Genomic DNA, 144,179 nt, shown 5'->3' with positions numbered 1-144,179 from the left:
TAAAACTTAAAACAAACACAAAATTATTCCGTATATGAGGAGGCAACGCCATGCTTAATCCCACGCTTTTACATTATTTGGTACTTTAAAAATGTTATTTAGTACTTTAAATAAGCTTCTTATTACAATTAAACGGCCCTTGCGTTACAGTAGTCAAGGAGGCACACTCGTGCCTCTATAAAGAGGCGACACACGACAATGTTAAGCGATCTTCGGTTCCAGTGGTCGCAGAGAGATGGGGAGGGATGCATTTCGTAGCCCGAGCTCCAACTAAGAAACCTGCAAAATTTGCAGGTTTCAAATGAGCCGGCCATATGAAAGTATTACAAAAATACTTTTTTTTAACCTAGTCAATCAGCCCAGTCCTACTGTCTGGAGAAGTCTCAGCTTGTTAGGCTACTTACAACTCAATCATCCATTCGCCTTTTAACAGGTCTTCCCAATTATCCTCGACAATAACTTTGAATTTTTCCTCCTTTCCCCACGCAAATAATAAAATAGTGCAGAAATAATGCAGCTTAGAATTACCGGTAACTTAACTATTTCCTACAGAAATAAGCATACGCAGATTGAAATTTGGGAGTCACAGAGTCAAACTATTTTAATTAATAAATATATTACTGTTATAAGAAAGTTCGCAAAATTTGATTAATATTTAATAGTTGAATTCTGAATTTTCTTTATTTCTTTATAGAGTCTACTCACCACAATTCAGTTCGTCTGATCCGTCGATGCAATCAGACATAGTCACAGAGCCACTCCATTGGTATGCAGTGGCCAGGCTCGTTAGGACACTGATATTCGTCCTTTTGACAACTCCGCGCTGCAAGCGAAGCAACCATGTTAGTACAACAATTCTTTTAAACCTTGTATATTTTAAAACGGATTAAGTAGAAAAGGCCACTCATATAAAGGGTTCAAAATGAAATCAAATGTAATGCATAAAAGGGTACGACTTTTAGCGACTGAGTTAAAATATTCCAAAGCAATCGGGTAAAGTCATTGAAACAAACTCACACCACAAAGCATACAAAATTTAGCTCATAAGGCAAAACATTCCTATTTGGCAAGAGCACGCATCTTGGTAGGGATGCATCTTATCTGGTTTTCACAAGAATTAGAAGTTCCCGCTTTTCTCAATTATTATTTATTTCTTTTTCAAATGAAATTATGGCTAAAACTTGTAGGTTTGGCTTTAACATTTTGTAAGAGCCAAGAAAAACCTTCGTTATTCACCGAATAATTATAGTAATATGTGAATACAGAAATGGGCGAGAGGCAGAAGTTCCCTCTAAGATATTTTCTAAAGTTTCCTTTGGTAAACTGAAAAATTGTGCTGACAAAGAAGTAAGAGTTTATACAAGTTAGAGTCTATCAATAGTAATGATGGTATTTAAGCTACCATACAAAGGTTTCAGATTTATGTCAGAGATACAAAGTGGAAAATACTTATTATTTTGTATTCCTATTGTTTTCATGTTACAGGGTAAGTCACAGATTTTAAAATCATTCTATAGCTGATTCAATTTTATTCATCTACTGATTTACATTTATAAGCGAAAAGCTTCTATTATTATTATTGATACACACATTGAAAAGTGCTTTGAAACTTGAAAAATAGAAGATCCCCCTCTCTGATAGCAAATATAAGTCGTTCTTTAAGCAATGAAATAAAAAAAATCCATTGAAAACAAGGAACAACAATAAAACTTAAAACAAACACAAAATTATTCCGTATATGAGGAGGCAACGCCATGCTTAATCCCACGCTTTTACATTATTTGGTACTTTAAAAATGTTATTTAGTACTTTAAATAAGCTTCTTATTACAATTAAACGGCCCTTGCGTTACAGTAGTCAAGGAGGCACACTCGTGCCTCTATAAAGAGGCGACACACGACAATGTTAAGCGATCTTCGGTTCCAGTGGTCGCAGAGAGATGGGGAGGGATGCATTTCGTAGCCCGAGCTCCAACTAAGAAACCTGCAAAATTTGCAGGTTTCAAATGAGCCAGCCATATGAAAGTATTACAAAAATACTTTTTTTTAACCTAGTCAATCAGCCCAGTCCTACTGTCTGGAGAAGTCTCAGCTTGTTAGGCTACTTACAACTCAATCATCCATTCGCCTTTTAACAGGTCTTCCCAATTATCCTCGACAATAACTTTGAATTTTTCCTCCTTTCCCCACGCAAATAATAAAATAGTGCAGAAATAATGCAGCTTAGAATTACCGGTAACTTAACTATTTCCTACAGAAATAAGCATACGCAGATTGAAATTTGGGAGTCACAGAGTCAAACTATTTTAATTAATAAATATATTACTGTTATAAGAAAGTTCGCAAAATTTGATTAATATTTAATAGTTGAATTCTGAATTTTCTTTATTCTTTATGAATTTTCTGAATTTTCTTTATTTCTTTATAGAGTCTACTCACCACAATTCAGTTCGTCTGATCCGTCGATGCAATCAGACATAGTCACAGAGCCACTCCATTGGTATGCAGTGGCCAGGCTCGTTAGGACACTGATATTCGTCCTTTTGACAACTCCGCGCTGCAAGCGAAGCAACCATGTTAGTACAACAATTCTTTTAAACCTTGTATATTTTAAAACGGATTAAGTAGAAAAGGCCACTCATATAAAGGGTTCAAAATGAAATCAAATGTAATGCATAAAAGGGTACGACTTTTAGCGACTGAGTTAAAATATTCCAAAGCAATCGGGTAAAGTCATTGAAACAAACTCACACCACAAAGCATACAAAATTTAGCTCATAAGGCAAAACATTCCTATTTGGCAAGAGCACGCATCTTGGTAGGGATGCATCTTATCTGGTTTTCACAAGAATTAGAAGTTCCCGCTTTTCTCAATTATTATTTATTTCTTTTTCAAATGAAATTATGGCTAAAACTTGTAGGTTTGGCTTTAACATTTTGTAAGAGCCAAGAAAAACCTTCGTTATTCACCGAATAATTATAGTAATATGTGAATACAGAAATGGGCGAGAGGCAGAAGTTCCCTCTAAGATATTTTCTAAAGTTTCCTTTGGTAAACTGAAAAATTGTGCTGACAAAGAAGTAAGAGTTTATACAAGTTAGAGTCTATCAATAGTAATGATGGTATTTAAGCTACCATACAAAGGTTTCAGATTTATGTCAGAGATACAAAGTGGAAAATACTTATTATTTTGTATTCCTATTGTTTTCATGTTACAAGGTAAGTCACAGATTTTAAAATCATTCTATAGCTGATTCAATTTTATTCATCTACTGATTTACATTTATAAGCGAAAAGCTTCTATTATTATTATTGATACACACATTGAAAAGTGCTTTGAAACTTGAAAAATAGAAGATCCCCCTCTCTGATAGCAAATATAAGTCGTTCTTTAAGCAATGAAATAAAAAAAATCCATTGAAAACAAGGAACAACAATAAAACTTAAAACAAACACAAAATTATTCCGTATATGAGGAGGCAACGCCATGCTTAATCCCACGCTTTTACATTATTTGGTACTTTAAAAATGTTATTTAGTACTTTAAATAAGCTTCTTATTACAATTAAACGGCCCTTGCGTTACAGTAGTCAAGGAGGCACACTCGTGCCTCTATAAAGAGGCGACACACGACAATGTTAAGCGATCTTCGGTTCCAGTGGTCGCAGAGAGATGGGGAGGGATGCATTTCGTAGCCCGAGCTCCAACTAAGAAACCTGCAAAATTTGCAGGTTTCAAATGAGCCGGCCATATGAAAGTATTACAAAAATACTTTTTTTTAACCTAGTCAATCAGCCCAGTCCTACTGTCTGGAGAAGTCTCAGCTTGTTAGGCTACTTACAACTCAATCATCCATTCGCCTTTTAACAGGTCTTCCCAATTATCCTCGACAATAAATTTGAATTTTTCCTCCTTTCCCCACGCAAATAATAAAATAGTGCAGAAATAATGCAGCTTAGAATTACCGGTAACTTAACTATTTCCTACAGAAATAAGCATACGCAGATTGAAATTTGGGAGTCACAGAGTCAAACTATTTTAATTAATAAATATATTACTGTTATAAGAAAGTTCGCAAAATTTGATTAATATTTAATAGTTGAATTCTGAATTTTCTTTATTCTTTATGAATTTTCTGAATTTTCTTTATGAATTTTCTTTATTTCTTTATAGAGTCTACTCACCACAATTCAGTTCGTCTGATCCGTCGATGCAATCAGACATAGTCACAGAGCCACTCCATTGGTATGCAGTGGCCAGGCTCGTTAGGACACTGATATTCGTCCTTTTGACAACTCCGCGCTGCAAGCGAAGCAACCATGTTAGTACAACAATTCTTTTAAACCTTGTATATTTTAAAACGGATTAAGTAGAAAAGGCCACTCATATAAAGGGTTCAAAATGAAATCAAATGTAATGCATAAAAGGGTACGACTTTTAGCGACTGAGTTAAAATATTCCAAAGCAATCGGGTAAAGTCATTGAAACAAACTCACACCACAAAGCATACAAAATTTAGCTCATAAGGCAAAACATTCCTATTTGCAAGAGCACGCATCTTGGTAGGGATGCATCTTATCTGGTTTTCACAAGAATTAGAAGTTCCCGCTTTTCTCAATTATTATTTATTTCTTTTTCAAATGAAATTATGGCTAAAACTTGTAGGTTTGGCTTTAACATTTTGTAAGAGCCAAGAAAAACCTTCGTTATTCACCGAATAATTATAGTAATATGTGAATACAGAAATGGGCGAGAGGCAGAAGTTCCCTCTAAGATATTTTCTAAAGTTTCCTTTGGTAAACTGAAAAATTGTGCTGACAAAGAAGTAAGAGTTTATACAAGTTAGAGTCTATCAATAGTAATGATGGTATTTAAGCTACCATACAAAGGTTTCAGATTTATGTCAGAGATACAAAGTGGAAAATACTTATTATTTTGTATTCCTATTGTTTTCATGTTACAAGGTAAGTCACAGATTTTAAAATCATTCTATAGCTGATTCAATTTTATTCATCTACTGATTTACATTTATAAGTGACTGATATACATTTAAAACTGATTTATATTTATATTTACTGATTTACATAAAATACCATAGATGACATCCTATTAATTATTACGAAACCATCTCATTGTTTTACATTCTCGTTTGTGCTTGTTTCTTCACCATCCGTTAAATGATGAAGTTGTCAGCCTATCGAAGTTTTTAAAACGGTATGTTCAAACAAGAACGCAATCAGTTATCACATGACGAAAGGCTATTCCTCAGCGCTGAAAAAACAACAACTACAAAATAATATCGAAAGAAGGGACTAAACTGACTTTGCAGCCAGTTCAACATTATCCTTTTCAATTGTAGACATCGTGACGGATGAAAACTTGGAAGAATACCTTATATAATCTAATTGGTATTGTAAAGCTATCTGTAACTTTTCAGGATTAAAATGCCATAGGTGACACTAATTATTACGAAACTACCTCCTTGTATTACGTTATCGTTTGTATCCGTTGCGTAAACACTTAATTCTGTCAGATTTAAAGAAATCAAATACGATGTGCACCAATTTGCACAAATTTCTAGCCCAAAGTGAACAGATTCTTACTTACAAGGTCCTCTCCCGTGATAGATATCAAGTTCACCGGAAACAAATAAATGGGTACACCAACTAGCAAAACACTCATTTAACACTATTTAACACTTATAGATTTTAGTCCATCTTCAATTTGAAAGCAGTGCCTGCCTGCTTGCCTGCTAGAACGGAACTTTCCACTCGAAAGCAGAAACATGGTTTGATGAAACGAAATCTTGGCTGCACAACTTCAGATACTCCTCTCTGACATCAAGGAGGCACACTCGTGCCTCTTTAAAGAGGCGAACCACGACAATGTTAAGCGATCTTCGGTTCCAGCGGTCGCAGAGGGATGGGGAGGGATGCATTTCTTAGCCCGAGCTCCAACTAAGAAACCTGCCAAATTTCATCCCCCTCCGACTTTTCCTTCATGGGGAAAATCTGGCCGAAACTTCGACCCGTCAACCCCAGCCCCCCTTTAACGTTGTCCGATCGGGCTGAAATTCACAAGTTAAGGTCCCCTAGGGCCCAGGAGCTTATCCGCGAAATTTCAGCTCGATCCGATAACTCCTTCCCTGTTTTCCAGAAACCACGCATAGCTACTTAATGTTCATTTTCTTTTTTTCCTGATAATCACCATTCTAAGAAACCGGGTAGGGGATGTATTAATTTTATGGGCATTGGGGCTAATGTTTTACTCTAGGAGCTGAGACTATATATTTTTAAGATATTTATCTTTATCAATCATGCTCCTTTTTATTCTATCTTCTTTCACCAAACGAGCTCAGTTACCTTTTTGTGCATGATTACCAGCAGGTATAGCAGCCCCCACTCCCGTCTCATCTTTAGTTCACTCCTCTACACTGGTAACAGACGGCATCTATTTTATGATTCGTCTGTCTCCTTCATTTGAAGAGAGAGGATGCTCCCTACTTCTTACCATGGGGGCTCTAACATTTTCTCAGGGTCGGGCGCATTCTATGACTTTTAGGGGGTGTTTCCCCCTATTTTCCAAAATAAGGCAAATTTTCTCAGGCTCGTAACTTTTGATGACAAAGATTAAATTTGATGAAACTTATATATCTAGAATCAGCATAAAAATTCGATTCTTTTTATGTATCTTTTAGCATCAAAATTCCGTTTTTTGGAGTTTCGTTTACTATTGAGCCGGGTCGCTCCTTACTACAGTTCATTACCACGAACTGTTTGATAAATGCGCCTTTTTTTACCTTTATGTTCACAGTTGCTTTTGACTTAGTTGTACAATGTTTGTTTATTCCCTGAAAGTTTCTACTGTGGTCCATGGAACTTCCTGAGATACTGTCAATATGTCTTTTTGGCAACCTTGATGCACATTGTGCGTTTTGATTTTGATCAGTACCATCTGTACAATTATCTGAAAGTCGCCTTAATACCCTAAGAAGTTGCTGAGATATTTTTGAGATGCCCTTTTTTCAACCTGAATGCAGGTAGTATCTTATCATTGAATTCAATTCGCTCTCTGATCATTCCTTGAAAGTTAAACTTGATATCAAAAGCTGTTCGTGACATGTTGCGGGTACTGTCTTTTGACAATTTGTTCGGGATTTATCTCAACATGCACCGAAGGTTTCAGCTTTATACTTTAAGCAATTCTTGTTATATTATATCAACTTTAAGCAATTCTTGTTATATTATATCAACTTTAAGCAATTCTTGTTATATTATATCAACTTTAAGCGATTCTTGTTATATTATAGGTTCATCATTTTGACGAAATGGATGCACATAGTGTCTTACGATTTAGTTTAGAATCCTCCCCCTGCATCTTCTGAAAGCGTCTACTAAATACTCTTAGCCGCTCTTGATATTTTGCAGACGCGCCCTTTCGACTACTTAGGTGTATATAGTATACTTTGACTTTGTTCGACACCCTCCTCACCAATGATTGAAGGTTTCAACTTAATACCCTTAGAAATTACTAAGATATTGGAGATGTGCTTTTTTGACTACCTGGATGCACATATATTCTTATGATTCAGTTCGATTTACTTCTCAACCTTCTCCTTAAAATTAAAACTTATAACCCCTAGCTGCTCAGTTGTTGTATACTAGCCATTTTGACAATCATGATATCAGTCTACTTTTAGTCTACTTTCATGTTTAATTTCTGGTCTGACATGTTGAGAGCCAAAATAATTGGACAATATCAACGCGGTAGCTCCCGAAAATGTCTGGCACTGCAACGCAACTGTGACTATGACTGGGGTCTCATTCGGAACCGGTTTTAGACTGATTGGAAACCAGTAACATCTGGATTGCCTCGTGGGTTGGACCTCACTTCTTCAAGACCATGGTCACACAACAGTTGCATGCGCAATCAGTTAGCAATTCTCGTCTCAAAACAGTTGCCCCGCGGCCGCTGGGCCTTAGTCGCTCCTGAGCCGTTCTTGATAGTGCAAATGCGTCTTTCTTACGACCTTGTTACACTTAGTACACCTTCCTGACTCTCATACAGTTCACCACCCTTCTCACCATCCCCCGAGACCTGAGTACTAAATTGGATTTCAATAAAAGGGGTACCAGAATTGATAATAAGTAAAATACGCTTAGCTACACACACACACATATATATATATATATATATATATATATATATATATATATATATATATATATATATATATATATATATATATATATATATATATATATATATATATATAGCTCTTCATCACTTTTTCGATGGTTTTATCTCCGTGGGGCTCTTAGAAAATGTAAATTTTTTAAATTACACCTTATCTACCCATGAAAGTTTTTGCCCAGAAAATTTCTTTTCCGCCAAAAACTGATCCATGCTACCCCCGCCCCTCCTTAGGTAGTGCTCATTTTCACATTTAGCATTTATCTTGTATTGACTAATTCAGTTTTAAGGGACACATTTGTATCTGTGCTTTTCCTATATCACAAAATGTTCCAGGAAAGTCTAAAAGGACTTGTTAATAGCAAGCATAATTACATGTGAAGAAAAAAGGTCTTGACCAAACATCGCAACCATCTTGAGGTTTTCGCTCTTGTAATGTATTTAGCCAGTCTTCAAAATTTATCCTTTTATAAATATTTTAGTTCGGAAAAACATATTGTCTAGTGTCTGCAAATGATTGACTTTTCTTTTCTTTTCTAGATAATGAAGTAGCTGGGCAGTAAATTTCGGAACCCTCTGTATAAGCCTGTTCTCTGTTGCATTCGTCTTTTTGTGTATAGACGCTTATTTTTACATAAAAAGACAGTGCAGCAGAACTGGTTTCTTATAATTTTAAAGTTTAAATAAAAAAAAAAGGGGGTTCTAAACCTCAAGTTAAATAGAATCTCAGTAAAATTCGTATATATTTTTTTTTGTTCCCCTTTTTATATTTTACTAAAAAAAATAGAACCCTCAAAAATTTTTAATCAATTTTGCTTCAATTTTTTGCTCATCCTTCACCTAACGAATTTACTGCTCATTGAAGCTGTGCAATTATGTGGCCTCTGCTCCTGCCAAAGAACCTCTTCCTGACTCAACATACAACAACATTTTTTTATATTTTAATATAAATTTAATCAATAAAATATTGTTTCTTTGTATTCTTGCAAACTGCTTGTTGTTCTTAGAGCTAGGGATGGTTCATAGGGACGGAATACAAGATAGAGAAAATTAAAATAAATACATAACTATGGTTATCAAAACAATTTATGAAGAGCACTTACTATACACGAACAACTATTGTATACTTTCAACTTTAAGCATCCCCTTTTAAGAAGGGGATGCCATGAAGGAAAAGTGATATTGTGGTTATGTTTCAAAAACAGTTTCGACAGACCTATTTTGGGCCCGCCATTTTATATTTGCGGATTAATGCTAAACTTAAAAAATGTAGCTAGGACTTTTTTATATATAGAGTGAACCTGATAAAAGTAGGAAAGGGGATCTTCCTTGTTCAAAAACCCAATGCCAGGGTTTACTGTATCTATATGCTTACTAATGGCGAAGTAATAATAATCATAAAATGACTAAAATAATTCATTCTTTCAAATATATTGACCATCGGGTAAAGAATAATTTCAATTGAAAATATATTGCGTATTCATTGAAGAGGCAATGCTACTAATTGTTTTGGGGAGTTAAATGAGGGTTGCACAACTCATATTAATGGTCTTTTCCGTTTCTTTTTGTGCTGGATTTCTTCATTCAATTTAGTCTGTTTGGTTTAAGATTGTTAACTTAGAGGATTCGACTTATGCCCGCTCTGATCTCTAAAATTGTGTCTTTTCTTTCGCGAAAATGCATCGTTTTCATGCATTGAATTTTTAAATCAAATAACAGTGTATACAGTACTTTTGCGTTGACGATAGCTTCTGGTCTGTGGATGAGCTTCCTAGCCCGAAAATACCTTTGGGCGTTTTCACGAGTATCTAGGCTTGTATGAGAAGCCTAGAGGAAACTTTTAAGAACCTAATATAATTATTGAAGAAGAATTTTTATCGTCCTTCAAAAGAACTATGCAGTAAGGTCATGGAAATATGGCATATATTTTATGACATTTTACAAAATGTTGAAGATTAGCAAAAAAATATATAAAACGCCTTTTAAACCGTCGATTGTTGAAAAGACGTTATACTTTTGACTGTGGGGGAGACCTGTACTTAACGCTTTCGGTCTCTAAAACTCATGAAAATTTGGTTATAATAGATTTTGAGTTGATTGTAGATCGTAATTGTAAATTGATTGTAAATTGTAAATGTGTTACCTACCGTAACGGTGATACTAGTATATAGCTAGTAAGAATGGTGGGTACTCAGAAGAATATCCATTGACACCCTGTTATGCCTCTAGAAGCCGTATTATTAATCCTTTGGAGGAGTATAAACAGCTGTCTATGAGCTCTGCAGAACACGGGCATTCATTTTTGGGAACAAGCTTTGTGTAAGATTTGCAGAGAAGTATAGTTGAGATGGATGGCATTGTGTCCATAGAAGGTATAATTTCACCATGCTTTCTTGCCCAGAAGGAACAAACCCATTCGAGAATATCTACCACGTGAATGGATGGTGAAAATATTTTTTCACCATCCACCACGAAAATATTTTTGAGGAGATGGGATTAATCAATATTCTTTATAGCTTTACCTCCAAAGATGAAACCAGGGGGTTGCACGATCTTTGACTGACTAACTGATTTTTTTGTGTGTTCTCTCTGTCTTTGATTTTTGGAAACTGACCCTCTTGGCAATAGATAACTTTTCTGTCTCCACAAGATATACCTGTGGGTACCGGGAAACCTAGGTTGTGTCTCGCATTTCTAAGGACATATTGTCAGTATCAGTAAAAAAAGTAAAGAGAATTCTTTACCTCAAAACAGCGTCGATCTGAAAACACTGTCAATTAGTCCAATCTGTTTTAATGTATTGCACCTTGCATACGGTAAAGCCCTGCTTGTTCATAAATGTGGTCATGATAAAAGTTGAAAAAATCAAAAAGAAAGTGTTCTCCACTAATATTTAATATTTGCACCATAATGCATTTTAAATTACATAAGCCGATTTTTTTTTTCTGTTGACAAGATTATTACCTGCCCTTTAAATAAAAATGGTTAATGGCCTCTTTTGAATTATATTATTGAAAACAGGAAGTTTTGCATAAAAAGCAAAAAGTTCAAACCAAACGAGAACCAAAAAGTAAAATCCAAAAGATTTTGCATAAACTCTTAGTTTGAGCAAAATAATTTTGATAAATCAAGCAGAAATCCATAAGAGAAGGAAACTTAAAATGAAAAAAAATGAAAAGAGTGAATGAAAGCAAGCTTAGAATGAACGTAAGTTGCCGTAAGTAAGGGCGGTGATGTCTAGTGCGGGCTAATCAACAAAAAACTTCAAAAATCCTCAGAAAAACCGGTAATTTAAGGCCATACTTAAAGTTTATTTTAGCTCTTTGGATGCGAGTTTCGAGTAGGGACTATAAGAATGATTGATAAAACCCAGCAGATTAAATACGATTTTACGTTTTATTCTGACACAATCTTCCTATATTAGCTGTCTTATAAAACAAAATTGAGTCTTCGTCAGTATGGATATATACACTGTCTGTGTCAACTAGAATTTTCCTGTGGACATTGAGATTGGCAAACACATTTAGCCTACTTTCAGACGTCACGTTTCTTAGGTATGTCTTGATTCTCCGAAGTGTAAAAGGAGCGCTCTGTTGTGCTGGTCGATACAGGTATAGTGATTAAAATATTAAGTAAGATATGGATGTTCGGAGAGATTGCTTTGCCACAAATATTTAGAAAATCAGTTGCATTGACATGGTGTGCCTTGTTCCGTTAGAGAAATTTTTGCCAAATTTTTCTTTCCGCCATCAAACGTTTAAGGTGTTGTTTTCCAAATCTTCATAAATTTCGATCAACTTCAAAAATGGCTCTTTCATCTCTTTACTTTCTTCAGTAATCTGTAGATAAGTGTGAAGCAAACCGTGAAACCCTTTTAAAATATTCTTGTGCTTTAAGAGACGTTCTTCTATAAAGTTTTATACTTTCAATCCAGAAGATGAATAAGTTAATTCTTTAAAATTGTTCTGGGCTTTCGGCTGAGACATTTCTTCTGTGTATCTGCCTGTCTACAATCCTTGTAACACTAATTGTAGTTCCATTCAATTTACCATTTTTGGCCAAATTTCCATTCAATTTGGCCAAAGAAAATAAAATCAGTGAAAAATGGAATGTTAAACTTTATTTTGCCGTGGGGGGAGGGAAGGTGTCAGCACGCCATAAGTTGAACACCTTACGAATCGTGCATGTTTTTTCAATATCTCTGGCGGGGTGTCCATATTGCTGATGGACGGGTTCTCTTTAGTAACAAACGTAGTGAGAGCCAATTCAAGTTTTTTCCAATTTCTTTTTGTAGCTCTTTAATGTTAACAATGCTTGATATAGCAACAGGGCCCTTGACTGATACCTAGTGCTTTGCTCAATCTTTGACAAAATTTTTTAAGGCCTACTACCGCTCTATCTTGATAGGTCCATAGAACTTGCTTGCTTGCTTTTTTTTTTTTTTTTACTGAACTAAGTATTTACAGTATACATTTCAATATAATACTCTTCTGATCTTGTCAAGTGCCTGACAAAAGGCTCTTTAGAAGGGCAGTCCAGTAGACGTGAAACAAATATACCCTCATTCAAAATTTAATTCAATTCAAATTTCAATTTTCAACCCATCAACTAACAGTGGTCCCCCAATTACCTTAAAAAAATTCAAATTATACCAATCTATTAGCTTTCTACAAGTTCATAATTTTTCCTTTTTCCATTTCAAACACCATAATTAGTTAAGGCCTTTTCATTGTAGTTGCCCTGAAAAATTAAAAAAGTACACCAGCTTTGCCTGAAAAACTTTATTGAAGACACGGCTGAATGTGAAAATTGCTTTTGCTTTTGAAATTTATTCTGCTTTTCTACTGGCTGCAAACTACCACGTTTTCTTATATTTTCTCATGCTGTCGATAAGTGAGTTTCTTAAATTGAAATTGCTGGAACTCAAATAAGGAGAAATAATATGTAAAAATATCGTACAGATATGTAAGTTTCTGAATCGTCTCTATTTGACAATACGAGAGAATAAGGACACGGAAAAAAAAACGAAGCTAACCACAGTAAAAAAGAAAATAATAATTTTGCAAAAAAAAATCTTATTTGAGCCATGATTTCAATGGGGCTTTTTCAGGAAAAGACTTCGCGCTTCTGATTTTTTTTTTTTTTTTTTTTTTTTTTTTCTTAGCAACTAAGTGGATTTGAAAATTGTTTCCACTCAACCAATTTTGCCTAAGAAAGCTATAATAAAGAAAGGGCAGTACTTGCAATTATAATTTTTTTCTTTTGTTGTCCTGTTGCCTTGCATTGTCTTGCTTTGCCAGCTTGGTCTCCGAACTTATTTAAAAAAATGCTCTAGTATGTTACTTTAAAAATCTAACCCAAAATACTACTCGAACCTTATTAGAAACTACATAGGATTAATCAAAATGTAGCTCAAGCTTGGTATACAAAATATTTTGTTGCTAAACTCCAATTCAGCTCAGGTTCGTTTTGATGGAAATTGGCATTAGGGCATTGTCAATAGTCCATATCGAATTTACTTGTTTATACTAAGCATTTTATTTCTGCCACATAAGGGCAATAACTACCTTTGAATTTTTTAACTTTTAATGAAAGCCACTTTTGTGCCCTATAGTATATTTTTTACTAGCATATGTAATAGAGCCTTTGAAAATCTTCAATGACAGTGTGGGACTAAAAGACCTAAAAAAGGTTGCAGAATTGGGAGAAAAACAACAATCAGATTTATATTAACAAATAAAATAAAAATGACCACCAGGCTAACATAGGACTCTTATAAGATTTATCAAAAACTTCTTTTTGAAGTTACAAGAAAGGGAATTTTTTATTGCCTTAAATGTCTCTTTAACTTACGGATACAAGTTTTAGGCTCTTACTTTTCAATTTTTAGGATAGCAATTTGTATTCTGCCTTCTGAATGTTACTATAGCATTCGGCTTGATTTTCGGCTGTTTATTTGACAACATCATACAGTCAATTCTTCATTTTAATCAAAGTTAACTCACTCTCAATCCTTTTGGAGCATTGGCCATGAAAAAATACTACAATCATCCTTAATAATCTTTTTTTTTGTAAGTATAACAATTATAATTTAGTTTTACGAAGAAAACAGAATAGTCTAAGATTTATATTAGTGGTTTTCCAGAAGGAAATATGCTACAACAGAAAGATAAATAGAAGATTGCTTTGAATGGCGGAGGGCTTTGTGAATTGCTGTAAACCAAAATAATTATGAAGATAGAAGTATAATTTGCAAACTATATATATAGTAAAATGAAACTTTCAGGGATGGGTCTACAGGCTAAAGTATGTCCTGGCAAGGTATTTTAAAGTACCCACCTCTACTCCTTCTCCCTCTAGAGGGTCCTGAAATTTGCCTACATGATGTCCGGATCTGGTGACATTGGGGGGGGGGGGAGTTGGGAGGGAGAAACCTAAAATCATGGAAAACGCTTAGATTGGAGGGATCAGGATGAAACTTGGTGGGAAAAATAAGCAGAAGTTTTAGATACGTGATTTAAATAATTGGAACGGATCCACTCTATTGGGGGGGGGGGGGTAATTCTGAAAAATTACAAAAAATGACGTATTTTTAACTTATGAAGGAGTGATCGGATCTTCATGAAACTTCATATTCAGAAGGACCTCGTAACTCAGATCTCTTACTTTAAATCTCAGCCTGATTCAGCGTCATTTGGGGGGGGGACCGGAAATCTTGGAAAATACTTAAAGCGGAGCGATCAAGATGAAACCGGATGAGAAGAATAAAAATCTGTCCAAGATACGTGACGGACATAACCGGACCGGATATGCTCTCTTTGGTGGAGTTGGGGGGGGGGGTAATTTTGAAAATTGAGGTATTTGTAACTTACGAAAGAGTGACCAGATCTTAATGAAATTTGATATTTAGAAGGATCTTGTGCTTTAAAGCTCTAATTTTAAATTCCGACCAGATCCTGTGACATTGGGGGGAGTTGGTAGAGGAAACCAGAATTCTTGGAAAACGTGAAAATTGGGGTATTTTTATCTTATGAATAGGTGATCGGATCTTAATGAAATTTGATATTTAGAAGGAATTTATGTCTGAGAGCTCTTATTTCAAATCCCGACCAGATCTTTTGACATTGGGGGGAGGGGAGGGTGAAATCTTGGAAGACACTTGGAGTGGAGAGATCGAGATGAAGCTTGGTGGATAGAATAAGCAAACGTCCTTGATACGTGATTAACGTAACCGTAATGGATTCGCTCTCTTTGGGGGAGTTGGGAGAGGGGTTCAGTGATTTACTGAACCCCTTAATCAAGCAATGTCACCAACCCTGGATAGTATCGGTGATTCTCCTTTTCGATACGCGCTAGCTTTCACTTATTTACGTCCTTCGTACTTTTTGGTCTTGCTTTAAAAAAAATATTTTTGGTCAAACCCTAAAGGATAAATAATCGTGCTTCTTAAATAAGTAATCTTGGAATATTCGAACGTAGTACAAGAGTTGGTGCTAATCTGCCTTTCGCCATTCAAAAGTTTGCTAAGACTCATCAAATGCCCCTCTCTATGGTAATCTTTAGAAAGCCAAAAGTAAGAAATGGTGGAAAATTCTCCAGCTCACCCTACAAACTTGTGCCATCCTAATAGTTTGCCACGATAAATTATATCTTAAATCTCACATTACTATTGCCACAATAATAAATTATGCTTGACAACTTACCTTAGGTCGCTATTAGTTATACTTGTAATTCAGTCACCATGAGTGTTCGCTTCAAGGTATATTATTTTGGTTCCATCTTTTGGTATCACTGACTACTGACACTTTTATTGGCTTTTTTTTCGCTTGTGTGTTATAAGAAGCTAAACGAATCTTTATATTTAGACTAAATATATTGACAAACAAAATTGTTTACATTTTCTTTTCACATATTCTAAACCAGTAACATAAGAAAGTGAGTAGACATCTACGTTATAGTCACAATCTAAGATTATTATTAGTAAAACATCGAATTCTTAGTGACTTTGAGGGTTCGCTTAAAATATATTTTTTTCAAATCAGTCACAAACTGTTGATAGTTTTATTGCCTTTTTTGTTCGCTTGTGTGTTGTAAATGATTTTTCTACTCAAATTAAGTGTGTTCTTGATTTACCAGCTCGAATTATCGAAATGTATTTGAACCTATTGAATATACAACAGGCGAAATAAAAACCGAATCCTTTTCCGCAAACATTTATCTTCGAATAAAGAGCACTATTTTCTTATTTCGTTGATGACGGTGATGAAAAACCGCCTAGTAGGACGATTTTGCTCATAGGATTAAATTGCTCTTAGATTTTCAAAAATTTGCTTAGTAGCGGACAAAAATGCCGAGCTGTAGAAGCGAAACTACGACACATAGAACAACGCGACCTAGACCAGTCTAAAGCCAGTGAAACATAGATGGCGGAATATCTCAGAAAAAATCCTTACGCAGTAGGACTTGATTTACCAAATAGAATTATCGAATTCTAAAGCAGGAACAAAAGAAAGGGAGTAAAAATATACGTTATGGTCTCATCAAAATATGTTTTTTTCTTAAATCTGGTGCTGTTTGTTGCTTTTAATTCTGTTTGGTTTTAATTCTTTATTCAGTATTTGATCTGATATGTTGGTTTCAAGTTATCTTGACATAAATTATTTCAGTTAATATAGGCTTGAGGTCGATCTTCAATAACTATGAAACTTATTATGTAAAATTGCTGATGTTATAATAATAAAAGCTACTGCAGTGCTATAAAAAATTTAGATAACTTCGAAGACCACACTGCGTTTCCATGACAAAAGTATAACAGTTCTAAATAGGGATGAAACGTTCTAATAGACAGTGAACAGATATAAAAATTTTAACTGGATATTTCGAACACATATACAGTGTTCATCATCAGCAGTAAAACTCTGTATATGTGTTCGAAATATCCAGTTAAAAATTTTATATCTTTTCACTGTCTATTAAAAGGTTTCATTCCTATTTTGAACTGTTATGCTTTCGTTATAAAAAATTTGCAGTTTTTCTTAAAAAAATTGCTTATATTTTTTTTTATTGTAAACGGTTTTCAACCCCATCAATTTAATTTAAAATGAGGTATTAAACAGCTCCATCTGAGCTATTTAATAGCTATTAAACAGCGCTTTCTGAGGGAAAGAAAAAAGAAATAAAGAAAAAAAAGATGCCGTATATGCAAAATATTGTGGTTACAGCCACTTTTCTTGATTTTCAAGCCAATATATTTCCCTTCTTGTTCAAGCCAAGAAACGGTAATTTTCATGTATATAGCACCAGGAGCCTAGTGGCTTTGCCCCTGGTTCTGACGCATGCCAGGCTTCTATACATGGATTCTCATTGCCGCTTGTCTTATAACTGCTGACGTGAGCCTCTTCTTGATATCATGACGTTACCACAGGTTTGTTGAAACCAACCTAAGAAAAATATGAATTACTACGAAACACGAATAATACGAATACGACCTATTCAGATCGTTTTTGTGGCCAGTCTTTGCTGTTCCTTGTTTCCAAAGCATTTATTTCATTTTCCATTTTTGTTTATTTGCCTCAAAAACTTTTTTCCACGTCTTTTGCTTTAGCAGTTTAGATTCATACATCATCTCAATTAATTTGTGAAGAGATTATAGATAACAAATATGTCTTCTGCAAGTGATGATTTTTATCTGCAAGTGATGATTATTAAATATTTTATTCAAGGATTATTTTAAGTCGAGTCTGCACAAATAGGCCTAGGTTAGCTTGAGATTGTCTTCGCAGGCCAAGTAGGCTAGATGACTTTTAGCTGGTAGGTCTACTTGAGTCAGAAGTAGACTTTTTTTTTATCCGCCTCTACATTCTCAAGTGCCTGAAAAGACGAGCACGTAAAAGTTTAGGGTCAAGCAATGTCACCAACCCTGGATAGTATCGGTGATTCTCCTTTTCGATACGCGCTAGCTTTCACTTATTTACGTCCTTCGTACTTTTTGGTCTTGCTTTAAAAAAAAATATTTTTGGTCAAACCTTAAGGATAAATAATCGTGCTTCTTAAATAAGTAATCTTGGAATATTCGAACGTAGTACAAGAGTTGGTGCTAATCTGCCTTTCGCCATTCAAAAGTTTGCTAAGACTCATCAAATGCCCCTCTCTATGGTAATCTTTAGATTACCGCTAGCGATGGAAACCGGTACTTCTTAAATAAGTAATCTTGGAATATACGAATGTGCTGCAAGATCTGGGGCTAGTCTGCCTTTCCCCATTCAAAAGTTTGCTAAGACTCATCAAATGCCGCTCTGAACTCCCACATTACCATTGCCACAATAATAAATCATTTTTGACAACTTACCTTAGGTTGTTATTAGTTATACTTGTAATTCATAGTCACCATGAGCGTTTGCTTCAAAGTATATTATTTCAGTTCCATTTCTTGGTATCACTGACAGCTGATGCTTTTATTGCTTTTTTTTATGGCACTTGGTATTAACCAAGTGACATATAGCAATCGCCAATTCTGTCGGTCTGTCTGTCTGTCGGTCCCGGTTTTGCTACTTTAGGCACTTCCAGGTAAGCTAGGACGATGAAATTTGGCAGGCGTATCAGGGACGAGACCAGCTTAAATTAGAAATTAGATTAATAGTCGTTTTCCCAATTTGACCATCTGGGGGGGGAGTGGGGGGCCGGTTAATTCGGAAAAATAGAAAAAATGAAGTATTTTTAACTTATGAATGGGTGATGGGATCTTAATGAAATTTGATGTTTGGAATGATATTGTGTCTCAGAGCTCTTATTTTAAATCCCGACCGGATCTGATGACATTGGGGGGGATTTGGAGGGGGGAAACCTAAAATCTTGGAAAACACTTAGAGTAGAGGGATCGGGATGAAGCTTGATGGGAAAAATAAGCACAAGTCCCAGATACATGATTGACATAATCGGAACGGATTTGCTCTCTTTGGGGTAGTTGGGGGGGGGGGGGTAATTCTGACAAATTAGAAAAAATGAGGTATTTTTAACTTACGAACGGGTGATCGGATCTCAATGAAATTTGATGTTTAGAAGGATATCGTGTCTTAGAGCTCTTATTTTAAATCCCGACCGGATCTGGTGACATTGGGGGGGGGGAGTTGGGAGAGGAAAACCTAAAACTTGGGAAACACTTAGAGTGGAGGGATCGGGATGAAACTTGGTGGGAACAATAAACACAAGTGCTAGATACATGATTGACATAAATGGAACGGATCCGCTCTCTTTTGGATAGTTGAGGGAGGGGTTAATTATGAAAAGTTAGAAAAAATGAGGTATTTTTAACTTACGAACGGGTTATCGGATCTCAATGAAATTTGATATTTAGAAGGATATCGTATCTCAAAGCTCTTATTTTAAATCCTGACTGGATCTGGTGACGTTGGGGGAAGTTTGGGGTGGGGGAACCTAAAATCATGGAAAACGCTTAGATTGGAGGGATCGGGTTGGAACTTGGTGGGAAAAATAAGCAGAAGTCTTACATACGTGATTTACATAATTGGAACGGATCCGATCTATTGGGGGGGAGGGGGTTAATTCTGAAAAATAAGAAAAAATGACGTATTTTTAACTTACGAAAGAGTGATAGGATCTTCATGAAACTTCATATTTAGAAGGACCTCGTAACTCAGGTCTCTTATTTTAAATCTCAACCGGATCAAGCGTAATTGGGGGGGGGGGGACCGGAAATCTTAGAAAATACTTAAAGCGGTGAGATCAGGATGAAACTGGACGGGAAGATTAAAAACCTGTCTAAGATACGTGACTGACATAACCGGACCAGATCTGCTCTCTTTGGTGGAATTGGAGGGGGGGGGGGGTAATTTTGAAAATTGAGGGATTTGTAACTTACGAAAGGGTGACCACATCTTGATGAAATTTGATATTTAGAAGGATCTTATGCTTTAAAGTTCTTATTTTAAATTCCGACCAGATCCTGTGACGTTGGGGGGAGTTGGAGGGGGAAACCGGAATTCTTGGAAAACGTGAAAATTGGGGTATTTTTTATCTTACGAATACATGATTGGATCTTAATGAAATTTGATTTTTAGAAATAATTCATGTCTCAGAGCTCTTATTTCAAATCCCGACCAGATCGTTTGACATTGGGGGGAGTTGGAGGGGGAAATCTTGGAAAAACACTTGGAGTGTAGGAATTGGGATGAAGCTTGGTGGATAGAATAAACAAATGTCCTTGATACGTGATTGACAGAATCGTACTGGATTCGCTCTCTTTGGGGGAATTGGGAGGAGGGGTTGAGTGATTTTGCGACTTTGTTGCTTCTGGACGTGCTAGGACGATGAAAATTGATAGGTGTGTCAGGGAGCTGCACAATTTGACTTGATAAAGTCGTTTTCCCAGATTCGACCATCTGGGGGAGGGGGTAAAGGGAGAGGAAAAATTAGAAAAAAATGGGTATTTATAAATTACGAGTGGGTGATCGGATCTTAACGAATTTTGATATTTAGAAGGACATCGTGACTCAGAGCTCTTATTTTAAATCCTGACCGGCATTAAGCCTCTTATTTTCCTTTTTAAATCAATCTATTGATTCATAGAATTTTGTTAGAGCTCATACCGTATGATCTCTTGGCTCTTAGCTCTTCTCGCCTCGTCACAAGTGCCATATGAGCTCTTAGCTCTTGTTTTCGTTTGTGTGTTGTAAGAAGCTAAACGAATCTTTATATTTAAACAAATGAAATTGTTAAAATTTTTATTTCACATATTCTAACCAGGAACATAAGAAAGTGAGCAGACATATATGTTATAGTCATAATCTAAGATTACTATTAGTTTTAACATCTAATTCTTTGTCACTTTGAGGGTTCGCTTGAAATTTATTATTTCATATCAGTATCTTGATATTACAAACTATTGATGGTTTTATTTCCCTTTTTTTGTTCGCTTGTGTGTTGTAAATGATGTTTGTATTTAAATTTAGTGTGTTCATACTCTACAGAAGGAACATAAGAAAGGGAGTAAACATACACGTTATGGTCTCATCAAAATACGGTTTTTATGGCACTTGGTATTAACCATGTGACATATAGCAATCGCAAATTCTGTCGGTCTGTCTGTCTGTCGGTCTGTCCCGGTTTTGCTACTTTAGGCACTTCCAGGTAAGCCAGGACGATAAAATTTGGCAGGCGTATCAGGAACCAGACCAGATTAAATCAGAAACTGTCGTTTCCCCGATTCGACCATCTGGGGGGGGGAGTGGGGGACGGTTAAATCAGAAAAATTAAAAAAAGAGGGATTTTTAACTTAAGAACGGGCGATCGGATCTTAATAAAATTTGATGTTTGGAAGTAAATCATGTCTCAGAGAACTCATTTTAAATCCCCACCAGATCCGGTGACATTGGGGGGAGTTTGGGGGGGGGCAAAAATTTTGGAAAACGCTTAGAGATCGGGATGAAACTTGGTGGGAAAAATAAGCACAAGTTCTAGATACGTGATTGGCATAATCGAAACGGATGCGCTCTCTTTGGGGGAGTTGGAACTCAGATCTCTTATTTTTAATCCCGACCGGATCCAGTGTCATTGGGTGGTGGGGTGGTGGAAATCTTTGAAAATGCTTAAAGCGGAGAGACCAGGATGGAACTTGGTGGGAAGAATAAGCACAAGTCCAAGATAAGTGACCGACATAACCGGATCGTAACCGCCCTCTTTGGTGGAATTGGGGGGGGGGGTCGGAAAAATTAGAAAAAATGAGGTATTTGTAACTTTCCAACGAGTGATCAGATCTTAATGAAATTTGATATTTAGAAGTATCTTGTGCTTTAGAACTCTCTTTTTAAATCCCGACCAGATCCATTGACATTGGGGGGAGCTGGAGGGGGAAACTTGAAATCTTGGAAAACACTTAGAGTGGACAGATTGGGATGAGACTTGATGGGAAGAATAAGCACAAGTTATAGATACGTGATTGACATATAATTGGAACGTTCTGTTTGGGGGAGCTGCGGGTTGTTAATTTGGAAAAATAAAAAAAAACTGAAAATTTTTAACTTTAGAACGGATGACCGGATCTTTATGAAATTTGTTATTTAGAAGGAATTCCTGTCTCAGAGCTCTTATTTCAAATCCCGACCCGATTTGTTGAGATTGAGGGGAGTTGGAAAGGGAAACCGGAAATCATGTCGTTTATAAATGTCGTAGATTTGTGATTGATGTAACTGGACTGGATCCGATTTCTTTGGGGGATATAAGGGGAATAGTTGTTTGAATAGTGTTTGAATTTAAAAAAGAGGGAATAGTTGTGGGAAAAGTGGAAGTCATGGCCAATTGTAGAAAAAAGCCAAGACAGATTGTTGAATTAAGTGGGCAGCCCAGTCAAGGTTCAGTGAGTTGAATTAAGTGGGCACCCCATTCAGTGATTTGGCGAGTTTGGTGGTTCTGGACGTGCTAGGACGATGAAAATTGGGAGGCGTGTCAGGGAGCTGTACAAATTGACTTGATAAAGTCGTTTTCCCAGATTCGACCATCTGGGGGGCTAAAGGGAGAGGAAAATTTAGAAAAAATGAGGTATTTATAAATTACGAGTGGGTGATCGGATCTTAATGAGTTTTGATATTTAGAAGTACATTGTGACTCAGAGCTCTTATTTTAAAGCCTCTGAACTATTGAACTATCTAAAACCTCCTGAGAACAAATTCTGAAAGCTCTATCCACCAGTGCAATCACAACCCCTCGTTTCACTGAAATAGGGTGGCATGATTGAAAGTTCAAATACGTATCACTGTGTGTAGGCTTTCTATACGCTGAAAAAAGTAAATGGAAATCACTTTTAATCCATAGGATATCAAGAAAAGGTAGTTTGTCATTTTCTTCAATCTCCACTGTAAGTTTTACATTTTTGTCAAAACTATTTAAATGTTTATGGGAAAGGTCTAAGGACTGTAAACCGTGTTTCCAAATGCAAACCACATCATCCATGAATCTGTCCCAGAAACAAGGGGAGTGTCTAAAACTGTGTATGGCGGAGGTTTCAATAGATTCGATGAAGAGATTTTCCCACAAAGGGGAGAGAGATGCCCCCATAGCCAAACCAAACACCTGTTTGTAAAATTCTAAAACCAAAATAAAGAGAATATTCATTTGCAAGGATAACCAACTCCATAATGACTTCAATCTCCAAACTAGCCATGGTCACATCTTGTATCAAATCTAAGTGCTTTTGCAATTTAATCCTTAATACATCTTCGCACTTTTTCACATTACAATTTGAATACATGGACACCACATCAAAACTACAGAGAATTGAATTCTCCAATGTGAAATTTCTTAACTTATTAGTAAGATAAGTGGAATTTTTATATATGATTTTTGTGTTCCTAAGAGTGGACGCAATGCCACCGACAACCACTTTCCTAATTTTGCCACTGGTGATGGGACAGTTGATACAATGGGACGGAGGAGGACTTCCGTCTTGTGAATTTTGGGTAGACCATAGATCTTGGGTGCGGAACAACCTCTTGGATAAAACTTAATTATAAAATTGTGGGGTAATGTGTAAATTATTTTTCAGTGACTCCAATTCCTTTCTTATCGACTTTACATATTTATCCGTAGGATCAAAATCAAGTTTTTTGTAAATGGTGGTATCCGAAATGATTGTATTCATTTTACGATCATAATCATCAGTGTCTATAATTACAATAGTATTGCCTTTATCTGCCCTAGTGATAGTAAGGATATCTTTTTTCAACTCAGAAAGTATTTTTATGTCATTTTTGTTAAATCATTTTAAATTTTTCTCATGTTAAAAGTCTTAAGTTTCCTTACGATTTCAGCTCTAAGCTCTTGAGGAGCCTCGACTTTGTCAATAGAAGCCATAATTCCTGACTCTACCTTGGAAATTATTTTTAAATAAGAAATTGGTGTTGGAAAACAGAATCTAAAACCCTTCGACAAAACTGCCTCTTGTTGACTACTAAGAGGTTTAGATGACAAATTCTTAGTGACAGGACCCAGACAAAAACGAGGATAAAAAGGATTCGAATCCTGGAACTTTTCAAACAAAAGTCTATTGAACCTGTCGACCAAACGAGCCTTTGACAAATGGAAATCATGGTGAAAAGATCTAACGGCCATTTCCTTAATTCTCAGAAAAATGTCAAATGGAAGGTTATTCCTCAAAAAGTTTTCGACAAAATTTCAGTCTTTGGACAACTTAAAACGTCTTTGTTTTTGCTCGGAAGTCACGTGATTCAAAGCCATGAGGCTTAATTTGTTTTTTAATTTTGATTCATTTTCAGTACCAAAATGGGTATTGATTCTAAAAGACATAGGAATCACTGATTCCTTTTTGCAACTTCTTAAGAAAATTTGCATGTTTTTTAACCAAAGAAAAATAATAATTGACAGAAGCGGCTAATTGTTGCCCGTAAGCTTGACGAATGAAAGTTCTTAAGCCGAACTGGCCAGACATGACAATAAACAACAAAGAGAGATAAAACTCCACAAAAAAAAACCTCAAACGAGACTGCGGCCAGTACAGAGGAAAGACTAAAATAACGCGGATATTTAATAAGCACAAGTCTTAAATATTTGATTGACCTAACTCGACTTAATCTGCTCTCTTTGGGAGAGTTGGGAGGGAGGGGGAGTTGTTGATTCGGAAAAATTAGAAAAATATAGGTATTTTTAACTCAAGAACGGGTGGCCGGATCTTAACGAAATTTGACATGTAGAAGGAACTCATGTCTTATAGCTCTTATTTTAAATCCATACCAGATCTGGTTGGGGAGTTGGAGGGGGAGCCTTAAATCTTGAAAAACGCTTAAGAGTCGAGAGATCGGGATGAAACTTCTCTGACACACTGAAACTGATGGTGTGATTTTCGTTAATATTTTATGATTTTTAGGGGGTATTTCCCCCTATTTTCTGAAATGAGGCAAATTTTCTCAGGCTCTTAATTTTTTAATGGGTAAGACTAAACTTGATGAAGCTTATATGTTTAAAATCAGCATTAAAATGCAATTCTTTGTATGTAACTATTGGTACCAAAATTCCATTTTTTAGAGTTTTGGTTAATATTGAGCAGGGTGGTTCCCTACTACAGTTTGTTATCACAAACTCTGTGATATATCTATAATTTTTTTCAGGGTTGATTTTATTGATCCAATTGTCATATAAGATCAGAAAGGAGCTCTTTCAAATGGAAAACAAAGGTTCTAGTGCCCTTTTTAAGTAACCAAAAAGATTACAGGTCGCCTAGTCCCCTCCCAAGCCCATTTTCTCCCTAAGGACATCCAAAAACAAGGTACTGAGGAGCGGACGAGCCTTCATATAAAAGTAAAGAGATTGAAAGATCTTATTCTAATTCTGGGGTATATATGATAAATTCTGTGGCGTTTTACAAACGAAAAGAAAATAAGCATTTTCAATAAAAAAAATTCCAACACCAGAAACACATTAAAAGTGCTCTGAGACGTGTTATGGATAAGCTTACCTTATGTACAAAACCATTTTAAAGATAAACTTATTAGTCATTAATTAGGCTCTGTTGAAAATGGCATCATTACAAGACTTTATTTCTGCTTGTCTTAATAAATAATAAACCAAAAAGATATTGACGTTTTTTCCAAATGTAAAATATAATTATTGAATTTTTTTACTTTCTCTTTCTTTTCTTTTTTCTTCTCCTTTTTTTAGTTTTTTTTTATTGAAGATAGTGTAACAGACAGACACAATATAATTTTATATATAAAATAATATAGAATATATAGATTATGTCTTATTTGAATGACTCTGCTGTCTGTCTGAATCCCTGGAGTTAATTCTTTACCATATGTTCGTCTTTATGTAGAATATAATATGAAAAAAACTTCGTTTTCTTAAAGAGTTAAAGAGGCTGCGTCCCAAAGTCGAACCTTAAAACGTACAGGAATTAGAAGAGGCAGTTGGGGGGCTGCCGCCCCCCAAACCCCCAGCTTTTAAAGACTCTTTTGTACAGGTTTTTTTTTTGGGGGGGGGACTTCATTGTTACTAATTACTAGTTTCGGCGCAATGGTTCTCCTGTCCTCTTGTGTTTAACATTTTTCGAAGTTATTCCATTATTCATTCATTTCAATTTTTTGTTAATTAAAAGAGGGCCTTTCCGAAGCCAAGAGCTGGGGGTTAGCAAAAAAACAAAAAACCTGTACAAAAGAGTCTTTAAAAGCTGGGGGTTTGGGGGGCGGCAGCCCCCCAACTGCCTCTTCTAATTCCTGTACGTTTTAAGGTTCGACTTTGGGACGCAGCCTCTTTAACTCTAAGAAAACGAAGTTTTTTTCATATTATTTCTGTACGTTTTTCTACAATCCATGGTGGATGTAATTTAATAATTCCTGTATTAGGACTATAAGAAGACTATTAGGAGAGGCAAACCCCCCGCTTTTAAAGACTCTTTTGTACAGGTTTAATTTTTTTTTTTATTAATTCTGTACGTTTTTCTACAATCCATGGTGGATGTAATTTAATAGTTCCTGTACTCCTCGTAAAGGAATTAGGAGAGGAACCCACCCCCGCTTTTAAATCATTGTATAAAATAGAAAAAAAATAGATAGAATGACCGAAATGTTTCTTTTGCTCATAAGAAGCTAATATTCTGTTATCTCTCAAATGATAAGCTGTCCAGGTGTTATCAAAATTTTTTTGATGTTGTGAAAAAAAATCGCCCGTAAGGGACTTGAACCCTTGACCAGAAGATTAAAAGTCTCACGCTCTACCAACTGAGCTAATAACTTGCATGTGTGTAAATATAACTTCTCAATAGCTTTTAAAATTTCAAATTAACATGGGCTCTTATGGAGAGAAATCCGTTAATTTAAATAGCTAATGGGTGGTTTCTGGAAAACAGGGAAGGAGTTATCGGATCAAGCTGAAATTTCGCGGATAAGCTCCTGGGCCGTAGGGGACCTTAACTTGTGAATTTCAGCCCGATCGGACAACGTTAAAAGGGGTGGGGGGGGGGGGGTTGGAGGGTCGAAACTTTCGGGGGGTTAAGATTTTCCTACGAAACTTTCATGGGCACTTACTCGGAGAATTCCGCATCGAATGAGTCTTCGTACACCCAGATCCGATGTCGGATGTGACCTGTAGGCGTGGCGAAAAAAAAAGTAAATGAATTTTAAGTGGCTATGCGTGGTTTCTGGAAAACAGGGAAGGAGTTATCGGATCAAGCTGAAATTTCGCGGATAAGCTCCTGGGCCATAGGGGACCTTAACTTGTGAATTTCAGCCCGATCGGACAACGTTAAAGGGGGGCTTGGGTTGACAGGTCGAAACTTTCGGCCAGATTTTCCCCATGAAGAAAAAGTTGGAGGGGGATGAAATTTTGCAGGTTTCTTAGTTGGAGCTCGGGCTACGAAATGCATCCCTCCCCATCCGTCTGCGACCACTGGAACCGAAGATCGCTTAACATTGTCGTGTGTCGCCTCTTTATAGAGGCACGAGTGTGCCTCCTTGACTTCAGAGAATGAATTTATTATTATTATTAATTATTATAGAATTTATTATTAACTTATTATTTATTATTAGAAGAAATCTGGCTACTCCTCTGCTGAAAAATCCTTACTCGCCAAGGTAATATTCTGTAAACAATTCAATCGTGGTGAAAACTTACCCTGGACAAATTGCCTTTAACATCTACATGCGTAAAATTAAGTAGGCAATGAGAAAGCAAGACATAAGAAGCATTTCCTATAGGAATTCCTCCAAATTCCCCTGGTGTAAGATTTTCCCTGAAAAATTTCCCCCTGAAAATTTGCTTCCCCATGAAAAATTATTCTTGTTGGGGGGGGGGGGAGTTAAGTTTAATATTAGAGCATAATTGCCGATAACAAATACTATACTTTAACAATAGGCACTTTTGTAACTTAGACTTTTCCCTAGGGGCTATGGGGGGTTGTTGTTGTTGTTAATATCTCCAAAAGTGTTTTTATTTAACCTTTCGACTGTGCCAAACAAAATGGCTCAGTTTAAATTTTGATCGGACGATTTTTAGAATTAAGGGGCATGGGAGTGGGCCTGGTTACCCTCTAATTTTTTTGTTGACTTAAATCGGGCACAAACTTTTAATTTCCGTCCAAATTAGCTTTTTTACGAAATTCTAGGACCACTGGGTCAATACGATGACCCCCTGGGAAAAACAAAAAAATAAATACGCATCCTTGATCTTTCTTCTGGCAAAAAATATCAAATTCTGCGTTTTTTCAAATAGGCGCTTGAAAACTTTTACAGTAGGATCGTTCAAAAACCAGGCAAATTTTCTCAGGCTTGTAGCCTTTTATGGGTAAGACTAAACTTAATGAAACTTATATATTTGAAATCAGCATAAAACTTCGATTCTTTTGATATATCTATTGGTATCAAAGTTCTGTTTTTTAGAGTTTCGGATACTATTGAGCCGACTGTTCGTTACTACGAACTGTTTGTTTATCGTGCCTTATGTGAATATTAGGAATTTTGATTTTGTCTCTTTTGTCATTACCTGTTGTCTTTTTTTATGGCACTTGGTATTAACCAAGTGACATAGCAATCGCAAATTCTGTCGGTCCCGGTTTTGCTACTTTAGGCACTTGCAGGTAAGCTAGGACGATGAAATTTGGCAGACGTATCAGGGACTGGACCAGATTAAATTAGAAATAGTCATTTTCCCGATTTGACCATCTGGGGGGGGGGGAGTGGGGTCCCCGTTAATTCGGAAAAAAGAAAAATTGAAGTATTTTTAATCTTACGAACGGTTGATCAGATCTTAATGAAATTTAATGCTCGGAAGGATATTGTGTCTCAGAGCTGTTATTTTAAATCCCGACCGGATCTGGTGACATTGGGTGGGGGGGGAGTTAGGAGAAGGAAACCTAAAATCTTGGAAAACACTTAGAGTGGAGGGATCAAGATGAAACTTGGCGAGAAAAATAAGCACAAGTTCTAGATACATGATTAACATAACTGGAACGGATCCGCTCTCTTTGGGCTAGTTGGGGGGGGGGGGCACTATTCTGAAAAATTAGAAAAAATGAGGCATTTTTAACTTACGAACGGGTGATCGGATCTCAATGAAATTTAATATTTAGAAGGATATCGTGTCTCAGAGCTCTTATTTTAAATCCCGACCGGATCTGGTGACATTGGAGGGGAGTTGGGAGGGGGAACCTAAAATCTTGGAAAACACTTAGAATGGAGGGATCAGGATGAGACTTGGTGGGAAAAATAAGCACAAGTCCGAGATACATGATTCACATAACCGGAATGGATCTGCTCTCTTTGGGGTACTTGGGGGGGGATTAATTCTTAATAATGAGGAAAAATGACGTATTGTTAACTTACGAAGGAGTGATCGGATCTTCATGAAACTTCATATTTAGAAGGACCTCGTAACTCAGATCTCCTATTTTAAATCTCAACCGGATCCAGCGTCATTGGGGGGGGGGCAGTTTGGGGGGGGACCAGAAATCTTAGAAAATACTTAAAGCGGAAAGATCAGGATGAAACTGGATGGGAAGAATAAAAACCTGTCTAAGATACGTGACTTACATAACCGGACCGGATCTGCTCTCTGGTGGAGTTTTTTTTTTTTGGGGGGGGGGATAATTTCGAAAATTGAGGTATTTGTAACTTACGAAAGGGTAACCATATCTTAATGAATCTCGATATTTAGGAGGATTTTGTGTTTCTGATATTTAGAAGGACTCGCAAAGATAATTGAATCCAACTATAGAAAAAGGAATTTCGAACATTCACCGATGAATGTCGACATTAGCTAGAACACACACACAGGTATATATATATATATATATATATATATATATATATATATATATATATATATATATATATATATATATATATATATATATATATATATATATATATAATATACATATATATATATATATATATATATATATATATATATATATATATATATATATATATATATATATATATATATATATATAATATATATATATATATATATATATATACATATATATATATATATATATATATATATATATATATATATATATATATATATATATATATATATATATATATATATATATATATATATATATATATATATATATATATATATATGTATATATATATATATATATATATTATATATATATACTAGCTGTTGGGGTGGCGCTTCGCGCCAGCCAAACACCTAGTTGGTAGGGGCGTTTCGCGCCCCCCTAGCCCCCCCGCGTGTGTAAGTCGTTACGCACCATATTAGTTACGCGCCATTGTTTTTGTGTCTCACCTGTGAATATAAATAGACATATATATATATATATATATATATATATATATATATATATATATATATATATATATATATATATATATATATATATTTAACTACGTAAAACTTGCGAATATACAACATTCATCGCTGTCCCATTGTCTGTGCATATAAATAGATTGTCAGGTTTACCGACTCTTGAAAATGCAACATATAATTGTCCATGGGAAAAACAATCCGTATTCAGATCTATACCTCATGATTATAATGATTGCCCTTGAGCTTTGTTGATGGTGATTGCTAATCGAACATTCCCTGAATCCCCGTCGTCATTTATATATAAAAAAAAAAATATCCCCCGGCGTCCCCGTTGTAGTTGTGTTCCTGTGTCCCGGTCGTCATTTATATTCCCTATATCCCGGTCGTCATTTGTGTCCCGGTGTCCCAGTCTGTAATTTCTCTTTGAGTGTCCCGGCCGTCATTTATATTCCCGGTGTCCCGGTCGTCATTTGTGTCCCGGTGTCCCGGTCTGTATATACATTCGTTTTTGAATTAGTTTTTTTTTGGTTTTTACTCTTTTTTTAGCCTTTTTTGTAGTTTTTACCTTTTTTTATTTTTTTTTTATTTTTATTTATATTTTTAAAATTTTTCTTTTTCTCCTTTATTTTTCAGTTTTTATCCTTTTTTTAGTTTTTTTTCTTGTTTAGTTTTTAGTTTTTACCTTTTTTTTATTTTTGTTTTTTTTAGTTTTTACATTTTTTAGTTTTTTTTATTTTTTAGCTTTTAGTTTTTTACTTTTTTTTATTTTTTAGTTTAGTTTTTTACCTTTTTTTAGTTTTTTAGTTTTTTTTCTTTTTAGCTTTTTTTTGTAGTTTTTACCTTTTTTAGTTTTTTTTTTCTTCTTTTGCATTAATGCTAAAGACAAGGTTCGAACCTGGAACCTCTTGAACCTAGAACCTGGAACATAGCGCCTTACCAACTCATTTTACCTTTTTTTAGTTTTATTTTTATTTTTTTAGTTTTCTTTTTCTCCTTTATTTTTCAGTTTTTTTCCTTCTTTTAGTTTTTTTAGTTTTTTACCTTTTTTTAGTTTTTTTTTAGTTTTTTAGCTTTTTAAGTTTTTTTTTATTAGTTTTTTTGTAGTTTTTACATTTTTTTAGTTTTTTTTAGTTTTTTTTTCTTTTTTAGTTTTTTACCTTTTTTTTAGTTTTTTTGTAGTTTTGTAGCTTTTAGGTTCGAACCTGGAACCTCTCGAACCTAGAACCTGGAACATTACGCGTTACCAACTCAGCTACATCGGCTTGAATACTTTCGTTTTTGAATTGGTATATGATAGAATTAATCCAGACGTCATATGCGGACAGACGGACAGACATATATATATATATATATATATATATATATATATATATATATATATATATCCAAACTGCTATATCCAAATACAAATATATATTTGTATGTCCAAACTGCTGCTGGCTCCAAGTGCTGCTGGAACTCAGAACTAACTTAAATTATTCCGTATAAAAAGGGGTCACCCACCTCCTCAATGCTTTACTCTTCATGATAAATTTTCAGCTTTCTTTTTGAAAAAACAACTTTCTATTCTAATTTTAAAGCCCTTGTGTTTTTAGGAGTAAAAAAATTGGGTGATCGGATCCAGTGCTGTCACTTACTTGAAGTACTTTTACTTGAAGTACTACTTAAGTAAAATTTTCCAATACTTATACTTGTACTTAAGTAAAAACTCTAGGGTGTACTTATTACTTGATATTTAAGTAAGATTACGAAATACTTATTACTTAAGATACTTTTAATGTACTTGTTTTTCAAATACTTTTCAAATACTTTTGTATGTGTGTGCTTTGGCAATGTACAAAAAAACATTGCGTAATAGAGACATTTATTATTAAAACCGTAACAAGTTGCTGAGAACAGATGGTGGTGAATAAACCGAATTCCCGACAGTATGTTTAAAGAAGAAGCAGGACCTTTATGTCATAAGCGTCTTTAATCTCAAACTAACTGAAAAGTCAGCATGGCCAAACAGCTTCCATTTATACTCCAAGGGAGGTACTTTACTGTGAAGGGGGAAATTGACCAAGACGGGTCTGTGAATGCATCCTGCAAGTTTTGCCCCAACAAAACTGTAAAGGGACACGTACATGCAACGACCAACTTCCACAAGCATTTGAAGGTAAATAACTCCTATTTGCTGCCTATTTGTATTTATGTCATGTGTCTTTTTTCTTTAGTGTCATACTTAGCCTTATTCCATCAATTAATGGGCCACTCCATCACTCCAGGGACTGATGGCCCATTGGTAAATGTCAACTTTCGTTCCAAGTGCTCTAAAGTGTGTATTACTGCATATAGCAATATTCTCATTTTGTTTCTTTGTCATTATTACAGAAGCGCATCCATTTTTTTGCTTTCTAAAATCCCCCTCCAACAAAACTAGAAATACCTAAAGTAGGCTTGTGGTGAATTTATGGCAGTTCATATAGGGTAAGATGACCAGTGCTGGGACACTTAAATCACTCTGCCTATTCTGGGACAGAATCTCTGGTTGGATTGCAACATGTCCAATACTGGGACAAAAGACAACAGGTTTTTTGGAAGCAACCCAGAAAAATGTATACATTGGGTGTCCAAGATTAATTCTTTTGTCCCAGTATTAGACATGTTGTAATCCAATCAAAGCTTCTGTCCCAGAATAGGCAGAGTGATCAAAGTGTCCCAGTACCAGTTGTCTGACCCTAACTGACTTACCAATAAAGTGAACATACCACTCTATGCCTTTTTTATGCTCTTTACGAATATAATAATTGCTTCTACCATAAATTCAAACTGAAGAACTTTTTGAGCTCTTAAAAATGACAAATTTTCAAAAAAAAATATGACAGTTCATGTAAATGACTTACCAATAAAATGAACATACCACTCGATGCCTTTTTTATGGCACTTGTTAACCAAGTGACATATAGCAATTGCAAAGTTGGTCAGTCTGTCTGTCTGTCGGTCCTAGTTTTGCTACTTTAGGCACTTCCAGGTAAGCTAGGACAATGAAATCTGGCAGGCGTTTCAGGGACCAGACCAAATTAAATTAGAAATAGTCTTTTTCCAGTATTGACCATCTGGGGGGGAGTAGGGGGCCTGTTAATTCAGAAAAAATAGAAAAATGGGAGTATTTTTAACTTACGAACGGTTGATCAAATCTTAATGAAAGTTGATGTTTGGAAGGATATCGTGTCTCGAAGCTGTTATTTTAAATCCCGACCGGATCTGGTGACATTGGGGGGGGGGGAGTTGGGAGGGGGAATCTAAAATCTAGGAAAACACTTAGAGTGGAGGGATTGGGATGAAAATTGGTGGGAAAAATAAGCACAAGTCCTAGATACATGATTGACATAACCAGAATGGATCCGCTCTTTTTGGGGTAGTTGGGGGGGGGGGTTAATTCTGAAAAATTAGAAAAAATGAGGTATTTTTAACTTACAAACGGGTGATCGGATATCAATGAAATTTGATATTTAGAATGATGTTGTGTCTCAGAGCTCTCATTTTAAATCCTGACCGGATTTGGTGACATTGGGGGGAGTTTGGGGTGGGGGAACCTAAAATCATGGAAAACGCTTAGATTGGAGGGATCGGGATGAAACTTGGCAAGAAAAATAAGCAGAAGTTTTAGATACGTGATTTACATAATTGGAACGGATCCGCTCTATTGGGGGGGGGGGGTTAATTCTGAAAAATTAAAAAATGATATATTTTTAGCATACGAAGGAGTGATCAGATCTTCATGAAACTTCATATTTAGAAGAACCTCGTAACTCAGATGTCTTACCTTAAATCTCAACCTGATCCAGCGTCATAGGGGTGATGCAGTTGGGGGGGGGGACCAGAAATCTTAGAAAATACTTAAAGCCGAGAGATCAGGATGAAACTGGATGGGAAGAAAAAAATCCTGTCTAAGATACATGACTGACATAACTGGACCGGATCTGCTCTCTTTGGTGGAATTTTTTTTTTTTGGGGGGGGGGGTAATTTTGAAAATTTAGGTATTTATAACTTACGAAAGGGTGACCAGATCTTAATGAAATTTGATATTTAGAAGGATAATAAGCTTTAAAGCTCAAATTTCAAATTCCGACCAGATTCTGTGACATTGGGGGGAGTTGGAGGGGGAAACCGGAATTCTTGGAAACATGAAAATTGGGGTATTTTTATCTTACAAATAGGTGATCGAATAGGTGATTTCGAAGGAATTCATGTCTCAGAGCTCTTATTTTAAATCCCGAACAGATCTTTTTACATTGCGGGGAGTTCGAGGGGGAAATCTTGGAAAACACTTGGAGTGGAGGAATCAGGATGAAGCTTGGTGGTTAGAATAAGCAAATGTCCTTGATATGTGATTGACGTAACCATACCAGATTTGCTCTCTTTGGGGGAGTTGGGGGGAGGGGCTCAGTGATTTGGCGAGTTTGGTGCTTCTGGATGTGCTAGGACAATGAAAATTGATAGGCGTGTCAGGGAGCTGCACAAATTGACTTGATAAAGTCGTTTTGCCAGATTCGACTATCTGGGGGGCTAAAGGTAGAGGAAAAATTAGAAAACATTAGGTATTTATAACTTATGAGTGGGTGATCGGATCTTAATGAATTTGATATTTAGAAGTATATCGTGACTCAGAGCTCTTATTTTAAATCCTGACCGGCATTAAGCCTCTGATTTTCCTTTTAAATCAATCTATTGATTCTTAGTATTTTGCTGGAGCTCATACCATATGAGCTCTTGGCTCTTAGCTCTTCTCGCCTCGTCACAAGTGCCATATGAGCTATTAGCTCTTGTTATGAGTAAAAACTTATCAAATTGCACCTACAGTTTATGCAGATTTCCTGATGATTCACACTGAAAATATTGCATTCAGACAGATGGTATTTGTGTCATAAAACATTTTTTTCACACTCTTCTTCATGATACAGTGATCCAATCTTTATTTATATCTAAGAATCAGCTTCTTTCTTCTAAAAAAATCTGATAATGACTTCTTAATGGGGAATTGGTGGTGTTCAACTAAAGCTGCGACTCACAAGAGATTTTGTGGACAAAAATTTAGGATAAAATCAATCCTCATTATGTCTGAACTGCCAAAGTCTGCCTCAGGATTTAGAGTAAACTCACATATAGCTCCATGTCCTATTTTTGGATGTGAAATAAGGTAATTGTTTATGACAGAAAAATTATAGTATGATTATCACTCAGTTTAATTTTATTTAAAAGTTATATAATATTTTTTTTTATTATTTCACAGTTCACTGGTCGTCAGTGAGCTAAATTCCCTTGTTTTGTGCTAAATGTTGCCTAAATACTGTAGTCCATTAGTGTTTAATTTTTGTCATCTTGTCAACTTTTGGATGGTGGAAAAAATCCATCAAGATAGGTTTTTGGGATCCGTCTGTCCGTCTGTCTGGGCAATCGATTAAAGCGAAATCAAGAGAACCGCCAGTTGGATTTGGATTAAAATTGAACTATAGGTGCCCAAGACCATAAGACACATTAAGTTTGAAGATGAAGACCCTAGCTTAAATAGGAGGAGAGGGAGGGGGTAAAAAAGTGGTAAAAAAGTTATTTTTCGTTTAACTCAGTTTAACTAGCGAATGAAGTAATGGATCTCAAAGAAAGATAAGCCAAAGATGCCAAATACCATAAGACACATGGTACTTGGAGATGAAGACCCTAGCTTAATTAGGGCGAGGGGTAGGGGGCTGTAAGTGCTAAAAAAAAGTTGAGTTTTTCATTTAATTCAGTGCAACTTGCGAATGGAATGATGGATATCAATGAAAATTGAACCAAAGATGCCCAAAACCATGAGACGCATCAAGTTTTGAGATGAAAACCCTAGCGCAAATAAAACAAGGGTGAGTGGTTTTTAAGTTCTGAAAAATTGAGGTTTTTGTTTAATTTAGTATAACTTGCAAATGAAGCAACGGATCCAAATGAAAGCTAGACCAAAGATGCCTAAGATTAGGGATTATACCGAATTCTGATATCACAAACCCTATTTCAAACAGGGCGAGGGCGGCGGTCTCAAGTTTTAAGAAAGTTGACTTTGCCTTCAATTTACTAGGGCCTAAAACTTATGGATGGAGTGACGAATCTGAAATCAGATTCGTCTGAATAACTGAATTTGCAGGAATGAATTTGACACAATACCACCGCATTGGGTCCCACTAGAATTCACCAGACCTGTGGTTCTTGCTCTATAGAATCTTTTATTTTCAGGCTGGTCATCCCACCGCATACACTGAGTTTATAGCTACAAATTCAAGAAAATCAGGGAAGCGAAAACAAAATGAAATTCGGGAAAATGTATCTGATGAAACTGAAAATGAAACTGTAAAAGGGGAATTCTTTGGAAAGAAGCTAAGATCCACGAAAGAACAGGCTAACCAGTTGATCATGGACTATGTTGTGACGGATATGCGACCATTAAGCACTGTGAATAGTGAAGCTTTCAAAAGCATGATTTTAGGCCTCAATCCGTATGTTGGCCCAATAATGTCTAGAGAGACGTTAGCAAAAAAGATCGACCAATCGCTGTTCGATACAAAGAAAAGAATTACTGAGATTTTAGAGAAAACCGATTACGTCACAATGACTTGCGATATCTGGTCTAGCAGCAACCGGAGTTTCATGGGTGTTACTGCTCATGTCTTAGATGGTAACAATCATTTTTTGCCAATGATTCTTGCTGTTAGAAGATTTAAAGGTTCACATACGTTTGACAGAATAACTGAAATGATCTTCAGCAGTTTTCGAGAGTACGGTTAGGACACCAATTTAGAAAAAGTGAGAGCTATTGTGACGGACAATGCATCAAATTTTGTAAAAGCATTCAAACAAAATGCAAAGCTTACCATTGAGCCACAGATTGAAGAAGGTGACTCGGATACAGACATTGATTTTCAAGAGGGAGAGCCAGATAATATCGAGACAACTGATTTGCACGAAATTTTTGATACTTATGGACGTGTTGGTTTAGTGTCACCATCAGTCAACATAAGTGAATCTGCTACCACAACTTTTGCCCTTGTATGTGAAGATAGTGGCAGTGTGAATCACGCTTTAGCTTCTGACAATAAACCAGGAACGGAAACTTTGAGTGACAACAGTGACCATGTTCATAAGTTTCCAGGTGAAGGGTCTGAGTACGAGCTGGAGATGTATTTGCCACAGCATTTTCGCTGTTGCAGCCACACGCTGAACCTGTTGGCAACAACTGATGCAAAGCACGCCTTAGAAAAAGACCTTAACTTCAGGAGAGCACTGTTAAATGTCAGAGCAAAGTGTCAGTCAGTGTGGAATTCATTAAGCCACAGCTCAAAGAATAACGATCTTGTCATGGATGTTTTTGAGAAAAAGTTGATACGCCCAAATGCTACAAGATGGAACTCTGAATATGATGCACTGAAAAGAATTCTTGAATACCAACAAGCTGGAAAACTGACCACAGTTTGCGACGTACTAAAGAAACCAAGATTTAAGCAAAATGAGATAGACTTTCTAATCGAATATGTCTCTGTACTGGAACCTATAGCAATAGCCCTTGACATGCTCCAGGTAGAAGACAAAGCTTTTTTCGGGATAATTTTCCCTACTGTTCGGTCACTGGAAAGAAAGCTGCAAAAGCTCCAGCTATCTGTCAAGTATACAAAGGCACTGGTTGGGACCCTGTTAGAAGGACTTAAGCAAAGGTTTCCATTCCTCTGTGAACCTCCATCTCTTTATGCTGACTACCACCTGGCCACCAGTTCTCATCCCTATTTTAAAGATAAATTTGTAAGAGATGAAGACAAGGAGACTGTTGTGAGAATGCTTGTGAACGAGGCAAAGGCATTAGGAAGTAAACAGAGTACCAGCAAAGACATAGTTGGATCTGAGTTACTGAGATCTCCACAGAATTTCTTTGAAATGTCTGACGAAGAGGAAGCCACCATTCAGTCGGATGAAATGAAAACAACAAGAGTTGAAGTCTTGCGTTATCTAAGTGACTCTAGACAAGATGTGTCAGTTTTGAGACACTATCCTATGGTGGAGTTGGTTTTTCGGAAGTTCAACTGCATACCACCTACATCAGCGCCAGTGGAGCGTCTTTTTTCGAAGGGGGGAGTGATTCTCTGTCCAAGGCGTAGCTCCTTGGCAGATCACAGGTTCGAAAGCCTGGTTCTTCTCAAAGCTAATAGGAGCCTAAAAATTTGAATTTTATGTGCCAACTTTTCATTCCTTCTGCATTAAAATTTTTCAGTGTTAAAGATTTCTCAGTTGACAGAGGGGCTATTGTGGTATTGACCTCTTACGTTCGTTTATACAAATAGGTGGGGTTAAACTTGAATAAGAGCTCCTGATTCGCTCGGCTCAAGTATTAACCACGGGGTTGTGTTTAGTTTCTGAAAAACAGATACATGTACTAAAGAAATATCTGCATGCCGGCTTTCAATAAAGACTTGGCACTACTAGAAAACAGGGGATTACCTGAGATGTGTCAATAAAATTAGACTGTCTTAGTCAGAAAAGATTCAGTCAGTAGATTCCCAATTTCTAGAATAAGGCTTATTATCTTACATACAGTTTACCCATAATCTGGAAAATCAGAAGCAAAAAATATCCCTTTTTCAGAATTGAAAAGCTGTAAGATTTTTTAGTCTGGGTCTCATAATTTCATGATTTTTAATTCTACCCATGGCTTGCCCAAAGCCTAGAAATAATCCTTTTCCAAAATGAGCCATACTGAAGCCAACCTTCAACCGAATATTCCATCCCCAGAGAAGGACTACTTTTTTATTCTTTTTTTCTCGGGAGATTTTCGATTTAATTTCATGGCTTTTGCCACTTCGTAGTGTGAAAACTACTCCTAGAAATAGATAAGTTGCAACTTCTGCAGTTTGACCAACCGTATGGAATGCGTCTGAATCAGCGGGCTTGCTGCAGGCCAGTGATTTACCAATATACGTTTGTAGAGAGTTTTACTGACCATCTGAATTGACTACGCAGCATGCGGCTTGCTTGATTGAAAACCAGACATGTAGGAAGTAGATGCCATACATTTTCATTGCGCGTCTGAAATGTAACTTGAAAACTTGAGGCAGTTTCCTCGCAAAGGCGCCGAGGGTGATAAATGTCACCGAAATAGTAGTAGTAGTAGGCAGGTTCAATAGCAAAACTTGACAGCTACCGATGATTTGCGTTTCTTTAAAACATATTCAAAATTAAGCTACACTTGTAAATATAAATCAAATTATAAACATTGACTCTTATTGTACATATCGACGAAAACCGGGACGAAAGAATTATCATATCAGTTTGTTCTTGCTTTAACGGGAGCTAACTTATTTGCTTTCTCGTTCTTGATGGTAGAGGTTGATCAAGTAGAATGTCACGGTTCTAAGATTTAGAAAACAAGAACTTTCCAAAACTCATTATCAGTGTTTCATACCGATTTTGGAGTGACGACAGTCCAAGCACTTTCAGAACCTTTTCGTACGGGATGTCACGGCGGCCCAAGATGATCGATACCACTCACTTCTGAAGCAATTTAAGCTCCTGACAAAGATACACTGTTCTAAGTGCTGAGGGCGCCCAAACAGGGCAAGTATATTCCAGAATGGGGCGGACGTACTTTATGTATGCATACTTGATACTCTCTGTGTTCGCACTGAACCTAAGCATACCGTTTAAAGTCATTAGACTAGCATTTGCACTTTTAATCACGTTTTCGATATGTACAGCAAAGCTGAAGTCATATGAATCAAGACTTCATTTTCGTACTGTTCTTTTCTTTCAGCACGCTGACAGCCAGTGACCTTCAGCTAGTTGCCGAAAGTGTGAACTTTCACTGCTCTTTTTTATTGAGCTTTGATTTCTCTAATTAAAAAAGTCTGCAACTGATTCAATTGACTCCTTACTTTTAAATTTGTGTTTTTTAAGTACTACTTAAGTAAAATTTTGGCATGTACTTGATACTTGATACTTAAGTAAGAATTGGAAGAGTACTTATTACTTGATACTTAAGTAAAAAAAACAATGAGTACTTAATACTTGATACTTAAGTAAAAAATTGGAGTACTTGTTGCAGCACTGATCGGATCTTAATTGCACTTTATATAGAGAGATCTTATGTCTCACATGCTCTATTTTTAATTCGAATCAGATCCGGGGACATAGGGGGCTGGAGGGGGGAAACATAAATCTTGGAAAACGTTTAGAGTTGAGAGATCGGGATATAACTTGATGGAAAGAAAATATACAAGTTCTAGATACGTGATTGACATAATTGGAATGGATCCGCTCTCTTTCGTGGAGTTTGGGAGGGAGGGGGTTAATTTGGAAAAATTAGAAAATTGAGGTATTTTTAACTTAAGAACGGGTGACTGGATCTTAATGAAATTAGATATTTAGAAGGAACTCGTGTCTCAGAGCTCTTATTTAAAATCCCGACCAGATCTGCTGACATTGGGGGGGGGGATTCGAAGGGAGAAACCGGAAATCTTGGAAAACGCTAAGAATGGAGATTGGGATGAAACTTGGTGGGTAGAATAAGCAAATGTCGTAGATACGTGATTGACATAACCGGGCTGGATTCACTCTCTTTGGGGGAGTTAGGGGGGTCAATGCTTTGGCGTATCTGGTGTTTCGGGACGTGCTAGGATGATGAAAATTACTAGGTGTATCAGGGACCTGCGCAAATTGACTTGATAAAGCCGTTTTCCCTGACTCGACCATCTGGAGGGGGGCTGAAGGGAGAGGAGAAATTAGAAAAAATCAGGTATTTTTAACTTACTAGTAGTTGATCTGATCTTAATCAATTTTGATATTTAGAAGGATCTCGTGTCTCAGAGCTCTTATTTTAAATCCCGACCGGCATTAAGCCTCTGATTTTCCTTTTAAATCAATCTAATGGTTGTTAGAATTTTGCTAGAACTCATGCCATATGAGCTCTTGGCTCTCCTGACCTCTTCATAAGTGCCATACGAGCGCTTAGCTCTTTTTTTATATGTTTCTTCAATTAGGTAAATCTCCATAAATTCCAAATGGAAAAACAAGTTGATCAACATCCCAAATATATATATATATATATATATATATATATATATATATATATATATATATATATATATATATATATATATATATATATATATATATATACGAGCAATAATTGTATATTTATGTATCTATGTATGTGTTTTTTTCTTGGTCTTGTTGAGATATTGATTGGTCACCCTTTTGACAATATTCATGATCGATGTTCGTTTTAATTTAGTTCAACGTTGGTCTAAATGTTCCTTGAAAGCTTCAGCTTAATGCCCTCTGCTTATTATATAGCAACAGTTGTAGTATGAGTAGTAAACATACTTAAAATGAACTAATAAACATCCTTCTGTGATCTTTCTTCTGGAAAAAAAGGCACATTTTTGTATATAGGAGTTTGGAACCTTTACAAGAGGGTTCTCTGATATCCTGGATCTGATGGTGTGACTTTTATAAGGACTATTTGATGCTTTGGGGTTGTTTCCTGTCTTTTTAAAAGTCAGGCAAATTTTCTAAGGTTCATAACTTTTGATGGGTAATAATAGATATAAATTTTATTTTCATCCTATTATTTACTCTCGTAACGCATTGTTTGACGCCTTGCCATAGTTACTAGTTAAATGTTCTTTTGTGTCCCTCCAAGTAGGTATCCTTATCCATTTCCTTTCCATCCTTTCCATTTTCGCTGTGGTTGAAATTCTATGTGGTTGATTGAAATTGTGTCTGTAGTTGCTGTTCTATCTGGCTAAGGCTTGTAAGGAGTTTTTTTTTAGTTAAAACGACATTTTTAGAGCAACAAAATAAAACACAATATAAGAATAAAAGCAAGGACATCTTTGTAGAGCTAAAAACGAAGGATGGCCGAAACAAACTTCTTTTCTAGGTTTAATTTTAGAGCTAAGCAGTAATTCGTAACGAACTCTGTGGAATCGAGATAATCTTTGATCCTGCTTTGCTATAATTCTTTTCTAGTCTTTCACCGTCCAAGCGAATGACTAACGACTTTATTTTTATTTATTTTTTTGCAGATCAACTGAACTCATGCTATAAAAAAATCCACAGAATCTTAACGGAAAACTAGGAGTGTCGTGTAACGTACTCTTAAATGTTGCCAAAAATAGACCATTAAAAGAGGGTTTTTTGTAGATAGACTATTATTCAAACAAAATATGCATATAAATCTTTGTTTTACTTAATGATGCTTTTTTGCTCTATTTTGAAAGTGTGCTAATTAATATTTATGGTCTCATATTTTAAGTTTTGTTTCTGGCAGTTTGTCTGGACGTAGCCAAGTTCTTACCCTCTTTTTAACTATGGGGTTTCCGTTCCCTATATGATGAGTTGTTCTAGATATTACCTTGTTCTCTAGCTCCCTTTTGACATTTTTTATCTTTTCTAAGCTTTTTACCCTGCCCCGAATTCCTTAGCCTTTTCCTGTCTTAAATATAGATTATACTGTGCTTTTCTAGGGCTTCTCGGTTTCATACACGAGTTGCTTAACTCAGTAGAGTTCTGCGTGCTGCCCAATTATTTTTTCTTGCTTAGCAAAAGACGATAAGATCATTTTGACCATTTTTTTTGTCCTCCATTCTTGTTCAGCATCCACCTATGATCCTCTAGTGAGGACATCTTAGCAGAACTAAAAACGAAGGATGGCTAAAACGAACGCAGATTTTAATTTTGTCCTCTATATATAGGGTCAGTTTTAAGTTTTAGAGCTGTTCTTCTTTCTTTTTTATCACTTTATTTGTCTTTTATCTCCAATCGATTGACATCCTTTTTCTTTTCTAGGTTAAATTTTAGAGCTGAGCAGTAATTCGTAACGAACTCTGTGGAAGTCTGTTTTCTGTTGCCGTCTTTTTGTGTGATAGCATTCATTTTCACAGAAAAAGGCGTTGCAACATAACAGACTTCTAGTAATTGTAAAGTTCAAATAAAAATCAAGGGTTCTTGTTTTTTGCTCCTTTCTCTCCTCTTCTCACATTTTGAAAGAAACAGAACCCTAAACATTTTCAATAAATTATCTTTTTTGCTCTCCTATACAGTGCTTTTATGTTGGCGATAGAATTGGGTATACGGAGAAGTGTTCAAAGCTGGAATACTTGCTGTGTTTTGATGGGTATCTCTAGGCTCTTTTTAGAAGGCCAGAGCCAATCAAACAGTTTGTGGTAACGAACTGCAGTAAGGAGCGACCCGGCTCAATAGTAACCGAAACTCTAAAAAAGGGGATTTTGATATAAATTTCATCAAGATCAGTTATATGTATCAAAAGTTACGAACCTGAGAAAATTTGCCTGATTTTAGAAAATAGGGGCAAACACCCCCTAAAAGTCATACAATCTTAACGAAAATCACACCATCAGATTCAGCGTATCAGAGAACTTTACTGTAGAAGTTTCAAGCTCCTATCTACTAAAATGTGGAATTTCGCATTTTTTTTTTGCCAGAAGACACATCACAGATGCGTGTTTATTTGTTTTGTTGTTGTTTTTTCCCCAGGGGTGATCGTATCGACTGAGTGGTCCTAGAATGTCGCGAAAGGGCTCATTCTAACGGAAATTAAAAGTTCTAATGCCCTTTTTACGAATATAGAAATTTGTAACGCAAGCTAATTCGTAAGTTACCTGTATCTTTTACTAATGATTAAATAAAAAAAACAAGTTTTTTAAGTAAAAGTAAGGAGCGACATTAAAACTTAAAACGACCAGAAATTACTTCGTATATGAAAGAGGCTGCTTCCTCATCAATGCCACGCTCTTTACGCTAAAGTTTGACTCTTTCTCTCAATTCTTCTTTTTAAAACAGTAAAAAACTTTAGCGTAAAGAGCGGGGCGTTGATGAGGAAGCAGCCTCTTTCATATACGAAGTAATTTCTGGTCGTTTTAAGTTTCAATGTCGCTCCTTACTTTTAGTTAAAAAAACTTGTTTTTTTTATTTAATTTCTGGACGTTTTTGAATCAATGCATGTTTTGATTTTGGGTCTCCGCAGAGGAATAATTAAAACAAAATTTGCATTTCTTTTTGGCTAAATGGCTTTCTCATAATTTTGATCGAATGATTTTGAGAAAAAAAGAGCGGGGGAGGAAGTCTAGTTGCCCTCCAATTTTTTGGTTAATTAAAAAGGCAACTAGAATTTTTAATTTTTTACGAATATTTTTATTAGTTTTTTTTTTAAATAATGCTAGTAAATCCTGCGCTCCCTTCATGGAGATTTTCTTCCCCCATGACAAACTATCGATGGAAAGTTCCCCCAGAATATCACCCTCTTCTCAACCCCTCCCCCAACCAAAAAAATCCTCCGGAAAACGCCTGTACACCCAATAACCATTACTATATGTAAGCACTGGTCAAAGTTTGTAACTTGTTGCCCCTCCCACGGGGACTGTGGGGGAGTAAGTCGTCCCCAAAGACATAGTTATTAGGTTTTTCGACTACGCTGAATAAAATGGCTATCTCAGAATTTTGATCCGTTGACTTTGGTAAAATAATTAGCGTGGGAGGGGGCCTAGGTGCCCTCCAATTTTTTTGGTCACTTAAAAAGGGCACTATAACTTTTCATTTCCGTTAGAATGAGCCCTCTTGCAACATTCTAGGACAACTGGGTCGATACGATCACCCCTGGGAAAAAAAAAAAAAAAAAAAAAAACAAATAAACACGCATCCGTGATCTGCCTTCTGGCAAAAAATACAAAATTCCACATTTTTGTAGATAGGAGCTTGAAAATTCTACAGTAGGGTTCTCTGATACGCTGAATCTGATGGTGTGATTTTCGTCAAGATTCTATGACTTCTAGGGGGCGTTTCCCCCTATTTTCTAAAATAATGCAAATTTTCTCAGGCTCGTAACTTTTGATGGGTAAGACTAAACTTGACGAAACTTATATATTTAAAATCAGCATTAAAATGCGATTCTTTTGATGTAGGTATTGGTATCAAAATTCTATTTTTTAGAGTTTTGGTTACTATTGAGCCGGGTCGCTCCTTACTACAGTTCGTTACCACGAACTGTTTGAAAACGTTCGTAAAAATCTAAAAGTTCTAGTTGCCTTTTTAAGTACCCAAAACTTGGAGGGCAACTGAGCCTCCTCGTCCATCCTTTCTTCTCAAAATCGTTCGATCAAAACTATGGGAAAGCTATTTAGCCAAATAAATAAACATGCAAATTCCGTTTTAATTATTCATCTGCGGAGAGCCGAAATCAAAACATGGATTAACTGAAAAACGTTCAGAAATTAAATAAAAATAGCAATAAAGTTTTTAACTGAAAGTAAGGAGCGACATTAAAACTTAAAACGAACAGAAATTGCTTCGTATATGAAAGGGGCTGCTCCCTCTTTAACGCCTCGCTCTATACGCTAAAGTTCGACTCTATCTCACAACTCTGCTAAAAAAAAAAAAAGAACTTCAGTGTAAAGAGCGGGGACGATTACAATTCCCCAATTGCTTGACCCTTCTAAAGAACTTTACAGAATCAACAGAAAGTCAAGCCTTTTGATGTATTTATTGCAATCACAATTCAATTTTTTTAGTTTCGGTTACTATTGGACCGAGTCACTCCTTTCGTAAGGGTATATAACCCCAACTGTTTGATTAGCTCACCAGCCTTGGAACTGATCACCTCGTAAAAATATTATGAGACGTAACGACTTGAATGGATCAGTTATTCTTGGAACTTAAGACTCCCTATTGAAAATTTGTAGAACATTTATAGATTCGGCTGCTGGAGAAGCATGCATTGCATTGACTACAGGAACTTTTCAATGTACTCCCCACAAACTAGCTTGGTTCTGTCGTGGCTGAATCGTAGGGACCGTAACGGCACTTGCATCTATTGATACGGATTTAGTAGCCAGAAAGCCTGAATCAATATCTCTCTCTATAGCTCGGAGAAGATCTTCAGGGGAAATATACATTTCCATGAAACGCAGATCAAGATGTGGAATATGAAAATTGACATCAGAAATATGTGGCAATCATAATGGTTGTGAGCTGAGCGTGGTCTATAAGCCTCAAAGGCATTTTACACAGCCTAGTCCTCTTGAGGTCCTTAGCAACATTTGAAAGTCCACCCTCTTCAAACCTACTTTGAACTTGAGAACGAGCTTCTCAAACTTATAGATACAGGTATATATGCTGTTTATCAACATGTATGAGTCAATGAACTAAATTATTCTTCTTCTTGGCCATTTCTGGAATATTTTTCTACGTTGGATCTTTTTCGCAGGACGTTCACCGGTATATAAAAGAAGAAACTAAAATAGTCAAACATTTTCAAATATCGTTTTCGTTGTCGATATCCGCGTTTTGATTTTGAAATTTCCCCCGACATGCCGATATATCAATATTAAATATCGCCCAACAGTAAATCTTTGTGGAAAACTAGGAGTGTACTGCCCCTTCCTCTTAAACGTTGCAAAGAGAGACCATTGTGTGTTCTTAAAAGTTTATTTTTTGTCGTCGAAGAAGTAAGGCCATTTAAGGACTAAGAATAAGCGTAATAAAAGCAATAAATTGTGATATCAATAATGAACTTTACCAAATAGTATAAAATAATGAAAACATCATAAATGGGAATATGGAGGAAATTGGTAACTTTATTGTAAGCCAGCAATGAAACGCATTCGAAGTTTATTGACGAATTTGATATCTCGGACTAGTAAGGAATTCTATGAGGAAGAGAGCAATAATTATTTGGTAATTTTAAATTAAGTATTTCATAGTTCTACAAATGTGTTTTAGTTATTAGCCGGTTCTTTGTTTCCTTGTTGGTCCTCTGCTGCTTCTGTAAAATTGCATATTATCTATCTGGGTTGAAGTCAATAACCTTTTTTTTTTAAGAGAGAAAAGGTCTTAACGCCTCACAACGTTTATTTTGAGGTCCATGTTTTAAAAATAGTCTCATGAGGCGTAGCTTCTTTTCGGGGGGGGACAACTGTACTCACCACTCTGAAAAACAAATCGGATATCCATTGTTTAGAAAACACTGTCAAACTTATTAAACACTAAGGGTGAAGCTTTTCATCAAATTGATTTCATATAACAAGAGGTAGTAGTGTGTACAGGGTTGCCATAACGGCTGTTATTAAAGTAATAAAATTTGCCAATTTTGCGTGCTAATCAGCAATTTTCGGTGCCACAGTCAAAATATTTTGCGCGTGTTGAGGTACGAAGATATGCGGACGTTTCTGTTTATATTTGGACATTTCAGAATAACCAATAAAAACGAATTTCAAAAACAGTAAAAAAGAATTAAAAATAATGATAAATATGTAAGGAAACAGAAACAAATTATTGTGTAAATTATATGAAGTTTTCAGATCAATCTGAAAACGGAGTTGGATTGAAATAATTACCTCTTAAGGAGGTTTTCATCGCTTTTCTTCCGCATAAGCAATGCCAAGTATTATCGCCTTGCCTGAAAAAAGTTTAATTTTTATGCTTGAACATGTGTATTAGAATCATGAATGGGATTGAATTAAGATGTAAATCCTTGTCAAAGGTATTGCAGCAGAACATTAGTAAAGGGAAAAGTGGAATTGGCATAGTTTTTTTCCAGTCTATTTCATTTGGAAATAGTTGTAGAAACTTTGGAAGGGCCTCTTGTACTACTTGTAATTGCAATGACTTATGACTTCCACTATTTATGTCTTTGCCACTATGTACGACTTGGCTGATTTTCATCGTGGTTGCCATTACCTGAAGTTGCAACAGTTACTAATTTGATTGAGACAGCAACTACAAATGACTGAGCATGGAACTGATTGTGACCGAAGCTACAACTGCCCCCTCCTCAACACCACGCTCTTTACGCTAAAGTTCTTTAGTATTTAAAAAAAATCTTATTCTTCTAATTTAAAAAACCTTTTATTTCAGGAGTCGTTCTTAACGAATTGGGACACAATTCTGATTTTAGCCTATAGAGCGAGTTGTTAAAGAGGAGCAACCCCCCTTATATAAGTAATAATTTCTGCTCATTTTAAGTTTTAATCTTGCTCCTTCTTTTCAATACAAAAAAAAATGTATTTTTCATTTAATTTCTGATCGTTTTATAAATAATGCCGGGAAATCGATCTCCACTTCTATGGAAACAACCCACCTAACCATGGGTATATTCTCTATACAATTCAATCCTGTGATAATTTACCACAAAAAATATTGCCTTTTACATCTTCTTGCTTAAAATTGAGTTGGCAAAAATAAAACAAGACAAAAAAAGAGTTTCGGCCTTTCAGCTATGCTGAACAAAAAGGATATCTCAAAATACAACATCACAAAATAGGATGTCACTTAAAAAAGACACTAGAACTTTCGATTTTCGTTGGAATTATCCCTCTCTCGATATTCTAGGACCACTAGGTCGACAAAGTCCCCCTGGGAGAAAAAAATTAACAAGCTGCCGTAACCTTCTTCTGGCAAAAAATTATTTAAACCTCAGAGATCAGAGAATCTGACTGGATAAAGTTTGTTGATCAACATTAATTTAGATTGAGACACCGGAGTCAGTGGCACTAATTGTTTTCAATCCTAAAGAATCAATTTTTTCTCTTATCCGTATCCCACGTTTCGTGCCTATTTTCTGGGGATAGATTCGCAAAATGGTTTTAGAATCACCCCCCCCCCTCACTTGAAGCTTCAAAGTAACTGGAATTATAGGAGGTTCAGTATTTTCCAATTACACAAAAGTGTATTTGAGTTATTTGGATCAGGCTTTATTGATCAAGTTTAGGTCAGAGTGTCCCACCACATTAGGTCGCACTAGTAGTTTCCGATTCTATTAGACTTTTATTAAAGGCAAAGTCCTCTCTACTATTGGTTTCTTATGCTCCTATACAAGGGCATATCCAGGGGTTTCAAGGATAAATGCCTCACCCAAAAGGTTAACCGTCATTATAACTACACGAGCGAAGCACTAAACATAACAACGAGAGAGCTAATTTTCGTTGGCGCCCCTTCCAAACTCTAATTATATATCTACCCCTTTTTATGGCACTTGGTATTAACCAAGTGACATATAGTAATTACAAATTCTGTCGGTCCCGGTTTTGCTACTTTATGCACTTCCAGGTAAGGTAGGACGATGAAATTTGGCAGGCTTATCAGGGACTGGACCAGATTAAAATAGAAATAGTCGTTTTCCTGATTTGACAATCTGGGGGGGAGTGGGGGGCCGGTTAATTCGGAAAAAATAGAAAAAATGAAGTATTTTTAACTTACGAACGGTTGATCAGGTCTTAATGAAATTTGATGTTTGGAAGAATATTGTGTCTCAGAGCTTTTTTTTAAAATCCTGACTGGATATGGCGACATTGGGGGGAGTTGGGAGGAGGAAACCTAAAATCTTGGAAAACACTTAGAGTGGAGGGATCGGGATGAAACTTGGATGATATTGGTGGAAAAAATAAGCGCAAGCCCTAGATACATGATTGACATAACCGGAACAGATCCGCTCTCTTAGGGGTAGTTGGAGGGGGGGGGGAGGGGTTAATTCTGAAAAATTAGAAAAAATGAGGTATTTTTAACTTACGAACGGGTGATCGGATCTCAATAAAATTTGACTGTTAGAAGGATATTGTGTCTCGAAGCTCTTGTTGTAAATCCCGACAAGATCTGATGACATTGGAGGGAGTTTGGGGGGAGAACCTAAAATCGTCGAAAACGCTTAGACTGGAGGGATCGGGATTAAACTTGGTGGGAAAAATAAATAGAAGTCTTAGATACATGATTGACATAATCGGAATGGATCCGTTCTATAGGAAGGGGGGGGGGGGTTAATTTCGAAAAATTAAAAAAATGACGTATTTTTAACTTACGAAGGGGTGATCGGATCTTCATGAAACTTCATATTTAGAAGGACCTCGTGACTCAGATTTCTTATTTTAAATCTCAACCAGATCCACCGTAATCGGGAGGGGGGGTGTGGACCGGAATTCTTAGAAAATACTTAAAGCGGAAAGATCAGGAAGAAACTGGATGGGAAGAGTAAAAACCTGTCTAAGATACGTGACTAACATTACCGGACCGGATCTGTTCTCTTTGGTGGAGTTGGGGGGAGGGGGTAATTCGGAAAAATGAGGTATGAGTAGGTGTTAAGCTTCGTCCGAAACAGTCGAATTGGTGCAAACATAAAAAGGAAAACTGTGTCGTTCTCCTTTATTCGACAATTATTTCTGAATTTAGCAAAATGATTATCCATATGCAAATTTTTTTGGCGAAGGTGAAAAGCACTGTTCAAACGGTATGGCGAATACTGAAAGGGCAAACAAAAGGAATATGTCGAATTTTATTGAAATACCAGCAGGGGTATATGCTACAACGAAGCAGGTGGTGGTTGCTCTTTCCATATTTAGTTTGCTCCTTCGAACAAATGCAATAAAAAACAGGAGCCAAGAGCTCATATGGCACTTTTGACGAGGTCAGAACCTAAAATTAGACCCGGTACTAAAGCTATCGATTTCGCTGTTCTTTGTTTATTGGTAAGTATTACGAAGATAAAATTGCAAATAGAGTGTTCCTGTAGTCTCTTCTTGTTCGGCATTGTAAAGTTTGTCCCACCAATTTTCATCTCGATCTCTCCACTCTAAGCATTTTCCAAGTTTTCCGGTTTTCCCCTCCCGACTCCCCCAATGTCACCGTTTCCGTTCGGTATTTAAAATTTGAGCTCTGAGACACGAGGTCCCTCTAAGTATCAAATTTAATTCAGATTCGATAACCCTTTGGTAAGTTAAAAACAAACTATTTTTTCTAATTTTTCCGAATCAACCGTCCTGCCAATCACCCCCAGATGGTCAAATCGGGGAAGCGACTCTTTCTAATTTAATCTGGTCTGGTCCCTGATATTCCTGCCAGCTTTCATTGTCCTAGCTTATCTGGAAGTAAACGAACTAGCAAAACTGGGACCGACAGACAGACGGACAGAAATTGCGATCGCTATATGTCACTTGGTAAATACCAAGTGCCATAAAAAAATATGATTGTGATTGTGGGTGCATTCCTGGTTTTTCAATAGGTTGCCAAACACTAACTTTTTCACTCCAATGGTTGTTCTGTAAGAGTCGGAACGACAGAAAACTAGCCATGAATTTATTTTTGTAGTAACTTTTACTAGATAAGATTTACCGCCATCTTTAGTAAAGTAAGTATTCATCATTATCATCATAGATTTCATCATTATATTGAAACATATTGAGAATATTATCAGTGAAAAAGAGAGGGATACAATTGAAACTCATAAATTTTATACCCTTATAAATTTAATATGCCCTTAGTTACTTCATTGACCTTAGTTGTCAACTTTAACGTCTGTACTTAATGTAAATTTACTACGGTTTACAACCTTGATCAGGGTGAATAGACAGGTTGTGTTGGGGGAGGTGCAACAACACAACTTGGGCTCTATTTTAATGGATTTCACCCCTAGACCCGTGTAATGAGTCAAGACTTTTGACCTTCGGGGGAGAAATGTGCCCCTAAAATAAACTCTTGGATCCTCCCCTGGAATGTATTCTGAACCACTTTATATGTTACCTTCTTTAATCACTTATGTCTAGATTTGGCTTAGTTCTACTCTTTTTAGTGTTTTGGCTAATTTACATTGGCTTAACTAAGTTAGGGAAGTCAGGAGGGCGTTAAACACCTCCAAAATTGGTTCAGCCCTTTACTGAATTTCATTCCCAGTGGGAAAATATATAAAATGAGAAGGTTGGTCCTTTAGGAGGGGAATTGCAGCCCACTTTAAGTATTCTTTATACACCAACGCACGCATGGTAGGCAAATTTAGAACATGGGTCTTTGCGGTAGAATCAATTGGAAAATATCATCAACAACAGAATCATCTTTCTATTTGTAATAAAAAAGAAGAATAGGGAATCAACCAGTTCGTGGTAACGAACTGTAGTAAGGAGCGACCCGGCTCAATAGTAACCAAAACTCTAAACAATTGAATTTGGATATCAATAGCTACATCAAAAGAATCGCATTTTAATGCTGATTTTAAATATATAAGTTTCATCAAGTTTAGTCTTACCCATAAGAAGTTAAAAGCCTCAGAAAATTTGCATTATTTAAGAAAATAGGTGAAAACACCCCTTAAAAGTCGTAGAATCTTAACGAAAATGACACCATCAGATTCAACGTATCAGAGAACCCTACTGTAGAAGTTTCAAGTTCCTATCTACAAAAATGTTGAATTTTGTATTTTTTGCCAGAAGACAAATCACGGGTGCGTGTTTGTTTTTTTTTTTTTTTTTTTTCCCCAGGGGTCATCGTATCGACCAAGTGGTCCTAGACTGTTGCAAGAGGGCTCATTATAACGGAAATGAAAACTTCTAGTGCCATTTTTAAATGACCAAAAAAATTGGAGGGCATCTAGGCCCCCTCCCACGCTCATTTTTTCCCAAAGTCAACAGATCAAAATTTTGAGATAGCCATTTTGTTCAGCATAGTCGAAAACCTTAATAACTATGTCTTTGGGGATGACTTACTCCCCCAAAATCCCTGGGGGAGGGGCTGCAAGTTACAAACTTTGACCAGTGTTTACATATAGTAATGGTTATTGGGAAGTGTACAGACATTTTCAGGGGGGAATTTTATTTTGTTTGAGGGCGGGGTTGAGGGGAGGGGGCTATGTTGGAGGATCTTTCCTTGGAGGAATCTGTCATGGGGGAAGAAAAATTCAATAAAATTGCGCAGGATTTTCTAGCATTACTATAAGAAAACAATGAAAAATAAACATGAAAACGTTTTTTTCAAATGAAAGGAAGGAGTAGCATTGAAACTTAAGACGAACAGAGGTTATTACGCATATGAGGGGTTCTAGAAACACTTTAGCATAAAGAGCGAGGTATTTAGGAGGAGATAAATACCTCGCTCTTTATGCTAAAGTATTTTTAGTAATTTCAACTATTTATTCTACGGCCTTTCTGATTCAGGGGTCATTCTTAAGGAATTGGGACAAAACTTACGATTTAGTGTAAAGAGCGAGGTATTAACGAGGGTACAAACCCCCTCGTATACATAATAAAAACATAAGATCATGAAAGTTTGTTACGTAAGTTAATTCTTAAGTTACGTATATTTTTTACTTATAAAAACATTCGTTAAAAATTAAAAGTTCTAGTTGCCTTTTTAAGTAACCGAAAAATTGGAGGGCAACTAGACCTCCTTCTCCACCCCTTATTTCTCAAAATCGTCTGATCAAAACTAAGAGAAAGCCATTTAACCAAAAAAAGAATTAATATACAAATTTCATTTTAATAATTTATATGCGGAGAGCCAAAACCAAACATGCATTAATTCAAAAACGTTCAGAAATTAAATAAAAAAAATCAATTTTTTCAGCTGAAAGTAAGGAGCGACATTAAAACTTAAAATGAACAGAAATTACTCCGTATATGAAATGGGTTGTCCCCTTCGCAATCCCTCGCTCTTTACGCTAAAGTTTGACTCTTTGCCACAATTCTAATTTTTAAAACAATTAAAAGCCTTAGCATAAAGAGCGAGGGATTGCGGAGGGGACAACCCATTTCATATACGGAGTAATTTCTGTTCGTTTTAAGTTTTAATTTCGCTCCTTACTTTCAGCTAAAAAAATTGGTTTTTTTTTATTTAATTAAAAAAAAATCGAAGAAAAACTGTACAATGATAAATAGTTTGTCTACTTTAGGACTATAAGATTAGTAAAACAACTTTAGGGTTGCAAGATAAAAAACAATCTTGGGCTACAGAACTTAGCGATACAAAATTGAATTACAATACACTTATTCCCTCTCGAAAGGCTCCACGGTCAGGGACGCAAGGGGGATAAAAAATACAGGCAACAACTACAATATAAGCAATATATGTAAGGGGGATACAATATAAGCAATAACTACAAAAAAAACAAAAACACATAGAGCACGAGAACATACCTGAGGCCTGGGAGTCGAACGCGGAGAATAAAAACACACACCATGAACAGGACACAGGGGATATCAACTCCTTAGAGGAGATTAAATAAAAAAACAAGTTTTTTTAAATGAAAGTAAGGAGCGACATTAAAACTTAAAACGAACAGAAATTACTCCGTATATGAAAGGGGCTTTTCCTCCTCGACACCCCGCTCCTTACGCTAAAGTTTTTTATTGTTTTAAAAAGTAGAGTTGCGAGAAAGAATCAAACTTTAGCGCAAGGAGCGGGGTTTCGAGGAGGAAAAGCCCCTTTCATATACGGAGTAATTTCTGTTCGTTTTAAGTTTTAATGTCGCTCCTTACTTTCATTTAAAAAAACTTGTTTTTTTATTTAATTTCTGAAAGTTTTTGAATTAATGCATGTCTGATTTTGGCTCTCCGTACACAAATTATAAAAATGAAATTTGCATATTAATTCTTTTTTTGGCTAAATGGCTTTCTCTTAGTTTTGATCAGACGATTTTGAGAAATAAGGGGTGGGGAAGGAGGTCTAGTTGCCCTCCAATTTTTCGGTTACTTAAAAAGGCAACTAAATCTTTTATTTTTAACGAACGTTTTTATTAGTAAAAATAAATACGTAACTTAAGAATTAACTTACGTAACAAACTTTTATATTCTTATATTTTTGATTATATATATGAGGGGGTTTGTCCCCTCGTTAATACCTCGCTCTTCACACTAAATCTTGTTTTATCCCAATTCTTTAAGAATGACCCCTGAATCAGAAAGGCCGTAGAATAAATAGTTGAAATTATTTAAAAAAATTTTAGCATAAAGAGCGAAGTATTTATCTCCTCCTAAATACCTCGCTCTTTATGCTAGAGTATTCTTAGAACCCCTCATATGCGTAATAATCTCTGTTCGTTTTAAGTTTTAATGCTTCTCCTTACTTTCAATTGAAAAAACTTTTTCATGTTTACATTTTCATTGTTTTTTTTTTATAGTAATGCTAGAAAGTCCTGCGCCCTTTTCATCGAATTTCTCTTCCCCCATGAAATATTCCTCCAAGGAAAGATCCTCCCATATAGCCCCCTCCCCTGAACCCCACACCCAAACCAAAAAAATCCCCCTGATAACGTCGGTACACTTCCCAGTAACCATTACTGTAAGTAAACATTGGTCAAAGTTTGTAACTTGCAGCCCCTCCCCCAGGGACTCGGGGGGGGGGGGGGGTAAGTCATCCCCAAAGACATAGTTGTTAAGGTTTTCGACTATGCGGAACAAAATGGCTACCTCAAAATTTTGATCCGTTGACTTTGGGGAAAAAATGAGCGTGGGAGGGGGCCTAGGTGCCCTCCAATTTTTTTGGTCACTCAAAAACGGCACTAGAACTTTTCATTTCCGTTAGAATGAGCCCTTTTGCAACACTCTAGGACCACTTGGTCGATACGATGACCCCTGGGAAAAAAAAAACAAACAAAAAAAAAACAAATAAACACGCACCCGTGATTTGTCTTCTGGCAAAAAATACGAAATTCCACATTTTTGTAGATTGGACCTTGAAATTTTTTCTATAGGGTTCTCTGATACGCTGAATGCGATGGTGTAATTTTCGTTAAGATCCTATGACTTTTAGGGGGTATTACCCCCTATTTTCCAAAATAAGGCAAATTTTCTCAGGCTCGTAACTTTTGATGACAAAGACTAAATTTGATGAAACTTATATATTTAAAATCAGCATAAAAATCCGATTCTTTTGATATGTCTCTTAGCATCGAAATTCCGTTTTTTAGAGTTTCGTTTACTATTGAGCCGGGTCGCTCCTTACTACAGTTCATTACCACGAACTGTTTGAAAAAAAATGTTATTTCTTTTATCTTTATTAAATGATATAAGATTGGTCCTTTAGGAGGGGAATTGCAGACCACTTTAAGCATTCTTTATACACCAACGCACGCATGGTAGGCAAATTTAGAACATGGGTCTTTGCGGTAGAATCAATTGGAAAATATCAACAACAGAATCATCTTTCTATTTGTAATAAAAAAGAAGAATAGGGAAATTAAAAAAAAATCGAAGAAAAAACTGTACAATGATAAATAGTTTGTCTACTTTAGGACTATAAGAATAGTAAAACAACTTAGGGCTAAAAGATAAAAAACAATCTTGGGGTACAAAACTTAGCGATACAAAATTGAATTACAATACACTTATTCCCTCTTGAAAGGCTCCATGGCCAGGGATGCAAGGGGGATAAAAAAATACAAGCACCAACTACAATATAAGCAATATATGTAAAGGGGATACAATGTAAGCAACAACTACCAAAAAAAAAAAAAAAAAAAAAAAAAAAAAAAAAAAAAAAAAAAAAACATAGAACACGAGAACATACATGAGCCCTGGGAGTAAAACGTGGAGAATAAAAGCACACACCATAAACAGTACACAGGTTGGTACCGCTTTAACATGCACACAAATATTTCAAATTGTAAGAAAAATATATATATTTTCGTTAAATTCCCTTTATTCTACTCTCACCAAACAATTCGTACATTACTCTGATGCAGAGACAAAATGTACTACAAGTAGTGCTGTCGTTGTGTGAAATGCGCCTAATTTCAGTGAAATGCAACAGGAAGCACATAATATTTTTACATTTTGTCACTAACTAGGCTCACACTTTTACTTGATGATAAGGATTTAAAGACAGTATATATGGAAAATATGAATTTGGAACATATTTTGAAGTGTGATGGACTGTTTCCTTATATTAAAAACGAGCATGGAATAATTAAAAAAAAAAATCTGCTCAAAGTAAAGATCAAATTTTACACTTAAGACGAGTAATAGTTTTAAAAACAACTTAACAAATTAAATTTTATTTGAAAATTATTGGGGGGACAACTACTCCCCCCTTGCCACCCTCAACGACGCCATTGGATATTAAATCATATAAAATCAACGAAATAGTAAGTGAAAAGAGGCTTTTACTTATTTAACTCCCCCCCCTCTTCTTGTAATGCAATACAAGCGGGAGTGAAGGTAGCTTTTATCATTCAATTCTGGGCAGTTTTAATTGACATCAGGTAAGGTAAGGTATTTCCCCACATATAAGATCAGTAAGGGATACAAATCGGTCGACGAGGTGCAGAACATGTTCATGTTTCTAGAGCTAGTAAGGCAGCTGCCCTTACCAAATTTGTGAAGTAATAAGTTTTAGTGAGAAATAATGACGGCCCAAGGGCTTAATGTTCATTTTGAGTTGTGATAAACACTACCCTACTTACCTTACTCAGTTTGACTTACGTTTCTAGGTTACGCATAGCTTGCATACGAGTTAAAGGACCGCTTGTGAAGAATCCGATTATTGGTATTTTCCCAATTCAATCTATAAACTCGCAATATGGAAAAATTTCGCCACAAAAAATCTGAAACAATCAAATTTTAATCGTTAAATGGAAAAATTGTTAAAACTTGACATCATTTTCCAAGCTCATTGCATAATTTAAGTATTATACATAAAATATGCGAAAATTCCCAAATAAAATGAAAATAAGTTCAATTTTCAGCAGAAAGCCTAAATTTTATTATTTTCAGCTAATAAAAAAAGAATAAACAACAATCTAAACTCAAAATATAATTACTTTTATAAGATACATATATATATAAGACATATTAAAATTATATATATTTAAATATTATCAAATATAATAGATTGTTACATAAATAAAATTAAAATAAAAATATATTTTATTACTCCTTGTTTCTACTCTTTTAATACCTTGCTAACCACAGTCCATGTTCCCCGGCCCATAAAAGTATTTGTTAAGTTTGCAGTGCCTACAGCTACAGTCGAAGTCCAAGTTTGATTTCGGTGGAGTAACAACGCCAATCGTTTCCAAGTCATCTACTTTAGATAACATTTCCACCAATCGGGTAGTCAGAACTGATAAGGGCTTGTTCAATGGATACCTGAATAATTTTAATCAACAGTTTATTTAATGTCAATTCGCTGAACATAAAATCATCAATATTAATAAATTCGTTTAAATTCGACGAAGAGTAAGTAAAGAGCAACCTATTTCAATAGGAACAGAAACTCTAGAACATGAAATTTAAATAAAAATTAGAGAAGGGGTAACAGTTGGAGTAGGGGGCTCACACTCCATAACTTTACTTTGGCTACATCGTTTGTTTGAAGTTTAAACAGTTGTTAGATTGCCAAATGTTGAAGCTAAGGGCCACTAACTTGTCCATATCAAACAGTTTGTGGTAACGAACTGTAGTAAGGAGCGACATGGCTCAATAGTAACCAAAACTCTATAAAATGGAATTTTTATAACAATAGTTACATCAAAAAAATTGCATTTTAAAAGGGCTGCTTCCTCATCAACGCCCCACTCTTTAAGCTAAAGTTTCTTACTGTTTCAAAAAGCAGAGTTAAGAGAAAGAGTCAAGCTTTAACGTAAATAGCGGGGCGTTGATGAGGAGGCAGCCCCTTTCACACACAAAGTAATTTCCGTTCATTTTATGTCTTAATGTCGCTTCTTACTTTCCGTTAAAAAAAACTTATTTGTTCGGATGTAAGGGGTTAAGGTAAGTATATTTGAGCGGAAGTTAAAAATTACAACCCCGTATTTTAATACGGGGAAAAATTTAGAAATATAAGGTCCTTGCTGACAGCCCAAGCTGCTGTTTCAGTGCTTCTATTCCCAATGAATTAAGGAACCTACATTCATTGATGTAATGCAGAAAAAATATGTTTTTTTATATTAATTTTTTTATATAATTAATTTTATTAATTATTGATTAATTTTTTAATTAAATAATAATTAATTATCAATTAATAATTAATTTTATTAATTATCAATTTTTGATAATTTGAATTTAAAATTTAGCACAATTCATCGCACAACAAAAAACATAAAGGACAAATATTAACGAGTGCTCAAATAACTAGTGTTAATGCCGAATCAATATTCCGGGATGCCAAGAGAGTGTATTAGTTTTGATGATGAACTTGATGACGTTAGTATGTCTAATATTCCAGAACGTTTGAAAACTACTGGATGTACGGGGATAACTATAGGTTATATTTAAACAAACTTCCTCAAAGATTGAAATGGCAATTCTATACCATGGAATATTGAAAAAAATCTTGTTTCTGTGGCACCAAAAGCATCGATGCTAACTTAAAAATTTTGAACACCAAGGAAGTTTTTACTTCAACAATTAGTTTTGTCCATTTGATCTCCTGAGCTCAAGAGCTTGGAACTATCAGGAAGAACTGCCATTTGAAACTAATTTGAATTTGTTACTAATTGCTAGCAGATTTGCAACTGTTTTAACGACATCATGTTTTATTCAAAACCCCAAGGAAACAATGGCAGTTTAATACTAAAATAATTTTTGATTCATTATTCATCTCTCAGCTTTGACAGGTTTTCTTATTAGAAAACGTTTTTATGGCACTTGGTATTAACCAAGTGACATATAGCAATCGCAAATTCTGTCGGTCTGTCTGTCGGTCCCGGTTTTGCTACTTTAGACACTTCCAGGTAAGTTAGGACGATGAAATTTGGCAGGCGTATCAGGGACCGGACCATATTAAATTAGAAATAGTCGTTTTCCCAATTTGACCATCTGGGGGTGGGGAGTGGGGGGCCCGTTAATTCGGAAAAAATAGAAAAATTGAAGTATTTTTAACTTACGAACGGTTGATCAGATCTTAATGAAATTTGATGTTTGGAAGAATATCGTGTCTCAGAGCTGTTATTTTAAATCCCGACCGGATCTGGTGATATTGGGGGGAGGGTTAGTTGGGAGGGGGAAACCTAAAATCTTGGAAAACACTTAGAGTGGAGGGATCGGCATGAAACTTGGTGGGAAAAATAAGCACAAGTCCTAGATACATGATTGACATAACCGAAACGGATCTGTTCTCTTTGGGGTAGTTGGGGGGAGGGAGTAATTCTGAAAAATTAAAAAAAATTAGATATTTTTAACTTACGAACGGGTGATCTGATCTCAATGAAATTTGATATTTAGAAGGATATCGTGTCTCAAAGCTCTTATTTTAAGTCGTGAACGGATCTGGTGAAATTGGGAGGAGTTTGGGGTGGGGGAACCTAAAATGATGGTAAATGCTTATATTGGAGGGATCGGGATGAAACTTGGTGGGGAAAACAAGCAGAAGTCTTAGATACGTGATTTACATAATTGGAACGGATCTGCTCTATGGGGGGAGGGGGTTAATTCTGAAAAATTAGAAAAAATGACATATTTTCAACTTACGAAGAAGTTATCGGATCTTAATGAAATTTCATATTTAGAAGGACCTCGTAACTCAGATCTCTTGTTTTAAATCTCAACCAGATCCAGTGTAATTGGGGGGGGGGGGCAGTTGGGGGTACCGGAAATCTTTGAAAATACTTAAAGCGGTGAGATCAGGATGAAACTGGATGGGAAGAATAAAAATTGTCTAAGATACGTGACTGACATGGCCGGACCGGATCTGCTCTCTTTGTTGGAGTTGGGGGGGGGGGGGTAATTTTGAAAATTTAGGTATTTGTGACTTTCAAAAGGGTGACCAGATCTTAACGAAATTTGATATTTAGAAGGATCTTGTGCTTTGAAGCTCTAATTTTAAACTCTGACCAGATCTTGTGACATTGGGGGGAATGGAGGGGGAAACCGGAATTCTTGGAAAACGTGAAAATTAGGGTATTTTTATCTTACGAATAGGTGATCCGATCTTAATGAAATTTGATATTTAGAAGGAATTCATGTCTCAGAGCTCTTATTTTAAATCCTGACCAGATCTTTTTACATTGGGGGGAGTTGGAGGGGGAACTCTTGGAAAACACTTTGAGTGGAGGAATCGGGATGAAGCTTGGTGGATAGAATAAGCAAATGTCCTTGATACGTGATTGACGGAACCGTACTGGATTCGCTCTCTTTGGGGGAGTTGGGGGAAGGGGCTCAGTGATTTGGCGAGTTTGGTGCTTCTGGATTTGCTAGGACGATGAAAAATTGTAGGTGTGTCAGGGAGCTGTACAAATTGACTTGATAAAGTCGTTTTCCCAGATTCGACCATCTGTGGGGCTAAAGGGAAAGGAAAAATTAGAAAAAATTAGGTATTTATAACATACGAGTGGGTGATCGGATGTTAATGAATTTTGATATTTAGAAGGACATCGTGACTCAGAGCTCTTATTTTAAATCCTGACCGGCATTACGCCTCTTATTTTCCTTTTAAATCAATCTATTGATTCATAGAATTTTGTTAGAGCTCATGCCATATGATCTCTTGGCTCTTAGCTCTTCATGCCTTGTCACAAGTGCCATATGAGCTCTTAGCTCTTGTTTTCTATTGTATTCCGTTTATTACTAATATTTACAACGAATCATTTACAAACTCAATTTAAGGATCTGAGTATGGTAAAATATGTTTAATTCCAATGTCTTTCTAACAGGTGATTTTTTGTTTGGCTAGTTCTGACTACTTAGGATGGAAAATTTTCTATCAATAATTTAATTCCGCTTTCCTATGCATTTTATGTTATTTTAGAGAAATTCATTTTAAGTAAATATATTTTATTTTTTGTGCATCCGAGGATGAATGGTAGAAACAAATCAGAAGAAAATAAAGCAATCTATTTCTTCACTCAAATGGGAATGTTGTTTCAGAAATGATACTCTTTAAAAATGTTGTCTTTTCCGTTTTTTTTATGTCGTTGTTAGTTTTTTGATCCATAAAAGTTGCATTTTAAGTAGCTGTGCCATATAGTTACTATGCAACTAAAATTTTTACACTTCCCTCGCCAAGTGTTATGTAGTCCCTTCATTATTACTAGATTTCTGATTATCTTTACAATTCTTGATCAAACTGCAAATTTTAGTTATAATCTTCAGTAGACCTCCAAATATAATCTATAAGTAGGAGTTAGAGCGAATTTTCCCAAATCAAGTTAAAATGGCTCTAAAAACTAAAAAATAAGCCATTTGGTACCATAAAGGTACTATTTATTGCTATAAAAGTACTATAAAAATACTTTAGTAATATATAGGTAAATATATTCTAAAGAAAACTGGCCCGTTTCTGTTGATGCTTCGGTCATGCAGGCTTATTTTAGTTTTGACAAGATTTTTGAAAAAAAACAACTAAATTTCAGCTGGGGGTATATGGGTCTGGGTGGAGTAGACAGAGGGATGGGAGGGACAGTTGCCCTCCCCTGTCTTATAGAAAATTACAACCCTGTAGCTGGTCAATTGAAAAAAAAACTGAATTTGGCCTCATAGGGTCAGTTGTGACCACCTTATCAATGTATAGACTTTATCCAAAAATCGTCAGCACTGGGACACTCATCCTTTTTATTACCAGATAAATGTCCTTTTTCTCTTTATTATGATTATTCTTCAGGCGCCCTCTCAGTAAATCGATTTTTCAAGCTTAAATTTGGCAAAAATTATATTGGCTTATTGCATTAGTGTTTTTTATGAGTGACCATACCAGCTGACTTAATCCTTTTTTGCTTACCACCTTATCAATGTATAGACTTTAGCCAAAATTCGTCAGCACTGGGACACTCATCCTTCTTATTACCAGATAAATTTCCTTTTTCTCTTTATTATGAATATTCTTCAGGTGCTCTTTTAGTGAATCGATTTTTCAAGCTTACATTTGGCAAAAATTATATTGGCTTATTGCATTAGTTTTTTTTGTTTTTATGAGTGACCATACCAGCTGACTTAATCCTTTTTTGCTTATTTTGCTTTCTTTCTATAGTCAATTGGAGTTACAAACGCTGATTGACAAAGGTTTCTTCTTATTAATCAGCACTGGTCCTTGAAAACGAGGGGACTTTACCTTATTTTCAATGTACTATTTCGAGTTCTGTTCATATTGAGCATCTAGTGACATTGTGTTTTAGTTTTGACCTGTGCTGCAGTCTAATGGGGAATTCACTATTTTTAAAAAATTACATGGCCAAACATTCGGGGACAGTACCCATATCATTAATAAACAACAAAGAGAGATAAAACTCTACAAAAAGAAAACTTCAAACGAGACGACGGCCAGTAGAGAGGAAAGACTAAAACAACGCGGATATTTTTCCTGTATCCAAACAAGGCGTCCTCAGCACAAGATAAAAAATTAAAAGAAAACTAATCTAAAAACAAATAAAAACCACCACCAATAATAATAAATACAATTGTCGCTACTTATCCACGCAGGGAAAAGCAGCTATTTGAGTTACTTCAATGAGAATCAAAGAGCAACTGAGGAAAAATTATGAAAATTGAAACTTAGTTAATTATTTTGTTTTCAGTGATAATTTAATGATAGATTTATTGAGCATCGCAACTCAATGGAAAAAACCCTACAATTAAGAGAGCCTCAGGAAACTTTGCTTCGGCTCTAGCTGAACATACATTCTTTTATCCCGAACATTTATACAATTTGATGAGGCTACAGCTATTTCTAATGATAGATGTTTTTCTCAGTGGGCGAGGGAGGCTATAAAAATTAAAAAAAAATATATTTGCTAATATTTCAATAAATAGAGACACAGGGAATTTAAATATTGACCCAATTTATGATATTCTTTTGAAAAATGAGCCCATAATCAATAAGGGAATTAAAATTTTACCCAATCACCAGGGGACAAGATTGCCCACTAGACCAAAAAGAGTTGCTTCAATATTAGCTTACAAGAGGATTATTTCGCAACGTAATAATTAACTAAGTTTCAATTTTCATAATTTTTCCTCAGTTGCTCTTTGATTCTCACTGAAGTAACTCAAATAGCTGCTTTTCCCTACGTGGATAAGTAGTGACAATTGTATTTATTATTATTTATGGTGGTTTTATTTGTTTTTTAGATTAGTTTTCTTTTAATTTTCTATCTTGTGCTGAGGACGCCTTGTTTGGATACAGGCGAAATATCCGCGTTGTTTTAGTCTTTCCTCTCTACTGGCCGTCGTCTCGTTTTAAGTTTTCTTTTTGTAGAGTTTTATCTCTCTTTGTTGTTTATTGTCATGTTCGGCTTAAGAATTTTTATACCCATATCATATTTATTTGCTGCAAAAACTATTTATTGCTGTAAAAGTAAATTTACCAATGCTTGTAAATTGGTTGTAAGTTTCCCGTTTTTTTAGTCATCTGCTTGAGAATTCAAATATTCGACTGTAAGTAAAAATTTGAACAAGATATGATTGTTTAGCCAACATTTTCTATGAAGAGTAGTTTTGTCGCATAAGTTCTTAATATTCAATTCATATTTTGTCAGATGTTCAAATAAATCAAAATTATATATGAATATGAAGATTTTCAAAAAGGCGACAGTCACATCTCAAGACTGGTTTACATTATAAAGTATACATATTAATTTGAAGCGCATTTTTTTTTCAGTTAAGCGCAAATTGTGTTCTGGTCTTGAAAAGGCACGAGGATTATCAGCCCTATTCATGTTAATTTTTGCTCATTTTGAGTTTGACTCAGCTATTTATTTAATACAAAAAAACAGGTTTTTGTAACTGCAAGTAAGGAGTGATATTAAAACGATCAGAAATCATTCCGTATATGAAAGGGGTTGTCCGCTTCTCAACACCTGGCTCTTTACGCTAAAGTTTGACTCTTTCTTACAACTCTACTTTTTAATTCAATAAAACTTTAGCGTAAAGAGCGAGGCGTTTAGGAGGGGATAAACTCTTCAATATACGGAATAATTTCCGTATATCAAACAGTTCGTGGTAACGAACTGTAGTAAGGAGCGATCCGGCTCAATAGTAACCAAAACTCTAAAAAATTGAATTTTAATATAAAGAGCTACATCAAAAGAATCGCATTTTAATGCTGATTTTAAATATATAAGTTTTATCAAGTTTAGTCTTAGCCATCAAAAGTTACGAGCCTGAGAAAATTTGCCTTATTTAGGAAAATAGGGGGAAACACCCCCTAAAAGTCGTAGGATCTTAACGAAAATGACACAATCAGATTCAGCGTATCAGAGAACCCTACTGTAGAAGTTTCAAGCTCCTATCTACAAAAATGTGGAATTTTGCATTTTTTGCCAGAAGACAAATCACTGGTGCGTGTTTATTTGTTTGTTTTTTTGTTGTTTTTTTCCCCAGGGGTCATCGTATCGACCAAGTGGTCCTAGAATGTCGCAAGAGGGCTCATTCTAACGGAAATGAAAAGTTCTAGTGCCCTTTTTAAGTGACCAAAAAAATTGGAGGGCATCTAGGCCCCCTCCCACGCTCATTTTTTTCCCAAAGTCAACGGATCAAAATTTTGAGATAGCCATTTTGTTTGGCATAGTCGAAAATCTTAATAACTATGTTTTTGGGGATGACTTACTCCCCCACAGTCCCTGGGGGAGGGGTTGCAAGTTACAAACTTCAACCAGTGTTTACGTATAATAATGGTTATTGGGAAGTGTACAGACGTTTTCAGGGGGATTTTTTTGGTTTTGGGGGTAGGGTTGAGGGAGGGGGCTATGTGGGAGGATCTTGTCCTTGGAGAAATATGCCATGGGGGAAAAAAATTCAATGAAAAGGGCGCAGGATTTTCTAGCATTACTATAAAAAAAAAAACAATGAAAAAATAAACATGAAAACGTTTTTTCAAATGAAAGTAAGGAATAGCATTGAAATTTAAAACAAACAGAGATTATTACGCATATGAAGGGTTCTAAAAATACTTTAGCATAAAGAGCGAGGTATTTAGGAGGAGATAAATACCTCGCTCTTTATGCTAAAATATTTTTAGTGATTTCAACTATTTATTCTACGGCCTATTTGATTCAGGGGTCATTCTTAAAGAATTTGAAAAAAACTTACGATTTAGTGTAAAGAGCGAGGTATTAACGAGGGTACAAACCCTCTCGTACACATAATAAAAATATAAGAATATAAAAGTTTGTTACGTAAGTTAATTCTTAAGTTACGTATATTTTTTACTAATAAAAACGTTCGTTGAATATTAAAAGTTCTAGTAGCCTTTTTAAGTAACCGAAAAATTGGAGGGCAGCTAGGCCTCCTTCCCCACCCCTTATTTCTCAAAATCGTCTGATCAAAACTAAGAGAAAGCCATTTAGCCAAAAAAAAAATAATTTACTAATTTCATTTCAATAATTTATGTGCGGAGAGCCAAAATCAAACATGCATTAATTCAAAAACTTTCAGAAATTAAATAAAAAAAACCAGTTTTTTTAACTGAAAGTAAGGAGCGACATTAAAACTTAAAACGAACAGAAATTACTCCGTATATGAAATGGGTTGTCCCCTCCCCAGTCCCACGCTCTTTACGCTAAAGTTTTTAGTTGTTTTAAAAAGTAGAATTGTGGCAGAGAGTCAAACTTTAGCGTAAAGAGCGAGGGACTGCGGAGGGGACAACCCATTTCATATACGGAGTAATTTCTGTTCGTTTTAAGTTTTAATGTCGCTCCTTACTTTCAGTTAAAAAAAACTAGTTTTTTTATTTAATAAAATAACAAAAGCTAGCTTTTTTATTTAATTCCGGAAAGTTTTTTCATTAAAGCAAGTCTTGATTTTGGTTCACCGCACATGAATAATTCAAGCTAAATTTGCATATTAATTTTTTTCCGGCTAAATGGTTTTTTCACAGTTTTGATCGGACGGTTTTGATAAAAAAAAGGGGGGGTTGGAGGAGGAGGATGCGTAGTTACCCTCCAATTTTTGATTACTTAAAAAGACAACTAGAACTTTTTTTACGAATGTTTTTGTTCGTAATAAATATACGTAACTTACGAATTAACTTGTGCAACTAACTTCTATAATTGTATATTTTTATTACGTATATGAAAAAAAAGTTAGTGTTTTTATTCTTTTTCTGTTTCATCTATAACGATAATTATACCTGATCATTTTGAGAAAGATCGTGCTAAGGCTAATGATTTCGAATCATCAAACAGTTCGTGGTAACGAACTGTAGTAAGGAGCGACCCGGCTCAATAGTAAACGAAACTCTAAAAAACGGAATTTTGATGCTAAAATATACATCAAAAGAATCATATTTTCATGTTGATTTTAAATATATAAGTTTCATCAAATTTAGTCTTTGTCATCAAAAGTTACGAACCTGAAAAAATTTGCCATATTTTAGAAAATAGGGGGAAACACCCCCTAAAAGTCACAGAATCCCTAACGAAAATCACACTATCGCATTCGGCGTATCAAAGAACCCTGTAACAAAATGTTCAAGCTCCTATCTACAAAAATGTGGAATTTTGTATTTTTTGCCAGAAGACAAATCACGGGTGTGTGTTTATTTGTTTTTTCTTTTTTTTTCTTTTCTTTTCCCCAGGGGTCATCGTATCGACCGAGTGATCCTAGAATGTCGCAAGAGGGCTCATTCTAACGGAAATGAAAAGTTCTAGTGCCCTTTTTAAGTGACAAAAAAATTGGAGGGCACCTAGGCCCCCTCCCACGCTCATTTTTTCTCCAAAGTCAACAGATCAAAATTTTGAGATAGCCATTTTATTCCGCATAGTCAAAAACCACAATAACTATGTCCTTGGAAATGACTTACCTCCCCACAGTCCCTGGGGGAGGGGCTGCAAGTTACAAACTTCGACCAGTGTTTATATATAATAATGGTTATTGGGAAGTCTACAGTCGTTTTCAGGGGATTTTTTTTTTGGTTTTGGGGGTGGGGTTGAGGAGAGGGGGCTATGTGGGAGGATCTTTCCTTGGAAAAACATGTCATGGGGAACAGAAATTCAATGAAAAGGGCGCAGGATTTTTTAAAATTACTATAAAAAAAACAATGAAAAAATAAACATGGAAAAGTTTTTTCAATTGAAAAAAAAGAGTAGCATTGAAACTTAAAACGAACAGAGATTATTACGCATATGAGGGGTTCTAAAAATACTTTAGCATAAAGAGCGAGGTATTTAGGAGGAGATAAATACCTCGCTCTGTATGCTATAGTATTTTTAGTAATTTCAACTATGTATTCTAGTGCCTTTCTGATTCAGGGGTCATTCTTAAAGAATTGGGACAAAACTTACGATTTAGTGTAAAGAACGAGGTATTAACGAGGGTAAAAACCCCCTCATATACATAATAAAAATTAAAGAATATAAAAGTTTGTTACGTAAGTTAATTCTTAAGTTACGTATATTTTTTACTAATAAAAAATTCGTTAAAGATTAAAATTTATAGTTGCCTTTTTATGTAACCGAAAAATTGCATGGCAACTAGGCCTCCTTCCCCATCCCTTATTTCTCAAAATCGTCTGATCAAAACTAAGAGAAAGCCATTTAGCCAAAAAAGGAATTAATATGCAAATTTCATTTTAATAATTTATGTGTGGAGAGCCAAAATCAAACATGCATTAGTTCAGAAATTACATAAAAAAAACTAGTTTTTTTAACTGAAAGTAAGGAGCGACATTAAAACTTAAAACGAACAGAAATTACTCCGTATATGAAATGGGTTTTCCCCTCCGCAATCCCTCGCTCTTTACGCTAAAGTTTGACTCTTTGCCATAATTCTGCTTTTTAAAACAATTAAAAGCTTTAGCGCAAAGAGCGAGGCTTTCCTTCGACTTGAAAAGCTTCCTGAGATAAAAGGGGATTCTGCTATTTTATTTTAGTCTTTTTTAGCATGAATAGCGTTTCAATTTGGTTAGTAGCTAGTCAAGTCAGCCTAAAGCAAGAATTTTGTTGTGTTTTGCAATAATTTTGGCAATGGAAAGTTTCGGTAGATGTCAAATCAATTCGGTATGACGCTTATACAGGTTATGAAATGGTATTATCTACCTCAGAACTACCGTCCTTTCATAAGCACTGCCTTTGATCTGCAGAATTGGCCGATTTCCTTGGCCAATTTACGTATATGAGGGAGTTCGCCCCCTTGTCAACACCTCGCTCTTTTCACTAAAGCTTGAATTTTGTCCCAGTTCTTTAATAATGACCCCTTCATCACAAAGGCCGTAAAGTAAATAGTTAAAATTACTAAAAATACTTCAACATAAAGAGCAGGGTATCATGGAGGAGATGAACTCCCTTATTTACATAACAATATCCTTTCTTCTTAGGTTTTAATGCTGCTCCTTACTTTCAGCTGATTTTTTTTTCACTTTTTTTAATTAATGCCAGAAAATCCTGCAGCCCCTTCATGCAAATTCTCTTCTCTCGTGACAAACTTCACCATGTAAAGTTCCTCCCACGTAACTCCCTCCCCCTCAACACGAAAAATTTCCCCTTAAAACGACTGTACACTTCCCAATAATCCTTACTATATGTAAACAATGGTCAAAGTTTGTAACTTGGACCTAATATTTTTGTCACTTAAAAAGGGCACTATAAATTTTAATTTTCCGTTAGAATTAGTCCTCTTGCGACATTGTAGGGCCACTGGGTCGATACAATCACCCCTGGAAAAAAAAACAAATAACCACGCATCCGTGATCTGTCTTCTGGCAAAAAAAAAATACACAACTCCACATTTTTGTAGATAGGAGCTTGAAACTCCTGCAGTGGGGTTCTGTGGTACGCGGAATTTGATGGTGTGATTTTTGTTAATATTTGATGACTTTTAAGGGGTGTTCCCTGTTATTTTCTATAATAAGGCTCACTTTTCACTGATTTTTTCAATTTTCTATTTTCTCAGGTTCGTAACTTTTGATGGGTAAGACTGAACTTGATGAAACTTATAAATATATATTGAAAATCAGCATGAAAATATAATTCTTTTGACGTAACTATTAGTTTTAAAATTTCATTTTTTAGAGTTTCGGTTACCCTTGAGGCAGATCGCTGCTTATTACAGTTCCTTACCACAAACTGTTTGATCGTAATTTCTGTTTGTTTTGAGTTTTATTTATTTATGAATAGTGATCTGTGGTAGTTTTACGCTTGGGAGATCATTAACTTTATCTTTGTTTATTTTTGGCTTAATGTAGCTCTTTACTTTTTTTGAAAAGAAGTTTTTATATTAATTAAAAGTAAAGAAATAAATGAAAACATAGTAGTTTCATTTAAATGTAAATGCAACACTATGACAACAAGCATGCCAAATATATAAACTGCTCAAATTTGTTATTTTTTTGTAAGTAAAACTAAGCTAAGTTAAACTAGCTTGAAACGCAAATAATTAAGCAAAGCGGTTCAAAACCATAAGGCTGGAAGTAGGCTCACTAAGGTCAGTTTTGGCCCAAATTTTATTACCTTTGCTTCTTCTTCATCTGCCTCCTTGGTAGTTAGGTTAATTTTATGCATTCTTTATTCGTTTATTCTACATCATTTATTCTTTTTATTTGTCAATTCTTTATTAGACGTTAGTTATTCTTTTTTTTGAACTCTTCGCTTCAAGATTTTTATTTTTTCTTCTGTTCTCTTTCAGGTCTATTAACTGTTATTCCGTGATTTGAGTTATAGATGGTGCTTAAACACAATCACAGGACAACAGTATAGACTACTTTGGATTCAAATTCATCACAATGCCCCTACATATGCTCTATTCACAATCCCCCAGTATATTCAGAATGCTCCATTGCTAAAGGAAGATTTGGCTTAATGTTCGCTTCACTTTTGCTCATCCCTCACTTCACTCATTACTTACTGCTCATCAAAGCACTTCTGCTTCTTCTATGGCCTCTGCTCCTCTGCCAAGAAACCGCTTCCTGAGTCAACAAAACATTTTATGGCCATTGTTTATTGACATTTTATTATTAATTATTTTTTATTAAACATTTTCATAAATTATTTAATTGATTGATTTTTTTTTTGAAAGGACATTAAATTTGTATATACAGTGCTTTTATGTTGGCGATTGCCCCTGGTTGACGAATAAGTGTTCAAAGTTGTAAAATTCGGTGTGTTTTAATGGGTATTTCTAGGTTCTTTTTAGAAGACCCGCGCCAATTTTTAAGAAGGAAACACTATTGAAAATACAATAGAAAAATATCAACTATTTTTGAGATGAACTACACAGAAGCTTAGTGGAGAACTAAGAGTGTCTTGTAGCATTACCTTGAACTCTGCTAAAAAAAAAAAAAAAAAAAAAAAAAAAAAAAAAAAAAAAAAAAAAAAAAAAAAAAAAAACATTAAAAGACATTGGTGGGATTTTGGCATCAAAGAATTAAGACCTTTTTAATGACCAAAAATGGGGTCAAACAAATATGCTTCGTATCAATAATTAGTCTCAGAATGGGCGAGAGTAATGCAGCAGAGGACCCAATAAATTATTGATATCCAATTAACTTGGAAACAGGCTTGTCGGAATGTCTGTGTTTTATAGTTCCAAAAACGTTCCTTGGTTTGCGTGCTGCTTTCTGGTTTTCTTGTTGCTCTTTGCTGCTTCTGCAAAATTGAATATCATCTATTAGGGTGAGGGTCATTAATATTATATCTTTTAGAGATAAACATTTCTTTTAGGTTTTAGTAGATAGAAGCTTGAAACTTCTACAGTAGAGATCTCTTAAATGCCAAAACTCGCGGTGTAATTTTCATTAAAATTTTTAATTTCTCGAAGATTTCCCCTTTCTTTCTGACAGTTAAAAAATTTTCTCCAGTTTGTAGCTTTTGATCAATTACAGTGTTTTAAATGCATTTTGTTTGCAGTAAAGTGGAAGTTATGGTCCGGTCTTGAGAAGGTTCCTAAGATATTACTGACTCGCAAACGATGTATTGAAATTTTGCTCTCTTTACCTCCTCAAAATTCCCTGCAAATTTGACCTTCATACCCTTAGTCATACTTGCAATAGTAGCAACAATAGTAGTAGCACTAGTACTATTAGCGGCTATAGTATTAACATATTGCCTTTTGGTTAGTTGAACGGCCGTCTTGTCAAGTCCTGTGTGTTTTAACTTAATTCAATTAGCCGTTGCTATGACATTGCCGATATGTTCTTTTGATAACCTGTATATTCATATACATCGTAAATTTTTATCTTACTGCTCTTAGCCTTAGCTAAATTAAAAAACAAAAAAAAAGTCTTTTTAACTGAAAGTATATTAGCAACATTAAAACTCAAAACGGAAACAAAATATTCTGTATATTAGGATTGCACCCTTCCTCAATACTTTGCTCTTTATGCTAATGCTTTTAGCGCTTTTAATAAAGCTTCCTCAATTTTAATACCATGTTTATATAACAAATTAATACGCATCCGTGATCTGTCTTCTGGCAAAAATAGCAAAATTCCACGTTTTTACAGATAGGAGCTTGGAACTTCTACAACAGGGCTCTCTAGTACACTCAATCTGATCGTGTGATTTTCATTAAGATTCCTTGAATTTTTGATATTCCCCCGAATTTCAGAAATCGGTTGAATTTTGTTTGGCCCGTAACTTTTGATTCTTTTGATGTACCTATTTAAAGATCAGTTTTTTTTTAGAATTTCGGTTACTATTTTAATCTTCCAGTTCATTTTTTTTAATTTCAATTTCTGATTGTTAATCAGATCATACCGGAAAATCCGGCTCCCTCAAGGTGGTTTCAGGCACCATCCCCTTTTCCCAATCTGCACCCACCCGACACTCTTTCATAACTAACGATTGAAAATTAAAAAAAGCTTATTATTCTTATCAAACGGCCATTCTGTTTCAAGAGTCGCTCTTAAGGAATTGGGGCAAAAAGTAAAAACTTGCGATTAATTAAAAGTATACGTATGATAAAGTATGCGTATACTACATGCTGGACAATATTAAACTATGTATGTATACTATATAAACTAAACTAAAGTATACGTAATAATTTCTGTCCCTTTTAAGTTTTGATGCTGCTTCTTACTTTCGTTAAAAAAAAAATGATTCCAAGTTCTCCAAGATGATTCCATTTTAGCTGAAAATTCTACCCAGAAACTTTATTGCGGAGGATCTCAGGTGAAAAATGTTTTTTGCGCGCTTTCATTTGAAAAAGACTAATTTCTGATTGTTTTAAAGATCATGTCGGTAATCCTTTCCGTGTTTCCCAACAAAAAGCCAGCCAAAGAGTATTTTCAGCAAAGTTTTTTTGGGGAAGAGGGTTTAAAAAAGAAACTTTAATAATTTCTGATACCACACTGTCTAATCATAATAAAACATAAAATCGCAAAGAAAAGTAGAAAACGAGGGTAATAAACAGCAAGTGAAAAAATTGAAAAACTATGCAAATATTTCGGTCAAAACCTCCGCTTGACCGTCCTTAGTGCAGAATAAAACTGATAAAATACAAAATAAAACCAACAAAAAACTAAAATAGGATGACCCTTTCTGAGTAACAATGAAAGGGTGGAGCTAACCTTTGCTAAATAGGTTACGTTGGAAATTATTCTGTATAAGATAGGGGCTGTCCCCTCCCCAATGCCCCATTCTTTACTCTAAAGTGTTTTTATTGTTTTAAAAGTAGAGTTGTGAGAAAGAGTCAAACTTTAGCGTAAAGAGCGGAGCATTGAGGAGGGGACAGCCTCTTTCATATACAGAATAATTTCCAATTTTTAGTTTGCTGGAACTTTTATTCGAACTAATTGCCACATACAGAAGTGTTTGATTGTTTTAAAAAGTAGAGTTGTGAGAAAGACTCAAACTTTAGCGTAAAGAGCGGAGCATTGAGGATGGGACAGCCCCTTTCATATACAGAATAATTTCCAATTTTTAGTTTGTTGTAACTTTTATTCGAACTAATTACCATATACAGAAGTGTTTTATTGTTTTAAAAAGTAGATTTGTGAGAAAGAGTCAAACTTTAGCGTAAACAGCGGGGCATTGAGGAGGGGACAGCCCCTTTCATATACGGAATAATTTCTGTTCTGTTTAAGTATTAATGTCGCTCCTTACTTTCAGTTAAAAAAAAACTTGTTTTTTTTATTTAGTTCTGAATTGAAAGCTTTGTAGAATCATAAATTGCAAGTAACTGAAAAACTAAACATATTTATCAAAAGTCTTTCATTAATACTAGACAAATAACATGAGAATATTTGTCTTTCAATACAAAATCTTAATACGCGAGGCATGGGGGGATATTTCCAGGGAAATGAGTAAAAAAAAACAAGAATTATGTTTTTCATTTGGCATAGATTGCTCTGGCTATTACAGGTTAACTCTTTAACCTTTTTTCTTGTCTTCTAGAACGTAATTTTTCCTATTCCTACGCATAAGCTTTTTTAATATATCACTTTACTTTTTTGCGCTTCAACGACTGCAGTAAACCGTTTGTTTGTACATTTTAACAATTTTCCTGCATCCGCTTTGTTTGAGTCCTTTTGCGTTAAATAATATTAATTTATTTATCACCCACTTCACAAAACTGAGGTTAAGTGGAGTAAAATACAAAAGAAAAACAGCAAAAGTAATACAAAAGAAACAAATTTAATCACATACAGAAAAAAGACGGATAAGGCGATGATAACATCGTAGCCTATAAAGCGCTTCAATAGCTAGCTTTGCAGATAATTTTTCGAAAGCACCAGTAATATCTGTCGCACAATACTTTTTAACCAGTTTTGTATTCCGGTAAGAACGAGGTAAATATAAAATAAATTTGCAGTACCGGTAATAATTTATGCGAATACGTTTTAGATCACCAGTCAACAGAAGTGGCCTAATACCAGAACAGAAGAGCACAAAATGATCACAAAAATTTGACTAAAGCCGAGTTAGCGCTCTTCTCCTATAGTGTCCACGATTTGCTACAATCTTAGAGTAACCGAGCCTCAGCTTTTCACTAATATCTTTGACAGCACGAGACCGGAGAGCATTCACAGAATCGCAAACTGTTATACCAAGCCAACGAAACGATTTAACACGAGGAATACTAAAACCACCGCACTATAGTGATTCTGAACAATTATTACCGTTGAAAACAAGAAACTAGCACCTGTCAATATTTAGGTGTAGGCCGGTATCGCGGAAAGCAGAAGTAACTGACTTCAATGAACGGGCAAGACCAGACTCAGTTTGATTAATCAGAAGAAGCTCATCCGCATAAGCCAGATATGAGATATCAGATGGTCCTAGTAGGCACGTAGTTGATATATTTTCAATACAAGCATTAAAAATATACGGCGAATGAACTCCCCCTTGTCTTACACCGCAACGAACAGGGATATGACCAAAATAATAATTACCTAATGACTTAAGGTGAAGGTAAGAACGGGAGTACCAAAAACGAAGCACGTGAATTACTGACGGATTTACTCCTCTCTGGCATAATGCTGTCCATGCTTGAGTATGACAAACACTGTTAAATGCTTTAGACAAGTCTAGGGTTTCCAAATGAAATACGCAACGAGTGCGATGGGCGTCTTTCAATAAAGAAGTCAAAGTACGGTGAGCATACTGACAGCCTAGCCTAGATCTAAAACCAAATTGATTATCATCATTTAGAGCAAGCTTAGTGATATAAGGTAGTAGGAGGTGTTCAAAAAACTTGCTAAGAGTACAACCTACCGTTATGGGCCTATAAGAACTACAAGAAACCGGATCTTTTCCTTTTTTTAGAAGTGACGTAACGCTACCGCATAAGAACGAGTCGGGCACAAACGAACTACTCAAACACATTTGAAAAAACAGTTGGAGATGAGATACCAGTTCAAAAGAATTCGGAGCAAGATTCAAAACACTAATCCCATCAATATCCAAAGATTTTGATTTTAAACCCTTAATACCTTTAACAATAGCCCACTTTTCAACTGGAATCACATGTCTGACATAAACGTGACGGAAAATTTTTTTCGAGCAAATATGAGAAACACTTATGCACTGCATAATTAACTTTCGAAAATATTTTTGAATAATGTTCGGTCCAAGGTAGACGAGATGTAATATCACTAGAACTTGCATCCGGAAACTTGGCAGAATTTATCACTTTTCGCCACTCACAATTACCTTCGGAAAAGTTTCACCGGAGTAACGAACGGCACGAAGATAGTGTTTATATTCGAGTTTCGTCTTTTGTTTTAGATCAAACGCAGTACCCCGAGAAGGTCGACCACAAGCAGACCAGATTCTTAACCAGAATTTGGCCTTATTCTTGACTTTTTTACACTTCCAAATTGGTTTTTGGGTATTCCACCTGACACGGATCAGCGGGATGGCCACATCTTCAGCTTGCTTTATACATAAGATAATGTCACGATAATAGCGATTCAAATCAGCATGAGCATTGTCAATAATAGGGTACGCATTGGTGCAAAGACGATGATAAGGGACACGTAGGGTGGACAGTAGAGCTCCGAGTGTAGCAAGGTAAAGACGCATGTTCGCACTAGACCAATCACGTTTTTCAAACCACTTATGCAACATTGAGGGTTGGTTCGAGTATGTGTCAGAAGTAACCATAATATCAAAATACAGAGGTAAATGATCATAATCTCTCTCATCTTCATCAACCTGTACTGCTGAAGTTTGTAATGAATGATAGCAGATACAGTGGTCTAAATTTGAGATAGAACCATTACAGTGGATATATGTAAAACTGAGGTCTTTGGAGAATATAAAACACCCATAGACAAAAACACAATGCTTCTGATGGGTTTGCCGGTTCTATCATATCTAAGTGTTAAACCAAAAAACATTGGGGCAAAAGCATTATTTCAGCCTAGGTAAATCTACTTCGTTTTCTATAGGAAAGGAAATAAAAGATAAAATATTGATTTTAGCTTACGAAATGTTAATGACATATTTGCAGAGGTTTTGATAATGTAATTATTAAAACTTTAAGGACTGACATCTATTAAAGCTGAGATGTTACGCCGTTACGCGCAAAAAAATTGAAAATAGTTTGCATGATTATTTTGGTAGGCTTTGGAATTTGGTAGGTTTTCATTTTTTTTTAAATTGAAAAATGATCATATGAATACATTGTTGGTCGGAAGGAATAAACAAAAAAAAATCAGCTAATGAAATATCTTTAGAATTAGAATTTCATCCTGAACCCAAATATAACATTCATTTTGGTCGGAAATTTTTTATCCCAACCACAAATGTGCAGATACATATTCTGGAATTGTATATAGGCTATAAACTGAATGCCTTCTGTTGTTTTGATAAATTGTTGAATAGGGCTGAAGAAAGAAGTGATTTATGGAGAATTCAAGGTAAATATTAAGTAGTTCACCTAATTGACCTACAATTAAAGTAAGGGTAATATTCTAATTTAGCTACTTCTTGCTGTCTTGGAAAGGGGTTAGGTAAATGTTTAGTTTTGTTCCAAATCCTTTAAACTGGAATCTATACTGCAAAGCAGCATAGTTTCCAGTTTAGAGCACTTACAAATGCTAATTCTAGAAGTACATCCATTTCTGGTTGACCCTTCTCCTCCATGGGGCAAACCAAAAATGCTTAAAGTGGGCAGGGTTTTGAAGCTGAGGGGAATGTTGGGGTTGCACTATATGAATGAAATTATATTTTAAATACTATTTCCAGTCATCACTGCTAATTTCTGTATAGTAGTATGTCAAAAGATAATTAAAAAAACTTACATGTCAATTAATGATAATTATCCCACTTTCACTTTTGAGTTCAAACTACCCAGTGAACCCATGAATCAGAGCAATTGGTTAAATTTGATATTTATGCTCTGTTGATTTTAATGAATGCCTTCTGATACAATGGTGATCACACTGTTTTTCACCTCAAGATTAAACTTGTTTTAAAAGATTCTTTGGCTATGGGAAGAGTTTGGTGAAACAAATTTGGTTGAATAGTGATTCTTGTAAGTGAATATTAACTATAGAGTAAAGCAAATTAGTCCATGAGCCCCACAGGCAGCAGGGTGAGGTAGTCTCCCCATATCCAAAGAATCTTTTAAAACAAGTTTAATCTTAGGTGAAAAACTGTGTAATTGCAATTGCATCAGAAGGCATTCCTTAAAATCAATAGAGCATAAACATCATATTTGACTAATTGCTCTGGTTCATGGGTTTGTTGGGTAGTTTGAACTCAAAAGTCAAAGTGGGATAATTACCATTCATGGATACATAAGTTTTTTAATTATCTTTCAACTTACTACTATACAGAAATTAGTAATGATAATTAGAAATAGTATTTAAAATACAATTTCATTCATATTGTACAATCCAACATTTCCCTCAGCTTCAGAACCCTTCCTACTCTAGGCATTTTTAGTTTGTTGAAGGGGGATTTTAGAAAACTAAAAGATGAATTTTAGAAAGTAAGCATTTCTAAGTGTTCTAAACTAAACATTTACCAGGGGCTAGGTTGGGAAAATGAAACTTTCAGGAATGGGCATACAGACTATAATATGTTCTAGAAGGCTTTTGATACACCTATCTCCACTCATTCCCCCTCTAGAGGGCAGTGACCTTTAAAATCCTTGTGTTATGAAAATGAAACCTTGTAAAGTAGACCTTCTTCTGAAATGAAATAAAAAGCCAATAATGTAGCTTAAATACTTCCTGGATAATAGGAATTGCATTTCAGAGCTAAAACTAGAGAAAAAGTTACTAACAACTGAAAATTAAGGTAAATGCTGTTTTTTGAAAATCTCAAATGGTAGGCTACAGACCTATCAAGTAGGGAAATTTCTAAGACTTTGAAATCAGAAGAGGTTTAACATAGAAGCTTGGCAATACCTTCCCATAGTATGCTTTTTTTGCCCTGGATTCATCATTGAAAGTTTCATTTTCCTAACCTAATCCATTTCCAAGACAGCAAAAAGTAGCTGAACCTGAATTTCACCAAAGACAGTATACCATTTGATGCCTTTTTTCATGCTATCCTAAATATAATAATCATTTTAAGAATTTAATTTTGACCTAACATTTGTAACCTTACCCATACATATAGCCTATATTGTACATTTCCCATGATTATTAATTTTTTCACCAATTCAATTTACAGGTAAACCAAAGTTCATTTCCTACAGGTATTCTTGTTATAATCTGATTCCAGATGAAATTCTGATTCTAAAGGTATGAATATTTCATAGCTATCTCACTAGTGAGTTAATCAGAAAGTTTACCTTATATTTTGACTATTGGAGAGAAGGGGACCATGGAGGCAAAACCAAATCTTTGATTTTTTGCCATATTATGTTCAGTTTGTTGCACACAAAAATCCATTTGTAGATGGTTTCCATATTGCACAGAATAGGCATAAGTTCCTAATCAGTATGAAAAGCCAGATAACTTTGAACAACCTCTGAAGTTTTTTAGCTCTTGCTGGAAATTAGAACGTACCTGGTTGGTACAGTATATTTTCATTAATTAAAACAGCTATAATTCTGTAGTCTTACAGGTGTTACAGGTGTGTACATGATATTTGGTCAAACTAGAATATCTCAACGAGTGTAATAGAAGTTTTATACAAATAAGGCCAAAAAAGCACATAACATCTTATTAATTACTCTAACCCAAATGTAGTTGAATGCCCCTGGTTCTTCAGGAAATTTCTTGTTAAAAAAAATAAAACAAAAAAACTTTATTTGTGCTCTAAATTAACTGTCTTAGGTAACACTTAATCCACTAGAAATGCAACAATAGGCTCCAAAATGTAGCTAAAAAAATTTTTTTTAAATACTGTTATGCTTAACATCTTGAAAGAAATAAAAGATTCAATTCCAGAGGGGAAAACATCACTTGTATCTTAAATCTACTTTTGCAGTAACTAGAATTGGAGTAATTAGCTCTATAATATGTAGCTAAACAATCCTAAAAAAATGGCTCTCTTGGCTTAATTTTTGATTTTTGGTGGATATTTTTTTGTTCCCCAATGAACCATACAATTTGTCATTATGTGTGATTGCTTAGACCTTATGTAATTAATATCTCTTTAAAAGTACAAAATTATGTTTGAGAATAAAAAAAAAAACAGTGTTAATTTGAAGCAATTTGCTTTTCTACCAACAGAAACAGTCCATGTAGAAGATGGATTCACCTCGTCATGGCAATCTAACTGGGAATCCAAGAAAAGTAAAGGACACTGCTGTAGAATTGTATACCGTATCTACTTTATGGAAAAATCATAGAGATGAAGGAATTGAACTGATTAGGCAAATTACTGAGCTCAAACTTCAGTGGTAAGTATTTTCGAAGATCACACTGCCTTTCCATGATGTAAATATAACAGTTCAAATATGGTTAAATCCTTTTATTAGACAGTGAAAACAATGACAAAATATCTAGATATTTTGATCACAAACACAGTGATTGAAACATTCAGAGATTTTGACATTGTTTTCACTGTCTAATAAAAGGATTTATCTGTTTGAACTGGTATTATTAAAAAAAAAACTTTCCGAAAAAGAAGTTTTTTAAATAAAATAGATTTTTATTTATACTTTCATTTCATTTTGATGTCAAAAGAAGGGGGTATCAGGATTTTAGTTATACCTAAGTGGGGCATTGCCGGAATTGACAGGGAGCCTATGATCAGAGGCAATGCTATAGCATTGCCTATAGTAAAGGTCATATGGCTCCAATGTTTTATTTTTTTTCCCAGCAGCACTTCATATGGAAGGAGTCGTTGTATAAACTTAAGAAGGGGCTCATTCGATTGGAAATTGAGAGTTCTAGTGCCCTTTCTAAGAGTCAAAAGGGATCAGCTTGCAACTAGCCTCACCCCCATCCTTTCTTCCCAAATACATCCAATAAAAATTTCGAGGTAGCCATTTTGTTAAAAATAGCTCAAAGACCATATAACATGACCTCCAGGTCAACACAATCCCCCAGGGCCCAGGGGAAGGCGGTGTAAGCTATGCCCTGGAAGCAAATTTGGTTCGTATAGAAGGAATGCTCGTACAAACTCCAAAGAGGGCTTATTTGATTGGAAATTAAAAGTTCTAGTTTACTTTTTTAGATTCAAGAGAGATCAATCAATCAATCTATTTATTCAACAAATAAATTTACAACAAAAACACTTCAATATAGACTCCTCATGTAAGGAAAAAAAAACATATCAGAGGGCAACCCCCCCCCCCCTCCAACGCCTTTTTTCTCCAAATGTATCAGATAAAAATAGTTTAAGAGTCAGATAATAAAAACTCCCGTGTTGACACAGCCCCCCAGCGCCTAAGGTCAGGCGTTTTAAGTTCTGCACTGGGGGCATATAAGGTTTTTATGGAAAGGATGTTCGTATAAACTTCAGAGGGAGCTCCTTTGATTGGAAATTAAAAGTTATAGTTCACTTTTTAAGAGTCAAAAGTGATCAAATGGCAGGTAGCCCTCTCCCAAGCCTTTTTTCCCCCAAATGCATCCGATGAAATTTTGAGAAAGCTATTTTGTTAAAAACTATTCAAAGATTAGATAGCAAAATTTCTGGTGTCGAAACAACCCTCCAGGGCACGAGAGCAGGCGTTGTAAATTATTCTCTTGGGGTGTATATAGCTGTTATGAAAGGGATGCTTGTATAAACTTCAGAGAGGGCTTATTTGGTTCGAAATTGAAAGTTCTAGTTCACTTTTTAAGAATCAAAAGAGATCCGAGGGCAACTTGCCCCCTCACACCCTTTTTTTTCTCTAAACTCATCCAATAAAAATTTTCAGATAGCTATGTGAAAGTTCTAGTTCACTTTTTAAGAGTCAAAAGAGATCAGAGGGCAACTAGCCCCGCCCCTCTCACGCCCTTTTCCCCCAAATGCATCGGATACAAGTTTTGAGTTCGATATTTTTTTAAGAATAGTTCAAAAGTCAGTTAACAAAAACTCCGGTGTCGACACAACTCCCAGGGCCCGGGGACATGCATTATAAGTTATACCCTAGGGCATATATGGTTCTTATGAAAGTGATGCTCGTATAAGCTTCAGAGAGGGCTCATTTGATTGAAAATCGAAAGTTCTAGTTCACTTTTTATGAACCAAAAGTGATCAAAGGGCAGCTACCCTCCCCTCCCACGCTCTTTTTCCCAAATGCATGAGATTAAAATTGTGAGATAGCCACTTTGTTAAAAATAGTTCAAAGGTCAGATAACAAAAACCTCGGTGTCGACACAACCCCCTAAGGTCTGGGTGCAGGTGTTGTACCTTATGCCTGGGGGTATGTATGGTTCTTATGGAAGGATGCACCTATAAACTTCAGAGAGGGTCCACTTGATTGGAAATCGAAAGTTCTAGTTCATTTTTTAAGAGTCAAAAGTGTGATTTTTCCCCAAATGCATAACATAAAATTTTGAGGCTGCCATTTTTGAAGTACAATTTTTGAGGTACAATTTTGAGGAGTCCTGGGCAGGCATTTAAGTTATGTGTAGGGGGCATATATGTTCTTATAAAAGGGATGCTCGTATAACTTCAGAAAGGGCTCATTTGTTTGGAAAATGAAAATTCTATTTCACTTTTTTAGGGTCAAGAGAGATCGGAAGGCAACTAGCCCCTCACGTTCTTTTTTCCCCAAATGAATCAGATAAAAATTTTGAGATTGCCATATTGTTAAAAACAGGTAAAAGGCCAGATAAAAAATTCTAATGTTGGGAAACCCCCCAGGGCCTGGTGGTGGCGTTGTTTACTTTAATACTTAAATATAATGATTTGCATGAAAACTTCGATTTACAGTGCAAAGTCGGTAGGTTATGTATGCTGCTTATTGATACTTTGATACCTTGTTTACTTTGATGCTTTCTTTACTTTGTTATTTTTATTTTGATGTTGTTACTTTGATTCTAGTTTTGATACTTTGATGAACGTTTGATGTTGAAAAATAAGTTTTGAAATAAGGAATTTTTTTAAACTTAAAACTTTTTGGAATAAAAAACAAACAAAAATTAATTAAAAAAAAATTCCGAAAAAGAAGTTTTTCAAAGAAAAGTATAGGTCATTTTAAACTTAAGATCGGCAGAAACAAATACCTGTTAAAATTCAAACTAGAGACGACAAGAAATTACTATTATAAAATAAATTAAATCCAAAACAAACAGAAATTCAATAAACAATCTTATAATATACAATATACAATATACTTATAATATACATCAAATAATATACAACAAGTATGAAAAAATAAATCTTAAAGCGAGTAATGCTTGAATTGAATATGCAAATCAAGCTTAAAACGAAAAAAAAAATTGCTACTGAAGTATAAATAAAACCCAAAACGAACAGAAATTAAATAAACAATCAACGCAAACAAACATACAATAGATACTTATATAAATGAATAAATAAATCTTAAAACGAGTAAAACTTAAATTGAGTATGCGAATCAAGCTTGAAACGAACAAAAATCACAACAAACAAGAGTTTGTGTATCGCCTCCTTCCATAACTGTAAAAATCTAAAGTCTATTGTGTCATTGGCGCTTCAATGAAAACGAATTATATTACTAGTATTTTCTTTTCAATTTATTACAGCAATTTGAATATATTCCATTTATTGCAGCAAAATGAAAATAAAAATTACAGTGAAATAAAATCTTGAACTGATGATCTTTCAACAATTAATATAATTATATATCAAATATTCAGTTTCATTTTATTTGTACTTTCCAAGACTGTTCAAGACAAATATAGTTTTCAGTAAAGCGCCAATGACGCAGTAGGTTTTAGACTTTTACAGTGAGAAAAGGCGATACTCGAGCTCTTGTTTGTACTGATTTTTGTTTGTTTCAAGCTTGATTTTCATATTCAATTTAAGTTTCACTCGTTTTAAGATTTTTTATTCATTATATTAGTATGTATTGTATGTTTGTTTGCATTGATTGTTTGTTTAATGTCTGTTTGTTTTGGGTTTTATTTATAACTCAATAGCAAAATATTTTTGCTTGTTTTAAGCTTGATTTGCATATTCAATTTAGACTTCACTCGTTTTAAGATTTATTTATTCATTTATATCTATTGTATGTTTGTTGGCGTTGATTGTTTATTTAATTTAACTGTTCGTTTTGGGTTTTATTTATTCTTTAATAGTAATTTCTGGTCGTTTTGACTTTGATTTATTGCATGTTTCTATTTCTTCTGATCTTAAGTTTAATATGGCCTTTACTTTTCTTTAAAAAACATTAGTTTCAGAAATTTTTTTTTTTTTAATTCCTTTCTGTTCGTTTTTGATTGCCAAAGGCTCCTACGTTTTTGCTGCTCCGCTTTTGCAAAATTTTCGGGAAAATTCCCAAAACTTTGGGGATGGTGAAAGCTGTAGGCCCTAGTGGACCTATTGGTAAATCCTGACCTGGTTTCACCGCTATTCTTATTTTATTTTCAGTGTTGTAATAAGTACAAAAGAAAATATTTGTAATGTACTTCGTTTTAGTAAAGCCCCAAATACGCAGTAAGTCTTATGCTTCTACCGTTAGGGAAATAGGCATTAGCCAAACTCTTGTTTTTAGGGAAGAATATAGGTGTCTTGAAAAGAGCTAGTAGAGTTTTGGAAAGAGCTAATAAAACTAAACTAAATTCACGTGGTTTTTGGAATAAAATGCTGTTAATATTTCTTTTGGAGGGGGTGGGTCCATGGAGTGAGGTCCACGGGTCAGCTTCTATGATCTATCATTGATATTTTTTCGGGGGAGGGGTATCGAACTATGGAGGATTTGGGGTCAGCTCCCATAAGTTTTGGAATAAAATATCGTTAATAAGTTGTTGTTGTATTTTTTTTTTGGGGGGGGGGCGGGGTCAGGTCATGGAGGACCAGGAGTGAGAACCCATAATTTTAGGGATGAAATATCGTTAATAATTTTTTTGGTGGGAGGGGCACTTGTTATCTGATCTTTTGACTTATTTTAACAAAACACCTATCTAAAAAAATTTGTCGGACAGATTTGAAGTAAAGAGGGCAGGAGGGCTAGTTGCCTTCTGTTCCCTTTTGACTCTTAAAAAAGGACACAGAACTCACAATTTCCAGCAGAATGAGCTCCCTCCGAAGTTTATACGACCATTCCTTTCATAAAATTTTGCATGTCCCCGGGTATAATTTACAACTCTTGCCGCCAGGTTCTGGGGAGGGGGGGTTGTTTAAAACTCGGAGTTTCCATTATATGATCTTTGGTCTATTTTGACAGGATGAATATTTAAAAAACTCAATCGGATGCATTTGGGGAAAAGAGGGTTGGTGGGGAGGGGTGGGGGCTAGTTGCCATCGGATCACCATGGACTCTCAAAAACGAAGCTATTACTTTCAATTTTTAGTCATTTGAGTCCCCTCCGAAGTTTATCTTCCATAAGAACATTATATGCCCCTGGAGCATAAGTTGCAACCCATCCCCCGGGCTTTTGGGGGAGGGGTATGTTGACCCCAAAGTTTTTGTTATCCAATCGTTGGACTTTTTCAAACAAGATGGCTAACTCAAAATTTTAATTGAATACATTTCGAGAATAGAGGGTGTATGTGTGTGCGGGGGGGGGGTAGATGCCAACTGATCACTTTCGATTCTTGAGAAGGTAACTAAAAACTTTCAATTTCCAATCAAATGAGCCCCCTCCCAAGCTTATACGACCGTATCTTCGATATATATATATATATATATATATATATATATATATATATATATATATATATATATATATATATATATATATATATATATATATATATATATATATATATATATATATATATATATGGAGCCTTAGGGTTGGTGGGGTGGGGAGGCTAGTTGCCATCGGATCACTTTTGCCTTTTAAAAAGGAAACTAGAACTTTCAATTTCTGTTCCTTTGAGTAACCTCTGAAGTTTATACGACCACTGACCGCCTCTTTCGTAAAAACCTTATGTGTCCCTGGGGCATAAGTTACAACCCTTCCCCCAAGCTCTGTGGGGAGGGGCTAGTTGCTATCGGATAACAATTAACTCTTTAAAGGGGAATTAGAACTTTCAATTTCCGATCATTGAGTCTCCTCTTAAGTTTATGCGACCACCTCTTCCATGAAAACCTTATATGACTCTGGGGCATAAGTTACAACCCTTCCCCTGGATTCTGGGGGGGGGGTGTATGTTGACACCAAAGTTTTTGTTATTTGACTGTTGAACTATTTCAAACAAACTCGCTATCTAAAAATCTCGATCATATGCTTTTAGGGATAAAAGTGTATGTGTGGGGGGGGGGGAATAGATGCCCTCTGATCATTTTTGACTCATCTGGGGTTTATTTCGACCCAAAAAGCTTTTAACAGATGCATTTGGTGAAAAAGGGTGGGGAGGGGGGCTAGTTGCCCTCCGATCATTTTTGGCTCTTAAAAAGGGCACAAGGAAAAATAGTTTCCGATTTTCAATTGAATCAGCCCCCTCCAAAGTCTATAAGACTGCCCCTTCCATATGAAGTGCCTTTGGGAATAAAATAACAATAATAAAACATTATGGATATCAGCATGCTTGAATTATTTGTCCACTATGGAGGAATCGGTATTTGGCTTTACTAAGTCAGTGTAATATTGTTAGTTTTAGTAAAGAGCAATGTATCTCCTGTTTTTCTGGACTCATTCTATAGAATGAATGGTCATAGAATCTTCAAGGAGGGCTCATTCTATCGCTATCACACATCACAATCCCAAGTCCTAGTACTCTTTTAAGGGTCAACACCAACCAAAGAACAATTTGACATCCTTCAGTCCCCCACCCCAGTCTCCACACATCATAGGATTGCAATATTCGAGGGATCCATTTTAACCAGAATAGTTGAAAAGATTGAAAATTGTCCCTTGAAGTGACATAATAAATAAAGCCCCAGGAATAAGATCTCCAAGTTATGCAAATTGACCCTAGAAAATAGACGACTCGTTTCCGATCCCTGCCTATCCTACAAATGTTCAATGACTTCCTACCTGTACAATTGAAGAACACAAAATGAGGCCTTTGGGTATATAGATATCTTAGATAAATATTGAAATATTGATATCCTTAGACTACTACAATTGCTTGATTATCAAACATGCCCTTCCGTTATGGAAACGGTGATATACCCCTTATTTTCTGAAAAGTATTGAATTAAAAGAGTATGCAAAAGATATTAGCCCTGTTTGTTCTTGAGTAGCTTAAAAAAATCAAGCTACCCCCTATTTTCGAATAATTTACATCGGTCTTTGTTTTGTTACCTTACTCGCCATCCCTTTGTTTCTTCATTTTTTTTTGTTTAGCGTTTGATCCCAGATATTTCAATTATTATTTTGTGTATTCATAGGTTCATTATTCATGGTTTGGGTTTTCAAACTTTGTCTTCTCTTTTTTTTGCGATTAGAAACTGCTCCATGACGAAAATAATAAAGCTGTTTATCTAAGACTTAGTTCACTGGTACAATTTTTAGCCTTCCTCAAGCCACACTAAAGTCACAGTGCCAAGAGGAACATAGTTATGTACAAATACTACTGTTGATATTACTACTACTACCAACTCACTGCAGTATCAAGCCATATGTGGCCAACACAGCTACGCATGCTCCTCCTGCATTCCAATCTATTCGAAGCCTCTCAGTTTACATCCTTCCAGGAAGTTCTCATTTCCCATAAATCTTTCCTTATTATATCTCTCCACCCTATTCTGGGACGTCTTACTTTGCGTTTGGCCCTAGGGGGTTGGTCGACAAGGGCGATCTTTGGCAATCTGTCATCCTTTTGCCTTAGAACGTGTCCTAGCCAACTCAACCTTTTTCTCAGTATAACCCTAGAAAGCGGGGTTGAACCACATCTCTACCTTCCAATACTCTAATCTTTGTTAGCAGACTTTCATTTTCTTCCAAACTCTATTAACTGTGCAAAAACACAGTTACAGGAGCAAATAGACAGGGTCCCAGGTAGAAAAATGGTGATTTCACTAGGAGATTTTAACGCCCAGATCGGTAGAAGTAGAGATAGATGGTATCCTAGCTTAGGTAAATTTGGTGTAGGTTGTGAAAACAGCAATGGGTACAGACTGCTGCAATTTCTTAGGTATAACAGTCTAGTTATAACCAACGCTGTATTTGGTCGGAAAATGGACCATAAGTTAACGTGGTATTCACGTGATAGTAAGACAGCAAACATTATTAGTTACGTTATAGTAAACTGAAATTTAAAGCTGAAATTTTGAAAAGGTACCTACCTCCCCGGGAAGGTATGATGTTGGTAGCTCCAGGATGAGAATTTGAAACAAACTTTCTAGGAACAGTTGAATACTAAATTGGAGAGCTTAAAATTTCACAATGTGGAAGATGGACTGAATAATTTAGGAAAATAATTTGTGAAGTTGCTGATGGTGTCTTACAGAAGAAAGTTAAGAATGGAGCTAGGAATATTATTGAAAAAGCTTTATGTTTAATTGAGAGGAGAAGGGGCTTGTACAAGAATTATCTGAGTGATAAGTCATATGGAAACAAAAGTAATATAAATAAAGTGTTGAAGGCATTAAAATATGGATTAAGGAGATGTGAATCGGAGGTCTCGGATAAAATTGCCGAGGATCTGGAAGATGCAGCTAGACGGCACAATAATAAAATATTGTACTTATATGTTAATAAATTCAGAGGGAATAGTCAATCCGGAATTTTTCCAGTTAAAGATAGAAAAGGGGCCACAATAGCGACAAGAAAAGAGTTGAAGATAGATGGGCAGAACATTCTGAGAATGTGGTAAACAGAGATAGAATTATAGGAAAAGACATAGAAGAAAATGAAAAGTTTTTTATATTTTGGATGTGAAGGAGCATTTTTTTTTTGTGAGTAAGAATAAATGACAGTACTAAAAAGATGAAAAAAAATAATAAGATGAAAAAAATTGCCCTTTTAAAAAGGGCACTTCACTGTTGCTTCAAATATTCTAATCTTGGTCAGAAGATCTTCGTATTATTCAAAACTTTTTACAACTGTGAAAAAAACACCCTCGGCCCTGGCCATTCTTCTTAATGTTGTCACTGCATTTACCATCCTTACTAATAATACTACCAAGGTAAGTGAAGCTATCCACTAGACTAATCTCCACGTTACTAAACCTCGTCTCTTCACTTTTCTCAGTCACTTAGTCCCAAGTGACATAGTGTTCTCAATATTTATTTTGCTAACAATATTATCTAGGACACTGAAATCTTCAGCAAAATCTGAGGTTATGAGATTTTCACTTGCCATTTAATTCCATGCTCTCCCATAACCTTTGCCGTGTTCGTTAGGACTAAATCCATCGAAATAATCTATATATTCGAGTATTAGGCTTATTCTCCCAGAAAAAGTCCTCCCCAGATAATTTCCCCTCCCTCGTGGAAAATTCCCTCCACATACAAAATTGAGCAGCCACAGAGAAAGCATGACAAATACAAACAATGAGGAAAAGAAGGAATTTTGGAATATTCTACCTAGATTCCAAAATAATGACGGAATGCGCAGTGTAGAACGTCTTATAGTGTTTATTTTTCCGTTTGAATGTTATTTTAATTCATTTTTCGTGCTTCTGGTGTTGAATAGTAGGGTTAGATAAAGTTCAACAGTGAGGCTGTAGGGATGATATCAGCACCGAAGGGAAAGTTTTTTTTAGCCATTTTGAAGTTGTGAATAAAAATGGATTATGTCAAACTTCGTTTCGATATCATTGGGATCAGAGGAGGGCTGGAAGGCATAAAAGGAACCGAAAAGGAGGTTGATGGCCCCCAATAGTGTTTGCCCTTCCAAAAGGACGCAAGAACTTTCAATTTTCAATCGAATCATCCCCGTCTTAGGTTTCTAAAATGGCCCGTTCCGTTCGAAGGTGGATGGGGAAGAAGTTTTTGACACTTTCATGGCCCTGTTTTGGGCCTAATTCTGAGTGGGAGCAATATTTCTTTTATTTTCCTCTACATTAAGGTCCATATAGCCAAAATTCTCCTATAAATTTCAAGACAATCGGAAATATTTGGCACTTTTTTGAGCTCGCGGTGTTAGAGGAGGGACCAATTTTAAAGAGATCAATCTTATGACTAATTTTTGTACATTAGTCCCCTTGGTTCGAGAACTGACGGTTATATATTTTAATTTAATCATGAATTTTTTTGCTCATTTCCAATGAGGGGGGAGGGGCCTTTAACCCCTCCCCCCTCCCGCAACAAGATGTTGATGATCCTCTTGACCAATAAGATAATCCCGGAAAGTTTCATACCGCTTGGCTCCCAAAATCAACACGCCCCCCATGCTTTTAAAAAATTGCCCTTTTAAAAAGGGCATTAGAACTCTAAATTTCCGATTGATTAACCATTCTTCGGATCTTCTATGGCAACGAAGGGGGCTGAGGAGGAAGAAGAATAAATTCTGCTAATTTTAGGGTTTAATGTTACTCTTTACTTTCGTAATAAAGGCATAGAGCTGAAATATTCCTAGGAATCAAGAGGGGTTAGATATCAGTTTCTACCTACCCCTTTCTTAGAACTAATTCTATACCTATCTGAGGGCTCAATGAGAGTTAGGATGTTTTGGCATTAAGAGTGCACCCTTTGAGGCATCTGACCCCACCCTCTGCCTATAAAATGATCTGCCACTCCTCCTTCATTATAGCTTATGTAGAATTATGTGCTTTTCTTAGTTCTTTTTATGTGTCTTAACTTCCCTTTGACTGCTCAATTTTATTCTTGGAGAGAATTCTACGGGGGGAATAAGCCAGACCCCACAAATGGGGATAGAAAGCAACCCTGCTTAACTCCTGATTCAATTTGAAACCAGATACTAACCTGACTTCCTGCCTTAATAGTTATGTTATTCTCCTGCATAACACTATTGACTTTGCTGTCCTGGCGAAGTGGTTGACCCGCTGGGTTGGGAATCCTTTGTTCGAGGGGGCATGGGTCGGGTCCGACTTCTGGAATGGACGGCTATTGGTTTTGTTAAGGGGGTCTGTGGTGTGACTCTGTAAGCTCAGCCAGAGTCGACACAGCTCTAAATGGGTACCTGGAGAAATCTTGAAAAGGTAAGCAGGTGGGGTGTGTGAAAGCGCAGGATGACTGGCCCCCAACCCCCATTGCACATCCTGGCTGAAAGGCCACAAAAAGGAGATCCCCGCCACTGGTTTGGACCTTGAGGGTCTAGTACCGTCACACTTACTCACACTAATGACTTTAATGTATTTATCATAAGCAGTGCAATAGCACTGCCTAAGTAAAGAGCGAAGTTGACACAATGTATTATTTATTTATTATCATTATTTTTTTTTTGCTAAGACACTTTTTATATGGAAGGAGATGTCATAGAAACTTTACAAAGGGCTTGTGTAATTGGAAATTGAAAGTTATAGTGCCGTTTGAATGAGTCAAAAGTGATAGGAGGGCAACCAGCCCCCTCACACGTACCCCTTTTCCCTAAAGATATTCGATTAAAATTTTGATCAGCATATTCGAAAGAACCAATAATTAGGTCTCTAAGGATGACACCCCCACCTCAACCCTTGGCACAAGAGCTGTAAATTATACAATTCGCCCATTGTTCACAGTGTGTCAGGAAATACATGCATCTTTGACCTTTTGTGTCCAAAAATGCCAAGTATATTCAGGTGAAGCTCTCAGGGAATTGTCTCAAAGAAAATGTTGAGGGAAGTGTTGAATTAAGTCAAAACACACTGCGCATGCGGGTTGTCAAAAGGGCGATATATGAAGCCCAAAGTGAATAGAAATTGGAATAGATAACCGAATCAAACGCAAAACGAGCAGAAACTAAAAGGATGGTGATTTTTTTTTAGATATTATGAGAAATAAAAACATAGCTCAAAATAAGAATTGTTATCAATAAAGATAAAAATCACCAGAATGGCGAGTTATTTTACTGTACATGATATCACACTTCCACTTTTGTATTATGAAAATGAAACTCCCTAGTCATGTGGGTTTGTTCCGATCCCTTCAAAATGGAAAACTCCGATCAAAGTGTTAATTACAACACTGTCATTGATGGTGCTCATGGTACTAAACAAAACAATTCATCCGTTCCATTGAACAACGTCACACCATGCTTGGAGCAAATCGAGAACGGTCTTGACTCGACCTGCTTTAGAGAGCACATTTCGCATCTTAACCGTTGAGAAACAAAGGGAGGATAGTGCTTGCCCAGACCACTAAGACGGACATTGTTTGGAACCGAGGCATCACAACCTTTTTTGTTTTGTTTTTTTGTTAACAGCCAGCTGAAAAGTGCTTCTTTTTTTTCTCTTCGACTGTGGCTTAGACACGAATCCTCTCACACCCCTCTCGAAACTTAAGTAGTGTCAATTTTTCTTCGGGATACAGGAGAGAGTCAAAAGAATGGTGGGCATTGCAGAGTGTCAAATCAACAAACTCCCCAAAAAGCCAGTGCCACCATTTCAATGACTTTCTATTGCTTCCATAGGCTTTTTCTGGTCAGAGAGGTCTATACCCCCCCATATGCTCATTATAATCTTTTGCTATTTAAGGGGATGGGGCAACGGAGGTAGACCCATCATAATTCTTTGTTGTTGGAGGCAAACAGAACAGTCTTAGAATCCCTTCATTAATAGACAACAATCGATCCACGATGTTTTTGGTTGAAGCTTCCTCTACCTAAAGTTCTGTTTGGTGCAAGGATAGGAGACTCCTTCATATTTGAGTGAATAGGGCAACACTATAAGATACCATCTTCCCTAAGTTGCTCAAGAAGGGAGACACAAGAAAAAAAGTTATCAGAGCTCACTAAATGCTCCTTTCCACTGAGACCTTCAGTCATTTATTGAACGACTCTGCCGCCAAATCCAAATCCTAGATCGTCCTAGAAAGCTAAGAATTTTTCCTGACAAATATAAAAATTATAAACATAACTGCTCATGCAGGCCAAGCACCAAAGCTTATAGCCTCTTTTTATCGGCTTCATTTGGCTATGCTTTAGCGAGAAAAGTCCTTAGAAGAAAATGATGGAATCGTCAACACTCAGGTAAGTTCCAGGCTTCACTAACGGTTTGAAGCGAAAGTTTAGCAGGTCCCTTGAAAATCGTGTTTTTTTTTGTTGTTTTTTTCTTGCCAGCTGTAATTGTCTGGTTGTCTTTGACATGCAAATTTCTTAGAATCTCTTCGAATCTGGACATCCTTGAGAATACAAAAGGGACACTCAAGTCAGGGTCAGTAGCCCAGTAATTTCTCATTCTTGGAAATGGTGGTAATCAATTAACTGACTTATTCCTAGGAATTCCTTAAGTTCATTGTCTGTTACGTTTATATTCCTGCCCTTCTGAAGTGAACAAAGGTTTGATTGAAAAAACTAAAGCTGAAGAAACTCATTGCTCAAGCAGATGAGAAAAAAATCTATGGCAGTTTATTCATTCCCTATTTCCTCTAAAGTCATCGAGTCAAACTAGTGTGTTTGTGTGACAACTCTCTTCCAAGTCCTTTGTGGCTCAGCGGCTTTTGCCTTCCTTGTCGGTGGCTTTACAGTGGCTTTGGTCGATAAGCTTCACGAGACGGAGTTGATCAAAGAAGGATCTTTTCTTTCTTTCTATAATCTTGACTTGAATATGAGAGAGAAAGTCGTGAAAAACAGGCGAAAAAGAAATAAGAGAGAGAGAGAGTTAGCGTGTGTGATGAGCAAGGTCAGCTAAACCTGAAAGCCATAGGAAATTAAAAATAAACCTGAAAAACAATTCCAAGATTACTGCAGCTTTAGAAATTAGTTATCGTCGAGCATTTTCACAAGTGCCATTTTGTCAACTTCTACCAGCGGGATTTTACAGTCGCCGCGACGCAAGAGCCTTGCCCACGGGGACTGCAACATCCCAAAAATGGAATCTAGCACAGCTGACGCCCAAAGGGCTATATTAGACTTTTTTTATACTAAAATGTTCTATTGCACATCAGCAATAACCTTTGCCGTTTTTGCTCTGAGTTTTACTACGCAGCAACTAATCACAAATAAAATATCCGACTTTTTACGGTTTTTGAAAAAGAAACATAACAGTCAAACTTCATCGTTAGCTAAATATCTCCAGCTGAATGCTACCTTTGCTTGCTATCCATCAATCGAATGGCTAGAAAAGGCGGGACACAATGGAACAGGTTTTATCACTGTAGCAATCGATTTAGAAGCGCCCGAGGGGTTTTTACATAATTGGACTGTGAGGTCCCGTCGGTTGCAAACGGGCTACCTGGATCCTCACCCCCCCTAAAAATGCTGCATATGTGCCGGGAGTCTGATTTTAGCTTAAGATCAAACTGGCTTGAGCAATGCGTCATCCTCAGAAATACGTTCCAGCCTCTTTGAGCGCAAATTGTTATTGTCTGTCATTTCCTTAAGTGAACAGATTAGCATAAAACTGCAAGTTCTCGTGCACTAATAAAAAACTCTAACAAACAGTTAAAAAATAAAATAAGCCTGGTTAAATTTCTTATCAACTGCCTTTGTAATAATTGCATACTTTTGTAACAGAAAGACAAAGATAGAATAATATAAGCATACAACTTGTTTTTCAATTTTCGTTTTTTTTCAGGCTTGAGGAAAAAGTAAAAAGACAAGAATTAGAAAACCAAATGCAATTGTTATGTGACAAATTAGAAACAACATACTATAAACTAGAAAAACTTGTTCAAAAGTTAGATATTCTAACAAGTCATATGGAAGGTATGGCCAAGCTCGAAGAGTACCAAGAAAAAAATAAAATTGGAAGATTTGCAAATATTGATGAAAGTGATACAAGTCATATGTTTCTCACTTGGCCAACTAGAAGATTTTGTAAGTTAAACATTTTACCTTTAACAAAATCCTGTATCATAATCATCTTTAGTCCAAAGGTGACTTATTGGGAAGTTTTGGGTGAGGAAACATCTTTCTTTTTGGATCATGCGAATGTTCCACAGCTAGATCCATTAACTCAATGAAACAAATAACTGATACAACAGAAACATTATTGGTTTATATCAGTGTCCTTCTCATCCCGCAGGAACCGTGTTTTTTCTGGTAGTGGAACTATTAATCGGGATTTATCTAGTATTGGAATCGAACAAACTTTCCAAATAAATCAGGAAAATCGTCAAAATAGAAAGAAACAAGACGTTTGTATGTAAATCATAAGAAATAATAGGATGAATCATACACTTATTTTAGTGGGGGTGGGGGAGTGTTGCGACAAAGTCATGTTTTTTCTTGCTTTGTAAATACGAGGCAACGGGATATATAATGCAAAAGGACTTCTAGCCCCATAAAAAGAGATGATCTTCATACAGTTTTACCATGGTACATTCTAACCTTCTACATATCCTACGATAAGCATTCTGAATGACCTCCCGTGTGTCTTTACTTCTATAATTTTATCAAAGAACATCACAATGACTGTTAATGTTGTAATCATATCCCATGATTGAAGCGGTAAATTCTTACAATACCATGGGACTTCAACTTCCGTGGATAGAAACAGTCTCTATACATTTTCCTCACGGGAAATCTAAGTCGTCTCAGTTGTCTTTATATACTTCTATACATGTACTTCTATTATATACTTCGGGAGCGCGGTGGCTTCGCTGTCAGGTCCTGGCACTCGGTACGCAGGAGGCTTCTATATGTATATTCTTACTGTCACTTGTCTTCTAAACGCCGACAATTTGAGCCTTTTCTTCATGTCATGACGTCGAAATGAACCTTGCATCTGAAGTGGTGCCTTTCTAAAATTACATTTTTTTTTATTGGACCTTTAACTTTTGCCTCGGCTTGTCTTTTGTCATTACTAAAGACTTATCTCCGAACCTTTGTTTCTTTTAATTGTTCAGGTGATGGGACAAAAACTTCTTTTCCTTCCAACGATTTATGTAGTCCAGGTTTTTGATTTTCTAAGGTATGGAAGGCATTGACGACCTCTATTGTTTCTTTTAATTGTTCAAGTGGTGGGACAAGAGCTTCTTCTTTTGCATTGGCTGGTCTTTTCTCATTATAAAAGACATTTTGCCCAACTTTTGTTTCTTTTAATTGTTCAGGTGGTGGGACAAAAACTTCTTTTTCTTCTTCCAACGATTTATCTAGTCCATATTTTGGATTTACAAAGGTATGGTAGGCATTGACGACCTTATCCATGTCAAAATCCTAAACCCAATCATCGTCGCAATCAGTTTCTATTTGTTTGGTTCGTTTTACCTCGGCTTATCTTTCGTCATTATGAAATACATATCGCCGAACTCTTTTTTTTTTTAATAAAGGTATGGGCTCATATGTTTAGTGTTGCATATATTCTAACCGCGCGTGTCTTTGCTCTTCATTTTCATTTTTGACACATTTTTGGACATGCGACACCGAGCATGTGAGCCAGTCAAAAATGAAAACGAAGAGCAAAGACATATGCGTCTAGAGTGCATGCGACGCCGGACATGTGAGCGGATCAATGAAAATATACCTTGACAGTGAAAATCAAAACGTGTCAAAATTGAAAATGAGAGCGATGATGATTAGGTTTGGGATTTTGACATGGACAAGGTCATCAATGCCTACCATACCTTTGAAAATCAATAATATGGACTAGATAAATCGTTGGACGAAAAAGAAGTTTTTGTCTTGCCACCTGAACAATTAAAAGAAACGAAGGTTCATCGATATGTCTCATAATGACAAAAGACAAGCTGAGGCAAAAGTTAAAGGTCCAAAAAAAAATGTAAGTTTACAAAGGCACCACTTCTAATCTAAGGTTCATTTGGACCTTATATGTCCAGTATATATATATATATATATATATATATATATATATATATATATATATATATATATATATATATATATATATATATATATATATATATATACTTCTAAAACACTTGATGTCAGATAAGACAAGAGCGAGTTCCTGCATCTGCAAATGAGAAAAAACGAGTATTGGCCTTCAATTTGTGTTTAGTAATCTTTGGTTTCAGCCATGAATATACTTATAATGACACCATGGTTCTAAATCTGTGGATAATGGTTAATTCAGCTGAACCGAAAGAACCTAAATAACTTTCTCAATTTTTCTATTGCTCAAGTTTCTACCCCTACTTACTTTACTCCGTTTAACATTAAGAAAAAATCACCGAGAACCCTCCTGAGACTGCTTGATTTTTTGTAATAATCGATAAGAACTTTTATCTTACAGCTCTGTCGGACCTGCAACATATTGTTAAGCCTCTCAAAAGGCAAAAATGAAAACGAAACATATAATTTTCACAGTAAGGAGTTATATATATATATATATATATATATATATATATATATATATATATATATATATATATATATATATATATATATATGTCTAAAATTGGTTAAAGACCTTTTTTTTTACAATATAAAACTTTATACATATATATAAACGTTTAAATCTCGATACGTCTGTTGAGCACAAAAATTTGAAGTTTGACTCAGATTTAGCATTAAGTAAGAGGATTGTCCGGTAAAGATTTTGAATTATAAACAACTAATCGTGGAAATATGATTGGATGGCATAAGTATAAAAATCCTCAGCGGTATAAAGCAGTGTAGACAATTTTATGGACAAATATATGCAACCCCTATACAAAACATAACCATATTTTGTGACTGGTTGGTATTGAGAAGGTGAAAAATTCTGAAGTAATATTGTAGTTGCATTCCATTTCCTTGGTTAACTCAAGTTGTGTGAATTTCCACTTTTTATCAACATTTTATTAGTAAATGTTTAAAGAAAAAATCGATGCCATTCCACTGATTCAAACTGAGAATTCAAGAAACCCATCTATACTAGCTAGATAAAAAAATAAACACATAGTTATTTGCCTTCTTTTATAAACAATTTTTTGAAAATTAAATTTTCTTAAATGATTACTCCGACCTTGGAAGGAGTTTGGATTCATATACTTAGTTTTGAGTATATACTTATACGAACTATTATTAAATTTCGAAAGAGTTTGGCCTTTATTTTAATGGTTAGGATGAACAAAGGAGGTGATCTGTCATATAGTACAGAGCTTTAATTAGATGAAGATAGACAGTAAAGTGGCCACCATTTTCTCATCAAAAACCAAATCTTAAATTAACAATTTTTGCACTTCTCATACATTTACTTTCTACTATACAAATCCCCTAATAAACAACAATATTGTAAAAACTATCCCGCTTCGCAAAAAGAGCAAACTCAAAAAACCAAAACAGACAGCAAAAAAAAGGTAAAAATATCAATTTTGTCGCCTCAGTGCCATAAAAAGACTCGAAAACAAATTTTTTGACAATAAAAAGAAGTGAATATTTTGCTTTTCGGCCCGTTGTGACAGCACAATCCTGAAATATCATTTGGACAGTCTAAAGCAGTTAAATTTCCCCTTTTAAGTTTCCCCTCCTTGCTATTACGAAATGAAGACTTTCGCCTTTGGAGGCGAAAATCTTCGCCTACCAGGTAATACGTAAAGATTCCCTTGATAAACCTAACTTTAATTAAATACTTTTTGACCGTATGTGACATTAGTAAAACCCAACAGAGACCGCATAAAGTGACTAAAACTTTGGTTCAAACTTGTTTTCCAAAAGAAACAGTCTTAATAATTAAAAGATTATTAAAAATTCAACTATTAAAAACCAATTACAAAAAAAAATAACTTTCGTCCCAACCCAAACCAGAGCAAGCGATCCCAACCACAAATCCACCACCACGTCAGGGGGCGCCCCCTCTTGTCCGCCACGGGTATGAGATTTGGTCAAATATTCACGTTCAGTTGAAGAGGAGTGGAATAAGTAAAAACTTGTCCACAAGAGTGAAGGATAACAATGACTTAAAATTAAATTTTCGCACAGCAACATTGAGACTCCATGAGCTTTTAGTTTGAACAAGTTCAAACTTATTCAAACAAGTATATATATATATATATATATATATATATATATATATATATATATATATATATATATATATATATATATATATATATATATATATATAGTAGTTCTTTTGTGTTTCGTAGTTGCTCTTTTTTAGAGTTTTGGTTCCTTTTGGATCAAGTTACTTACAGTTCATTGCCACAAACTGTTTGATCAATCTTCAAACACAGATATCAGGTAGCAGAGGAAGGAACAAAGACCAACCATATATAATAGAAAAAAAAGTCTGAAAATAATATAAAACTCTACAAGAAAACAATCTAGAAATAATATCCGAATTTTTACTTTTGGCTATAATATAAAATTTTTTATGAATCATGTTTTGGGATCACTTCCGTTTTAATCAACTATTCCCAGAATTTGAACATAATCTATAACTTGATTGTGTCTCATTAAGAGGGGTAGATGGGAGGGGCTGTAATTTATATGGTAAGAAGATTATATTAGGAAAAGTTTTGAATGGGAAATCCAAGTTTACTGCAATTTTTTTTATTTTATTGTTTTTATCCAGGATTAGCTTTCACACAGGGTTAATAGTTGCTAAAGCATTAGAAGTTGTGGAGGTAAGTGTAGTATTAAAAAATAATCTAATGCCTTAATTTCAGCAGAATATCTAATCTGTAGAATTTCATCACTTACGTAAGAACTTTCCTAGACTGTAAAAAGATCCAAGACTGCAGTTCAAAGATCCACTCAATCAAGCATGGACATCAGCCAAAACTATTGCAGGGTGGAGGGCACCAGAGTAGCAATGGTTAGGGTAGGAGGAGTACGGGAATACATTTGAAGATAAAAGGTTATATGCAAAATAAAATGCTCAAGGAAAAGAGAAAAGTACTTAATTTTACATACCAAATGAATCAACATTCCAAAAAATTTTAAATAGTGAAGACTCCTGGCAAAAAGATCAATTCCTTTAAGCAGTGCTCGTGTATTATACCACCAACACTCGAGAAGTGAAGTTAGGTTAATCATAATAAAAAGTACCAAATCATGATGAATTTATAATATTCTAGAAACCATATATTTGCACATTGGGGGGGGGCATATATTTGCACATTGGGGGGGGGGTAACCTGTCCTAAACTAATCAAACCCCAACCCTTCATCCTAATGTGCGAATATATAACCCAAATTATATAATTCGAATGTATTCTGTCACCCACCACTTGTTTTCCACTGAGCATAAGCTAATTGTTTCTTTATACAGACTTATGAAACCGGTTTGTTCTCAAGTTTTACACAGCATAAACTTAAGTGTTGGCAGTGTACATAAGTACCCTTAATCTATCACGCATTCAATTATTATGTATTTAAGATTAATACATTATGCCCAAAACCTAGAGTAATAGAAAATAAGACTCAAACTAAATTGCAGAAAATAAGAGAAAAAGATATCATCTTAAAGGGTTCATTTCTTTCTGAGTAAAGCGATGGTTATATTTTGAAAGAGCATGAAAAAGCTCTCGAGTGGTATGTTCATCTAATCTATTGCTCGATAACGAAAATGTTTCAAAATTTATCAGGAAATCCCCCCCCCCCCTCTCTGAATAGATTCCGTGCTTTCACTTTTACATTTTAGAATAATTTTCAATCTATCTCTCTTATATTTTCAGACCTCTTTGGATTGAAGAACAAACACTGAACGTAAACGTGTTCAAATGAAGTTCTTTACCACAAGTCACGAGAATCTTTGATGAAATAGAGCTTTTCTTTGAGCGAATTTTGTTTTATATGTAGAAATGGTATTTTCAGACAAAACCTGCCAACAAATTTGAAAACTTTTAAGCAGCATTGCTACTTTGCTACCCCACTTTTTGCCCATTGGCATTTACATATATCATACTTACTACACACATACATACACTTACACTACTATACACACATACTATACATACACATACTATACATATATATCATTAATTGTTTTACATTTAAAACACAAATATACTAAAAATTGATGTTTTTTTAATAAGACTGAAAATAAAATAAAAAAATTTATAATGCAAAAATAATAATGAACGTTGGACGGAATAATAAAAAAAATGAACTCAAATTCTGAGTTAAAAATGGGAATTTTGATCCATAGTAGAAATCCGTAGTAGAAATGGGAACTAAGTTGATCCATTTGTAGAAATTCCTTTTTTCAGACGATGCTTGCCAACAAATACAAATGTGTTATAAAGAAGAAATAGAAGCAAAGAAAATCATCGCAGAAAACGTGGCCCATTCTACTACAAAAGACGATTTGGTGTTCTACATGTCCGCTTGGGGACATGACCCATTTATTACAGATCGTTGTTGCTTATTATTAGAAAGTTTTTTATGTGAAACAGGTCATCGATGACGGATATATTAAATTGGGATCATGAGTACAGTGTTTCTCTAATAAATTAGATACGGCTATGGAATCGATACCTTCTAAATACCAATATCGAGTCTTAGTTTTAGTGTTTTTTGACTCCAATCCCGTCGTGAAGTTTCATTAGGACAACCCTAAACCCTTTAATATTCGAAGGCATGACTTGTACTCGTATAAAAACTCATCCAAATTGCATTAATTGGGTTCACGTCAACGAATAAAAAAATAAGATTATAATTTATTGATAACTGGCAAAAATAAACTTCCCCATTGATAGAGAACCAAATTCAGTGGACAAACCCTAACCTTTTAAATTTTCTGAGCCATCAACCTGACCCCCTAAAAGTTTGGGCACCTTGTACCAGACTGGTGATCCTGCTTTCTAATAATGCATTCTAATTGTCTGCATCATCGAGCATCAGAGTAATTTCGATGGGTTTTATGTCGTGAGAGATGTACACATTTTTAAGTTGCTGGAATTCGTTTCCTTGTTTTCGCTGACTCTAGTAGCCTATATTTAGTCATATTTCCGACTTCAAACCCTTGATGTCGAACGACCCCTAGTCCTTTAGTGATAAATTAGTACAAACTTCGACTCCTTGGCGCTGGTTTCAAACCATTTCGGTATATTTTATTGTGCCTAACTTGGAAGAGCACATATCCTACAATGAAAAACGGTAAGTTGACCTAAAACTAGAAAAGCATTTAGTGATAAATTAGTACAAACTTCGACTCCTTGGCGCTGGTTTTAAACCATTTCGGTATATTTTATTGTGCCTGACTTTGACAGAGCACATATACTACAATGAAAAACGGTAAATTGACCTAAAACTAGATCAGCATTTAGTGACAAATTAGTACAAACTCCGACCCCATGGTGCTAGTTCTAAACCTTTACGGTATATTTTATTATCCCTGTTGATTTTTGAAAGAGCACACATCCTACAATGAAAACGGTAAATTGACCTAAGAGTAGATCAGCATTTAATTACATGAGGTTATTGAATTCACTTATCACCCTTTACGCCATTTGTGCCTCTGCACCCCGGGCTCTCAAATCAGAGAAAAGTGTTCTCGACCTGGAAGGCGCCCACCAAAGAGAGTGAAGGGCTAATTCCGTCACAAGGCTCACCGGAACTTCTCTGCATGGCAGAGGAAGTTCATTTGGAGTCATCAATAGACTGGTGAAGGACGAAGCCCCAAAACAATGTTCAATGACGGATAGGACTAAAGTCAAGTAGACCAGCACTATTAGCAGAGTTCAGATTAGACTCAAATTTTGTCATTATCATCAATATTTCTAAAATATTTTGACACAAATTACATGTACATAAAAGGTTGCTACCATACGTCCTAAAAAGACAAAATAGTAATGAACGGAAAATTAATTTTTAATGGCGTCCAATTCAGATGGATGCCTTGCTAGATATCAATGTCTACGTATAATCATTACCTCTAAATCATAACTTGTTTCCTGTTTTATGAGAAACCCTGATTGGTCCTAAGTGACGACGGCTTGAATTTGATGTCTAGCCTAACACACGTGTGATCGGGGCTTTAAGTAAAAATTTTTTTTTTTTTATACTTTATACACAAAAGTGCTTTTTGTCGCGTGAAATAATTTAAGAAAGTTGTTTAATCAGTGACGAAAAAAAGAAATAATAAAAGGTACTCCGAATGGCACCATTGAACTGGAGTGTGATCAATTAAAATCTTGCTATTGGCTCAATCTGTATTAAAACGCATGTGCAGCTAGACTTTCATTTCTTGAAACTCACGTGTTTGGCGGGATACATTTAATTCGGTGCTTGGTTAACACCAGTTAAAGCATCTAATTTAAAGTTCGACAAATTTTGAGATTCATAAGTTGCATAACAATATGGCGACTTTTGCTATCTGTTAGCTTTTACGTTTTAAGTGTAGTCAGTGATTTCGGGATAAATTTTACTTTAATATTTTGTTCTTACGATAGATGCCTCTATCTTCTTTTTTTCTTTCTTTACTCAAATATGGATATAATATTGAAAATATACAATATCCTTTTTTAATACAAATTTTATATTCTTTCTCTTATCCAGCGGTATTTGGTCCTCCTTTCGGTTTCCTCTTCATTTTCTTGATGATGGGTCGGTGATACTTCATATAATGGATGGAATCAAACCGGTTATTGTTTTCTTTTCGCACTCCTGAAGATGAAACAAAAATTAATCCTGTTTCTTTCTTCTTCTTTTTTTTGATCTAAGACTCACTACTTTTTGTAATCTAATTCATCCCTATTTTACTCTTATTTCTTTCATTTGCTACCCATCTATCTTACCTCTTACTCGAACTTAAATACATCACATTTCGACAATTCTACTCTTGCTGGGCCTTTCGTTATTGATAAGCTATCTTTTGTTTTTTAACCACCGATTCAACTTACTCTTTTAGTTTTTACCTTGAAAAGGAAATTCGTGCAACCGTTGTTCTAAAAAAATAATCGAACTTCGAACTAAAAAAATTTCGAACTTCGTCATGCTTTTGAAGTTCGGACTTCATAGCAAGAAGCAAAACCGAAGTCGCATTAACTAAACTGAGCTGTTGACAGCAACAGACTATGACGTTCATGACGACAAGTTCTTGCAATAAAACTCAGCTTTCAGTTAAACTACAATCTTGATTTAGACGATATATAGTTTCAACCAATTTTCAATTAACTCCAAGATATAAAATTATTCACGATCCTGAAAGTCTGGATCACTTTTGATACCTAATTAAGGTTCCCTCACATGTACTGAAACCCGAAGCCCCGCCTTTGTTTCTTTCTTAATAAAGAGAACATTATTCTAAACACCATGTTTCAAAATAAAAGAAATACATTAGAGTGAAATTGGAAGAAGGGGAACTGGCTTCTTTCTTCTTAAGCTAGGAGGTCCATAAACATCAGGTCCGGCGGTGACCCTATAATTATATCCCTATAATTTTCTATGTGCAGAAATGTTTGTGAGAAAATCACATCTTAGGTGATTGCTTAGAACTACAGTAATCACAATTAAAGGACATCCTTTTAGTTTATTTAATTTCCAGATTAATGGTCTTTGGTGATGATGGAAGATACAGAGTCCAACATAAGCAGCATTCAGTTGTCTCCATTAGTCTGACCTCTGATGATATAGATGGCTCTGAAGCTAGTGATGCTGGCGTTTCGCAGCTTAGTGAATCTTTGTTTAAGTTTATAACACCGGCGGTGTTACTCGCGATCGATCCACTAAGGCAATGCAGCCAACCCACTACTACTTTGATCATCATGGGAAGGGAGACAAGAGTTCAGAATTGCGTTGAATGGATATTTGGTTTGAAGAAGAGATGCTTGAGGAGCGCTCTGCTTTGCGTTAATGAATTTCAAAACCATATCTGTTCTCGACTTGCAAAGTCGTTCCCTTAGACACGAACATTGGACTGAAGGAGACTGTTTTATCGGCTGCATAATGTTATCAAGTATAGACATTGCGCTGGGACATGCTTGTCATCCTATCTTTATTCAATAAAGTTTCTTGTTCGAGACAGGAAAGTATAAATATTTTCTTCCAAAAAAGAAAAAAACAGTTAGTCAGAAAAACTGGGGTGCAAACCTGAAGCATTATAATGTACTAGATCTATGATATTATAGCGGAGAAAATTTTCTGGCGAATTTGATTTTATTACAAAAATTCAATTACCACTATGATGTATCGCTATTTAAAAAATGAAAAAATAAAATAAAATCTATAATAATCAGCTCCACCAACTATCCGAATTAAATCCAAGACTAATGAGTGCCCCATCAGCAGCTGTGCTGGAGTTATCGAAGGGCCCATCAATGTCCCCATCTACTTTTGAATTGTCAGTACCGTCTTCTGTTAACTGAGAAAAAGAATTTGTATAAAGATTATGCTCCTGATCCTCTAGTCTACTATCTCTACAATAATCTAGTCTCAATAGAGTAGGCAGAGGTTCTTTGTCTGTCTTTTGCAAGGTTTCAATATTCACAAATGGGTTGTTGTCTTTTGCAACCTGAATATTTGACAGCATATTTGTCTTATTGAGATCTTCAGCATCTTCATGACTGCGTTTTTCACTTTTTACATCAGTGTTATTCTGATTGTTAGGACTTTTGAAAGTGGAAGAATCGTTTTTAGATGAATTTGGAGCATTAACTGGGCTGTTTCTATAACTTGGCACTGAATGCGGATTTTGATAGTCTGATGCTGGTGATACTACTTCACCAGCTTCACTAGCTACTTGATCAACGATGTCATCTACTTGTCTCAATGCAGCTGTATCAACATGCAGATCATTAATGGAGAGGCTTTCTTTGCGTTCCGTGAAAAGATCAAACACAGAATGATGGGTAGCCTTTTCAGGCTCAGAGGTACGGTCCAACTTGAAGTAGCTCACGTTCGCTTCATTATCTTTTACTTCTTTCTGGTTGGAAATAAAGAGATTCGAAATGGACCCCTCACTTTCATTGTCAATATCATCCACTTTTCCGCTTTGAGACTTGGAAGCTTCCTCATTACTTTGCTCATCCTCATCCCTATCAGCCACTGACTCGCTGACTTCTACTGTCTGCAAACTTGGATGCTCATCATATTCATTTACTTCACGGTGTTTTGACGGTCTGTTTTTATTGCCATCTTTCAAATAGTACATACAGTCGTCTAGTTGACAACACTGTCGGATAATTTCACTGGAAACCTGGAATAAGATGAAAATTATAAAAGTAAATCGTAAATATACCTGCACAAAGGGAGGAGAAGGTGGGTTGAAACAGGCCCGGATCAAACAGGTGCGGGACCCGATAATTTTTTTTCGGGTTCGCTCTATATATTAAATATTTGAATAAAATATACCTGCATAGTAGTTAACGTACACAAATTTGTACGTAGTGCAAAATATCTCTAATATAGGAATATCCCGATTAAATTCTATAAATTCAATATGAACTTTTGCGGGTATCATTTTTCTCTATTAAAAAGTACATATTATATAATAATAAACAGATCAATAAATCTCATCCACCAATGCAAATTTAAAATGAATATACTTTTAATTGTTTGGATAATTTATAATGTATCCATTATCATAAAAAATATTGCTTAAAATTTCAGTCAATTTTATTTATTTTGATGGTAACGCGAAAACCCTTTCAGATGCGGGGTCCGATAGGGCACAACCGCTCCAATCGTCCTTCATCCGGCCCTGGGTTGGAATTGTTATCTAAAACTGCAGCTATTTCGTGTTTTGACCTCTAATCACAACAAAAATCCTCTAATCACAAGCCCCCTCTCCCTTTCATCATGAAAATACACATGAAAATTTGCAGTTCTTATCCTGATTATAATTTTTATAGTGTTTGTTATTTATATGATTATATTTTAATAAATAATGGTAATCACAAGCTGTAAACAGGCCCGGAGCGAACAGATGTGGGGCCCGATTTTATTTTTTCCAGTTCCTCTCTATAAATTAAATATTTGAATAAAGCATGCCTACCTAGTAGTTTAAGTACTTAAACTTGTACGTAGTGCAAAATATCTCTAATATAGGTATATCCCGATTCAATTCTATAAATTCAATATGAACTTTTACGGGTATGAGTTTTCTCTATTAAAAAGTACATATTATATAATAACGAAAAAATAAATAAATCTCATCCATCAATGCGAATTTAAAGTAAAAATATTTTTAATTGTTTGAATAATTCATAATTCATCGTAAAAAATTGCTTTAAATTTCAAAGTCGAAACACGGGACCCGATTGGGCCCAATCGCCCTTTATCTGGCCCTGGCTATAAAATTAGCTAAATTTATTTTTGAAGTTACAGAATCACCCAGGAATTAAAATATATACACAAATACAAACTGTAATAGAAGAAAAAATATTCAATCTTGTGAAATGCTAAAAAAAAAAGAAAAGAAAAGCGCCCCCAGGTAGCGGGCAATAGCAGGGGATAATGCTGGTTTCGCACAGGGAACGAAGAATAATTTTATAAACTCCGAAAAAGATTCTCTGAGCATCTCTTGTTGCGCTTTGTTGCTTCTCTTCCAATCTGTTGCTTCTCTTTAGAAAGAGAATTCTTGTCGCTTCTCTTGTTGTTCTTGCTTCTCTTCCATTCTGTTGCTTCTCTTTAGATAGAGAATTTTTGTCGCTTTTCTTGTTGTTCTTTCCCAATCTATTGCTTCTCTTTCATCAATTAACCTGGCAGTGTAGAGATGCTGTGGTGTTAAAAAAAAATCCAAATTGCCTGATAAAAACTTAATTTTTCATCTCAACAAAATGCTTTAAAAAGAAAGTAAAATCTTTGAATTTTACAACTAAAGTGTTACAAAAATATAGCAATACTTTTCTCATAGCATTTTTGAGAACCTAGAGTTAAATTAAAGTTTTCCCGATTTTAGAACAGAAAGTCCGAAAATACGAACCTGTACTTAAAGAGTTAGATAATTAAATAGATGACAAATTTCGATAAACACTCATTGCCATTAAAACACTGCCATTGTATATACAGGGCATCCAATTTATCTTGAAAATGCTAAGAATATATGCTCCAGTCAAAGAGCTAAAAGACAAAAATGTTACAGTAGACATTCTGCCATTTAAGAGGTTTTAACCAGTCTAACTAGCTTGTAAATTTCAAATATCCCTTAATTTTGATTTAGTTATTTTTGAAAAATATTTAAAGACAAAATATGCCTCTTTAGCATCTAAATATAAAGACAATGATGGAGGAAACATCTGAATTTTGTAGGGGTCTCCCGTCCCATTGGCGTCGGCACTCTATTCGAATTCTTTTATTTTCAAACTTGAAGATACCTCTAATTCGTCAAAACAGACTCGCCGTTAAAATCTTTTTTTCTCTCGATAAATAGAACATATCCACGAAGAACACTTCTAGGAAGTTGTTGATCGTAAAAACTTACGATATATTTTCTGGAAGATGTTGTCTTATATTCTTAAGTGTTGTTATTATATAACGAAAAGAGAAATCACCAATGCAACAGCACAAACACATTAAAAAAAAAGAAAAAGGAAGACAGAAGGAGAAAAGGAAGACTGTTTTCCAAAATTAGTGACTAATATAGACCAGCACTTGAATGAGGCCTTAACCCTACTCATCCATACAATCACATAGGTCAAACAGCATAGCCATACACAATCAACCATAAAGAATAATCCATGGACAGGCAGTCATGTCGTCAATAGGTATAAGTCGTCATTTACCAAACAATAAAAACAGTAAAGACAAATAATTCAGAGGCAACAACCAAACACAAGGGCTTTTTTGAAAGTAAGGAGCGATATTCAAACTTAAAACGAACAGAAATTACCCCGTATATGAAAGGGGCTGTTCCCTCTTTAGCGCCTCGCTCTTTGCGCTAAAGTTTGACTCTTTCTCTCAACTCTACTTTTTAAATCAGTAAAAACTTTAGCGTAAAGAACAGGGTGATGAACAGGGAACAGTCTCTTTCATATATGGGGTCTGTTCGTTTTAAGTTTTAATGTCGCTCCTTACTTTCAGTTAAAAAAAACTTTTTTTTTTTATTTAAATTCTAAACGTTTTTTTTAGTTAATCCATGTTTTGATTTTGGCTCTCCGCAGATGAATAATTAAAGCGAAATTTGCATATTTATTTATTTGGCTCAATGGCTTACCATAGTTTTGATCGAATGATTTTGAAAAAAAGGAGGGGAGAGGAGACCCAGTTGCCCTCCAATTTTTTGGGTACTTAAAAAGGCAACTAGAACTTCTAGTTTTTTACGAACGTTTTCATTAGTAAAAGATGTACGTAACTTACGAATTAGCTTACGTAACAAACTTCTATGTTCGTATGTTTTTATTACGTATTTGAGAGGGTTCGCCCACTCGTCAATACCTCGCACTTTACACTAAAGCTTAAATTTTGTCCCATGAATCACAAAGGCCGTAGAATAAATAGTTGAAATTACTAAAAATGCTTTAGCGTAAAGAGTGAGGTATTAGGAGGAGGTGAGTCCCTTATAATAATAATAATTTATTGACATTCTCTGTACAAAAAATGCATTATAGAAGAGTTAATGAGAAAAAAGAAAAGCAAAAAAAAACACTCACGTAACAACACAAAAAGAGATAAACATGAACTATAGGTCGAACACTAGTGATATATATTTAGTTCAGAATGCACGCAATAGGAAAATCAACAATTCTGTCGCAACGCTCTCGGAATTTGGTGGCGAGGATATCTATTTTTTCAAATATTTCAAACACTGCATAGCGCCTAGAAATGTAACTGTTTCGTATCCAAATGAGTATACATAGAAAATATTTGAAAAACCGAAAAAATGCTGAACGGATCTGTTTACGCTCACTTTGAGAAAATGATCGCCACACTGGTATTAGGAAAAATACATGTGGTGCAAAAAATGAACTAGACCTCCGTTGCCTGTGCAACGGGAAGTGTTGCAGCAACTGTGCCCTGTTCCTTAGGGCACAGTTGCGGAGCAACACGTGCAACTGTGCCCTACGGGACACAGTTGCGGAGCAACAGTCTCCATTATGTCCTTCAGAGGACATTTTTCTAATGCGGCTTCGATTGTTATCTTGAAGCATCTTTGATATGATTTTATTTCGAGCTCCTACTAAACTGAGTTTGGTAAAATGTTTAGCTGGTCCAGAAATAAACGAGAAAAACTTCGGAAATTATTTCTAAGAGAAAGATGCAACTTGGTATAAAGAACACTTCACTTCTTCATGCATAACTTTCATAGCACTACTCGATAAAAATAAAATAGACATCAAAATCGAAAATTTAAGAAAATTTCAAAAAATCGGAACGAGATTGACTTTTCCGGAATTATTTCCGGGAAATCTGTAAGAGCTACGGAATTTCATGCTTCAGTTCTCGAAAACATCAATAAAAGTTCTATATGAGTTCATAATTATTTTATCTCTAAAACGTTTACTTCCGAAACTAGGGCCGTCTTAACTTGACGCCAATTCGAAGTATTATGTTTCGAGACGCATATTTCGGGAATTATTTCCGGGAAATCTGAAAGAGATACGGAAATAACGTCTTATAGTTTTCTGCTTAACTTTTGATGGTCTAAGCTAGGAAAATATAAAACAAACCAAATTCACCAAAAAATTTAAATTGCCCCGAGGGCATGACAAAACTTCCAAATAGAAAAACCCTAAGAAGGAATTTTATTTCGGAGAAACTATTGTAAGCTCCAGTTGTTAGGAGATCGAGACCTGTCGAACCGCGTTGGAAAAAAAAATTCTAGCTGGTCCAGAACAGAAGTTACCTCTAGAACGTCGAAACTTCGGAAATTATTTCTTAGAGAACGAAGCAACTTGGTATATAGAACATTTTACTTCTTGCATACTTTTCATAGCACTACTCGATAAAAATATAAGAAACATCAAAATCGAAAATTTGAGAAAATTCCAAAAAAAAATCGGAACGAGATGGACTTTTCCGGAATTATTTCCGGGAAATCTGTAAGAGCTACGGAATTTTGTGCTCCGGTTCTCGAAGAGACAAATGAAAGTTCTACATGGGTTCAGCATAACTGTATTTCTAACAAGTTTATTTCCGAAGCTAGGGTCGTCTTAACTTGACGCCAAACATCGAACGCAGAGTTTCTAAGAAAAAAACGGTTTTATTTTTTTTTATGGAAAACTGTTAGAAATTTTAGGAACTTCTCTGGAACTTTTTTACTCTGTTTCCCGTTTCCCTTCCCTCTGAAAAATCTCAAATTTTTAACTCTTACCACTTCGGAGCTACAGGTCGCTGATCACGGTGAAAAAAAACAAAAAAAAACTACGAAAGCAGTAGTGTTGCTCCGCAACACAATTATATAGCCGACCCAGTGTTCGTTTATCAAATTGGCCTTTTATCCTAGCAAGCAACCCATAGGATTTTTTCAGTTTCTGCTTCAGCGAGTTTATAATAAGTGTTCTAGTAGCTTTAATAGAGCTCCCAAATGGGAGACCAAAATACTTGAGTGAAGCAAGAGATGCAAATCTCTCCTTCAGCGAGTTTATAATAAGTGTTCTTGAAAATTAATGTTAAGAAGACTAAGTCACTAAGGCTAGGAATAAGTGAAGATGAACAGGTGACATTAGGTAACGAAAAGATTGATCAGGTTGGGAGCTTCAGTTACCTTGGTAGTATTAGTAAAGATGGTGGGAGCAATGAAGATGTTAAAAGTAGAATAGCTAAAGTTCAAGGTGTTTTTTCACAGTTAAAAAAAGTTTGGAAGAATAGAAAGATAAGCCTACAAACCAAGATTAGAATACTGGAAGCTACTGTGATGACAGTGGTCAAATATGGCTCTGAAGAATGGGCACTCCGAAAAGCATATGAAAATTTACTAGATGTTTTCCAGAGAAATTGCCTACGGATTGTTCTGGGTACCCGGCTGACTGACCGTATTTCAAACAGTAGGTTGTACGAAAAGTGTGGTTTAATCCCGCTTTCTGGGGCTATAATGAAAGAAAGGTTGAGATGGCTAGGTCACGTTCTACGGATGAAGGATGACAGATTACCAAAGATTGTCCTTTTTGGCCAACCGTCTGGGGCTACACGGAAAGCAGGTCGTCCTTGTCTGGGTTGGGAGGATGTCATAAATAAAGATTTAAAGGAAATGGGAACTTCCTGGGAGGGTGTAAAGAGGGAAGCTTTAAATAGATTAGGTTGGAGGAGGAGCGTGCGTAGCTGTGTTGGCCTCAGGCGGCTTGGTGCTGCAGTGAGTTATTAGTAGTAGTAGTAGTAGTTCTAGTAGCTTTAATAGAGCTCCCAAATGGGAGACCAAGATACTTGAGTGATGCATTGAGAAGATGCAAATACAGTAACGGGACCAACTTGAATATGCGCATTTGGGGATTGTTGGGAACCCGAACCGAAAACAAGAAATTCTGTTTTAGAAATGGCAACTGAAAGTCCGATTCCGTTCAAGGCAGTGCAAACACTATCTACAGCCTTCTGTAATTCTTGGAGGTCATCAGACAGAAGAAGAATATCATCTGCATATGACAAATGACTTGCATCAACATATGGCTCAATTAGATATGGCGGTAAATGGCGTATAGCCGAACGAATAGCATCATTAAAAATCACAGGGCTTAGCACTGAACCTTGTTTTACTGCACGACGAACATTAATACGGTTACTCACATGGCCTCCTACTCGCACTCGAATTGAAGCTTTTCGATACCATGTCCACAGACATGCACAAATGAAGGGGCCACACCACTTCTTAGTAGAGATAAAATCCCTTGGGAATTTAGAATCTAATCAAAGGCTTTAAATATGTCAATAGCACAAACGTAAAGATTCCTTTTCGAATGCTTATGACGTTCAAAATCGCAAGAAAAGCTGCGTGGGCATTTTGGACACCAAGACCTTCACGAAACCCAAACTGTTGGTCCCCGTGGTCACACTTATGACTAATTTCTCTATATAATATCTTTTCAAATAGTTTTCCTAAAACTGAGCATACTGTAATTGGTCTGTATGAATCACAAGATTTTGGATGTTTATTTTTCCTTTGGACACACGTTACTATACCTTCACACAATGCATCCGGTACATATTGTTGAGCAACCAATGCCTGAAACGATATTGCAAGGTGTTCAAATAGTTTAGGGGTTCCATGAATCAAATGTTCGGGCTGAAGACCATCAGACCCTGGCGCTGACCATCAGAAACCGAATCAGAGCCTCAATTCGTGATGGAGTGATTGTAAACAGATTAAGAGTGTGGTCAAGTTCTGAAAGATGGTTTTCTAGGATTTCTCGAAACCTAATATCCAATGGTGGGGGATCATCAGAAAGTAAAGAAGAAAAATGTTTTTCCCATGACAATATATTAATTGGATTAGGCTGTGCAGAAGGCGAAGAAATAAATTTAGATACATATTTCCAAAGCTGTTGGGGATTATTACGGATATCATTTGATAGGCTAGAAACTTGCCTCTGCTTCCATCGGCGGATAGCCTTCCTATATTCAATCTTAGTAGACTTAACAATACGAAAAATATATCCGGTCCTGGGGCGATCAAGGTCAACCCAAATTCTGAAACAAAGCTTATGACGGAGTTTAGCTTATTGCAACTCCTCATCTTGACTCCATCCTTTCTTTCGGATCCCAGCACGAATGATTGTACAAGGTACCGCGGAAGCAGAAGAAATTTCAGCGAATGCATGATTTCAGCTAGGTAAAAATCTAGATCAAAATTATTACCTTTTTATTTGTTGATAATAGGTGGAACGGCATTTTAATTTTAGAAAGCATAAAATCAAGACTACGTTGGTAAACCGGGATATTTATATAATCCCATTGGCTTCTCACAAACCAATTAGGCGTTTGATTATTCAATTGAAAAGGCAGATCTATACGAAACTTCAAACTCAGGTGGTCACTTATTAATATATCACTAGAAACTTCAACAGTTGCGCGCTATAATTCAGGAAGATTTGTTAAAACGAAATTTAAGTCAGAAGTAGATCCAGAATTATGCACATAAGAAAAAGGTTTTGACTTTGTGATTACCGAAACACCACTTGGGAGTGATGGTAGTAACAATTGCAAAAAAGGGGCAGAATCATCTTTAAGATCTGTGTTAAAGTCACCACAAATTAGGAGTGGCTTAATAGCTACCGTAATTTTGTGAAGTGTCTTAGACAAAGATGCGCATGCTGATGCATATTTACGACTAGGCGCCTCATTTCGGTAATTTGTGGGCATATAGACACAACCTAAAACAAGGTAACCTAGATCAACTGACACGTAAAAATCAAAGGATTCAAAATAACTACTATTGAACTTTTTACCAACTGCAATTACGAGACCACTAGACGGACGACCTGATGTCGCCTTAGCAGGAACCACAAAAAAAACGTGTGTTCTGTGGATACCTCCAGAATTGACACATTATCAGCATTTGTAAGATGTTCAGTAAAGCACACAATATCATAAGTATAAGCAAGTGCTCAAGAGACCTTAATTTTTCGCGGGCACCGTTGATATTCTGGTAAAATACAGACACTATGCTACTCCTCAATTGGGGTTCACTGATCACGAACTCTTCTCGCTAGCTCCTGGACTGAAATATGCCTTTTAAGTTCAGCGCATGTTAGGCTATTACTCTGGTGGTTCCCCCCACAGTTAGTGCACCTGATGGTTTGCGCCAAGCACACCTGATCACGGATACTATGATTTCCTGCACACTTACTGCACTTGATTAGGCCGGTACAGTCATGTGCTAAGTGACCAAAACCTTGGCAGTTATGGCACTGTTTAGGCATTTCAATGAGCATGGTAACTCGAAACAAACAGCACTCTATTTTGACATCGTACTTAATTGTCAGGTCCAAAGCTTCTTTTGACATGAATTTCAGCTGAACCATTCGAGAGTTTCCAACACGTCTAGCACCTCTAACACTATCAACAAGGCCTGGGATTTGAGAAACATCGAATTCAGTATCCATTTTAACAATGCCAAAATGTTCTGATTTAATTACTTTAGCGCGGATTTTCAGTGAACTAGGTATCGCTGCGACAGCTACTATAGCGGACTCTTCATCTGACATATGCACGACAAGCCTATCCCTGCGAGCCGTCATGTGTTTTACATTGTCCGCACACCCGAGCTTTTGAATAAATTCATGTTGTTTCGTAGGATTCTGCATGTTCAATACGTTTTGCACCTTATATTGTACCTTATCTGCGTAATATTTTCTGTTCGTTTTAAGTTTTAATACTACTCCTCACTTTCAGTTGGAAATTTTTTTTCATATTTATTTTTTCATTGTTTTTTAAATTATGCTAGCAAATGCTGCGCCCCCTTCATGGAAATCTTCTTCCCCCATGAAAAATTCCTCCATGAAAAGTTTCCCCCACATAACCCCCTCTTCTCAATCCCTCCTCCCAACCAAAAAATCCCCTTGAAAACGTCTGTACACTTCCCAATAACCATTACTATATGCAAACATTGGTCAAAGTTTGTAACTTGCAGCCCCTCCCACGGGGGCTGTGGGGGAGTAAGTCGTCCCTAAAGACATAGTAATAAGGTTTTTTGACTATGCTGAATAAAATGGCTATCTCAGAATTTTGATCCGACGACTTTGGGAAAAAAATAGCGTGGGAGGGGGCCTACGTGCCCTACAATTTTTTGGTCACTTAAAAAGGGCACTAGAACTTTTCATTTCCGTTCGAATGAGCAAAATTCTAGGACCACTGGGTCGATACGATCACCCAAAAAAAAAAAAACAAAAAAAAAACACGAATCCCTGATTTGCCTTCTAGCAAAAAAAATACAAAATTCCACATTTTTGTAGATTGGAGCTTGGAACTTGTACAGTAGGGTTCTCTGATACACTGAATCTGATGGTGTGATTTTTGTTAAGATTCTATGACTTTTAGGGATGTTTCCCCCTATTTTCTAAAAGAGGGCAAATTTGCCAGGCTCGTAACTAAACTTGATTAAACTTAAATATTTAAAATCAGCATTAAAATGCAATTTTTTTTATGTGACTATTGGCATCAAAATTCTATTTTTTAGAGTTTCGGTTACTATTGAGCCGGGTTGCTCCTTACTACAGTTCGTTACCACGAACTGTTTGATAAAAAAAAATACTTAGACTAGTTGTGACTTTAGATTATTGTAGTTGATTTTTTCCTTTGTAATAATAAAAAAGACTATTTACTACATGGAAAAAGTATCTAAGGAAAATACCACCTGGGAAAAGAAGTAAAATTAAAGAAAATGACATAAAAGAAAATAAACAGAATTAAATAACAAAATAAATAAAATCAAAATTAAGGCCTTTTCCAGCACTTAAATCAACTATAACTATCTAGATTATCAGATATGTCGGCTCAGAAATACGGTAAATTTAAAGAAGATTTTATATCCAAGTCTTTAAGACAACTTCAAATTTATTCAAACTGAAGTCAGTCAAAGTTTTTTGTAATCATTATTAGAAAACTCTACTTTATTTGCTAAGGAGAATTCAAACATAAAATTTTTATTGTGGTTGTCACTTGAAATTTCAAAGTTTTCCCTAAATTCAATACCACTAAACTTCTCCCTTAACGCTCCTCTTCAATTCCCCATTAAATTTATGATTTCTCATTTGATTTAAAGTACAAACAGTATTATCAGCTTGACCATAATTGACGAAAAGAACATTCATTTATACAACGACGAGAAGAACATTTGACGAGAACATATGACGAGAAGAACATTTATTTATACAAGGAAAAAGTATTTGAATTGTGTTTAACATGAATGGAGCAGTAACTTTGAAGCAGTTGTTTTTCGGTTTATCTTTTTGTTCTCTTGAGGAAATGGAGTCCAAGAGCTACTTTATAGAAAGATAGATAGATAAGTGTATTTTAAAAGCCCATGGGTCATACACCCACGAAAATATAAATAAATAACAAACAAGCAAGAAAATTAAACAACAAAACAAATTACAAACACGCGCAGAAACAGAATACAACGCGGAAATACCTAATCTAACAACAAAAGAAATTAATCATATAAACTTTTTCTCCTTACTAAGGATTGACCTATATACACTCCCACTCGAAAAATTGTGGCTGGGTTACTATTTTGCAGAATACCCGGAAGCATCAAATTAATCCCATGCATATAATTTTCCCGTAAATCAAAGAGCACCAGGCATTTTCGGGGAAAACGATCCAAGTCTTCATCCTAATGTTAACAAAGGGGACAAACATACCGCCTATCAATACCAACTATCATTTTTTTTTTTTTGCCGTTTTTTGCCTGTTCTGGATTGGAAGACAATTCGCCCTAAGCTGAATCCAACGCCGTAGAATCATAGCCGGTAAATTGAATTTAAAATAAACCTCCTCTCCAAAACTAGGTTTTGCCTGATTTTAATGTTGTAGAGTTGTAGAATCTAAAACCAGCCCTTGTCAATGCTGAATTTCCTGACTGTCTAATATAAATCGTTCCAGGCTTTCTAAATATGTTGGTATATCACTAGAACAAAGACCATTATTCCATAAGTAAGGCCTTCCTACTTTTTCAAGTAATGATTTAATTTGGGATGGCCTTGAGATTTTTAAACACCTTTGCAACATCTGATCATATGCCGCTCTTACAAGTCTATCTTCATTACTCTTAGTTAACTTCAACCAGAATCTAAGCATTAAAATATACCTACGTAGCTTTAAAAAAAAAACAGGCCCATATCACCTTTCAGAATCTATTCAGTATTTGAATAGATATATCTTTCAGTATCTCTTCTCCATATTTTATCACGGGTAATTTTTTTTTTATTAAATATTCTTTTAAATTTATTTATATATATAAATATAAATATATATATATATATATATATATATATATATATATATATATATATATATATATATATATATATATATATATATATATACGGATTTTCAACCAAACAATGAGAAACTGAATTTACTTTTTTTTTCTAGCAGTTCTCCTTTTCTTAATAGAGAATAAGATATATCCAAAAGTTGTGAACATTTTCAAGGCCATCTATGAGAAAATTTCTTTGTCTCTCTAAATAAATAAAAAATATCAGTACCTTTATTCTTTCATGGTCCGGAAGTTCTTCGTCGCTTAGTAAGGAATCCAGGAAATCCCTCAGGTCTTTAAGGAGTTTTTCAACTTCAACCAATACAAATGGCACAACACTTCCACTCTGACTTTCTAAAAGTCTCTTCGCCTTTGCACAAGACACAAGATGCTGAAATGGTTCAATTTCGACAAGACGAGGGATTAGAGTCATATAGGTGTCAAAAGTAGTGAGTGGAGCAGCTGCCTTAAAAAGAAAGTAATTTAAAATATGTTACAATTGTGATTAAATTCAAAATAGACAAAATTAGTAACTTAACGGTTGCCCCCCTTACAGAAAAATGCTTCATCAAAAATAAATTCGTATTAAAACTTTTTGTTTTCCTTTTACCCTAATATAATTCCCTCTCAATGTAATTAAGCCATCTAAGAGGTGCCACCATCTTACGATACATTATGAAAAAAAAAAAAAATGCCTAAGATCTTATACTCATCGCAAAATTTGATCAAATTTTCAAGAACCTTAAAGAGCCTTAAAAAGAAAGTAATTTAAAAAAATATAAAATGTAGCACAAGACAATTGAAAATAGTTGTTCAACAGACACCGCTTACTTGCCAAGAAAAAAAAAAATCAAATTATTCAATTGTAAAAAATGTTGCAACAGTGATTCAATTCAAAATGGACAAAATTAGTAACTTAACGGTTCCCCCCCCCCCTTACAGAAAAATACAGCATCTAAAATAGATTTATATCAAAACTTTTCGTTTCCCTTTCCCCAGATATAATTCTCTAATCCTCTCAGTGCAATTAAGCCATCTAAAAGATGCCACCATCTTACGATGCATTATGGAAAAAATGCCTGAGATCTGACACTCATCGCAAAAATTGAGCGGGTTTTCAAGAACCTCAGAAAGAGCCTTAAAATGAAGTAACTTAAAAAATATGAAAATGTTGCACAAGACAAGCGAAAACAGTTGCTCGAGAGACACCGCTTACTTGCCAAAAAAAAATAATAATAATAATAACCAAATTGCTCGCAACAAGACCAAAGAGCAACTTAAATCGAACATTTGAAAATGTTCAAATAAAAGCCCATCATAAAGCCACAAAAAGAATAAAAACGAAATAACCACACAAAAGGTAGACAGAAATGTGAAAATAGAAAATTAACTGCTTAGAAAAGGTGTATCTGTTTAACCCTGTACAAACCCTGTGTCAAACCCTGTATAGGATTTGTTTAAGTTCGTCTGTCAGTCAGTGAATTGGATATGATTAAACTTTTATGAGAGAGCCTGTATGTCTAACTTCGTCTGTGACTTGGTATAATTAAGCTTCTATGAGAGCCAGGGGTTCTTAATTATTCCATAGTATCAAGGGTATTCACGCTGGATAAAATATTGGTTCATTTTTTAGTTACATATCGTCATGTTGGAGGGGGGAGGCGAATTTGAGCATTGTTGCAACTAAATGATCTATGCTAAGGCATATTTATAAGGTTCTCTAGCGTAAAGGTTACGCCATTTGCCTTGACATGATAGGTTTCATGTTCGATCCCGGTAGAATAGATTTTTTTTTATTTTGTTATATTTTTCTTTTTCCAGTAGCTACTGCAATTACTGTCAATTCACTACAGCACCAAGCCACCTAAGACCAGCAAAGCTGTGCATGGTCCTCTTCTACCCCTAATCTTTTCAAAGCTTTACCATTTATCTCCTCCTAAGAAGTTCCACTTTCCTTTAACTCTCCCTTACAATCTCTTTTCACTTCCTTCGGGGACGACCTGCTTTTCGTTCGGGCCTATGAATGGTAAAAAAGAACAGTTATTTCAGGTTTGATTCCAGGTCGAGTAAGTTTTTTATTTTGGTAGAATTTTTCTTTTGCGGTAGCTACTACTACTACTACTACTACTACTAGTATCCTCTCAGTGCAACAGCAAGCTGCATGAGGCAAACACAGCTACGCAATTTTATCCTCTACCCCAATCTACTCAAAACTTTACTCTTTACTCCATCCAAAGAAGTGTTAATATCCTATCCTTTCTTACGGCCTCTCCTCAACACATTCGCGGACCTACTTTTTGTTTGACCCCAGAGGGATGACCAAAAAGAATATCTTGGGTAATCTGTCATCCGTAAAACGTTTCCTAGCCATCTTAACCTTTCTTTCATTACAGCACTAGAAAGTAAGAAAGAATCCCATTTTTCCTACAGCTTGTTGTTTGACAAACAGTCAGAAAAAAAAGGCACCTAAAACTATCCGTAGATAATTTCTCTGACAAAATCCAACAAATCTTTCTCTGCTGTCTGAAACACCTGCGTTTCAGATCCAACAAGACCACTGTCATTACCATAGCTTCCAATATTTAAGTCTTGGTTCGTAGAACCTTGGCTATTCTACTTTCTAGATCTTCACCGCATCCACCATCTTTATAAGTAAAGCTATCCACTTGATTAATCTCGTTACCCAACATGCCAACTTCATCGAAATTTATTCCTATTCAAGGTAACTTAGTCTGCTTTAGATAGTTTCCTGACCTATTATTGCACCCTGAACTCTCAAACCTCCAAAAATTCATTCTATTTTGCTAAAATTTTATTTAAGAACTCAAATCATGTAGAAAATGTAAATCTAGGAGAGTTTTACCTTCCCCTTTGATACAATTATCTCTTATTGTATTTGCCGTGTTCATTAGGACAAAGTCCATCAAGACAATTTACATAAACGAGGATAGGGATAGTAACATCATTTAGAAATAGTAAATGGTATGAAGTGGCATGAAATTTTTTTTTGAAAGTTTTGGGTGATGTATTGGAGGCAGAGCGGCGAGGAAGAGCGAATAGAATAGGGATGTGCTACGAAAGACATGTAATAAACTACTGTCAAGGTTTAGAGGCAGTGCCATTTTTTGGGATTCAAATATTTATGTTTTTTCTTTCTTATATATGACAGGCTCTGTTACCGGTTAGAAAATAATAGAATAAGTGGAAAGTCACAAAAAACAACTTTTAGCCGAACAGAAGAAAACAGAACCCAGGAAAAACTCGACTATTCTTCGAACTAGCAGACCATGGCCATATTCGATATTAGCGTCGTGTACAAGTTTCACTGATGCTAAAAATCCTTTTTTTCAAGCTTTTAATGAGGAAGTCAAAGGAAAACACTTAAGAAACTTGTTCAAGACATAGCTCATATTTCAATGGCATAACTATCAGGTAAGTCCAAAGGGCATCTAGCCCCTATAAAAGACAAGAATTTGTACATTTTCAGCATAGTCTCACAACAGCTGCAACTTTTCTAGAGAGGATTAACCAACCCTACCAGGGGCTTGCCCTCGGCTTGCTATTCCAGAGGGTTAAACACTCAATCAAGTTATCACATTTTTATTTCCTATCTGTGTTCTGAGTAATTATATTAGAAATTTTTTATAGATTTTTTAGACAATAAAAACAGGCGCGGGAACACCGTAAATAGCATTTGCGATTGTTTCTTCCTAAAAATAAGAAAATGATCGCTAGTGTATTTTTAGGCCATTATTTTTAAACAATGAAAAGGTCAGAGTATCATCATTATATTCTGAACAAAAGTTTCCGAATATCTATAAAAAAAAATATCGCCGCTGTTACGGATAAAGGTCCTATCTGACAATTTGGGTAACTTCTAAAAACCATTTGCTAGGCTCCTAAAAGAGGGGATCAGCAAGGTAAAGTATCCGAAGGATCGAAGCGTAACTGAACATACATTTTCTTCCTAGTCTACACTTTGAGAGTAGCTCAGCAAATGACGTTTAATAATTATTTCAGAAGTCTGAAAATTCAGATACGACTGGCCTCAAAATATTTTCACGAATAGTCAAACTGACCTCAGAATCTTTTCCTCAAATTAAATAATGAGTTTTCTCATTTCAAATATTTCGTAAATTATATATTTTGCAGTTTTTTTTCTATAATTTCATCTAAGATCTATAAATGGTAGCGTATCTTTTTTTCATTTATAAGCTGATAGAATAGTTGATAAGAATTTTTACTAGGCAAACTAGACCCTTTTTTAAAGCCTTAATACATGTTCTAGAGTAGCTGAATATAAGCAGCAGAATCTTTGCAATACAGGGGCGCCAATATGGGCCTATTTTGAAAAACACCTTTTTGGGGTATTTGAAAAAAAAATTGAATTGCCCCTTTTTGATTTTAAAGAATATCTTATGTCTTCATTTGAAAACAAATCCTTGGCCCCAACCTTACATTTTCATGAATTTGCACCCCTCTTTGACACCCAAGCTGACGTACACAGTATATCTAACCCAAAAATAGATAAGCTACTAAACCGCAATACCTAAGGGACTTGGCGTTAAAATTATAAAAAGAAAGAGAAAACTACTCGCCCGCAACCGGCGTAAGATAAAATACTAAAATAAATAAAATAAAGCAAACATACAAAATGGTTAATTATTATGCAATGTCGCAAATATCGACAAAGAGCTAAAAATAGATGTGGCAATTTATCACTTTTACTGAAAAAAATCTTAAGCCAATTTAGCGATTGAATATATCTTATGACAAATGCGAACAAAATTGAATTTTACGTGATTTTGTTAAATACAAAATTTAAATGCAATTTTGGGCTTTTTATGTAGATCCAGTTAATTTATTTAAATTATTTTCAGAATTGAGAACAAGAATTTACACGTTAGATTGAAATTTCAATTCGTTATATCGAAAGACAATGTTGACTGTTTTTTACTGAAGAAAATCATTATAAAACACTTTACTCGCAAGAAAAAAAACTTACGGTTATTAAATTATGCTTCTGTACACATATCTTCCGATGTCCATCATCTTTACGGGGTCTACCTCTTTTCCTACTCTTTGGACGGAGGGCTTCAACAACCGGATCTGAATCGATTTCTTCAGACTCGACTGGCTGACGATTAGACGATAGTTTTGGAATCTGAATGATAGGTTCTACTTGTTGTCCTTTCTGTTAAAGAAATGATTAGCTAAAATCATTAAATTCTTCAAGTTTTTATGTAGTATTTATGAAACGCAAAAAAAAAAAATCAAATCTCTGGCGAGGGGGTGGAGGACTTCAATCCTCAAACCTCTCCCCTCTTTTGTAAAGTGTGTAAACCCATATGTTTCTACTCTAAAACCCCTTTTTGAACATACAGTTCGTCCTGGGCTCGGTCATGTTTGTCGGATTTGCAGTAGCCTACTGGGTTGTCAATATTTATAGTTTCCGTATAGTATATATTAAGTATATATAAGTACATATTATTGAAATTATATTAATAGTTTACTCTTCGTAATAAAATTCTCAACAGATTAAAATTATTCCTAATATATATTCCAAACCCCCACTGCATTGACGGATATTATTATTTTCTAATAGCAATAAAACTTGGAGAATCAAGCGAGCAGTATCCCCCCTCTCCCTTTGAGGAAAAAATAAAGGTTTTCAAAACAAAATTCGCATTCTTTTTGGTAAGTTACGAAAAAAAAAATTTACACCACTGCCTCTAGCTATAAAATACACCCCTAAACTCTCAATGCGAACTCAATGGGAGAAAGTAGAAGACCAAATAATTTATAATACAACACATTACAGCCAATAGAAAGGCAATGAAATGTATTATCTGAAACAAATTACACGACATGTGTAGTAACTTTGCCCGATTTCACAAACAACGGTTTTAAATGCTAAATTATTATTTGCAGTAGATGATAAGAAAACATTGATTAACTTAACTATTTGGATAAAAAAATTTAAATGTAATCCTTAATATCGATGTAATTTTGTTTTCATTAACGCATAGCTCAAGTAGGTTAAATGAGAGACCCGTGAGGCTACAATATCTCTTGAGTTTTATATTTTTTTTTTCACATTTTTATACGATTTTCATTCTAGTAGTCTGTTTTTTTTCCTGTTTCAGCAACTTTAATTCCACAAATAAATTTCTTTATATGTATTATGTTAATATACATCGTTTTGGATGCACTTAGTAGTGGTCAAAATCGGTGAAAAGTATGTGGCTGATATCCTATGTCTACCGAAAATGTCTATGTATTTTCTGCATTCATATATGTAAATATATTTTGTAACATTTTGAACGCTATTTTAGTTATTTAAATATATTTTGACCCTCCAACGGCCCGAGAAAAATTGTTCCCCCCTCCCACACCCAAGTCTGAAAATATATCAAAGAAAAGCATCTGTTTGAGAGAAGGAGGACATTTTGTATTTTTGGCATTCTATTAGGCAAATTTCCAAAATTGACCAAGCGTAGATAGGGCTGCTTTCATTGCCAAATACGTTTAACAAAGGATGAAGAGATCTAGTGCCTTGAAGCTTTGGCAACTTTGGCAGCTAACTCATATTATTAAAGTAAAGGTCAGCACTTCAATGTAAGTATAAATCACCACTGACAATTTGCTTTACCCTTGCCAAAAATAACTTAACAAAAGAATTATTCATTTAAGTTGAATATTCTGCCAATATGGTTCAGTGCCGCCAGTGTAGGACTTGTTATGTTGCTTGTGCAGTGTAACTCAACTCTCTCTAGATACCATTTCTGGATATCACGCTACAAAAAAGCCCTGTTCTAATGATTTCTTAGACAACACTGCCTTTTCATTTGCATATTTCAACAAATGACAACACAGTGAAAACGGGTATAATACTTGTTTAAAACGGTACACTGCTTTGTTTAACATATTATACCCCTTTTCGCTATATTTTCAGCGAAATGTCATACATCTTATTTTCAATTGTTTATTTTTACTACTATTTGCTCTGTTGTCACTAGTTTTACTTGTGTCCTATTGAGAAATCATGGCTGTGTAAGCGCTTTCTGCTGTTTAAACCCAAAGAGGAGGATAAACCCAAATTTTTTGTAAAGGAGGGAGAACAGGAGGGCATTTTTTTTCCAAAAGGAGGAAGTCTAACCCTAAGAGTCAGACATAGATGAACATAGGGTGAAAATAAATCTGCATTGTTTCACTATGAAGAAAATGAAGATATAATCACTTTTGTTTTAAAGGAGATAGCTTATTTGGAACTACAGATTTGCCACGGATTGCTAGCAATCCGTGGCTCGTCCGTTTACAAACGTTCTTAAATGATTATATAAAAAAAAACGATTGTTTTTTTTTTATGTGAAGTATCTCTTTCTCTCTCTCCCTTCTTTTCATCACATTTTTTTTTTGTCGGATGAACTGAAATAAAAATATGATTCATTGAAAACAAATATAAACTAACAGAAAAAGATACATACCACATTAGCCGGCAGATCCTGTGTATATAGAGGGTTCTTTGCAATGTGCTCCAGATGTTGTTCGAATGTGCCATGATCAGGGTTTTGGCAATAATGTTTAGCAAGTTTATTTATACCCAGGTAGACTTTACCACATGTCAGACAACGGTAATTGGTGCAAATTTTTCTCTTCTTCTTTACAGGTATATCTAAAAGCGAAAACTCGTTTAAATGATAGAAAGTGCAGTCATAATAAAAATCGTGGATACGTAGAGATGATACCACGTGGCCGCATGTACACATCATATATGACACTAGAATCATACAAAAGTCTTATCCAGGAGGAAATAATAATCTATTATAAGGAGGTTTTTTATAATATATAAAATCCATTAAGTTTTTATTACTGACCAAAAGCTTTGAGCCTGAGAAATTTTGCCAAATTTTAGAAAGGGGATTAGAAACGTCCCCAATAATCAAGCAAATCTTAATGAGAATCAAATAATCAGATTCAGCATATCAGAGCCAGGAAAAAGATAACAAATGATTCCGGGCTCAATTTGCAAAAAGGTCAGAAATTATTTAAAAAAACGATGTTTTTTCAACTAAAATAAAAGAACAACATTAAAACTTAAAGCAACTAGGAACTATTCCGCTAGTGAGGGGGGTTGTCCCTTCTTCGACCTTCATTCTAGACATGGAAATACTCGTATTAACATAACATTCTCGTTGCGACCAAAAAATACAGAATGTCCGATAAAACAACGTCAAATACAGTACGTCAGACGGACGTCCGAAGCTCAGTGCTATTCATTTCGCTATGAAACTTAGAGCCATCATTGGCCTTATTAAGGCATTACATGTAACTATTGTTAGAGTCGTCACGCATGATGAGAGGGGGCACTCTCCAAGTCCTACCTTTACGTCTTCAGCCAGTTTGTAAGAAATCGAGAGCATAGAATACCACAATTAGACCGCAGTGTTTCAAATTCTGCTATTGATTGACGGCTGTAGTCATATTTCTCAACTTGGGGGGGGGGATCGTCCCACAAGACCAGTTGCTGAGCACAGTCCTTCAACCTAAATCCTCAAAAGGTTCTTCAGCACCACTAAATCTTAGCTGAGAATAGTTAAGATGCTTAAAATCAATTCGAGTTAAAGTTGTGAAACACATTAAAGAAAGGAAAACAAAAGACGAAGTGACTGAGAGAGAGAGAGAGAAAAGGAGAAAGAGAAAGAGAGAGAGAGAGAGAGAGAGAGAGAGAGAGAGAGAGAGAGAGAATTTAAATTTAACAGACAGATTAATAAAGAGCGTATTATATTTTTATCTTAACAAATTGAACTTGAAACAAATTTCTGAACTTCCTTTGTAATATGTAGCCACGTATTTACCTGAGTTAACACTGCTTTGTCGACAGAATAGATGACGCTTGACTAAGAAAGGCGAATCGAATGACTTGTTTTTGCAAATATTTCAAAGAGCTCATGACCTCACCATTTTAACCAGCTTGATAGAATGGAATAGTATTACTTATACAAGAAATCATAGTTTAGAATAAAAATTCCAACTAGACGGCAATAGTACTTACAACAAAAATAAGAAAAAAGAAAAAAACACGAGACTATAACTTGATAAACACTGACATGTAAAAAGGAACGAACGAATTGGCACTATGGTTAGAACTTCTTAGCAAACAATGAAAAATTTAATATATAGATTTATTTATATAAATAATAATGGCCATTTGCTTTATTCTAATCTAATAGTTATCTGCTTCTCTCAAATCATTTATATTCCAACATGTTTAGGAAAATAAACGAAATATTACCATGTTTTTCCTGGAGAGATAGGGTCTAGTTTTCAAAGCAAACAACTTTGTGATATGACACAAACACCAGCATATAAGGACTATTTGCATTTCTAATAGCTTTTTCCAGAATAAAGATTAGAGGACAGGGTCATAAATCTACAATAAGAGGAGACCCATTGCGATCCCCAAAGTTCATGATACTTCACAAGCCAGAAACATGAGGCAAGTATGGGATAGCTTCCCGCCACCTGGTGTACATCTCAAAACGTCAATTGTGTGGCACAGTTCTAATAAGCTTAGTCTAGTCCCCAAAATGCTTACCAAACTCCACATAGCACTTGGCACAATTCTGCCACGCTTGGTACGAACGACCTGGTGAGCCCCATTCCTGAGAGAGAGAACAATCCCTCAGCGTGAGGCTCATATTCTAATTATAAGAGTTTAATCCGTCTCTTAACAGTATCTGAACTATATTGTATAACTTAACTATATACTATACTTAACTATAAGTTATAAGTATACTATAACTTAACTATATACTACAGTTATATTACTATAACTTAACTTTATACTATAACGTATATTCAGGTGCTGCAACAGCTATAAACTTGTTGTAACAAAAAAGCTGCCCAATGTCAGCATCACGGCTAGCACCCCTCCTCAACACCACTCTACCCAAAGCTTCTGCTTTGTCCACATTTTATAAAAATCTCCTAAACTTTAAAGTCATTTTTAGGGACATTTCCTACAAATAAATATTAACAAAAAAGAAAATATATTGACTAGCTGAAATTAACCACAATTGTTTCAGGCAATTAGTCTAAGTTCAAGTTGAAAAGAACTTACACACTTACTGTGTACAACTGACTAACTTTGTAAGTTAAACAATTACCAGTAATGATTCTTTTTTTTTTTAGTTTTATTCTTTGTTAGTTTTATGTACTTAATCAATATGGCTTTCAAACGGTTGGTATATCTTGCAGTTGGATTTGAGATCAAATTTCCACTATTTTTGGTTTCGTTTGTTTTTCTTCACCCGTTCAAACATTGTAAAAAAACGCTATTATCTTTTTTAAAAGCCATTATCCATTGTAAAAAGCTATTTAGGCCCGATCTTCTACAGAGACTCCATTTTCTACAGAGATTAGGACTTCACTGGTGTTTTCAACCAGTCGAAGTTTTCCGTACTTCATAGAGGATTTAGAGTTGAAACAATCTTGATCAGAACACAAAAAAAATATTAGCGATACTTGCTCGTTTAAAAGTGTAATTAAAGAGATCCTTTTTTAGTAAGTATGAATTATAGATAATATTGTTGTTGTTTTTTTTGGGGGGGAGGGGGTTGAATACGTTAATTAAAAATCATGGCCTCTTTGGGTATGGATAGAGTAAACATCTGATGAAACTATCTTGTTCTGAGGTTTGTGGTGCTGATTAGGTAGTGTGTTCTGAACTGGTTCTTTTTTCTTTGTTTCATATTATTGGCTAGTGTATTTTTACCACCCCCCACGGACAAGTTTTTTGCTTCTTAAATTCTAGTTGTTGCTTGTTTGTTATAATAAACTTATCCCTCCTTCTATCTAAATGTCATTTAAATAGAAAAGTTAAGTTTTTCACCTGGTAAAGCTTCAATTGGTTGGTTAGTTGGAGTGATTTCTTCTTCAGTGCATTCCCCATCTGAACTTTCATCTTCATTGCCTTCTTCGTCAAGTTTACTAAATCTCTTTAGTCCTTTTACAACATGTCGAGGAGGCTTGGATAAGCGACCATAACGGGTTCGTTTGATTTTAAGCATATCTGTAGCCTAGAACATAGAAAAGAAAAACAAAACTTGCAAACTGCAACAAGAGCTTCCTACTTTGTTCACCAACGTTATTGCAGCATACTTTGTCACAGTTTCATACTTGGGGGCTAAATAAACTCTCAAAATGAAAACTAAATACCAAAGACAAATAATGAGACACGGAGCAGAAATAAATCCTGTTTCAAGAAGTTCAACCCCATTGTTGCATCTCTTGAGAGAAAATAGGTAGTACCATGCCGTAATATTAAGTTGACACAGTAAACTTAAAAATATCCAGTGAGCACGGCAAAACAAGCACCTGGTTCTAGAGAACACCCTCCACTCCCCGTCTCACCAATCCCCCCAAATTGATATGTAAGGATTTCGGAGCTTGCTGATTACAAATCTTAGGACAATGCTGCAATTTAGTCATTACATAATACATATATTTCCCAACTCTTAGGCATGTCATACCTCATTGAAATCAACTTCATGGAAAAAATTTCGATATGTTATTGGAGAGCAGTGGAGCCTTTGTGCTAATGACTCCTCCGAAATCCCCTGCGCAAAACTTCGCATATATAGATTTGTACCTCGTTCAACTCAAAATCCTTCAGGAATTATTTAGAAAACAATCCGATATAATTAAACTTTTGTCATTAAATATAACAAAAACTGTTGTACAATAGCCCCTAATCAAAATACAATAAATGTATATTCTATGAATAGTGTCTGATTCCACTGAAGACTAGAATACAATATTGAATCCAAATAAATATCTTTTTCCATAAGATTCGAGGGCTCAAAGTATTTTGGGCCCAGGCTTCCTTCCCACAGCCTCCCACATCCAAATTTCCATAAGTAGATATATTAGACCTCTTTCAACTAGAGAGAAGTAGTAATATGTCATTCATGACATAAATTAATAATAATTGGAGTAAATGCAAAATATGATTGGAACACAGATGACCTTCTCTGATACATGGCAAAGAAGTGGGTTTGGGGAATATTGGAGGGGTAGGGTGGTTTGGGGTAGAATGATATCTGGGAATACTTAAAATTAAAGATATGCAAGCACTGATGTAACTTGCTATAAAAAAAGGAGTCACGCAAAGAGTTTAAAATGGGGCCATTGGGTCCATGTCCCACAACATTCCATCCACAAAGAAAAGATTTGGATTTTTTTTATATAATTGGTCCTACCTGAAATCTGACATCATGTTTTTTTTTCGGTTTATGTGAAAATCTTTCATCAAATCAAAATTATTCTTAATGCTCATACTTCTACAGAGATATTTTTTGAAAAATATACAAAGCAGTTTCAAAACCCATAGGAGGTAAACATTTTGTATAGGATCCATAAAAGGTATCTGTAGACACTATTTTTGCTCAAAGTGAAGAGGGGAGCTTTGGACTTAACAATGAAGCTTCAAATTTTTTTATCCAGCTATATTTGATCTATATTATTTCATAAAATTATATTTATTGCCTCTTTATATATTCACTAGATGTTTGTTGTCTCTTGTATTGTAAACTAACACCTATTTAGCTTGACACTTTTTGAACCTCATTTTGTATAATTGGTAAGAGCCATTCCTCTGAAGCCATAGAGCGGGTAGCCAAAGACAGTATAGACCAAAAGGTATTTTGCAATTGGAGTGACTTGACTTAACAATTGCAAGGAGGTAAATCCAGTTTTGAGGGCTGAAGTTAAAAATTTCACGAATTATTTTTCAGGGGGGGGGGGGTATGGGGCCTTATAAAAAATTTTCAGCTGAAAAGGAAAAATTCCTTCTCTAGACCTTGCAAGAGATTATACATTACGTTTTTTTTAATGTCCAACAGGTTGTTTGGCTAATCAAATGAATGAAATATTAAATACCTTTTCGTCCACGTCTTTGTTTTCATCCTCTACTGGCACTGGGGACATTTTCAATCGCCGTCCTTTCTTTTTTATTGACGCACTTTCAGGATAAACAATCCTAGAAGAAATTAATAATTGTTTGATTTATGTGTAGCCATAGAGAAACTGCACAAATGAAAACACTTAAAACAATATTTATTGCAAATAATACAATACCCATCATCCCCTATATGAGACTTGAATTTTATGTTAGGTAAAAAAAAAAAAAAAAAAAAAACATATTTGCTCATCTGTCTGAGATCAAACACGTTACAGAATGTCAGGTTTTATTTAGGACCATACAATGATGTGTATAATTGTCCAACACTTAAGGGGGGGGGAATCAAAATAGGAAATGAATCTTTGATTGGTGGGGAGGAGGTGACTAATTTCAACAGAAGGGAGAATTCCCACCTCCCCATGTGAAGATATGATCAATTAATGGTTGAAAAAGACTGAATGAATGAGTTTTATTGCCCAATTTAAAGACGCTTGATCACACATGGAGTAACACAAATGAAACTAGATCTACGTTGCATGGGCAACGTGAGCTGTTGCGCCAACCTTCGTTCGGCTTCGCCGAGTAAAGTGTTGCGAGAGCAACACTTTGGTTTTATTTCCTCGCTTCAATTAAACGCTAAAGTTTTAATTTGTAAGGATCTTAAAATAAATACTAGGTACATTAACTCGGAAAAGTTGCAAACCCCTCATTGCAACTAGGAAAAGTTGCAAACCCCTCACTGCTAAAGAGGATTATAGCCTAACAGCCGATTATTGCTTACAAGCCTTCAACATGTCTTACTACAGGAACCAAATTGGTCTTACCATCAAATACATTGGAAACAAACAACAGGTACACCAACTAGCAAAAGTTGCAAACCCCTGATTGCGGAAGAGGATTATGAGCTAACAGCCGACTGTTGCCAAAACTTCCTTGTATGTCTCACAAATGGTATTGGTCTATTGTTGGTTTCAGTGTGTACCTTACTTTTGAAGTTGTTAACCCCTTTAAACTTTCAAACTGGTATATTTCATGAAGGATTTTTTTTTCAAAAAAATGGATGACATATACTTTGATCAGCTCATCAAGAGCTATCGCTGCCGTCGAAAAAAAAAATATATCTATCTTAGTTCTTTTGTTCCTTAGTTTAGTTTTTAACATCATCAAGCTGAAATCACTCAAATCTAAACTCAGCTGAAATCACCAACAGAAATGGGTAGAAACAACAGTTGGCAGCTCATTCGGTCCCCACTTTTTTATTTCTGTAATTTTTTCTATTTATCACTCAAAGAAGATATATTGGCTGTGGGGCCGGGTAACTACCACATATAATTAACACTTATACATTTTAGTCCATCTTCAATTTGAAACTGGTGCCTGCCTGCTAGAACAGAGCTTTCCGGTCAAAAGCAGAAATATGGTTTGATGAAAACAAAAGCTTGACTGCATATCTTCAGATAGTTCTCCCTCACATAGACTATAAAACCCCAAGTCACTTCACATACTATAGGCTCTGGCTCAAGGACAAGCAAAAACCATCCTTTTTGGCTCCAAGCAAGAGCTCTATGAAGCTCTCGAAAATGCAAAGTCATATTCATCAATCTGGCCTAAGGTCCACACTTTCCTAACAACTGCAGAGGTTAGACTCGTACCATTTTCTAGGAATAAGCTGAAATCAGGGTACTAGGAAGAAAAACACACAACAAAACCAAATTGTTGCTCCTGTAGCACAATAAATAATGAAGAAAAAAGATGCTAAAGAGAGGCACTAATAAACAAAAATATCTAAATGCATACTATACTGGAACTTCTGAATTCTTTCTATATAGCCAGATATCAAGCTACAGGGCTGTCACGTATGGGTGGAAAGGAGACCCCCCTCCCAATTTTTCTGGGCTTTCAATAAAAGAAAAATGAGTTGGGAAAATCATGGCGAGAAGCACCACGACTTTCTAAACTCTGCCACATTTTTTTGTTTGGTTAAATAAAGACCACAAAAATAAAGACATGTCATTCAAAAAAGTCTTGAACTTCGTCGGTAAATGCAGCAGTTTTATCAACTCCTGCCATGATTTTACAGATGGTGCCGCTAATTTTCCATTTGGTCAAATAAAGAGCATGGAAGTAGTGACGTGATATTTAAAGAAATCTCAATCTCGGTCAGGAAATACAAAGGTTTTACTGACATGTAGCCTACACCAATTTTACATATTATATTCACAACAGGCATTATGCTAATTATTGAAAAAACAGTCAGTTTAAATGATCAGCCAGTTGGTAAAATTTCTACCCCCCCCCAACATTTTGGATAGTAACAACCCATTCAAGGTGGTATATAGTGTTTTTTCACTTATCACCAAATTACTTCTCCAAGAGGCAAATATTATAAATCTTTTCAAAACAGTAAAAGCAAGACAAGAGTAAAAATGTATTTTTATCCAATAATAGAGACCAAAAAGGAGCAAGAGCAAGCATACGAGGCAAAACAAGGGGGAAATACAACTTGGCATGAAAGTGACAATCACAAAAAATATTAAGAACTTAAGCATCTACATCGCCTGCAAAAAACAGGTAAGCTGCAGTGATAGTGTCAGAGAGAAAGCAAGTTCAATAGAGGCAATACTGAATCTCTGCACAGATCAAGTAGAGCAAAAGAGTGTTGATCAAGCATTAGACTTATTTCCTTTTATATAGAAAATAATAAAAGCAAAAATTTTAATTTTATGAGTATATTGACAATATTAGAAATAATAGTGATCTAAGTGTAGGTGTACACAGCTCCAACTTTTGAGGAAGGGGAGTAATTACTAATTAGCTAAATGAACTTTGACAGTTCAATAACTATACCCTGTTTGCAAAGGTATGACAAAAAGCATTAATTCATAAAGGTCTGAACTCATAAAGGTATTGAAAATATGACAGTGTTTCAGACATTATTTTTCCATGGAAGATAATTTCAGATCAATCTAGAGTCATATTTTCGGATCGAAAATATGATAGTGTTTCAGCCATTATTTTTCCATGGAAGATAATTTCAGGTCAATCTGAGGGAGAGGGAAAATTTTCCAGCCTCTTTGTCTAGGTATTGTGATGAAAATATTGATGGCTTCACTTAGTAAAAATATATAAACTGGGGCGATGCATCTCACTTCCTTATGAATTAGATCAAAGGTTTAATAAAGTTTACTGATATAGCTCAGGAAATTCCACAGGCTACAAAATTAGTCACAAAGATCCTAACCCTCCCAAAAAATGAAAAAAAATGGTGAAAGATGCAAACTTTCAATATCTTCCTTCATTTCCCAGTAAAATATTCTGATCCATCCTCCCTGAGGACTTGACTAGCATGCATCTGTGGGTGGTATTATCCTTTATAAGGTTTTAAAAAGGAAATTTTTACAGGCCTGAAAAGTGGAACTTATGTTTATATAAAATACAAATGAAATATACATACTTGCATACAATTTTTGTGTTAGTCTTCTTGTCAAAAACAATATTTTCTGTATTTTTCAATAAGTCTTTCCGATTTTGCTGTCTTAAAATGGCAGCCACTTGCTGCAGTTGTTCTTGAGATAGTGGTTGAAGACTATGAAATTTTGCGCCTTTTTGAATCAGCTGAATGGGATTCTCACTTGAGCCTAATGGTTTAAGAATCTCACTTTCAGCAGACAAAATATTGCCAAATCTATTCTTTTGGGTATCAGCAAGTTGTGATCCATCACTAAAACTTGAAAGGAAGCTGGCTTGCTCTTTTACCCCACTGGCTTCTCTGCTTTTGAAAAACGGCACTTTTTGTGAAAGCAGGTTGTTACTCTCTAATTTCTTAGCAGGGACTTGCTCACTTTCGGCAGCAGTGCTGGTGGATGTTTGAATTTTAGTATTGTAGCTTATTGTAAACCTATTTTCAACTCTATTCAGTTCATCCTTTTTAAGGCTTGGCAACGTATTTCCTTTCGGTTTTACTGTTATAATAACAGGTTCTGATGAATGTCTGTCACTATACTGATTCTTATCTTTTGTGTTGATATTATAGGCTTGTTTGTGAACAACTGCATGTGGCTTTTGAATAGAAGAGCTTAATTCATCAGAACTTAGTGGTTTTTCAATATCTGTCAAATCAAAGGTCACAGGAATAGTTGTGTGTACAACATCTTGAATGGATGACTCGCCTGGAATATTATCAGCACCTTTACTATAAATAACCTTTGGTTTAGCTGGGAGACCTTCAATAACACCAAAAAACTCATCAGTCAAATCAAAATCCTGTGGATTTTCACATGCATTTTGGATGAAAGTGAGCTCATGATTTTGGTCATCATTAGAGATGAGATCTGTATTCAGGTCCAAGCCAGTAATATCATCAGTAATGAAGTAGCTGATGCCATTTATCATAACAACTTGGTTCTTCAAGTGTTCCATTTTTGTTGAAACTCTTACTGAAAAATAGAAAAAAAAATGAAAAACAGCATAGTGAATTATAAGTACAGAGCACATAATGAAGTAGGCTATGATTTGTACTCCAGAATATAATGTTCAATATAGGATCTTATCAGCGGATCTGTAATTTGCTGGATAACGAAGTACTCTTTTGTAAAATAGCCTTGACTACATAGGGTTTTAGGCAGTTCTCTTAAATCCAACAAAGTCGGTAATTCAACACTGCCCTGCAAAACGTTTGTCAGCTTGCCAGGGGTCCACTGTATTTAAAAGAGTAAAGTTAGTATCTGCAGTAGACCAATTTTAAATCTGATGAGTAAGAATGGAAAAAGTGATTATTCCAGATTTTTTTTTCTGTATTCCTTCATTTCAATTGATAAAGTTGAGAGAGTTTTGATAAAATGCAGTTTTATCATATGCAGCACAATTGCACTGCCTAAATAATTATTTATTTATTCTTTTTTTTACCAAGACACTTTGTATAGAAGGAGTTGACATAGAAATTTTGGAAGGAACTATCTCAATTAAAAATTGGCAGTTCTGGAGCCCTTTTAAGAGTCAAAATGATTGCAGGTCAAGGTTGTAGAAACTTTAGAATGCACTCATTAGATCAGAAACTGAGAGTCCAAGTCCAAAGGGATAGGAGACCAACCAGCCATGTGGGTTAAAATTATCTGGGGGTAGGGGGTATTATCTCGGGCCTATTTTCTAGGGGAACAGGTAAACGCCAGCCACCAAAACTACAATAAATTACCATCATTAAATAAATGAAACCCAAAACAAACAATAATTATCCAATTAAAACTCAAAACAAGCAGAAATTAAGACAACAGAACCCCCCCCCCCCTCCCTTGCCGTCTTAAGACCAGAACATAATTTGCACTTTACTGAAGACAAAATAAATTTCAAATGTTTTTTTTCTTCTTTTAACTTTAATAAATCCAAAATTATTAAGACTTTCAGAAATGAATATTAATGTATATATTAAACTGCCAATTCACATTCCTTTTTTTTGTAATATTGGTTATTTTTTCTTTTTTTTTAAACTATAAGAAATAAAAACAAAGCTCAAAATAAGGATTTTTTTTTTTCAGTGAAGTGCAAATTATGTTTTAGTCTGTAGAAGGCACAGGGTGTCAGCCCTACTCCCCTTAGTTTTTGTTTGTTTCGAGTTTGACTCAGTTATTTATTGTAATTTCTGTTCATTTATTTATTGATAGTGATTTATGGTAGTTTTATGCTAGACAAATTATTGTGTTTTATTTATGGCTATCTTTGGTTTAATGCAGCTCTTATATTGCAAGCACAACTTGCCAAACTCTTTTCAATATCAAAGAAATATAAATCAGTACCAGAATAAAGAGCATATAATTGGAATCTTGATAAAAATAATACAAGTCAGTTATTAAATGACAACTGTATGTATACATATATAATAAATGACAACTATACGTTTATGTTATAGAAAAAATCCAAAAACATTTAAAGTTTCTACTATACAAAAAATCCTGTGTTGTTTCAAACTTTTGGTTACTATGGGCTTTAGTTTACATTTTGCTAGGTTGCAACTGTTGCTACAACCATGATTACAATGTAAAAATAAAAAGCTTTTGGACCAAAAATTTGGAATTGTGGATTTTAACAAATATTTGTATGTCTATAACAAAACTGACACACAGTGGGGGTGGGGATGTTCCCCCACTGACCAAATATGATCCCCCAACTCTTCCATAAAAAGAGAAAGTTGCAGAATATTGACTTGCCATGCTTGAAGCTCTGCTTATTAACGTGCATGCCCATGCTTATATTTATTTGCTTGCTTATATATGTTCTTGTTGTAGGTACTTGCTTGCTTATATATGTTCTTGTTGTAGGTGCTTGCTTGGGTTTCCATTAAACCGTTAAACTAAACTGAAGATATTGCATGGTGTCAGAAGTAAAACAGTAAACATGGACAGCACACCACATCTGTCCTTGGACTGGTCATCAACGAACCTAAAATCGGCCTGGAAAAGGTTCAGACAACACTGTGAATTAATGTTCTCTGGACCACTGGAAAGCAAATCCCAGGCTGTCCTGTGTTCGTATCTATTGATATGGGTTGGTGGTAAAGGAAGAGACATTTTCAGCAAATGGACTCTAACAGATGCTGAGACAAACAGGGTTCAAACGTACCTTAATAAATTCGGAGCCCATGTTGAACCCATATCAAACCCCATAGTGACAAGATTTACGTTCCACAGGCGAGACCAAGGTAATGAAAACATTGAACAATATGTGACCGACCTCAAGTTAATTGCTAATGACTGTGACTTTGGTACCAGCAGAGATTACCTGATAAGAGATCGTCTTGTCTTTGGAGTTAAGAGTGACAGAATTAGAGAGAAATTACTAAGTGAAGGAGGGACATTAAGCCTTGCCAGAGCAATAGAGATTTGCCGTGCCATCGAATCAGTACAGGAAACCCAAGCGCAAATGACAGCTGCTAATAAGACTTCAGTGCCCATGATGAAACAAGAGATAGATGCCCTGAAGAAACAGTACAACAACAAGGAATGCTATTTCTGTGGTGCACCTTATACCAAGAATCATAACTGCCCAGCCAGGGGCAAAACATGTTCAAAATGCAACAAACTAAATCACTTCGCCAAAGTATGTAAAAGCAAAGGTGTGAATGAAATAAGCCAACAAGAAGCAGGAACAAGTGCAAGTGAGCTCATGATTGACACTGTCAACAGCATGCTAGTGAAACATGCAGATGGGCCAGATGCTGTAATAAGAATTGTTGACCAGAAACTAGACTTAGTCTTCAAAATAGACACAGGAGCTGAAGCAAATGTTCTTCCGGTCAGCAACTATTATAGCATGGTACCTAACCCTCGTTTGCAACCAACAAAAGACATTCTAACAAGCTACTCCAGAGAAAGGTTACAGGTTTTGGGGTTTGTAGAGCTATGTATCTGCTACAAGGAAGGTGAGAAACAGGTTCACCGGTTTCATGTGGTCAACACTGATCACAAGCCAATCCTTAGCAGAAAGACAAGTCAGAATATGAAATTGATCAAATTCATTCTGAATGTACAGAACAAACCTGCAACCTCAATGAAACCCAAAATGGCCAGAATACTGGAGGAATATGGAGATGTTTTTGAAGGTGTAGGAAAACTCCCGGGGAAGTGTAAAATCCACTTGAAAGAAGGAGCTGTACCAACAGTACAACCACCAAAAAGAGTTCCATTCGCCCTACAAGAAAAACTAAAAGAAGAACTTGATCGCCTTGAAGTCATGGGCATCATTGAGAAGACAACTCTACCAACTGAATGGGTAAACTCAATTGTAGTTGTCCAAAAACCAAATGGATCTCTTAGGATTTGTTTAGATGCTGTTGACCTAAACAAATGGGTGCAGCATCCTTACCACCCAATACCATCGTTTGATGATGTCCAGGATCTAATGCATTTTTTAAATTGGACGCAAGACAAGGATACTAGTCCATGGAACTAGATGAGGAGTCATCCCTCCTAACCACCTTTAGCACTACATTTGGTAGATATCGCTGGAAGCAATACCCATATGGAGTCAAATCAGCACAGGATGAGTTCCAACAGAAGATGGAGGAAGTCTTCAAAGGACTCATAATAGATGACATTGCTGGAACAGCAGCAAATACAGAAGATCATGATGCTAAGTTGAGGCTGGTATTACAGTGAGCCAGAGAAAAGAGAGTAAGGTTCAACCAAGATAAATGTATTTTTAATGCTCTAAGGATTCCATACTTCGGACACTTGCTGACCACTGAAGGGATCAAAGCAGATCCAGAGAAGACAAAGGCAATTGTGAACATGCCAGCACCAGAGTCACACGAACAGCTACAGGTGCTCCTAGGCATGTACAACTATTTAGCAAGATACATCCCAAACCTCTCCACTCTAAACCACCCTCTCCGTGAACTGTCTAAATCCAAAACTTACAACTGGACAACCCAGCATGAGAATGCGAGGAAGCAAATCCAAGCCTCAATCTGCAAAAACCTCTCATACTTTGACCATAAGAGCAGAAACGTAGAAGTCATAGTGGATGCCTTTCAACATGGGCTAGGGGCCCAACTAGTTGTCAACAACAAAACAGTTGCCTTTGGATCCCGGTCCCTCAGTGGAGCAGAAAAACGGTATTTGCAAATTGAGAAAGAAATGCTAGCCATAACATATGCTTGCAAACACTTCCGCCAATACATATATGGTAGAACAACCACTGTAACCACCGACCACAAGCCTCTAGAGTCAATACTTAAGAAGCCCATATCCATGGCTCCACCATGACTTCAAAGAATGCCTCTCAACATGGGCTAGGGGCCCAACTAGTCGTCAACAACAAAACAGTTGCCTTTGGATCCTGGTCCCTCAGTGGAGCAGAAAAACGGTATTTGCAAATTGAGAAAGAAATGCTAGCCATAACATACGCTTGCAAACACTTCCGCCAATACATATATGGTAGAACAACCACTGTAACCACTGACCACAAGCCTCTTGAGTCAATACTTAAGAAGCCCATATCCAAGGCTCCACCACGACTTCAAAGAATGATGATAGCAGTTCAGAACTATGACATACAAGTCATATTATGCCCAGGCTCTGAGATTCCAGTTGCAGATGCCCTTTCCAGATTACACTTGCCCGAAACAGATCCAGACACAAAGCATGACTCCAAATTTGCAGTACTCAGCTTTCTCAGATCTGTCCCAATTCGCGACAACAAAATCCAACAAATCATAGAGCAAACAACAATTGACCAAAACCTACAAGTGCTGGTCAAGACCATTGCTGAGGGATGGTCCGATCATCCCCATGAATGCAACACTGCAATACTCAAGTTTTGGAATCACAGAGATGAACTAACATACATGGATGGCGTGATTCTGAAGGGCAACAGAATCATAATCCCAGAAACACTGCAGAATAACATTTTAAACCAACTACATGCTTCCCATCTAGGAATGGTCAAAACCAAAGAACAAGCCAGGATGGTAGTGTTCTGGCCAAACATTACAAAAGATATTGAGAACATGATTGGCAGCTGCAGTACTTGTTGTACTATGGCACAAAACCAAGTCAAAGAGAGAATGATGACATGTCAAAGGTCATCCCACCCTCATCTTTCCAACAAGCCAGAAAAAGACAACAGAAACTACAAACAGAGTTGTATAATAGACACTCAAGGGACCTAAAACCACTGCTCAAGGATCAGACTGTGTGGGTGAAGCTCAACCACAATGCTAGGTGGCAGAAAGCACAAATACTGAAAAAATATGAATATGCACCACAATCCTACATTCTTCAAACAGAGAATGGAAAGGTCTACAGATGGAACAGGCGACAGATCACAGAGAGAAACCAAAGTATGTCCACCAAGCCGCAGTTTGAAGCAATGTCCCCAGAACCCAGTATACCTGGAGATCGATCCCATGTATCTCCTTGAGCCCAAATAGGAATTGAACACCCACATAGCATCCCGTCAAGTCCCACAAATTTCCCAATGCCACCTCGTGCTACAACTACACCTGCTAAAAGATTTGCTACACCACAAGCAGATGCTGCCACTGCAGAGTCTCCTTCACAATCCCCTTTGCACCTAACCCAATGACCAAGACAGCCGCTATGCAGCACCACATGTTCTGGGCGAATTACAAAGCCACCCACCAGGCTCAACCTTTGATGTTATCAACAAAAGAAGGAGGATGCAGAATATTGACTTGCCGTGCTTGAAGCTCTGCTTATTAACATGCATTCCCATGCTTATATTTATTTGCTTGCTTATATATGTTTTTGTTGTAGGTGCTTGCTTGCTTATATATGTTCTTGTTGCAGGTGCTTGCTTGGGTTTCCATTAAACTAAACCAAAGATATTGCAAAAGTTATGATGAATTTTTGGCATTTCTGACTCTTTGACATCTCTCCTCTTTTCTATGCATGCTGTCAGTGTACTGCATATCAATATCTGGGAGAGTTTATCTTCAAAGACTTCTTACAGTCACAAATGCAAATGTTTTCAGAACTATATCTTGCATTTTAGAGTCTTTTACACTTTCTCATTCAGCACAACCATTGACAAACAAGTCATACTACACTCAATAGTAAAGAGCAATGTTCCTCATTTCATCCCATATACCCTTGTTTTTCTGGGCATATCCTAAAAAAAATGGTTGTAAGCAATTGAGGGATGCCTTATTCAATTTAAAGTTTTAGCTGCTCTCTTAAGGACCAAAACTGATTGGAATAAAACCTGCTTCCCTTTTAAATGCCACATATCCTCTCAGACACCCCCATAAACTTAAGATTAGATGAAAATTTCATGATATCTATTCTTATAAAAAAATTTGAAATCTCCCAAAATAGACCTTTAGGGGCAACCTCATTTTCTATTCTCATATCTAATGTTGATCAACTAACAAACAAATTACAGGAGCTTAGGAGTCTCATGTATCAAAAAGACTATGACCTGGTCTTATTAACAGAAGTTTGTCCTAAGAATTCAAGAACAAGGCTAGAAGATTCTCATATTAATATGCCTGGTTACCAAGTGATCTCTAACCTTTCTTGTACAGGACGCAAATGCAGTGTTCTGGCTCTGATCAAAAATACCTATGCAGTACATGAGCTAAGCATTGAGGCAAATTCAGCCTCCATTGAATCTGTATGGTTTGACCTTACTGATGAAGACCAGCACCAATGCCCTCTCAGAGTTGGTTGTATCTATCAAATCCTGTCTTCACCCTCAGCCATTGAGACTGAGAACACTCTCTTTTTAATGTTCTGCCTAGCTATTGAAAACTTTAAAGGCAATTTTATTGTTGGAGATGACATCAATTTCCCAGAACTGATCTGGAAAGACAGGTACCCTTACAACCCTACTGCCAGTAACCTGAATAACACTAGACCATTCATTGAGATTGTACACTATCTTTCTGCCTAGCAACTAATTGACCAACCAACTCAGTTTTGCCTTTCCCAACAACCCATGATATTAGACCTGGTGTTTGTAAACAGAATCAAAGCAATTCAGAAGGTAAACTATCTCCCACCAGTTGGGAAAAGCGACCATCTTGCCATAGAAATTATCACCTCTAGATGTCCAGTGAAAAGTAAATAGGCTACAAAAGCAAGGTCTACACAGATTACAAGGCAATCAGAAAGGAGCTAAGACTTATTGACTGGGATGAGCTACTTCAGAGCAATGTCAACAACCAGTGGGAGAAATTCCTGACAGCTGTCACCAAGATTCAGAGTAGAAACACAACTGAAAGGCTGGTTCTTTTACTGTAACCATATGAAAGTTGCATTCACATAACCCAACTACTTCCCAAGACATCAAGAACTACAACTTTACCAAAGAATCTTACATCAACACACCTTTAGGTTAAGGCATTAAGGGGGGTGAGAGGGAGGCTGGGATGCAACTGCCATGGTAGCCAAGCATATAAGAGGCCTAGGCTAAAATACTACATAGCCTAGATTTCTGTATAGCTGCTGTTCCACTTAGCATAAGTAACAGTTAGTTAGCTTACATGTAGCCTGAAGGGTCAATGATTTGGAGAAATTCTTATATTGACTCCTAATCATTTTTTTTCCTTAATGCCCTTGATGTAAACATGAAAGTTGCATTCACAACCCAACTACTTTCCAGGACATCAAGAATTACAACTTTACCAAAGAATCTTACATCAACACATCTTTAGGTTAAGGCATTAAGGGGGATGAGAGGGAGGCAACTGCCATGGTAGCCAAGCATATAGCCTAATAGAGGCCTAGGCTAGAATACTACGTAGCCTAGATTTCTGTATAGCTGCTGTTCCACTAAGCATAAGTAACAGTTAGTTAGCTTACATGTAGCCTGAAGGGTCTATGATTCGAAGAAATCCTTATATATACTCCTGATCATTTTTTTCTCTATATAATCAAGTTGTAAAAGATGGCAGGAAAAAGATGTAATCAGCGTTGTCAGTAATTTTTTTTCATTGAAACAAATTGCCTAGTATCTTTGCCTTTAGGGCGGTTTTTCAGTTGGTTGCATTAAGCTCTCTTTTATTTGCCTAATCTTGCAATGGTGAATTGCCAGGATCATATCTGCTTAAAGTAGACTTGTAGGTTTGAGGCATTAGACAACCGCCCTGAAATATTCAATTTATGCACTTGTTTAAAGGGTTTGAGAAAGAAATTATATTGAAATAATCAGTTATCAATGGTTTCATAGGCTAAAAAGAATAATTTCCCTGCACCTCTCCCTCATCATGAATGCTAAACTTCCATCGGATATCTTGAAAATCTGACTCTTTGGATAGAATTCAATTTAGAACCTTAGTGATTGCATTTTAAAACATAATGCTCTTTTTTTCAGGTTGTCTGGGGACATCGACTTTATTTGAGATCTAAAAAATCTTTCTTTTCATCTGTTTAAGTTTAAAATTGGATTGTATTTACAGATATTTACTTCGTTTGTCTTTTTGTGCGCTTTAATATTACGACAAACAGCACAAGTTTTGGTGTTTTTCGGCTTTCTTGAGTTTTTTGAAATAAAAAGGATTTTAGTTTGAACTATATCATCTTAGTATTATAGTAAAGAAAGAAAAGCCAGCAGAGGTGACCAGTAACATTTTAAAGTTCACCTCCCTTCCTTAAACACGTAAGACAATCATATATTTTTTGCATGAATTTATTTTGAGATTAAAGCAGAAACACAACTTTTAGTCAGTGCCAAAGAATTTTCTTCCGCCTGCGTTCCAATTTATGCCAAGGGCTAAGCTGATATGTAGCTGAAGATACAGGTAGATGTGTGACATTACGTACACCTGTCTGACGCAATTGTATAGTGCACGTGTATACTATACCTACGTATTAAGGTTTGCTGGTTACGTCATAGGGAATGTTTTCTAGGAGATACAGGTGCATGTTATGCAATAGTTATCTTTAAAAAAAAAACCTCATAGAGCTTCCTTACTCCAGGATTACC

General features: G+C 35.6%; 4 protein-coding genes across 8 annotated transcripts; 3 read left to right on the top strand and 1 right to left on the bottom strand.

The window, feature by feature from the left end:
* Positions 1–32,456: 32,456 nt before the first annotated feature.
* On the top strand, positions 32,457–37,808 carry LOC136028951 (uncharacterized). The gene is made up of 2 exons (XM_065706950.1): positions 32,457–32,656; positions 36,746–37,808. Exons 1-2 carry the CDS (start codon positions 32,498–32,500, stop codon positions 37,292–37,294), a joined length of 708 nt encoding a protein of 235 aa, XP_065563022.1. The 5' UTR covers positions 32,457–32,497; the 3' UTR covers positions 37,295–37,808.
* LOC136029617 (zinc finger BED domain-containing protein 4-like) lies at positions 37,685–38,722 on the top strand. The gene has a single exon (XM_065708121.1). It carries the CDS (start codon positions 37,685–37,687, stop codon positions 38,720–38,722), a length of 1,038 nt encoding a protein of 345 aa, XP_065564193.1.
* Positions 38,723–77,133: 38,411 nt separating this feature from the next.
* LOC136028947 (cyclin-dependent kinase 2-interacting protein-like) lies at positions 77,134–101,456 on the top strand. 5 transcript variants are annotated; one of them, XM_065706938.1, is made up of 4 exons: positions 77,134–77,202; positions 80,258–80,427; positions 94,674–94,915; positions 101,196–101,456. In XM_065706938.1, exons 2-4 carry the CDS (start codon positions 80,276–80,278, stop codon positions 101,390–101,392), a joined length of 591 nt encoding a protein of 196 aa, XP_065563010.1. In that variant the 5' UTR covers positions 77,134–77,202; positions 80,258–80,275; the 3' UTR covers positions 101,393–101,456. The 5 variants fall into 5 exon arrangements, with proteins under 5 accessions (XP_065563010.1, XP_065563015.1, XP_065563014.1 ...); XM_065706943.1 differs by lacking the exon at positions 101,196–101,456 and adding an exon at positions 100,662–100,768; XM_065706942.1 differs by having other exon boundaries at positions 77,164–77,185.
* Positions 101,457–105,065: 3,609 nt separating this feature from the next.
* Positions 105,066–142,748, bottom strand: LOC136028946 (uncharacterized). The gene is made up of 8 exons (XM_065706937.1): positions 142,738–142,748; positions 134,194–135,175; positions 130,718–130,817; positions 128,670–128,856; positions 125,263–125,450; positions 122,781–122,969; positions 118,005–118,241; positions 105,066–106,123 (listed from the first exon to the last, which is right to left on the bottom strand). Exons 2-8 carry the CDS (start codon positions 135,156–135,158, stop codon positions 105,161–105,163), a joined length of 2,829 nt encoding a protein of 942 aa, XP_065563009.1. The 5' UTR covers positions 135,159–135,175; positions 142,738–142,748; the 3' UTR covers positions 105,066–105,160.
* Between the last annotated feature and the right edge of the window lie 1,431 nt (positions 142,749–144,179).

The sequence above is a fragment of the Artemia franciscana genome, chromosome 7 (assembly GCF_032884065.1).
Source record: "Artemia franciscana chromosome 7, ASM3288406v1, whole genome shotgun sequence".
NCBI lineage: Eukaryota > Metazoa > Arthropoda > Branchiopoda > Anostraca > Artemiidae > Artemia > Artemia franciscana.
The sequence above is the reverse complement of the archived record's forward strand: the minus strand, read 5'-3'. Positions and strand labels throughout refer to the sequence as shown.

Bases quoted from the DNA above. Each gene is read 5' to 3' on its own strand.
- LOC136028947 (XM_065706938.1), top strand. From the start codon at position 80,276: ATGGATTCACCTCGTCATGGCAATCTAACTGGGAATCCAAGAAAAGTA. The intron at 80,428-94,673 runs GTAAGTATTTTC...GTTTTTTTTCAG, and splicing joins ACTGAGCTCAAACTTCAGTG to GCTTGAGGAAAAAGTAAAAA. The intron at 94,916-101,195 runs GTAAGTTAAACA...TCCTTTTTTCAG, and splicing joins TTGGCCAACTAGAAGATTTT to ACGATGCTTGCCAACAAATA.
- LOC136028951 (XM_065706950.1), top strand. From the start codon at position 32,498: ATGGCCAAACAGCTTCCATTTATACTCCAAGGGAGGTACTTTACTGTG. The intron at 32,657-36,745 runs GTAAATAACTCC...TTTTATTTTCAG, and splicing joins ACTTCCACAAGCATTTGAAG to GCTGGTCATCCCACCGCATA.
- LOC136028946 (XM_065706937.1), bottom strand. From the start codon at position 135,158: ATGGAACACTTGAAGAACCAAGTTGTTATGATAAATGGCATCAGCTAC. The intron at 130,818-134,193 runs GTATGTATATTT...AATTTCTTCTAG, and splicing joins AACACAAAAATTGTATGCAA to GATTGTTTATCCTGAAAGTG. The intron at 106,124-118,004 runs GTACTGATATTT...ATCTTATTCCAG, and splicing joins CGGACCATGAAAGAATAAAG to GTTTCCAGTGAAATTATCCG.
- LOC136029617 (XM_065708121.1), top strand. From the start codon at position 37,685: ATGTATTTGCCACAGCATTTTCGCTGTTGCAGCCACACGCTGAACCTG.